The following is a 142,107-nucleotide window of genomic DNA, read 5'->3' as shown; positions in this document are numbered from 1 at the left end:
GTAAATCATTATTGAACCATGTAACATTATATCAATTTCATTTGATATCTCTTCAAAATTTAAATAAAATAGATTGATTTTTATATATCATCAACTTTTTGAAGGAATATATCATCAACTTAAAGAGTCTTACGATAACGACAATTAATAACCATTCATATGAATAATTTTACAAATGGTTATGATTAAAGTTAACTTTTTTTTTTATGATATGATAGTTATGAATGATTGACGGTAAAACATTTACATTGATAATATATATATATATATATATATATATATATATATATATATATATATTAAAGAAAAATGTTTACAAGTGTATTTAGGACATTATTTAAGTGAAAAAAAATGATAATTTTTATATAAAAAATTGTGTAATTATTATTACTTTTATATATATTTGACTTATATTTTTAAGATAATATTTCTTTATATGAATTCATTGAAACAATGTCCTTATACATTTGTTAGCATGATATTATTTTGATAAATAAGAATAAAGATTTTTGTAGTAAAAGATACTATACTATTTGATAATGAATGGCATCTATTCAATTGTCATTTTCACGGAAACAAACAAGGAACACCTCTTCCTCCGGTCCTATGAATTGATTGACATCAGCAAACTTTCAAGTTTCAACTAACATGCATGGAACCTACATATCATGTTCTGCCTGCAAAAATTGATTGCTTTTATATATTGTGAGGTAGTATTGCAAATAAATAAATAAATAAATTTTCAATTATCACAAGTACTAGTACTACTATTTGTTGACGAGTGTATAGGTTGAATAAAAAGGAAACACTAGCCCACCTTGTCCGTAGCCATCTAACATTTCCAATTCTTAAATTCCCTCACAAGCACGCACTATGAATGAATGAAAAGGTATGTAAGATAAAAGCAATAAAATGAAAAGGAGTGGCCAACAAAAAAGAGAGAACATAAATGTACACATGATGGATTCCCATCATCCTTCTCTCCTTTCCATGTCCTCTTTTATTGCTCTCTTCCATCATCAACAAATATTTACTAGTACTTTCATTATAGTAGATCCACAACATGGTATGCCAATGACACCATTGAAAAAAGAATAGAAAAAAAGGGATCACTTAATTTTTGTGATCGTTTTTTATTTTTGACTCATTGTGATCAATAGTTTAGATGCAAACTCACGTGTTAAAAAAATATTTATTGAGAGATGTCAATTCTTTAAATTAATAAATTTGAAGTATTTCGAATCATCAACTCTATGTTGAGAAATCCAAAAAAACATGAAGTCCCTCTCTATATCGAAGAAATTAAGAAGAGTTTCATATTTTTTTCATCAATAAAAGAATCCTAGTACTTTTCATTATAAAAAGTTCATTAGCATAAAAAACTTCATTTGTTTAATAGAAAGTACACATCAAAATATATAGTATATACAATGACCCATATTAAAAAAATAACAATATACAGTAGAAACTCTTTAATTTAATACTCGGTAAATTAATAAACTCTCTAAAATAATAAATTTGTCCGGTCCCGACTTGGGCCAATGTAAAAAATTGAAAAACTCGATAAAATAATAAGATAATAATTTTTCGAGAGATCCCTTTATAATTTTCGGTCCCAAGAAAATCATAAATTAATAATTCATAGAAATTGAAAAAAATATATTAAGAATACATTGAACACATTTGTTCCTCTTGTTTACATTTACTGTACTTCAAAAGTCATTATTGATTTCCAATGCATATGAACACAGTAGTTACTAATTTACGTTGAGTCCCAAGGTTCGCTGCAACGTAATTCCAAGAGGCATAAACTAATTTGCCTTTTTATTTGGTATGTACAGTATAATTACTTAAAAACTCTTTAAATTAATAATTATTAATTTATCGATAAATTAATAACTCTTTAAATTAATAAATTTCTCCGGTCCTGGCATTATTAATTTATAGAGTTTTAACTGTATATTTTTATTTTGCTATATTTCATGGATGCTACGTATGATATTTGTATTGATTACCCCAAGGCAAGCCTGCATCAGTGCATTGTCCTAATTGAAATCAGAAGATAAGTACAATTATTAAACTATGTATTGTAATAGAAATTTCTACAAAAGTATCAAAGTGTGGGCTTGAAATGTGAATATGGGCGTGAGATGTCTTTGGTAGCTAAAGTAATCTTGTCGTTTATAATGACAGCTCCAAAACCTAATTGAAGAGACAAAGTTTGGTTGCAGTTGCTTGTTACATGTGGGTTTGAAAACATATAAATAGACATGGCACTAAATGTCAAAGTGTGTCTAGATTATTAATGTAGTACTTTATTTTCAATGTCCATTTCATCATTAACGTGGAAAGAACACTACTCATGATTTCTTTTTTCAATTGGCTATAAAATATTAGAAATTTCTTCATAGTTTCCAATAGTACTACTAATGTAATTTTTGCTTTGAAGTTTGGAGAAACATCAATTGTGATTGATGATCAACAATTGCTATTGTTTTCCTTTTTCTTTCATTTTCATTTATCAAATTAAGGTTGCATTCATATGCCAACCATTTTGGAAGATCTTGTGGAGTGATTCAAAAAGTAGTCAAAGTTGTGAACCATGAACATGAAATTAGTAAAGACGTGGTCCCATTTGTGATGAACCTTCTAAGTTAGTGTGTGTTTGGTAAACATCAAAATTACGGTGGAAAATCACATAGGATCAAAAGCTATACATTGGAGCTTTTAAAAATCATGGTGAAAAGAGATATAAAATTACGGTGATCGTTTTCTACCGCTCAACCATGCATATTTACGGGATCTCAATAAGGCCAACGTTTAAAAGAGGCATACATGTCGATAAGAAAGGAAGTGATTGATCTGAAGTGGTTAATAAATTTAAGTTAAAGATAAATCGTTTGAGAGAATCCAAATTTAAATTCCTACTAAAGCAATTATCAACAGGACTTTATTTATCCCTTTAACTTTGGCTTAGCAGAGTCCATTTTCCCGATTTTAGAACAAGAAAGTTCGTTAAGACAAAAGAAAATACATATCGAGAAGAATTCTCTTGTTTCCAAAGGCATCTTTGGTTTATTTGAAATATACTATCAATTTAGTTTTTAAACTATTATATGAAAATTCGTTATTTTAACGTCTAACATTTTAATAACAGAGACTAAATTGACATATTTTATAACTTTAGGGACTTCTTATTATATTATATTTATATAGTTTAGAGAATAATTTGAAGTGAAAGTTTAAGAACTAAATTGATAAAAAAAAATTATTTTCTTTTATAATTTTACCCTTTCTCAAATTTTTACTACCATGTGATCTTGTAAGATATTGGTCCCCTTTAATTATATTTCACATACAATAAAGACATTGTTTTAAATGCTTGAGTCTCCACTATTTAAGTTGAAAAATTCATATAGAAAAAGTAAAAACCACCCGTGCTTTAACATATAAAGGCATAATAAAACAGCATCCTACTATTTCTTAGGGGAAAAAGAGCATGAATCTATCTATCTACATTGGATCTTGTGAGCTAACATGAAGTGAAAGAGGACCACTTTATTTAGTGCAAATTTGAGTGGATTTGAAGTGGTTAGCTACTAGCTAAATCATAATTAAATGGATGCAAGTAATTGATAAAGTACCTTTGCTTTTTTAGCATAAAATAAAGGGAGCAAAGGGTCCCAAAAACCTTAAAGATTTAGACTTTTGATTAATCTATGGAGGTGGCAATGGACCTAATAGAAAAGAAAAATTGATCTCAATAATCTAGATTAAGTACTTATTTATTGGAGGTGGCAATGTATTAATTGATTTGACCCCATTGTATCTTAAGTCTTATTTATTGATGTTGCCTCAACCAACATAGAGTTGTTTTCTTCAAGCTAATCAAAGTTTCTCTTTATTGTTGAAGGTAGAGTAATCTCAAGTGTTTTCGTATGATTATTGGTGCAGCAAAGCTTTTTATATCGGGTAAAAAAATGTTTTTTTACATCAGATACAATACAATATTTATTTATTTTGAGACGGCAATACAATATAATATTGATGTAGACTTTGTTGTGTTGTACTCCCTTCGTTTCAAATTATAAGTAAAATTGAATGAATCTAAAAAGTCAATTTTGCTTATAAAGAAACGGAGGGAGTATATGAGGACCTTTAAATAGATATTGTGTTGGAACAAAATATGTATAACAATGAACCTTAAAGAGTTTTGATGATAACAAGGTATTAAAAATTGTAAATTGGACTAGCTAATGTTTGTTCAAGTGTACATGACCATAGTTAAAAAAATTTACATCATATAAAGGTTCTGATGAACAAAAAGAGAGCTAAGGAATCAAGAAAAAGAAGCTTGAAAGCATCTGAAGAGTGCATCTGAAGGGAAGTGCTCCTGAAGAATGATGATTTGTTCAAGTGTACATGACCATAGTTAAAAAATTTACATCATATAAAGGTTCTGAAGAACAAAAAGAGAGCTAAGGAATCAAGAAAAAGAAGCTTGAAAGCATCTGAAGAGTGCATCTGAAGGGAAGTGCTCCTGAAGAATGATGACGTCATCAGAAGCTGAAAGTCATCAGAAGCTGATAGTCATCAGAAGCTGATAGTCTTCAGAAGCTGATAGTCATCAGAAGCGGATAGTTCAGAAGCGGATAGTTCAGAAGCGACTTCATCAGAAGCTGATTATTACCACAAGCTGAAGATTTAAGGATCAACACTTCAAAAGTTGTCTATTGGATTCGAAAACATTGCAGAAGACTAGTGGAACTTTGCAACAGTCATTTTGGTGAAGATTTGAAGGCTTTGGAAGCTTATCTTCAAAAAGCGTTGACATTGTACTTTGTACGAACTGTACAGCCACCTTCTCCACCACTCTGTTTTGTGTCCACGCTACAAGACAAGAAAACAGCTCCAGAATAACAGTTATGCCTGCAAAGATATTCCTTCACAATGGGAATGGATTTCAAATTGGTTCTTCATAGGACAACAACCAAATCAGGCAAAAGATCATTGGTGAAAGATCAAGCTTCAACAATGACTCTTTCGATGTGCTGGCAATTTCACAATGTCTCTTTCACACCTCTATATAAAGGAGTGAAGACTTAGAGATTTGGTAATGTTGAACGAAAGACTCTCAACATTTTTACAAGTGTCAAACTTCTGCTGAAATTGTTCTGCATTCACTTAGAATTTCTGTTTCTCAAGTTTTATCTTAGAAATTCTTAAGTCTTAGAGTCTGTATCTGATTTGCTTTGTGAGCACTTCTGATTGTCTATCAAGTGTTCAATCTCAAACATTATTCTTTGTAATCTTGTTTGTTTAGAAGTCTCTTGCACTTGTGCTTGAGCATAGAAGTCTCTTGATTGTGTTCTTGAGCATAGGAAGACTCTTGCAAAGTGTGCTTGAGCAAAGGAAGTCTCTTGCTGTGTGCTTGAGCAATTGTAATCAAATATTACATTCTAGTGAAATCTCCTTGGAAGTGCAAGGGAGACTGGACTACTTTCGGATTGTGGAAGAACCAGTATAATTGCTTTGTGTCTTTCTTCTTCTCTTTCTCTCTGTTTTATTCCGCAGCATTTAGATTCTGTTTATCACTTCAGAAGCTGTCTCACTTAGCTTCTGACCAGTGTGTTTAGTTTTTTTTTTTTTTTTTGAAGAAACGAAGAATTTTTTAAAAAACACAATTCAACCCCCCTTCTTGTGTTTTTCTCACCTTCATATTGAACTGATGTAAAATGATCATTTAAGGTTTGTTATGGAATTAAAACCGATGTAAAAAGTGTCGGTTTTTTAAGGGTTAATTAAAAAATAGAGATCATTCCTGCATTCTGCCAATTACTTCGCCTAGCGAGAAGGATCATTCGCCAACTGATTAATGCAGTTTGCAGAATGTACAAAACTACTAAAAAATCTTCCTTTTATACAATTTCACTTTAATATTGCCTTGATAATTAACCTACGGGGTTGTGTTTCTTTCCAACAAATGCTTGCTTTACTTCGTTAGTTCACATGATTTACTTATTGTCAAAACGGTGGATAGAGGCCTTTGGAGTTCTCCTCGTAAGTCCATGAGTCTTATTACTTGTGACAGTTTCTCAAAGAGGTTGAAACTGATTCTTTTATTTTTATCTTTCACTGTCAACTTCAAATGTAATTTTGGTCGTTTGTACGAACGAACTATCCAAGACCAGAGGAGACGAGTCCTGAAAATAAAGCATAAATCAAAATGATGACGGACGATTAGGATTGTCTGAATCCCCTCTATGTTCTTGTTTGATAATTTTAGGTCCTAAACAATAACAATGTGATTTCTACCATAACCACCACGAAGCTCCGCAAAGCAATATTGAACGTGTTGCGATCCTACAGAATGGAAACCACGATCGGATCTGCTGACCGATGGAGATTCGAAACAGAGATCCGCAAGATAGTAACGGACACCGCCGATGGTGCGGAGGGTCAATCTCAGTGCAATTAAATCTATAAACATAAGTATTCAACTCTCAATATATTGAGTCAAAAAAGACCACTATACAATCTTATATAAATGTTCACAAAAAATTTAGAGACCAAAAATATAATACATACTAGTATCAAAAAAGTTTGGGCCATTCTAGCTTCGTCCCTTGTGTGTTATGAAGTGATTAATTCGTGTTAGATTAGTTTTACTAGTTTACTTTCTCTGCAAGCAAGACAATTAATAAGAAGTTCGAAAATAGGTAAAATTTTGTTTTGATGGTTAGTATAATAGTTAGAGGTTAGTAGCTGCTAACTGATTTGAGATTAGCTCTTTGATGTAATGTGCATTAATCCCAATTAAGATGTAATTCAACAAGGAAGAACACAAAGCATTGTTCCAACAAAAGTTTAGTTCATTTATCGATAATAGAATAGATTCCGTAAGAATAGGAGCATTTATTTAAGAAGAGAGTACAATTTGTACCTAAACAAATAGAGACGACAAGTGAATCTTCTGGTTTTTTAAATTTTTAAGAACTGGTCTATGGACACTCCATGATGATAATTAATGCTGCAGCACCACGCTATAAAGTCCAAAAATAAAAATAAAAGGAAAAAAACAAAATGCTTAGTAACGTATTGATAACATGTATACTCACTTTCGATATGGTCATCAATTGCTTTAATGTTAACTTGAAGGATTGTACACAAATTCCCCACCCCATGTGACACGATTATTTTTCTCCCTAAAATCAATAATGTGACAACTAGTTCTTTCACGTACAACATAGCTAACTAACATGCTGTGGGGATTTAAGAGTTTGAATTACAATTATTAAACATTATGTGCAACTAAAAACCAGATGTTTAGCAACTTCATTATTTTGGTAGTGATGTTTTAAGAGTAATGATATTTATACAACTAAATTTTAAGAATTTTTGGTGTGGAACGATCCATGATTGTCAAATTCCATGTACTATAGTTTAAAAAATTATTTTAATGTCATGAAGGTTAATAGTCTATATATGTAATGATGAAAACCATGAAATGCCTCATTTTCCCAGATGTTTCTTACAGATTTGACTGTGGAATAAATCAATACCAACGTTGTTTGTAGCACTACTATACATGAACAAGAATGATTAGACATTTGAAATTAAAAACAAAAATAGTAGTAGTATATTGACAACCAATATTATAGTAGATTCCTTTCATTGTGATGATGATCAATCAATTTTGGTCCTTGACGCGTATATAGCAAGTTTCAAAACTGCCGCATTTATCAACTATTTTTTTGACGAAACATTTATCAATTAATAATACTCATAATAACATAATACTCCTATATGCATCCCTAAAAAAACATTAACATATATGCATGAATTCTATACTGTGAGAATTTGGAGTTCAAAAAGAAGGTCCGTTTAAACTATTCAATTATGATATGTATATACCAGCTTAAAAAACACTTATTTTTTAAGAAAGCTTAACAAACACATTGTTATATTAAATATAGTTTTAAGTGTTATTTATTTTATTTTATTTTGAGGGGAAGTGTTAACTGTTGTGGTATGAAACATCATTATTACTTAATACTTATGCAAAGAAAAAGACATCATTCTTAATATTATCACCATTATCGTCGCCTTTGTTGTTGTTTTATTGAACGATAAAAGATATTCAATAGATAGAGTTCTAACTAAGATACAAGTATGCAACATACGAAATCAACCAAATTAAGGACAGCTTTTCCATTTGTAACCAACAAAATATTAAGAAAGACAGCTATTGTTGTTGTATATATAATTTAAAGTAGGGTCGAAGCAAGAGTGTGCTAAAAATAAAGCACGATATGAAGTAGCTTGTATTCGTAAAAAAAAATGTAGCTTATAATTTCTCCTAAAAAAAGAAAGTTGCTTGTCATTTTTTGCTAGTAAAAGAGCATTATTTTATTTTTTTGAAAGAAGTAAAAGGGCATTATATATGTTAAAACCAGTGAATTAAACTACGTAAGTAATTTTTTTATGACCTAAAATCATTGCCTATTCTCTGGGAATGGGCCGGCATTGATATTGATATCGATAAACATTTTGTGACACAGTAATTATAAATATTAATTAAATGAAAACTTATACGAAATTAGTTGTATTTATCTATCATACTGTATATAGCCATATTAATCTCTAACTAATTTTGGGCTAAATTATCGACTATGATCTTAGCTGTGGCCATTAACAAAAGACAAAATAAAATCAATTAAACCAACAATTAAGTTGGCAAAAACAGACAATATTGTAAAAGTTAACAACAAATTAATGAGGGCCAAACTGATAGAGATAGGTGTGTGTCATTTTCGTAGAATTTCTCTTTTGGAGGCTGCTGGATGAGCACGATATGGAGGAATTTGTGCGTATTAGAAACACCTTTAATAGTAACAATTATTCTTACTTCTTAGTGTTCTCATTGAGTCAAGTGCTTTAATAATTAAACTATTTGAAAGAAAATATATAATGTATTATGACCCCACATGGGGATAGGGTGGTGTGGACCATTCTTTGCATCAATCTCTTGTAGTGACATAAATTGGATGATTGTATTTTTTGTTTCCATTCTAAGTTTCAAATCAATTTCTCAACTCATTGGTAGAGTACTTGTTTGGCTTTTCTCACGAAGTTGATGTGAGATTCAATCTATGTGTTTTGTTTTTAAGCACAACAAGTGGAAATGCATGAAAAATGCACCACCCTATAAGTATTAAAAATTAATTAGGCTTAATTTGAAGTGTTATTGTAGGTCTCTTTCATAGACCTAGCACAAGGGCTAATTGATCTTAATTTAAAATAAAATGAATCCCAATATTCAATTTTTTTATGAGAAAAAAGTAAGAAGAATCAGATTATGACGATTAATTATATTTGTTTAATTTATGCTGGTATTGCTATGTTGTCAATTTTTATTTATGGCTTAGCTAATTGATTATGTAATCAGCTATTGTTAGCGTGTAAAGGGCAACCACATGGATGCATGTATTGATTAGAGTTTTTAATTACAACAGGTTTCATAAATAAAGAAAGTTGGAGGTAATTATCATTCATATCATATGCTTTTGAGGTCCACTTTCTTCCTACCACATTTTTTTAAGGGATTCCTACTACATATATAAGTGAGTGAAAAGGTTGTATATTTAAGTTTAAGTTGCCTTGCCTAAGTTATTAATCATATAATATAATAAGGGTAGGATGCAAAATAGATTTTTATCATGAAAAATTGAGAAAGAAACATATTAGTGGCAGTAACGATCATTTTATAATATATTCTTTTTTAAGTAACTAATTTCAACTTTACTCTCGATGTTACGAAATCAAACCCTATTACTAAATCGATACTTTGGACAAAATGTGATTTGTTAATATGGAAATGTAAATATTTTAACCAAAATTTTTTAACCATGTGATCTCAACTAAAATTATTTTTCTTTTTCTTTATGAAAGATAGTTAGTTATCTATCAACTTTTTCAACTCTATGATAATTTTCAATATCAACATGCAAGGTGGAACAAATCTAGTAAAGTGTATCTAGTAAATTCTTTTATACTAGTAAATTCTTTTATCTTATTATTGTGAGGCCAAATAATTAGCAGGCTCTTATGGTGTCATATACTTGTCCTCTAGCAGGAAAAATAAAATTATCCGGTTTCCTTAATTGCTTTTATATTAAGCCTCTTAAGATGATGTTGGGTAGCATACTTATTAAAAGAAAAGGACAGTTTTTCATGACAAATCACGTTCAAATCAAACCAAAGAATTAATGACTAGAAAAGGACATATTTGATCATTTTAATCCGTTTAATTTATGGCAATTAGATTTTGGACCCCACCCTTCAAAGCAACTTTAGTCCCTAAATACAGGACGTGTACTTTTTACCCAACAACCTTTTTTAAATTTTGGCTTGTTTGTGACTTTGTGTACCCCCTAATGTTCATCTAATATGCAACGAACACATCACAAAATGGACATGTCATTGTCATGAAAACAATGAAAAGATAAAACGGTTTAATTGAAGGACATGTATGATATGCAATTGTGTCATTTTCATTAACTGCAACCATTTATTTAAATATATGAATTGGACTATTTCATGTGATTGACCCTTATCATATCACAAGTGTATGTATTTTATTTTATTGTTGTTCTCATCTATAAACATAGTGAATCTAAATCACAAGCAAGGAATCATGTTAATGCATTTCGATATAGAAAACATTGTTAGGTGAAATTTTGAATGGAAGGACAGTGACAATTATTAAACATCAATAGTACCCTGATCCAATGACCCTTAAAAAATGCCGCCTCGTGAATTGATTCTTTGTTTATTTTCCTTGCTCATACTCCCTCCGTCCCGGTTTAATTGACCTACTTTGGTTTTTCACACAGATTAAGAAAAATGTATAAATAAAGGGAAAAGTGAAATATATTGTATTGGGAATGATAAAAGTAGTATTATTTAGTGTTATATTGTATTGGGAATGATGAAAGTTGTATTGAAAATTGAAATGAGTCAGTTATTTTGGGACACTTTTTTTTAGAAAATAGGTCAGTTATTCCGGGACGGAGGGAGTATCATATAAGTATCTTTTTTTTCTTTTTGGTGAAAACATGTCATATGACATGAGTATACCTCCTCTCAAAACAAAAAAAAATGTCTTGAGTATATTTTAGTCAATTATTTTGTGCTAACGTATACTCCCACCGTTTCTTTTTATAAGCAAATTTTACTTTTTAGATTCATTCAATTAATGATGTATGTGGTTCATAATATGGACCACATACATCATTAATTGAATGAATCTAAAAAGTAAAATTTGCTTATAAAAAGAAACGGAGGGAGTATTAAATGTCAACTATTTTTAGGTTTTCTTTCTTCACCTGACTCAACCCGTGAAGCAGCCTACGTGTACAAAAAAAATTAACTTTCTCAAAGGCATTAAAAATTTCCATCCATGACATGAAAAAGAATATATAAAGTATAAACTAATATATACGTAGCCTTAATTACTCAAGGGTTCATTGTTCTCATATTTTTCTTCTGAAAAAGCACTCAAGTCTCCTTGTTAACTTGTTTAAAATAACTTACTTACTAGCAATTTTTCACTATCCAAAAAAAAATATTAAAAAAGGAAATACTAAAAAAAAGTTAATTAGCGAGAAAAATTTAGAGAGAAAAAACGTGAAATCTTTTCTCTGATTTTGTTGATATTGTGACCAATGATAAGAGATGAATTTGATTTCATTCGTCAAAAATTTTATTTTATTTTTCTCCAGACTATGAGTTTTTGGGTTATATTGATGGTAAGTTATTGAAATTGTAGTTTAAAATGAAAGTAAACCATTAGAGTATGTCTTTATTTTAGAGAATTTGGTATTTCGTCGAATTTGACATTAAATTTTGACGACGGTTTAGATTATTAACACTGTTTAAATACACCCTTCGGTTACTATTTTAAGCAAAAATCTACTTTTTAAGTTTATTCAATAAATGATGTATATGGTCCATTAACACTGTTTAGATTATTAACACTAGGTTTAGATTATTAACACTGTTTGTACATGATTAGTTACGTTCGGTAGATGGTTAATGAATATGTCGAAGTGTCACAACTTATTCATTAACTACTTTACGCAGTTAACACGTTTTTTAATGACATTTTCTACAATTTTTAGGTGTATATTTGAAAACCTGGAAAATCATCCATAAACACAATTTGAAAGGAGATGGAATTGAAGCCATCATGGGTACAAGCCGGAAGATGGAGAAAAAAGTTGTTAATCTAACATTAATTATTTAAAGGAAAAAACAACACAATTTGAACCTGGACCTTAAATTCTTAACCCTAAGCTACCCAACCCCCAAAAATAATGCTTATTTGAACACCTAAAAATTATAGTTAGTTGTGTTATGTAGATGATTAGTGATCACGAGTTCACGTTATTTTCATCAAATTTGTGGTTGAAATTTGATGTGAAAGATTTGTTTTGGAAAATAACACAACTGTTTTTATATGCAAGTATATTAATTAAATGTCATTTCTCACAAGTCACAATGACAAATTTAAGGACGTCTTGTTGCCTTTGTTTTTTTCTTCTTCTGATGTGTTGTTGGACACAAACAAATGGAGGACCATAATTGCATGTAGAAGAATTGTCCTTGATTGAAGGGGGTATCATGCGTCATTGAATCACAAATACTATTTGGCTAACCTATACTTTTGACTTCTAGGGGGTGGATCATTAAATGGAGAGATATTAAATTGAATTGCATGGGTTCGTTTTTTTCTTCCATTTTCAACAGTTGAAATTTCAAGTAGAACGTAGCTTTTGGTGCTATGTAACAACCACTTTTCCTTATTAAAACACTTTGAATGAATTGGGATAATGAATTTCAACGTAAGAGGCCATGTAAGTTTTGTTGGATTATAGCGAAAGAAAAGTTTTCCGCTTACCATGCATGACTTTGAAAGTTTGGTTAGTTGACCCTTGCAAATGCAACACGTCTAATGTTGGTAATAAATGTGTTATGTATTTTACAAACCTTTTCATCAAATAATGCTGTTTTGTCACACATTTTTTTTCTTGTTTTTCTGGAACCTTTTGGAAATCCGATGGATGATACTACTATTTGATTCAGAATTTAAGTTTGATTTTTCTTTCTATTTTTTAGAAGAAAAAAATAACTTCTAGTTGTGTTGATATTTGACTTGTTTTTAGTTAGAACCGTTTTTAATAAGAAAATTAACCAACGTTCTTTCTTTCTTTTTTTTCTTGAAATGGTTAATATTAGTATTCTTTGTGTTATTTTGAATGGTATATATGGGATAAAATCGGTCAAATGAGATTGGAACCATCCTTTCTAGTTGTCATGTAAACTTAAAAGAGGATACCAACATGAAGTGGCACAACTGATAAATGTTTGAATATTTTTAACCATATATTAATACATATATTGGGAGAGGTCAAATTTTTAAATAAATTTTGGTCACCTCAAGGGAATAAGTTCTAAAGTTGCTTGCGAGGATACAATGGTTAAAAAAAAAAAAAGGACGGGGTATCTTCGAAAATTATAGGGTTGATTATTCACTTGCTATGTTATTCATTTATCCACGAAACAATATTTGAAATCTTTTTGCATAGATATTTGAGTTGAATTGCAATTGATGAAGTTTTTACTTACAAGGTAAATTAAGAAAAAAAGGGTCATTCGAAGTGGAAAATTGATTTTTACACATTTGAACTTTCTTAAAAACACATGGAAAATACGTTTTTCTCTCGACGCTAGTTAACTAATATAAGCAAAAAACTACATTTTAGGTTCATTCATTTAATGATGTATGTGGTCTATAATAAAGACCATGTGCATCATTAAATGAATGAAGTGACCGGAGGGTGTACCGTTCAGTCTTTCTGGTGGTAGTTAACTACTGTTCGGTTATACTCCCTCCGTCCCTATATCTAAGCACCCTTTTATTAGAGGAAAAAGGTGATTACATATAGAAACGGAGGGAGTATTATCCATCGGTTGTTCGCCACTGTTGCAACCTAAACATATTTTAGAAAGCAACATCAGTTAACCATTTGCACATGATCTCTACCAACTACAAAAACGAAGAGGTTGTAATGACCTAGATTTTGTTGGTCTGTCATAATATAGAAATATGTCAGTTGACAGACCAGTAGGATCTAACTCAAAAACACGATCTTCGAAAAAACACATGTGAGAAAAGCAATTTTCTTCCAAGTGATTACTTGAGGCCCAACAAGTTCTTTCTTTTTGGGTAAGTAAAAGGGGCTAAAAGCCCAGCTTACGAAAAGATTAAAAAAACGAAAAAATTAGGAATATTGCTCTTCTCCCTGCACTTTTTGCTCGCGCCGAGTTGATTGGACAATTATACCCCTGCGTGAGTTAAGTCACGCCGCATGAGTTAACTCACGCAGGTGTTACACCCCGCGTGAGTTAACTCACGCTAGTTACAAAGTTGCAAAGTTGCAAAGTTCTGTTTCCAACACCGCGTGAGTTAAACTGTAGTGGCTTTTGTCCATCACCTTCTTTAACTTCCATTGTAGTTAACAAATATGCTATGAGAAGTGACATTAAAAGCTATGATGTTTCTGGTATGGGGTGCAGTGCTAGTGCTATTTGTATTGATTTAGCTCAGAATCTTCTCAAAGTTCATAAAAACTCTAATGTTATTGTTTTAAGCACAGAGATTTTGTCCCACGGTTGGTATCCAAGTAAGGAAAAATCAATGTTGCTTACTAACTGTCTCTTTAGAATGGGAAGTGCAGCAATTCTTCTTTCAAACAAAAAAGAAGCAAGAAAAAATGCAAAATATTTGTTACTTAGGACACTTAGAACACAAAGAGCTTTTGATGATAAAGCTTATTTTTCCTGTATAAGGGAAGAAGATTCAGATGGAAAACTTGGGGTGACACTCAAGAGGGATGTACTTCAAGTAGCTAGTAAAACACTTCGTTCAAATATTTCAATTATTGGTTCTGAAATATTGCCAATTTCTGAGAAACAGAACTTTGCAACTTTGCAACTTTGTAACTAGCGTCAGTTAACTCACGCGGGGTGTAACACCTGCATGAGTTAACTCATGCGACGTGACTTAAGTCACGCATGTGTAAAACAAACGAAATTTTAAGTCATGTTAATTTTACACTTGCGTTAATTAACTAGCACAGGGGTATTTTGGTCAATTTGGCTGGATGGGAGCGAAATTTGTTGGGATAAGAGCTGAATTCAAAAACTAGGGGACATAGACATCAGATTTTCAGTTAACATCGTCCCTTCTAACACAACAGGTAGTTAAGTTAAAGCGACTAATCAGTACATAAATTAGCTCTTCCGAGCACAGAAGTGACCCTCCAGTCTTGGTTTTACCAACTTTTGATGCGCAAAAACAAGTTGAGGGAATTGGTAAAGATGCAAATGCTTCAAAGAGTGAATAAAATTGGCATTTACTGATTCTTTTTTTTTTTTTTTTGTTATATGGCATTTACTGATTCAACAATGAGTTATTCTAGCACACCGAAAACTTTTTTACATAAATTACCGATCCCATTAGATCAAAATGGCTTCAATACCCTTACTTTGTAGTTGCTCCACACTTCTTTGGAGTAGTGGGGAGCCAAGTGACTAGTAAACTAATTATTACTGTGTTCGCAAGGAAGTATTAGGCGTTCTTGATTGAATGAGTTCACAAGTGAGTAATAAGTAATAAAGTAATAACCAATCATCTAACACTCCCAATAATCAATGTGTTCTCGTCCAGAAATTATGAATGTTATGTCAAATTCGAACAAATCCTAATTATGGATGTTGGGATGCTCACACTCACAGTCTGATTCAGAAAAATTGGGAATCTAACCGCAAGCAATGTTCAATATCTAATCAAGTCTAGAACACTTATGTAGTGTACAAAAAGCCACGGCTCAAATCAACATTCAAAATTTAACATTGAAAAATGGTAGATTTGGAAACATAAAAGAATATGATCACAAAGCAAACAATTTACAAAATTGATGACAATGTCAATATGAATAATCTGAATGGAAACCAAACTTCAAACAGACAACCCAATTTGTATTCAAAAGCGCCTAAAAGTAGAACAAAGTGACAACTTCTCCGGACTTGTAATCTATATTACATACAAACACATGCCATGCATTGACATCTTACCTTGGATAATCACAAGGTTGGAAAAACAATAAAGGCCACAGAGAATGGTGCTTATTATCCCCGAGTCACAGAAAGGACTATTATGAGGATCAGTGCTATCAAAATTCCCAACACAATCAGCTTTACCTTCATGTTTTGCAGCCACATTTTTCGACGGATTGAGGTTCCAGAACTCCTGAAGTCTTGTGCCTGAAAGAGAAAATACAAAATCATATGCTATCACTCCATAATCAAAGCTATACAGGAAACAGAAAAGTGAGCATGTGAATTCGAAAGAATTATTATTTTGCTGTCAAGTGGAGAGAGAAGGGAATGGGAATGGAAGATCTTACAAGACTCGGCATGCCATGAAACTCTAATAATGCATACCATGTAGACTGTAAAGAAGATTCTATAACTCTAAAGCAAATTCAACATATTATCATATATGTATGGGACAGAGAATGCCATGTGTTAAATTATCCGCATGACACCGGTACATAACATACAGCCTTTATCATCACTCCAAAAAAGGAAACGAAGGGGGTTGGGGATTTAAGGAGGAACCTCTTCCCCAAGAAAGAAAAAGGTGTTCCTTGAGTTAGAGAACACTGCCACCAGATTGAAGAAAACGTTGAAGAACATGCTTAATAGTTACCTTGCCGCTGCCCCTGAACATGAGTTTCAGGACTTCTGCAGACAGGCTTGAAAATTGTAAAAGAGAGACTTATCATAGTGGTAGCAAGAAAGGGAAAGAGAAAAATGGAGAATATAGATTACAAAATTATATTAAATCCCATCAATTTAATTTTTATAAAATAAAATAAAAAACAGGTATTTTGTCAATATACTCGAGTAAAAACAACTGAAAATTGCACACACAAACACATATATTCTTTAAAAACAAGTGGGAGAAGTGGATGTCTGTAGTGGGTCTGACTGTCTGAGAGATAATGAAGTTGTCTAAAATAAACCAGAAGAATATCATTTCTATAGTAGCAACCCACAACTTAGCATCCACTTCAAAATAACAAAGACGCCAAAAGAGAAATCTTCTTTCTATATGCAAATATTTTCATGAACTTCAATCCGTCAATACAGGCTACGGCAACATACTATAGAGAACAGGAAGATGCACATAAACTACATACTAACCTGGTGATGAAGGTTATCAGTCTTGTCCACCAGAAGCTCTATCTTTTCTCCTCTGTCTAGAACCTACATTAAATTATAAACACGAGATTAATTGGCCGTTAGTTATTATAGTCACAAGTTTGCGACTCAAACCACGCGATTTGAGAAGATTTAGCAAGCCATTGATTTGAATCAAGCGATAAACTAGAGCTGACTTTCGATCATGCATTCCGGGGGTTCATTTCATTCATTGAACTAAAAAAAATCTAAGGCTGATTAGTGAGGTCTTAAAAACTTAAATATTATGATGAGAACAATATTAGTGCTGAACAAATTAATCAATATTATGATGTGAACAATATTAGTTCTGAACAAATTAATCAATATTATGATGTGTCACCAATACATATCACATACATCACATTACCCTTCTCTCTCCCAAGGTGTTGAATGGGTGTACAAAAATCATTTTCCAAATAAATCATCCAAGAACCGGACAGGGTCGTGCCCAATGGACTCTTCAACTGATTGATTACATTATATGATTTAAAATTCTTGTGGGTAAATAAATAATATGAACAATTATATATACTTTGTGAACAATAAATAAAACTTGAAATGAAAACATATCGACACATAAACCATAGGGCTCAGTATCACATCATGAACCAAAGGAAACTTTACATGAAAGTGTGTTAGTAATAATATGGTAAATATTTATATCACAGATAAAAACCATATATGGAAATGTATTGATATCTAAATCTAAATTATAAGAATTGACTACAGGACACTGGTGATTTGTAACATATGAACTAAAAATATTCAACCGTCAAATCATGTCATTAATATGATGATCATGTCATGCATGTGAAATTTCAAATAAATCAAGCACTCTTGATTTTGTAATCTTATTGCTGATAGTTATTTACCTTTTAAAAAAGTATGGTATGGATTGAAATAAAGTTGTGCAACAACGGATCAACCAATTATAAAATTTTAAAAATCATGGTCTACTTAGTATGAAGTTTGAATTCAATAGATGGATTTGTTGAATTCATGTTCAACAGAAAATCATTAAACAGGACAATAGAGAAGACCCACTCTTAGAGTAAGTGGATCCCAACCTAGACATTATTGCTGGAAAAATCCTTCATGTATTTCATGAGTTGTCTTGTTTCATCATATTTTATAATCTTACCTTTTAAAAAAAACTACCATTGTGCCACGCCTACATAAAACATTTGAATTTCATTTGCTTTTTTTTTTCATGGATTTAAACTTAACAAATGTTTGATTATTTTTATTTTTTTTCACAAAACTTGGGAGTTTGAATCAACTAATTTAAGTATAACAATTTAATTAAAGATTCTCAATATAAGTTTAGGTTCATTATAAACCTTTTACAAATCGCATATGTAACTATATACATGTGTTTACAAAATGTAATGAAAAATAATATCTACATGTAGTGATGCAATGATTAACACTTGGAATTTGTAAGCTGAACTTCTGCATATATCAATATCAATACTTCATTGGCACAAACACATGAACATGATAAAACATTGACCAGAATGATTTGAAGTTTATCTCTACCTTTTCAATATTCTCCATCATGACACCTTTAACTTCAGAGACTTGAGCTTTCACCTTTGCAAGCTTGCTTACCTCGTCAGGATGATCAACACAGTACTGCATATGTTCCTTCAACTTTGGCCTGTGCAGAGAGGTTAACACATGAGCCAAAATAACAATATAAAATATAAATAGACTACCAGATTAAACTCCAAAAGTTTAGAGCAGAAAGTTAGTACCCAAACTCCTTGTTAAGGCTATTGGGAGGAGCTGTAGAAGCCTTTTCACCACCATATTTTGACACAAAATCATCCTTGACACGCTCTAGAAAGGCCATAGGAACCTGTCTTCCAGTTGATTCATCTGCAACAACACAATAAGCTGCAAATCCAAAAAATCAGACATTTCTTCCATGTGATGCCAGTGAACAAAAGCAGCAGCATCAACAAAAGCAATATCAGTTGATGAAATTATAATTTAAAAAGCAACCTCTAAAAACATAAATGCCGGAAGATTACCTACGCACGCTGTTTGCCCATATTGTTTCACTTGTTTACTATAAGTTTTTTTATATGTTGGAATCAAATACACAACCCTCTCTTTTCCCAATCTCAAAGCAAAAAAAGAAAGAGTTCAATAACTATGAGTCTATGACCATGGTTGTTAAAATCCCGATATGAATCTTAAAACCCCGCAATTTGGCGATTATGCTTGCCCTCAGCCATTAAGAGTAAAAGTATACAAAGAATCCTATTTTGGTGGAATCGAGTGGAATCACCCATATTAATCATTAAATCGTATAATCCATGATCTTTGTTGGAACGTTTCTGCAATTAGACTTATAAATGAAGTTAAATTTGAAAGATTTATGCATATAATATATAAGTTTCATTATGAATTTTGTATAATAGTATGATTAGTGTTTCGATCCCACGATTTACAATTTTACTTCCCCTTCCCATTTTGCATAAAATCATCATTTTAACTACCTTGAGCATAACTATCAAAAAATTCCTCCCGCAAACGAATAAAAAACCCAAAATAGATGATCTATATCCTATAACCTAGCACCAAGTAGATCATCGCATTGCTCAATTAAAATGAATATTTGACCTGGTCAGATTTTCAGCTTACAGAATCAATTCAAATTTCATACATTTCACCTAAACAACTAGGATTAAATATATTTTTAATCCCAAAAATTTTACAACCGTTAAAATTTAGTCCATACATAAATTTCATTCAATTTAAGTCACTATTTTCATAAACTTCCACCAATCCAAGCAAATATATTAAAAATATGCAATAAGCATACAGTGATTAAGTGATCTAGGGTTTGCATACCAACAATTACGAAAAACTAGGGTTTAACAGTTTATGCAAAAACACCACAAGTGATATAATCAATTGAACATAGTAAGGAACAAGATGAGTCAACAAAAGTGTTAGATCGAAGGGAAAAAGTTACGTACTGTAACCATTATCGATATGGTAGTTGAAGGTGTGATTATCACAGTTATATGTGAACTTGTTATTGGTAGAAGGAAGTTTCTGAAGACACTGAAAAGCGATGGTGTTGAAGTTACCACTGAATTCGGTGAATTCAGCGAGGATAACTGTTCCTCTTGATACGAAAGCGTAGATCAGTTGCTTCTGATTCTGGTTGTTCGCCATTGAAGTAGAGATCTGAGAATGGTTTTGATTTTGGTTGTTGATGGTTGTTTCTCTCTCTAAAGATTTTGTAGAGAGAGAGAGAGAGAAAGGAAAAGAAGAAGAAGTTACAGAGAAATGGATGAGAGAGAAGGGTTTTGTTGATTTGAAATTTGAAAGAGAGGTTTTCTTTTTCTTTTCACTTTCACGCTCTGCTGTAATACAAAATGCAAAAAATTTAATTAAGCGATAAACAACGGTGTTTAAAAAATTATTTTTATTAGTCACATATTAGTAAAAAAGAGATTAAAATCAAACACAACCTATTTACTAGAAAAGGAGGTTAAAATACTATACGGCTCTGTTTGGTAAGCCCGCCAAATGAGCTTATAGCTTATAGCTTATAAGCTCGTTTGACAAAATAAGCTCTGTTTGGTAACATTTTTTTACAACGAGCTTATAGCTTATTTCACGAATTTCCACGAGCTTATAAGCTATTTTTCAGAAGCTATTCCAAGTAGCGTTTGAGCTTATAGCTTATAGCTTATTATCATTTATTCCATTTTTACCCTTATTATTTTAACTAAAATCCATATTTACCCTTTATAATTTATTATACTTGAAAACTAATAATATAACGTTATTGTGCGACGTATTTTTTATACTACAAAGTATGCATGCTTTTATTTAGCACTCTTTCAATGTATTACAATGCAAATGACACCATTTCGTTTCATGTAATGACACATGCAATTTTTTATATTTCCCAACTAATAAAAAAAAGTTTAATTTTCCTGGGTATATACTGACTACCAATTTTTTTTTTTTTTGTTATTCTTTTAACACTTTTTTCTTCTAATCTTATCGATGATTATTTTTAACTTTGTTTATAGGATAAAGTTTTATACTTTAATCATTCATAAAGTATAAAAATTGAATGAAATAAACTTAAAATAATTTCTTAATGAAAAATATATGTTGATTATATTAATAAATTTAAATGACTAAACATCTTAAATATTATTGGTATAGATTGTATTATAAACTCTTAAAAACATTATTATGAATAAAACATGTCCTTTTATGTCAATTTACAACTATCAGCTAGTTGAACCGCTAATTTTACCAAACACTTTAATTAGCTTATCAGCTATAAGCTATCAGCTAAAAGCTATCAGCTAGCTTATCAGCTAAAAGCTATCAGCTAGCTTATAAGCTATCCGCTATTTTTACCAAACAGAGCCGTGTTCTATAGTTTAAAGGCTTTTGATAATTAGTAAAAAATCCATAATTCTTTTTTATTGTTTTTAAAATAAATTAATGAGCAACGTCAAAAAAAAAAAAAAATTAATGAGGTAGCTTCTAAATGTGGTCAAACGCAGAAAATGAAAATGGTTGATGGGAGATCTATCCATTTGACCCGTTGTTGAAAGTTTGGAGTGTTTTTGAATTTTAATATGATTGATCAAATCGTACCATTATAAATCACTTAATATTTTATTTAAATCTAGAGTAATAACACTCTATTTTGAATATTATCTTCAACGTTCATTTTTTAATTGGTTTAATTTATGATGGATCTCAATTTTTGAAAATGGATTTTACTTATAATGGTGGGTGATACATTGATTTTAGGCTTAATTACTATTTTGGTCCCTTAAGTTATTTGTTGGTTACATTTTGATCTCATAAGTTATTAACGTTACAATTTGGTCTGTTAAGTTATTTGTTAGTTACATTTTGGTCTCATAAGTTATTAACGTTACAATTTGGTCCCTTAACTTAATTTTTGGTTTCGTTTTGGTCCCTTAACTTATTTTTTGGTTTCGTTTTTGTACCTTAACTCTAATAACATAAAGGACTAGAGTGGTTGACGGAGGAAGAGTTAAGGTACCAAAATGAAACCAAAAAATAAGTTAAGGGACCAAATTGTAACGTTAATAACTTATGGGACCAAGATGTAACCAACAAATAACTTAAGGGACCAAATTGTAACGTTAATAACTTATGAGACCAAAATGTAACCAACAAATAACTTAAGGGACCAAATCATTAATTAAGCCTTGATTTTATCTAATAAAAAATAAGTATTTAAAAAAAATGTTAAAACAGAGAGTATCTCTAACATTCCTCTAAAACGAACGTGTGTTTCTTTTATGAAACTTAATTAAATAATCAAAAGAGATGTTCCTTCAAAAAATGATATCAAAGTGTGGGTGGCTTCTCATTAATCTCTCTTATGCAGTGAATTATAAGCATCTTCATTTTTTTTCTTCATATAGATACGGTTTAGAAAAAGTGGTTAGTGAAATTATGTTTCAATTTATATGTTGATCTTCAAGAAATATTTTTTGTAAATTAACTAGTAACTTTAACTTTCAAATTTTAAAATAAATTAACCGTGGTAATAATAGGCATGTTTGAAGAAAAAATTCACATGGTAAATTGCATAAACGTTTACATTTAAGGATTAAAAAATTAAATGAGACTTATAATTAAGAACATAAGAAATATGTAAAAGCAACCATCACATAAAAATATATAGGGTTAAATATGTTTTTGGTCCCTATAAATATGTCAACTTTTCGTTTTAGTTCCTCTAAAAAATTTCTTCAACTTTTAGTCCCTCAAATTAATATCTTCCAACTTCACTTTTGGTCCCTACTTTAAAGTAAACTCATATGTAAAATTCATATTTTTGAATAAAATTTTGCAGAAAAATTCATAATATTATAAGAATCTCTCCCAAAAAAATTTATAATTTTTTAACAAAACATGAATTTAATATGAATTTTTTATATTTTTTTACGGTTAAAAATTCATATTTAATTTGTGTTTGTTTAAAAAAAACTAGTTTAGAGACCCGGCGTTGCCCGGGTTAGATATTAAATAGTAAGTTTTATAAGTTTGTGTGCACGAATACACATGTAAGTATATTAGATTGAATTTATTTAAATTTACAATTATAATAATATCTTAAAAATATATATAAATGATGAGATGAATGTCCAATGCAAAAATAAAAAGTGTAACAAAATCAATAATGAATTAGTCCAAGTGGTAAGAGTGTTGGGTCCCTTTAAACTTGTGGTCATGGGTTTGTTTCGTGGCCGTATGAGAGAAAAAAATCGATTGAAAGGGAATAAAATTGGTGTTTGGCAAACCTGAAAAAGGAAAAATGTTAGATGAAAAGAAGGTTTGGGGTTTCTGCTTGTGCTCAAAATATGTAAATATGTGATTAACAAAAATTTATTTATTTATAATTAACATTCACATTAGAATATGCTGCTAAAAGATAACATAATAACAAATCGAACCTTTTTTTTTATCAAAAATAAAAACTAATCGAACCCTTTTTTTCCTCAAACATAAAAACTAATTGAACGATACAGTGCTAAAAGATTAGTAATAACTAATTGAAGTTTCTTTTCCTAAAAACAAATAAACAAATTGAAGTCTTTTAATCATAAAATAAGATCATACATGTAAACTTTGTTGAAAGTATTATGTGTAGTTTGTTGAGATATTTCTGCTACATAAAATATTAGAAATTAAAAAAAATTTAAAGAAAATAAAAATTTAAAGAAAATATTGAGTGGATAAGATCAAAATGTTGTTGAGATTATGTTAAATAAAATATTGGTTTTTTAAAAATAGAAAAAATAATAAAAATATTGAGAATGAATGTGGAAGTGACACGTGACATAAAAAAAACCTTACTTTATATATATACTATTGACTATTGATTGATTGATTGATTGATGTGTAGTTTGTTGAGATATTTCTCCTACATAAAATATTAGAAATTCAATAAAAATTTAAAGAAAATACTGAGTGCATAAGATCAAAAATTTGTTGAGATATTTATGTTAAATAAAATATTGATTTTTAATAATAGAAAAAATAATAAAAATATTGAGAATGAATATACTATTGATTGATGTGTAGTTTGTTGAGATATTTCTGCTACATAATTTTTTTTTTGAAGAATTCTGCTACATAAAATATTAGAAATTCAATAAAAATAAATATAAATACTGAGTGCATAAGATCAAAAGTTTGTTGAGATATTTATGTTAAATAAAATATTGGTTTTTTTTGACAAAAAATGAATTATTGGTTTTTAAAAATAGAAAAAATAATAAAAATATTGAGAATGAATGTGGAAGTGACACGTGGCATAACAAACCTTCCTTTATATATATACTATTGATTTAGAAATAAGGACCTGAAATAATAGTATAGGTGTTATCATAAAATGATAGTATATGTGATTAGTAATATTAAAACGCTACTGGTGAAATAATAATATTTTAGGACCTGAAATATTATTATTAAAATCAAAACGCTACTGATTAATAATATTGAAACGAAAAGGACCTGAAAAAATAGTATATGTGATAATAGTATAGCTGATTAATAATATTAAAACGCTACTGTTGAATCGAAAAGAGAAAAAAATATTATAGGTGTTAGTTCAAGGACGTGAAACAGAAATAGTATAGGTGTTAGTTCAAGCACCTGAAACTCGTAGGTGTTTGTAATGGATGCCAACAATAATAGTTCAAGGACCTGCAAAAAAAAAAAAATCAGTAAACTCACTCGTAGGTGTTAGTTCCCTCTTATATTATATATAAAAATAAAAATCTAAGCATAAGTAAAAGTAAAAGAAACAATAGTATAGGTGTTTGTCAAACCTAAAGAAAGAAAAAACTTAGGTCAAAAGAAGGTTTGAGTTTCAGTTTCTGCTCAAAATATGTGATTACGTGATTAAAAAATTCTCCTTTATTTATAGTTAAAAAAAAAACAAACCGAAGCCTTTTTTTCCTCAATGAAAAAAACTAATTGAATAATATGGTGCTAAAAGAGATAATAACTAATTGAAACTTCTTTTCCTAAAAAAAAAAGAAATATTTAATGGATAGTATTGAAACTATTATATATAGTTTGTTGAGACATTTTGGCTACATAAAATATTAGGAATTAAATATAAAATTAAATAAAAATATTTCACGTCCTGAAATATTATTATTAAAATCAAAACGCTACTGATTAATAATATTAAAACGAAAAGGACCTGAAAAAATAGTATAGGTGATAATAGTATAGGTGATTAATAATATTAAAACGCTACTGTTGAAACGAAAAGGAAAAAAAATAGTATAGGTGTTAGTTCAAGGACTTGAAACAGAAACAATAGTATAGGTGTTAGTTCAAGGACCTGAAACTTGTAGGTGTTTGTAATGGATGCAAGCAACAATAGTTCAAGGAGCTGAAAGAAAAAAAAAACAATCGGTAAACTCACTCGTTGGTGTTAGTTCCCTCTCATATTATATATAAAAATAAAAATCTAAGCATAAGTAAAAGAAACAATAGTATAGGTGTTTGTCAAACCTGAAGAAAGAAAAAGCTTAGACCAAAAGAAGGTTTGAGTTTCAGTTTCTCCTCAAATATATGTTTACGTGATTAAAAAATTCTCCTTTATTTATAGTTAAAAAAAAAAAACAAATCGAAGCCTTTTTTTTTCCTCAATGAAAAAAACTAATAGAAACTTCTTTTCCTAAAAACAAGAAAGAAAAAAATAAAGGAAGATTTAATGGATAGTATTGAAAGTATTATATACAGTTTGTTGAAATATTTTGGCTACACAAAACATTAGGAATTAAATATAAAATTAAATAAAATATTTAGTGGATAAGATCAAAAGTTTGCTGAGATTTTTATGTCAAATAAGATGTCAAATAAAATATAGAAAAAAATATAAAAATATTGAGAATAAACGTGGAAGCGACACGTGGCATAAAAAACCTTACTTTATATATATACTATTGATATATTTTTTTTTTAGAATTTCTTTTACAGTATTCTACACATTTCTGAATAATTTCATTAAAAAAATACAAAAATTTACTTTAAAATAGGGACCAAAAGTAGTGATTGGAAATTTTATGGGGACTAAAAATTGAAGGAAAATTTTAGAGGGACTGAAACGAAAAGTTGGTATATATGTAGAGACAAAAAAAACATATATATATATATATATATATATATATATATATATATATATATATATATATATACACACACACACACACACTGGGGCCACTAACAAAGCACTTTTGCTTCTAAGAGCATCCACAATGGAGACATCCATTTTTGGGTACTTAAATGGGTCTCACACGTACACATCACTCTTTTATCATTTTTTAATAGTAGTACCTAATAAGCACTCAATCCCTCCAACCCAGATCTCACACAAAGTTCTTAAATGAGACCCATTAATCAACTATCAATAACTTTATATCACTACATTTCAATTTTTTAATATTAAAAGCGTGCGGGTCCCGTTTAAAGTTGGGGTCTTAAATAAGACCCCGGGTCTTAAGAGACCCCCAAAAAAAAATTCCCCAATGGGGGTACCTATTAGGTACGGTGTCTTAATTGGTAAAGACACCACCATTGGGGATGGTCTAAATGTGGTCAAACTAACAAAACACTCTCTTTTTGTTAACCATGATGCTTTTCTTTTTTGCTTTTCCTTTTTCCGGGTTGTAAATATTGTACAGATTTTTATGTCTTTCCTGATCACACATTGTGCTAGGATCGACATGTTGTGTTGATAATATATTTCATTTTAGCCTCTTAAAAAAAACACTTTTGTTGTTTATATTTTAAACAGGAGTTAAGTTTGCTAGCGTTTCGTAATTTTATATACACTTGAGATTTATTTCATTTTAAAGGTCTTTTGGTCATTTCAAAATGTAAACAATTTTTTGGGTGTAACTAAAAATTGTCCCCGTCTTATTTTAGACAAGGAGAGTGCTTAATATCACGAATCCCATTTCACGAATGACATAGCACCATCGTTATGTTGCTAAAAAACAAAATCCACCGTCACCGTCATGTTGTTTAATACCGTCTTTTATTCCTTTATTCATTTTGTGACTCTCTGCAAACGATCAGTTTGGTTTCTCTAATATTATTTCTCGCCTTCTACGTCCAGAAGATCATCACCACTTCAACTCACCGTCGATGGTTTATTGGAAGCTGCCATGACCTGCATAACATGCTTGTTTTCTAGCTGGACCAATATGAACTGCTAATGCTTATGGAGTTGAATCTAATTGGGTCAATCTGCTACTGCTAATGTCATGGTATAGCATGCTTGCAATGAAGTGAGCTATATGTATGTTGTTCATAATGTTTTTGGTATTACGGTTTTAGCAACATGACAGTGGCGGTGGGTTTTGTTTTTTAGGACACATGTGGTCCCTTGTTTTCATCATACTTGCCGCTAAATGGTGAATTATCATTGAGAAATTCTGATTCGTGATGCTCTCGTGAGTTTTTCTCTCGTGAGATATAGCATCACTCTTTAGACAAACACACCTCATTTTTAAGGGGATACAAACATATCTTATACACATGGTGAGTGTTTTGTCTCACTCTAAAATGTCTTGAAAGTGCTTTTCAAGTATCAAAAAACTATTCTACATCCATAAAATTATTTTTGGCATTTTTTTTAAAGAACACAATTCCGCTAAATAGAACAGTTCTATTTGTAACCATTGATTTTTGAATTGATTCTAACACATAATTTATAATTCAGCTCGCTTTTATATGATTGTATCTAAACACAAATCATTTTTTCTAAAACTCATGTTTAGTCAGTATCAATTTTACATAATCAATTTATTTAAAATACTCACCATTTACGTGTATGTCATTTTCAATCGCTATGTATCTGAGAGTTTCTTTTGTATTTATTTATGTCTTATTAACGAATGTTTTCGATGCACTTTTTAAAGATTCATATTAAGAAATTATTCTTAAAAAAATCAAACACCGGGCATTTCACTTATTTATTTATTTATTTATTTATCCATACAAATATTCTTTTGGGTGACCCGTTTCGTTTAGGAATTGAGAATCATCTACCGCAATTTACTCTGGTAACTATCTTTTCTTTCTCATCTACCTTTCTCTTCGTTTTCGGACTAAGAACATACATACCGTCTGCTATTAGCTGTGTCCTCACATTTCCCAATAACATTATGTCAGAGTTTTCTTTCTCTTTGTTTACGAACTAAGAGCATACATGTTGCTTGCTATTAGTTGTGTCCTCACATTTCCCAGTAATATTATGTCAGAGTTTCACTTGGCACCGTAGTCTAACTTGGCAACGATGGTTTTATGTTTTCCTTGATAAAATATATATATATATATATATATATATATATATATATATATATATATAAAGTATAAATGTAAGAGATATTGTGATGTTTGATGGGACCCATGGTACAAATATTTAAAAAACATAGTTGAGTGGTTTAAATAATTGAAAAGTGTGAAGCAATAAAATATAGGGTAGTGTTAACTTGTGCCCTTAGGGCACATGTTAAGAAATCCCAAAAAAGAAATATTTCCTTAAATTTTGTGCATTCAACTCTTTAAAACATTAAAGATTAAATTTAATGCACGTATTCCAATACAGTATTTCTACATTTGGCTTCTAAACTTGTGTCTTAAGGGCACAAGTTAACATTGATTGTGATCTATTTATATCACCCATATGGGTAGCATGTATGTGGATGCTCTAAGAAGCTTGTTCATGCTTAAATGATAAAATCTAACTTCAAAACTTTATCAACTTGCATCTTTACAATTATCATATCATATAAAACCTTAGAATGCATGTCGGTAATGTAATTCATTTACTACTTATGTATTCACCCATTTTCGCACTTTAGGTCATTGCTGAAATTTTTTCAGATCTATATTTGAATGTGTGTATTTGAAATTTTTAAAAACCGAAATAAAATTACGATATATACTCATATAACAATTCAACCACACTTCATTCTTCTTTAAAAAAAACACACTTCATTCTTTTTTAAAAATATTTTACAGCTTTTTTATTTAGTCGTTTAGACCAGCCATAAGAAAAACAAAACCTCTCCATTGCTTTAGTCTTTTAGACCGGCTATAAGACATCTCTGGTTTATGTGTTTACAAATCACTTGTCGTGTATGAGTAATTTGTTGGATTTTACTAATTTCCTACTAGGAATCAAACTCGTGTTATTCTTGACGTTTAGAGTGTGTACACTCCAATCACTTCCTTGTTGGTACAATCAAACTTTTTTTGATTGGTTGAGTTGGCTATACGGATCAAAAGACAATATTATGTAGCAGAATCACTTACTTTGTTCAAGATTTAATTTTATTTTGGATAGCCAATACTACCCTATTGGTAAGAAACCCTCCGCCCCTACTAGTGGTGGTGTGGTGTCCATAACATATGATGGAATATAATTTAAACTAGGCGTGGTAATGAACCGAATCAACTCGATTAAAGTTCGTAATTCAATTCGACAATTGATTCGTCGAACTTGGTTCATGAACCAAATGAGCCGACTCGTTTTTAAGTTCGTCAATTAATTGAGCCAAACTTGAACTATATGTAGCTCGACTCGTTTGGTTCACGAGATGACTCGATTATATATATATATATATATATATATATATATATATATATATATATATAACACTTTAAAAATATTTTTAAATTTATATATAATTGATTTTACACAATTAGATACTTGATTATATATATGATATTTTAAAAACTAAGACAAACACTTAGCAATAATAGGATAAAAATGAGCTACATTAAAATTGACAGATAATGTCATGCACAATGTTGTCGTAGTTTTTGAGGATTTCAAAACTAAAATAGTCATGCATCGGAAAATGCATGAAAAAATGGAGGATATGATTATCTATAATAAGACAAACATATGCCACAAGAAGGCAAAATTGGTTGGTGGTTGCATATCAGTGTTAATTACTATGTGTAATAATAGTCTCGTCTAGTCCATTAAAAATTGGTACAAATTCCAATATATTTATGAGTCAAAAATTTAAATTCTTTGATTTTAAAGTTATGTGCTTTGAACAAACGAATTGAACCTAATGAGCCGAACCAAACTGTTCGTGAACTTTAAACGAGCCGAACTTGAGCTGAAAAAAAAGTTCGTATCAAACTCGAACCGAGGTTCGAACCGAACCAATTCTTAACGAGGCGAGTTGAGCTCAGACAAATTCGATTCGACTCGACTCATTTCCAGCCCTAATTTAAACCAATAAAGGTTGGGGTGATGTACCTGGCTTACACCACTTATGAAGGTTATGTGCTGTAAGTACACCATAACATTGATTTTTTTAAGGGAAAAATTAGAGATATTTTTCCTAACTTCTATCCGCCATATCTACCAAAAACGAGGGGGAGAGAAAAACTTTCATTTCATTTTAGAGAAATGCTAGCGTCACACCCACTAACACTATCTTTTAACACACCCAATAACAATTGGCCATGTGTCCCACTTTTTTAACTCAATTACCTGTTTACCGGTTTTACAGGTTGAGAAACAACACCAAGTCAATTTTTTTTTTGGTCTCATGCTCCTCTAAAAAAAAAAATTCGTACAAAGAAAAAAAAACGTGTTGGACTCTCCTTCAGCTTCAAATCTACTTCTGATTTGTCTCATGACTCCAATTCTGATAAGTTTTTATTGAGACCTTTATTGTCTTTCTCGCGAGGTTGGATATGTTCCATCTCACGCTCTTTTAGCGGTGTCGATTTGTATCATTTGGATGCTTGTTTTCGCTGGGTTCCATTTTTGTCAGATCTAAATTGTTTTTCAATAACGATTCAATTTATTCTTGTATAATGAAGCAGATTCTCGTTTATGTTGTTGTAATTAGAAATCAGTATAAAACATTATTTTGGCTACTGTTTTAGATTTCAATGGAAATTCTCTTTTGTGTTTTACCTTCTCAATCGTATATTTTTGGGGGAAAACAATTTAGATCTGGAAGATTTTCTGCAAAGGGTTGCAAGTATTTATCAATTTGGGTAAAAAAAAACTTCCTTAAACAAGGTTGAATTTGCCAGAACGTTAAATCTAGAGACAGTAATGGTGAAAGGTTGAGTTGGGTAGTGAAGATGAACATTTCAAATCGAAGCAACAAAACAATAGGTTTTCTGCAAAGTTTCAAATCGAAACAACAAAACAATAATAAAATAAAATAAATGATAGTCTTCTAAAGTGAATCCGGTTACAGGTAACTAAATTAAAAAAAGTGGACAGCATGGCAGGTTATTATTGGAGGGTGTTAAAGAGAGTGTTAGTGGATGTGACCCTAGCATTTCTCTTTCATTTTATGATAAAAAATTCATTTATACCTCCTCACAACTCAACAGAATATTTCCTCTCCATTAAAATCTTTAAGAGATTCCTCCGATTTTAGACAATCATTATTTTTAAATGATTTTAGACAAACATATAATCTTTTTTTTTTCTTCTATCAAAGACAAATATATAATCTAGATAAAATATAAAATAAAAAAGGAATACAAAATAAGTTATATTTTTAAAAAATAGATGAAATGACAAATAATCATTAAAACTTACATACACAAGTTAAGCGCTTGAGATTAAAACTCTAGTCACAACGTCCGATTTAGAAATTTCAGAATTTTACCGGTTGAGGTAAGAGTTATGCACACAAAACGCGGTTATTAATCCTTATTTATTAATTTTGTTAGGTCAGCAGCAATTTAACCTAATATTTTCCCGCTCATTTGCTGCATTAGGTTAGCAGTAATTTAACCTAACAAATTCCATCTAAAAAAATGCATCGCACCAATTTCATTTCTATCCTCTTGCCTTTTTTTTGACAACACTTATTTAATACTAAAAAAATGCATCGCACCAATTTCATGCCTTTTTTATTCTTATTTATTAATTTTGTTAGGTCTGCAACAATTTAACCTAATATTTTTCCGCTCATTTGCTGTATTAGGTTAGCAGTAATTTAACCTAACAAATTCTATCTAAAAAATGCATCGCACCAATTTCATTCCTATCCTCTTGCCCTTTTTATTTTGACAATATTTTGTACACTTATTTAATACTAAAAAAATGCATCGCACCAATTTTATGCCCACCAATTTCATGCCTTTTTTATCCTTATTTATTAATTTTATTAGGTTTGCAACAGCTTAACCTAATAATTTCCCTCTTTTTTTGGTGGTGGCCGAGGTTTGAACCCCAGACCTTGCATATTACAATGCGTTGTCCCTACTGTAACGCCCTCCTTTTTATTTAATTATTTTTATTAAGTTAGAGTCTATTTATGTGATTTATTTAAATATGTGAGGTGTTAGTATTTTATTAAGTGGCATTATTCTATTATTTATAAGAATATGAGAATTATTAGAGTAAGTAGATTTGGAGGTAGTTTTGAAATTAGACGTCTTTTTATGATTTCGTCGATTTATTTTGATGAGTGGTATTTTGTTATGTTATATGTTGGTATTTACTAGCATAATATATTTGTTATTTGTTAGAGATATATTTGTTATTTGGTGTAGAAATATATTTGTTATTTGTTAGAGATATATTTGTTATTTGGTGTAGAAATATATTTGTTATTTGTGAGAGATATATTTAATTTAGAAATAAATAAGATTATGAGAAAAAGAGTAGTTTTGAGGTGTAAGAGAAATAAAGTGTTATAAATAGAGAAGTTAGGTTTTTAGAAAGAGTTTTACGTTAAACCGCTTTTTGGAAAAGAGGAGAACAAGAAGAGAAGAGAAGAGAAAAGTCAAGAGAATAGGAGAAGACCTTAGGAAAGAAGAACGTTGCTGCTGATTCAGGAATTAATCTAAGGTGAGGGTGAGACTATCTTGCATTAATATTAAGTTGTTAAATCATTAGATTACATCTAACAAGTTGGGGAAAGTTTGTGAGAATTTGAGAATTAGGGTTTTGAGAGAGATTTGAGATTAGATGATGAAAACTTGTTGAATTGATGTAGAAATTGTATACAGTCCTTAGATAACCCATATGATGATTATTGGATGTAGTTTTGAGGTTAGAACCATGGAATTGGATGAGATGTTGGTGAGTTTAAGAATTAGGGTTTAATAATTGTAATAGGTTGTTAATAGATTTGAGAACCCTTTGAATTTGCATACAGTAAGTTGATGAATAATTAGTGTTCTAATGATAGGGTAATCATAGGGTAATGATTAGGGTCAAGTTTGGAGAGTATTGGATCGAATACGAAGTGGAAAAGATTTCCCCAAAGCGAAATCGCAGCTGAACTGCGATTTTGCTGTCAATGTGCAAAACGCGTTTTTATTGTCTCAGTTTGACAAGTTTAAGTTCCGAACTGGGTTTAGGTGTAAACACGAAAGTTGTAGGTATGGATGTTAGCTTTCTAATGCCGTTGGTCTCACGTCAAAACGATTTATAGAACTTGAGTTATGGTCAAATTACTGCACGTAGGTCACAGTGAATTTTTATGGACTTTCAGCACAACTTTTCCGAATTTAAAATGAAAACTGGTATTGATAGGTATAGAATTGGTCTTAGGCATAAACAAGAAAGTTTTAGATAATTTTGTTAGCTTTCTAGTGGCTTTGGTTTGACGTGAAAATGATGTTTGGTCTTTGAGTTATGATGAAAATTCTACAGGGAGGTCTTAGCAAAATTGTACGGTGACAACATTCTCTGTTTCATGTTTTTGCGTTTTGTTCATATGTTTCTGTTCTGAATTGATCTTTGTTGTAAACATGAAAGTTGTTGATATTTGTGATACCTTTCCAGTAGCTTTGGTTTGACATGAAAATATGTTGTGGATAATTTATTATGTTTTTACAAAGATACATAGTGAATTATTGTTGATGTTTAAATATGATGTTATATGATGTTGTTTATGATTGATGAATATGATGTTTTAAGATGTTGTTTATTATCATTTGATATTGTTATATTATGATATGACATGAATTATTTATGTGATCCATATGTTGTCATGATGCTAAGATGTTAAGATGTTAAGACGTTAAGATGATATGAAGTTGTTAAGTCGTCGAGTCGTTATGAAGTCGTCAAGTTGTTAAGATGTCATATATGTTCATGAAGTTTCTAAGACGTAAGATGTTGAGTCCATGCATACTCATTTAAAGATGAGGGCTCATGCCCTGGAGCTTTTGCTCAACCACGACGATGGAGCTTTTGCTCAACCACGACGATGGAGCTTATGCTCAACCAGAGACGAGGGCTCATGCCCTAGGAGCTTTTGCTCAATAGCGACGAGGGCTTATGCCCTAGGAGTATATTTATGCTCACAAGCGACGAGGGCTTATGCCCTAGATTGGTACCACATGCATTTGCATTTTCATGATGACTCTAGATGATTTAAGATGATAAGAGTTGCATAGTCGAGTTGAGTCGCATTGTCAAGTCAAAAGTCGAGTCGATCATGAAGTTGTTTATGACTATGATTATGAAGTCGATTATGAGTTTGATTAAGAAGCTGTTATGATGATTATAAGATGCTAAATGATTATTGTTGTTGATGTTCATGATTGTTTTGATGATGATGTTTGTTTATGAGTTGATGATTATGATTTGATGATTATGGTTATGATTAGTACTTGATGTTATATGATGATGTTTATGTCTATGATTAAGATGCTATGATTAAAAGGAATATATGATAATGCTTATGACTAATATTTGTAGATATGTGATGATATTTATATGATGATATAATATGAAGTATATGACTATTGTAGGAAGAATAATGATACTAGTTAAGGAAGTTTAAGATGCTAGATATGATTAATGAATTATAGGATGTTTAAGTTGTTGAATGTACTTTACATGATTTATATGCTTTATATTATTGTTTGAGAAATCTCACCCCTCTGCTTGGAAATGTTGCTCTTCGTATGGGTAACTTGCAGGTAATCGAGATTAGAGGCGTCGTGACTGGACTCCTCACATGTGTGTCTAAGTGCTCTGATACGTAACAGGATGGGACTTGACTTTACTTCTATTCCTTACGTATTGTTTATGAACTTTTATGAATAAATATTGAACTAAGACTTATGAGATTTTCTGATGAGGCCTGCATGGCAAAGACTTTTTATGTTGAATGAACTAATTCCGCTGCGAAGTTTTGAATTACTTATGTTAAATGATTTTGAAGAATAAATTGTTATTTATTCAGTTTATGAATTTTTAAGAAGTGTAGCATTCCGTTTAAAGTGGAATTACTCTGATTTTTACTTATGAAATTTTTACGTTGGGAAAACGGGGTGTTACACCTACCAACTAAGCTAAGCTCACGAGGACTAATAATAATTTTCCTCTAAAATGCTGCATTAGGTTAGCAGCAATTTAACCTAACAAATTCCATCTAAAATGCAGCGCACCGATTTAACCTAACAAATTTTCTCTAAAATGCAGCAATCCTTTATATTTCTCCTCACTGATGAGCTTTTCATTCCTATCCTGTTGCATCATCGTTTGTACATATATATCTATTGTTTCTGTAGACTTTTTTTTTGACAAGTTGTTGTAATACGTTTACAAACAAAATACCCTAATTTTCATGCAAACTCGGCTATATATAGCAAACCCTAAACCGTGTTTCTCTAAAAAAAAACCTAAACCGTGGTAAATTACACAGATAGCAGAAGAATCATATATTTTGATTTTTTGCAAATGGAAGGACGTGATCTTACAACCTTCCTCTAATACCACTGCTTAACTGGTATTCTAATTTAACATGCATTTTATCGATATGCATATTTTTGAGAATTGAACTATCCTTTTTGCGTTTTTTGTTTTTATTTTGAGATGTTTACACCAATTTTGGCAGTCTTCCTATTTAGTTTTGTCGCAATTTCTTGGTCTATTATCTAAGGATTCAGACTGTGTCGTGTAATGTCGTATTTTTTGAACTTAATATGAATTTTGTTTCGTTCAAAACCTTATTATGTTGTTATTATTTGGTAAGAAAATAAAGTTAATAACTTAAATAATTAGTTTTGTCAAAAAAAACTTAAATAATTAGTGTAATTTTTGTTGTTTTTTTTTTGTTGTTTTTTGCAATCGTTTCATAGCATAGTACTGAATGCATAATCAATATGATATTTATATACAAAACCAGTGCATCGCACGGGTTAGAGTCTAGTAGACCATTACCATGAAGGAGTTGCATAAAAAAAATTACAATAGATGAGTGGATAACAAGTAAAGAAGAGAGAAAAAAATATTATCTCAAAAGTTGTTACAAAATGGTTATGGTTCTTTTACTTGTTATCCACAATATAAAGGGGAATGGAAATAACACAATGAAAGTATAATAGAATTATTTCAAAAATTGTCGATTCTTTAAATATCATTTCTCTAAAAAAAATAAAAAAAATAGAAATGATATTATACAATCAAATTTATAACAACTTTTGAAATAACATTTTTTTTTTATTATTTTAAACAAAAACAATAAAAAAAAAAAGAGACTAAAAAAACATATCATAAATATGAGATAGATATTCAAAAAAGGGTCGTTAACTTGTGCCACATGTTAAGGAACCCAAAAAGAGCAATTTTATATTAAAAATCATGATAGTTTAACTTTTAAAAAGTTGAATGCACGACTTTTGATACATTTATTTTTATTATGAGTTCTTTAACATGTGCCCTTGTGGGCACAACTTAACATTTGCCTTCAAAAAATAGTATCAAGCAGTTACGCGCACGTCATTTTGGGTCCTCTGCGCGCGCATCTCGGATTTCTTTTCTGAAATATATTTATTTATTAATTAATTAAAAAAGTATATATTATTCTTAGTAACCTATTGTTTGAGGATTGAGAAGCTTCTACACTCTCCACTTTACTCTGGTAATTCTCTTTTCTTTCTTATCTTCGTTTACGAACTATATAAACCTTATAATCTCTAATCTCCATCTTTACAATTATCAATCACACACTGCTTTTGATTTTCAATGCATTTTCTTATTAATTGATTTAATTTACTACTTTATTAGATAAATTATCATGCCAAAGTTAATCATCATCACTACCAACAGCAAAGTTAATTCCACTTTACTCTGGAATTAAGACCTTAGTGTCAGTTTGGTAGTGAGATTTTGGAGGACTTAGATCTATATTTTAATATTATTTGAAATTTTAGAAAAATTTAAAGAATATTATAATCCATGATCATATAACAATTCAATCATGCTTTGTTCATTTTTAGAAACATTTTCTAGCTTGCTTAGTTTAGAAAACAAAAACAAGCCATCCCCTCCAAAATCCCGCTCCCGAACAGACCCTTGGCTTTAGCCTTTTGAACCGGCTATGAGACTAATCTCTGGTTCAGGCGTCTACTGGGTACTGATACATTGTTGTGTATTAGTTTGTTGGATTTTAGTGATCCCTTACTAGGAATCGAATTCGTGTTCTTCTTTGGGTTTAGGGTGCGTTTTCGTTCCAATCACATGTTTGTTGGTACAATCAAACTAACTTTTATGCAGCAGAGTCTCCTGCCATAATTAACTACCGTAGCAAAATAGATCACTAGTTCTGTTTTTTTTTTTTTTTTTTTTTTTTGAAGAAAAAATTAGCATGTAAGTGTGGTTTTTCCTGTGAAAAGCTAACATAAAAGCTGTATTGTATTCATGAAGGAAAGAAAATGAGTGATGCAGAAGATCAATCACATTCTTCACGAAACAAGTGGCAACCAGAAAGCTATAAAAATCATCATGCTAGAGATCCTAATCCGGGAAGTGACCTTTGGACAGATGGACTTATCTGTGCTTTTGAGTTTGTTCGAGGAAAGAAAAGACCAGTTAAGTCGAGATCCTCATCAAATATCGCAAACAGACCACATTCTGACAGCCGATATTCAAAGATGCATGCCCCTTCAAATGGTTTAATGGAGGCTTCATCCACAAGACCAGATGAAAAGAAGATCTCTCATCCTTCATTTGATGATGACAAAGAGGTCTCGATCTTTCAGGTTGGCCAATCTAATTCCCCAGAAGAGCATGTGGGTGATCATTGGGTACCAATTGGATGGTCCAGAATCTCAGAACTTGTTCAAGTAGTTCAGGTTGATGCCGTCTGGTCTTCTCATCAATTTGAATTTGACGATTCTGAAGATGATTTTACTGTAGCAGATCTAGCAGCTCCCTATTGGGAGCGTCCAGCTGGGCCTAGATGGTGGTGCCACGTTTCTGCAGGTCACCCTGTTGTTGAGGCTTGGCTCAGCAATGCTCAATGGCTACATCCTGCTGTTGGTTTAGCTTTGAGAGACGAAAGCAAACTTATAAGTGAGCGGATGAAGCACCTTCTCTATGAGGTATGTTGTATTTCCAGCATTGGTATTTCAAGTCTTAATGGAAAATAGTGGTAGATGTGATTTCAACCTATTTTGATTTGGGTTTTCTAGGGTCGTTTAAGTTTAAAAACAGGTTGATCGAAGGGTTGCAGTATATGTGAGGGTAAGGGGACATTTAAGGAAATATAAACTTTTGTGTCTGATTGTGTAACCTGTAAGAATTTGGATTTCTAGTCGTTCATACGGTGAGTTTGCCAAGAAAATCAGATCTGTGTTGATTTAGAAAACCAGTCAAACCAAAAGAAAGTGGGCAGGATAAAAAGAAAACCAAGGGTTCCTTAGGCATCACACCTAGGGTTGATTGTGTTGATGTGAGCACACAACCAATGCACAGAATTTTGCTGAAATCTCGTAAAACTGTTACTTCAGTTCAGTCTGAGAGAGCATTACAGCTATTCAAACAGACCTTCAATGGCTTCCTCCCTCCTCAAAAGAGACATTCAATGACTTATCCAATAAGCTTAAGCAATGAAGTCCTCATCCAATAACTAGCATGCTGTGGCGCAAGTTGTAGATGCTTGAGCCCTTAACCATTTGGTCCATGGTTCCATCCCTGCCCAATGCGTATAGAAAAATATGTGCAGGGAGAAGTCAACCCCTTAAATGGATCTCAGTTACCTCAAGGCATTAGTTTCTGCAGTTGCATGCGGGGGGATACCTTGGTTTACCCAGCAAAATCCTCATCTAATAGGAACTTGGGCTTCCTAACTATTAAGAAAAACTTAAATATCAAAGTATACTGTAGAACATATAAAAACTTAAATCCAATTCAATTCTAATAACTATGAGAGTCAGATAAAGGCTTCCGTACAGTATCCTCCATGAAAAGCATATCTATCTTTTGATACCTTTTAATATTCAATCCAGTATGCTAGTTGTGCTCTAGTTATGTAGGACAACCATATTCAGCATTTAGATCCAATCCAAGTATGGTCGTTGTGCTCTAGCCTTTGAAAGTTCTACAACAATCTTAGGGAATGTTTAAGCAATAAGTTAGTTGATAATACAAGGGATCTGCTGATGGCAAATGACATTTGCGACAAGGAAACAATTTCCATGTTATTCATTACAACTTTTCTTTGGAAACCAGTCTAACTCAAATACTGATTTGACTTTACTCTTATCTATAGGTTTCAGTGTAATGCAAATACTGATGTGACTTAATTCTTATCCATAGGTTCCGGTGAGAGTTGCAGGAGGGCTGCTATTTGAGCTCTTGGGACAATCAGTGGGCGATCCTCATGTTGATGAAGATGATATTCCGATTGTACTTAGGTCTTGGCAAGCACAAAACTTTCTAGTAACTGTAATGCATATAAAAGGTCCTGTGTCAAAGATAAATGTTCTCGGTATAACAGAAGTTCAGGTTGTTCTTGCTTTCCATTTATCTTCATTGGTCTCTAGTAACAAATTAATATTCTTTTAGAAAGATGTCATTAATTCTGTGTGCTTTGTCAGGAGCTTCTTTCTACTGGAGGATATAATGTGCCAAGAACAACGCATGAAGTTATAGCACATCTTGCTTCCCGTCTCTCACGGTGGGACGATAGGTAATAACAACATTTTCATTCATGTTTGATAAGTTCAATAATTAGTTTGCTCATATATGAAACCAACAATACATATGTGGATCTCATATTCCATTATGTGTTTCTGATCTTCAGTTAAGTTCGCAAAATAAGTATTTCCTTAGTTATTTTACAGAAAAGTAAACTGATCTTTGCTTTTGTAACTTGGAAAATATACTGAACGGGACATAATAACTAAGTAAACTGCACACAATGCATATGCTGGAGCAAATTTTTTGTTTTTTGAAAAGGCAATATGCTGGAGCAAACTTACATTTATCTGGTTTCATTCCTTCGAGAAAAAAATAGAATGGCCCATATTTGGTTTCTTATTGATAAAGTATAAATGTGTTTCTCCTTTGCTGATAGTTTTGTTGTATGCAAGCTTTCGATTATATGGAGATGAACTATATTTTATGATAATGGTGTTTTGTCCTGAATCTAATGCAATGGTTTCTTTAAACGTTGGATGGTTTTGAATTTATTTGATGTTCAGAACTATATCTTTTATACACCAACATGTAAAGATAGTGGACATAAAAAGGAAAAATACGAAGTACAAAATTATTTCTGTAGGTCTCTGTTGTAATGCTATAAACACAACACATGTAACTTTCTCGTGTCCCTTAGTTGACTTGCAAACACAGATGGAAAAGCCACCACACAATACAAGTGTTGTTATTCCAGTGCAATTTTTTCTTAAACTGCTTTTCAAGTCTATTTTGGTTCAAGATTTTCATTTAGATTTTCAGGTTATTTCGGAAATCTATATTTGGGACAGCAGATGAGATTGAATTGAAGTTTATGAACAGGTTCTTATGTGAAATGTTTGTGAATTCAAGTCATTTCAATTTTTAAATTGTCCCACACTTGATTGACAGTTTTCCCTTTGATTAGGAGAACCCATGAAGATTTGAATTTTTTTAATATAATTTTAAATCAAGAAATCAGAAAGTTATCAGCACAGGTATGCTCTTTCTTGTTACTCAAAAGATACATCTTTTGTCGATTTGTTAATTTTATGACCCGAATAGAAATTTACTTTTATGTGACAATTTTCACTCGGTGAGAGAATAAAATGGGGGTTTAGATTTTCAAATGGTGAGATGGTTGCAGTTCACACAGATCTTTCTGTTGCGGGTCAAATAGTGCACTTCACCTATAAAATCACATTTGATAGTTGATATGAGAGAGCATACTGTAATTGTATGTTTAAACTAGACCGCACAAGGGAATAGTTATACTACTAGTGAGTGTTAATTACGGTGTTTATTACAAGTAATTATCTCCTAAAGTTACTTCTCAATTAGAGCACTAATATATTTACTGAAGCATCTAAAACATTTATTTTAGAGTGTAAAAGTCACGTGGAAGCAATTTAGGCTTTAAAATTTAGTTTCGGGAATACATGAAGAACAATAGATGAATAGAACATGAAAGATGATTTGATTGAAGTGATGCTGCAATTCTGCTCGATCATATTTATTGTTTATTGTTAAACTACTTCTAATTACCATTGAGATGTATGAGTTTGGAAATATAAATTTTAATGAGTATAATGTCCATTGGCCATATTGAATACAAATAGTTATTTTCGCTGAAGGATCTGATAATTGATCTGAAGTTATCAGGCTTGAGAGCTGACAATTGACCAAAACCAGCTTGAGGGGTTGGCTCATTAATTAGATGAGCCAGTTCTACTCAACTTTAGCCAAGTACTGCTAGACTATTTTGGTTCACGACTTTGCTCAAAAAACACACTACAATAACAACAACAATATCAAAGCCTTTTGCCACTAGGGGGGGTCGGCGATGTCATGAATTCCTTATATGTATTAGGTTCACAGCTATACCGTTCACCTCTAAAGCTCTCTGAAAACTTTGGCTGGTTCTTTTCTTAATATTCCTATCGAGTTGTCCTCCATTTGATTTACTTCATGGTGTTTCTATAGGTATTCTCTTATGTATCCAAACTACCTGTGTCGAGATTCTACCATCTTCTCTATAATAGGAGCTATTTCAATATTCTCTTTGTAAATCTATCTCTCATCTTGTCTTGTGTACTGCTCATCCACTGTAATATTCACATCCTGCAGCATTAAGTTTACTTTTTGGTTGGCTTTTTACCGACCAATATTTAATTCCATACAACATTGTAAGGATCTATTAACTGTGCATAATTTTTTAAAGTTTGAGTGGTATTTTTCTGTTGTGTATCACATAAAACATTCTTTCCTTTCATCCATTTTGCTTGGGTGCTATGGTTGGCACCTCCCTCTATCTCTCCAACACTCTGTATGTTGGATCTAAGATACTTAAAATGTGTGACTTGTAGTATGTTATGTTTTTCATATTTTAACTCTACATTAGAATTTGTTTATTTATTTTTTGTCAAACTTGCATTCTGTTTATTCTGTTTTACTTCTACTTAGGCGGAAACCATTTGTTTTTACAAGGCTTGCCACCACATTTAAATTTTCATTATCTCTTCTCTTGATTCTCAAATCAGGAGTACCATTTGCGAAAAGCAAAAGTGTTAGAATTTGTTGGATGTGTATCTAGAACTTAGACAAAAGCCCAATATGGGCTCAAAGTTAATCTTTAGTGATACCATATAGTTATCGTAGTTTTTATTGCTGGCTTTTGAAAACACAAGCAGTGGCAAAGTGGTCAATATTATCTGGCCATAAGCTGATATTTTTTTGTTTTAAGAACAATTCATGCTGATCAAGTCCACTGCACATAGAAGCTCCTTTCAACTTTTGCGTTTCATTACAGGTTATCAGAGTGAAGTGGTCACTTCATGCAAGAGACGAGATTGTTTTTGAGCTTCTCCAACATCTGAAAGGGAATGGAGCAAGAAATTTGTTGGAAGGAATAAAAAAGAACACAAGGGAAATGATTGAAGAGCAAGAAGCAGTTCGTGGCCGTCTGTTTACCATTCAAGATGTTATGCAGAGCACTGTCCGAGCTTGGTTGCAGGTATTAAGACCTCATAAGATCATTCATTAGGTTTCATTGCAATTTAATATTATTGCTGATTACCCTATACTAACATGATATTTGTCGTGAATCTGCTAAATATTCAGGACAGAAGCCTTAGGGTGACACATAACTTAGCTGTATTTGGTGGTGTCGGCGTTGTCCTCACCATCATTACTGGTTTGTTTGGTATCAACGTTGATGGAATACCTGGGGCAGCAAACACACCATATGCATTTGGTGTCTTCACAGCCATCCTCATCTTTTTAGGAACAGTGTTGATTGTCGTTTGTCTTGTTTACCTTGGGCTGAAAAACCCCATTGCTGAGGAACAGGTAGAAGTTAGGAAGCTTGAGCTGGATGAATTTGTGAAGATGTTTCAACATGATGCAGAGAATCATGCTCAAGTCAGAAAAAATGTTTCGAGGAATAACTTACCTCCTACAGCTGGTGATGCTTATCGTAGAGGTGCGGATTTTCTTGTGATACAATAGAGAGACTTTTATTAACTGCCAAAAAAATATTTTTATTCAAAATAGGTAAAACAAAGTACATATGGTACTAGGCTCACGACTAAAATGGGTTATTATATAATAACTTAAGGGTAATGTTAACCGGTGCCCCCGGGGCACTGGTTAAGGAGTCAAATATAGTAAATATTACATTGGAACTTATAACTTAAATAGCTATGTGATGAGCTTCTTTCATCTCTAATTCTCAGTTTTTTTATTATCTCTTGAAGTTTCATGAGACAGTTATGTTCTGTACTTTGAACTCCCATTAAACTCACACAATAAACTCATATTCTCGTTGTCATTTTTAATCATGCAATGGACGTTTGCTTCTATTGTACTCCAACACTGAAATATACATACAAACATTGTTTTCTTTGTAGTACAAGCAATGGTTTTATAAAATTCAATAATTTACTATACGGAAGAGTTTCAAATTAAATTTAGAAAACCCAATAATCTATACGCGTGTGATGCAAACCTTGGAAACCTAATCCCTCGCTTGTTTAGAATTGAGAAAGTCTTGTATGGTCACAAAACTAAATGTAGTGTTTAGTCAAACAAACAAAGAGACACATATCCCAAAAATGTTTTTCTTTTTATTATTATTAGAAAAGTTTCTTTGGGTGTTTGCGTAAGCACTATACATTTGGTCTTACGATCATACAAGAATAGCTTGTTTAGAATTTGTTTTGCTATGCATTTGAAGACCGCTATTGAGCGACAATAGACTACCATTAAGTGATTGTAGTATACAAAAATAAACATACATTTATATACCTTGAATTTGTTGTTGACAGGCAGCCTACCTGAGCTCATTGGCGACTTGTGTGCAGATTTGAGTAGAATTTGGCTATACGATTATTATAGTACTAAATATTCAGTAACGTCTTCATTAAATTTTTCCTTCAAAATCTACAAATATAAATTCGGTATTCAATAATATTTTATCTCTCATTACTCGCATAATTCACATAATTGGTTGACAAGTTCTTTCACTCCTTCGCTCTCTACCAAACCACCACTAAGCCATTTCATTTTCAAAAACAACTCCTTTTCTCATATTTTCATTTGCACTAGACTTATCTATTTTATAACATTAACACTTTTTTCCCGATTATCACATCATTGCAATAGTATTTTATATTTTTCATGGTTCAGTGACAAAAGGAAAGGTAGAGAAAATAGAAAAACTCTAATATTCTCAAGAAAGGTTTATATTATTTCAATGCTTCAATGCTTGAGTATCTTGAATATGCCTAAACACTTGGTGGTGAGCCTTATTTATACTACTCTAGGAAGGCTCTACATTACAAACTAAAAATATCTAGAAACATTTAATGCTACTACTTAATTACAAGAACTATCTAGAGATTCTAATATCTAGTTCACGTGCCTAGAAGGTTCTAGAGATGCTAAGATGATCCTAATCACTATGACTTTATTTTGTAATATTCTTGAAAGTTTTTCGACATCTTGAGAGTTCCATAATGTTCTATATTATTCTCCATAATTCTCTATCATTCTCCCCGGGTTGAAAGAGACTCGTCCTCGAGTCAAGAATTTCTTCTTCGTTCTAAAAAAACACCATTAATCTTCTTATATGAATCGTTTATAGAATCCTTCTGTTGTTGAGACCAAAGTAATCCAAGGGAAAAATCCATACTAATAACTTTCCAAGGCGGCTTAGGAATTGGACGAGGCATGTATAACTTTGTATTCTCCTTGAATGGTTCCTTTGGGAATAAAAGTTAAAGTGGCTTAAATTCCTCTTTTCCTTCATTGAAATCATTGAGTAGTAAATGTGCCAACTTGATTTTAATCACATCCTTCACAAAAGTGTAGGTGTTGGCATAGCCACCATATAATGCACGACGATCATATTTCCAAGGCCTCTCAAGATGAATGTGGAAAGTATCCATAGGAATAACATCACACCATAAATTTTCTTTATAATTATTGCCAATGGAAAATGAGAAAATGGAGTGTTGAGATACTTTTACCTCGTCATCCTTGTTGAGCCATTGCAACTTGTATGGATGTGGGTGCTCCTTTGTCGGCATCTTCAATTTTTCCACCGTATAATTGGATTCAACATTCTCACAGCTTTTGTTATCGATGATGACATTACAAACCATGTCTTTCGTTATTGTTGTTTGCAAGCTTCTTTCAACCTCCAAAGATTCACCATATTCAACAAGAAGATATTCTTCGTCATATATTGGTTCATCCTTATCCTCCTTTTCAAAAACTTCATGGATGTCACCGGAACCATATTCATCATCATATATTGGATCTATGTTTCCCACTTCTTCAAACCCATATTCATCATCATATATTGGATCTATGTTTCCCACTTTTTCAGACACTTCACAAATGTCAGTACCAACATATTCTTCATCGTAGATTGGTTCTCCCATTGTCTCATCTTCAAACAACTCATGGATGTTTTCTCTTTCTTCTTCAAAAATATTGTTCATCTCCCCATTGACGATGGTGACTACTTTATGATTCACGCAATCCAAGGCTATGTGTCCATACCCTTGACAAATGAAACATTTAGGTATATTGGTATTTCTCTCTTTGATTGTATTATGTTGGAGTTTGAATGAGGAAATAGGTTGGTGGGTTAGTGGTTTTTGAGAATCGATATGATTTTTGGTGGGGGAAAAAGGTTGGTATGAAGATTTTTTAGGCAATTGTTTTTGAGTAAAATTTGCTTGATAATAATGAGGAGGTAAAAACTTACGGGTTAGTTCTCGACGCATCTTCTCCCATTTCTTGATCTTGCTTTTCCCTTCACGCTCTCGTCTCCTTTTAACATTTTCCCACCAATTTGAAGCGTGTTTCTTCAGCTTGACAGCAACGATCTTTACTTTTTGCTCCTCTGGAATCTCCTTGTACTCAAATACACGTTCAACAGTTTGTAGCCAATCCACAAACTCATCAGGTTGTAGCTTCCCTTCAAAATCTGGAATATCTACTTTGATATCATTCATCGGAGTTTTACGTCGGTGTGAGCAACTGCTTCTAGAAGATGAAGAGTCACTACTAGAGCCATCATCATCAACTCTTTTTCGTTGTGCTTCCAATATGGCTTGTTGGGCATTGACGGTCTCTTGTAGTTCCTGAATTTGTCGCCTCATTTCTTCCATCTCCATCTCTTGCAAACCTCTTGCATTCTGTCTTCGAGGTGGCATTTTGACGAAATTAGTTCAACACACTATTTGGTGATGATTGTGGTGGTTAGTGGTTGTTTTGTTGGTGGTGAAGATTGTGATGGTGAGAGGTGGTTTTGTTGGTGGTGAAGACTTGTTAACCAAGGGTTTTCTTCACTTCCCAAACAAAATGGCGGTGTTAGTTTTGCGAACTAAATGGCCGCAAAGTGAAGTTTTACGAAGGCAACTCCTTGCTCACTTGAAAACTCACTTTCCGTTGATTTTTTCGCACAAACTCAACTCCGAGGTATCGTAACCAGCCTTGATGTCAAATCTGTTTCAGTGACAAAAGGAAAGGTAGAGAAAATAGAGAAACTCTCTAATATTCTCAAGAAAGGTTTATATTGTTTCAATGCTTCAATATTTGAGTATCTTGAATATGCCTAAACACTTGGTGGTGAGCCTTATTTATACTACTCTGGGAAGGCTCTACATTACAAACTGAAAATATCTAGAAACATTTAATGCTACTACTTAATTACAAGAACTATCGCTCTCTGTCTAATCCCGTGAGAGATGCTAAGATGATCCTAATCACTATGACTTTATTTTGTAATATTCTTGAAAGTTCTTCGACATCTTGAGAGTTCCATAATGTTCTATATTATTCTTCATAATTCTCTATCATTTCATGTCTCTGAAGTATTTTATATTTTTTAATTAGGTCTTTTTGTTAAAATTCTGTTAGTTTATTTTTAAAAAAAGCCAAACTAGCCCATTAAAATTGGTACTAGGGAAAATTGAATTTAAAACCTTGATGTATGCAACTTTTTTTTGTTAGTTTAAGAACAATAGTGACGTATAAACCAATTGTTTTTTTTGAGGGGATATCAACCAATTTTATATGTCCTCCACCTAATATCCCACATAATTTTATATCTCTAATCTTCTGTTAGTCACCTAAGACGATTAATAATCTGTGCATTAACTTTCAACAACTCTTCTTCATGTTAGTCCTTAATTTCTCAACTGTGGCCTTGAGACTAAACGACTCCTCTCACACTTTCTTTTTTACCCTTCTACTCCCATAATTTTTTTTTGGGTTAATTAAGTTTTTAGTCACAGTTTTGTTTTTAGTCTCTACAAAATAAAATCACACTTTTTAGTCCCTGTGACATTTTCCTTAAGCATTTTAAGGACCAAAAATGTTGATGAAATTTTTCTACGGGGACTAATAATGCTGATTGAAAAATTTTATAGGGACTGAAAATGCTGATGGAAAATTTTATAGAGACTAAAAAGTGTGATATTATTTTATAGAGACTAAAAACAAAATTCTGAATATTTACAGGAACCATTTACTTAATTAAATCTTTTTTTTTTCCTCAGACTTAAATAGATTTCTGCATTTCCTTCAAAGCTTTGACTTTTACAACATGACTTGAGACGTCTCCCTTTCCTTCAAAACTTAGACTTTAATCGTTTGACTAATGGAAATTTGACATAAGAGCACCCACATCGCCTGCTCCTTTGGGTGGTATCACACTGCCCAATGCTTTTGTGTCATAATAGCATGGATAATTGGCATTGAAATTGAGTAGTTAAACAAGCCATTGTAGTAATGCATTACTACGGTGCTTTTCCTGCATTTGTCTGACTTTGGGCACATTTTGTATTGCTTTTGTGTAAATATAATTTAAAGTATATTTAGAAAATGTAATTGAGTGGTTTAAATAATTGGGAAGTGTGAAGTAATATAATGTATTATGTGGGACCCATTTATACCACCCATATGGGTGGTATGGATGTGGGTGCTCTAAGAACCTAATTGAAAAATATAAGGAAAATGCTAACAAGTGCCCTAAGGGCATTGTTTAAGCATCTAAAAGTAGCAATTTTTACATTGAAAATTGTACGGTTATGACTTTAAAAAGTGTTTGACTTGTATTTTCAAGACATAGTTTCTTTTTTTGGGTTCCTTAAACAATGCACTTAAGGCACTTGTTAGCAAGACCCAAAATATAAATAGTTTAGGGATCTGATTACACATTTTTTTAGTTTAAAGATCTAATTAAAAATCTTAAAAAAAAAATCTAACTAAAAATTCTCGAATAGTCCAGAGACATACAGATCAATTAACCCTTTAATCATTTCAAAATACACATCACTTATTCTTTCTCATACAGATCAAGTAATTTTTGTTTGAGATTGTCACCAAAGAAGTGTTTCTAATAAGATCTATCGGGGGGAAAGGAAAGAATAGGAGAGAGAACCCGTTGGAGCACTTTATTTATTGTGTGTGAACTGTGAATGGAGAACATGGCACTTTAATGTTAGGGGAAAAAGCATGAACCCTACAACCCGTATTTAAGTGCATTCAAGACTCATTTGTTACCTTCCCCAACTTTGTGTTCCCCAATTTGGTAACAGACTAGAGTTACCTTGCCCAACAATTTAACTGTAATATACGTGGAAAGTGATATTGTGAACAGTGTGACCCCTCTCTAGTATAAACCAAAATTCATGAATTTTATATGAAAAAAAAACATATTTAATTAACCATGTATGCAACCATAATTGACAGGAGGGATCACGAGTATTTATTTCAAATATCAATATCAGGGGATTAAGAAAGAAAAATAGAAATATAAGAAATGCAATATCATGAAATTTAACTGGTCATTAAATGAACAAAAATGTCACAAGAAAATAAGTTCTAAAAAACTATATTCGCTAATTTTCACAGCACAAGTAACATCGGTATTCAAGTTTGAGGATGCAGTATGAAGTAAGATTCTTAAAACCAAATATAGGAAAAACAAAAGTATAAGTGTTCTCCATTGCCAAACTTCATGTATTAATGATATCCCAACATGTATTAATGATCTTATTTTTAGTGAAATGATATAATTTACTTTTCTTCAAAAAAAAAAAAAAAAAGTGTTCTCCATTGCCAAACTTCATGTAGTTCATTTAAGAAGGGATCTTGCAAGATGTTCCCTAGCTGAGGCCAATGCTTGACTTAGTGTCTGCAAAAGAAGGAAATACAGTTATACCCAAATAAGTGAGTTTAATTTAAATTTTTTTATGCTATCAAAGGGAAGGATGCAACATACCTGTTCAGACAAAGGAGCTCCAGAATCTGTACTATTACTTCCAACTTTCCCAGCTATAGTATTTGGAGTAGTTTCAAGAATAATACTGCACAAAATATGGAGAGATGAATATTTAGTGAGACTAGGGAAGGGCCGAGACAAATAAATAAGGAGCATAAACAAAGAAGAGAGAAATATGAAGGTGAAAATGAGGTAAAAACCTAGGAAATGAAAGACTCGCAGTAACAATTGTGATAGAGAGGAATTGGGCCCTATATGTATCCATCAAATCAAAGGAAATGAATAAGAAGGAAGTTGAGAAAAAAGGCTTGGCAGTAGACTTGTTTGAACGTTTATCTCTGAGGCAAACAGAATATCTTTCAAGAAGAGTTTATAAAGGTGAAGGTCTTTTAACAAGGGTTTTTAAGGGTGAAGGATAAGATCAGAGGGAAATGTCTTTTCTGGACAAATGCGGTTTGGAGTGATTTGCTAAAATTCAAATACAGTGGGACTTATAATTATGGAAATCACAATGGAGCAGCAAGGTGCTAGAACTATGGATGTGCGGTGCATTTTATCCCACAACAAAAAAGAAACCAAGAGGAAATAGAATTAAGGACGAGTAATAACATAAACTCCATCCAAGATTTAGGTCACCCCTTCTAAGGTTAAGTCATGGTCTCTTAAACTAGATTTAAGAGTTAAGAGACCATGACTTAACCTTAGAAGGCATGGCTTAGAGCACCATTATTCAAACTTCCAAAGAGACACCCATGTAACCTTGTGCTTCATCCAAAACTATCGTTTTGATCTAAACGACATCTTTTCATTTAATAGCTATGGCAAATAATGAGATCACTGGTCCAAACTCTAAACCAATCAGGGGCATCTAACTGGCTTAACAGTGAAAAAACAGAAAAAATAGATGTCGTTGTATGAAAAAATTAGTGAAACCTCAGGTACGTATCAGGTATTCAAATCTACACTGATTAAGGATACCCAGATTTTCTTTCTAATGATTTCAGTCATAATTTCACCGCCTTGTGCGACTTTTGTTTTTATGAGAAAAAACTATAACAATTGTGATCATCTAATTGCATAGATGAATTGCTCTCTCTGATATATCAAATAGCTCCTACGAGTTGAATTTTGGAAGAAAGGCAAGAACAATATAATATCTAAAGAACCTAACAAACAAATAATGGAAGAAGATAACTTTTATTATGAATAGCCTATGAGAATGACATACCCTGCATCAATAATTTCATCGATGCACAATAGAATGAGATCCAAGTTCTCCAGTGCTTCCTTCTTGTCCACATTGCCTCTGGAGGAAAAAATGGGAGAAACCAGTAATATTGTCAAGGACTTCCAATTCCATGGTGACAGATTGATAACACCTTTGAATATCACACATAGATAAACAGTTAAGTATCAGAAAACAACCTGAGCAGGAGGCCAACTGAATCAAAAAATGCCTGCAGAACTGAGGATAAGATAAGCTCGTTTTCATCATCACTCCCAGTAACAAAGAAGTGAAGATCTTGGACAAACTTGTAAACAACGATGTTATTCTCAAACATTGTTATCTCCGCTGCCCACATAAAAACAACCCATCAAAGTAGGTCATATACAATACATAGTGATGATTAACAATCAATCTAATATATTCCAAATTCTTCTCACAAAATAAAAAATACCTCTAGACAAGGAAGCACTCACCTTCAGTGCGAGCATTGGTCTTCTGAGTCTTGTTGAATACAAGCTTCTCAAAAGCTTCCTTTGCACTATTGGTTGGCCAATCATCTGTGAAATACTTAGCTGCCACACGTCTCCCATCAGAATCCAAAAGAAGGATGTTCTTCACAGAAGGGTTCAACTCCTAACAATAACACACAATACAAAATCATAACTTTCCTCAAAAACACCTCACAAAATCTCTTATCTTCAACTATCACAATAATTCATTTCAACCAACTTCACTCAATTTTTAGCACAAAACCAAGCAAGGTTCAACAAAAAGATAAATATACCCCAACTTCCACAAACTAATGGTTCTAAAACGTAGTCAACTGAAGTCAGTCCGTCCAATTGGTAAGGAGTTGACTCATACCCTGCAAGGCGTAGGTTCAGCTCCCGCTGCCCACATTAGGACTTCGTTGGTGGGCAATCTATAAGTATCTCTGTATAGGCTCTATAAGCCTTGAACTCGGCTAAACTTTCTTTTATGAAAAAAAATTGTTCTAAAACGCAAACCTTTAAACTGTTATAATAATGGTTCTAAAAATGTGGGAAAATGCGGCCACAATTGCGGTTGCAATGTCGTTGCAAAGACCTAAAAAAACGCATATTACGGCCACAATTGCAATTGAGGACCACAATTTAGAGTTATTACTAACTATTATTACAACATTGTATATAGAAATTGTGATCTACCAACAAGAAACATAAAATGTTGGATCAAACGAAAAAGGAGGTCTAAGTTAAACCCTAAGCTAAATACTGCTGCATGCTACAATTTTCTACCAAAATCAAAATCACACAAAAATTGACATTCAAATTAGATGATAAAATTAAATTGCAATAACAATTCAATAGCAATAAAACAGAAAAATTAGATCTGTTGAATAAAACAAAAATAAAATGATAATCGTGGGTGACCATGCAAATGTTGAAGACTAAATCGGAGTTGAGAGAATTGAAAACAGAGAAGATTGAAATTGAAGTCAGAGAGAGAGAGAGAGAGAGAGAGAGAGAGAGAGAGAGAGAGAGAGAGAGATTACGAGCTTGGAAGGAGACATGACGGAGAAAGCGTCGGAGAAGAATGAAACTGAATTTTCTTACACTCTCTGTCAACTCTGTCAACTATTCTTCATTGTAATATTAAATTTTTTTTTTTTGTTACAGTAAAATTTAATGTTTTAAAAACAATTTACAACATATTTATTTTTTAATTGTTTTGTAAAAAAATTACGTCAAAAAAGATATTGTTTCCTATTTTTTTCAAATAATTTTAATTATTATTATTAACCCTCTTATTTTTTTAGAGGAAGAGTTTTAGTAATTTGAATTTTGGTTAGTTTGATTAAGAATTGTTTCAAAAAAAATTTAAATTGAGTTTTTTTTAAAAGATTCCTTCTTTAGTTGAACTTGTTATCGACCCATTTTTATTTTAATTATTATCTTTGTCTTGTTTTAGTTTTTATAATATATATTTTCCCTTCATTTTAATGTGTCTTGAGTTAAATTAGTCTTTTACCGAACAAACCAAAAGAAATTAATTTTTCATGGCATAGACTTGGTAAATGTTAACTTATGCCCTCAAGGGCACATGTTAAGGAATTCATTATATATATATATATATATATATATATATATATATATATATATATATATATATATATACACACATATATATATATATACACACACACACATACACACACATACACTTCAAAACAATTATATATTGATTAGTGCATAGACAATCGGTAATGTATGTTTCTGTCTGTTTTTCTAACTATCTTTTTCTTTTCTCTTTTTTTTTTTAGAGAAATAAAGTTATAGCATTTCATTCATCAATATGTGTTCAATACAATATGATATTTCTACCACCAATTGGGAACTAGCTGACAACAAGGCCGCCTTTGCTAAGGTATGGGCAACCTCGTTTGCTTGTCTCCGCACAAACTCGACACGTGAGTTTACATAAAAGTTGCTACAGAGAGATTTACAATGTTCAATAATATTCCCAAATTCAGTAACACCGCAATTTAGGGAATTGAAACCATCAACCACTCTCTTAGCATCCAGCTCAAAATCTACAGGTCCTAGATTTAAATTATGCACCCAATCTAAAGCAGACAAAAGTCCTAACGCTTCGCCAATGTGCACCTCACAAATAGGACTAAAGCATTCTTGTTTAGCAAGAACAAAAGTGCCATTTTCATCCCGATACACATTCCTATTCCAACCATGTTCGAAGCCTCGGAAAAAGATGCATCAACATTACACTTAAAACGACCTGGACTCGGTTTCACCCATTTGGAAATACGTTCTGATTGTTGGCGGGTAGATGAAAATTTTGCTGATTTCCAGTCTTGTAACAATGCCTTTGCACGATCAAAAACAAAAGCCAGCGTGTCCGTCACTTCGTTCCATATTTTGTTATTACGTTGTTTCCAAATACTCCATAAAATACAACAAAATACGGCTGCATCTTCACTTGTTAACACCTGAAGGGAACTAAAGATAACGCCTTTTGCATCATGATTTTGGCTGAAGAAAGCACTGATAGAAGGAAATGCGTCCCATCTGTCCCAAATATGCATACTGCTATTACACTGAAACAGCAAATGCAAACTATCTTCTTCACTCGAATTGCATAAGGCGCAGTTAGCTATGCAATTGACACCTTTATCTTGAAGTTTGCATCGCGTGGGAAGAGACAATTTCTGCAAATGCGCCAAACTAGATTTTTTATTTTCGGTGGCACGTTGAGTTTCCATATTAAATCCCATGCGCCTTGCATTTTAAAGTGTGAAGTGTCCAGCAGCTCGTTCATACATAAGCGATAAGCACTCCGAACTGAATAGTCGCCGTTGTTTTCCTTTTTCCAAACCAAGCGATCCTCGCGCACTGAAGGATACAAAGGTGTGTTAACAATATGCTCCACCACCTGCTGATTGAAAACTGAACACAGAAAGGGCAGATTCCAAGATTTCTGATTCGGCAGTATACAGTCTGAAACACGTAGGTTGGCTAGAGTGGACGCCACATCTTCAAGAGGGTAAAGAGTAACATTATCCTTCATCCAGTGGTTATTCCAAACCGGAATAGATGTGCCATCGCCAATTTTCCACCTGCTTCCAGCTTTGAGAATGAATTTAGCATTACATAAGCTCCTCCAAACAAAGCTTGGTTTATGCCCTATGCTTGCTTCCAGAAAATTGCACCGCGGAAAATATCTTGCTTTATAAATTTTTGCAATAAGAGTGTCAGGATTTGTCAAAATCCTCCAACCTTGTTTTCCTAACATTGCAAGATTAAATGTTCCTAGACTTTTGAAGCTCATACCACCATCATTTTTATGCATTGCTAATCTATCCCAAGACATCCAGTGTATTCCTCGCTTGTTCGAACCAGAATGACCCCACCAAAAAGAATTCATCATCTTTTCGATTTCATCACATATAGATGACAGTTTTCTTTTCTCTTTGAATAGGTAAAAATATGATAAAATTACAAATAAAATATTTAAATAAATGATAAATTAGAAGAAATAATATGCACCAAAATTTGGTATTTTGTGTGTGTGAAAGGGTTCCCTTTTATATACTTTTTATTATTTGTCTCCTTATTTGGTATGTTGTGTGTGTGAAATGGTAAATCAAAGGAAATAAGAGCATCCACAATGGAGACACCCATTTTTGGGTACTTAAATGGGTCCCACACGTACACATCACTCTTTTATTATTTTTTAATAGTAGTACCTAATAAGCACTCAATCCCTCCAACTCAGATCTCACACAAAGTTCTTAAATGGGACCCATTAATCAACTATCAATAACTTTATATCACTACATTTCAATTTTTTAATATTAAAAGCGTGCGGGTCCCGTTTAAAGTTGGGGGTCTTAAATAAGACCCCGGGTCTTAAGAGACCCCCAAAAAAAAATTCCCCAATGGGGGTACCTATTAGGTGCGGTGTCTTAATTGGTAAAGACACCACCATTGGGGATGGTCTAATACGTACCAAAATTTTTTCTTAAAAAAAAAATAAATCGAAAATTGTTATTTTGTGCGTGTGAAAAGGTACCATTTTATATACTTTTATTATTTGCCTTCTCATTTGTTTTTCATTTGCATGAAAAACCATTTCTTATTATTATATCAAATCAATTTGAAATCTTGATAAAAAAAAAAAAAATCAATTTGAAGCAGTTTATAGGAAACCTATGCGTGCTTGTAGGCATTACCCAAATCAATTTGAAACAGTTTACAAGAAACCTTATGCAATGTCTTGACCTTTTTTGTCAAGCGTTTGGCTAAACAATTAACAATCAGAAAACGAAATATTTTTTTCTCCAAGAATGTTGATAATCAACCTCAAGAGGATATTGTTGAGCACGCTGGTTTTTCCCAGGTTAACAATTTGGGAAGATATATGGGAGCTAACATAGTTTCTTGAAGAATTAAAAGATGTCATTTCAACCATATTATTTAGAAAGTTCAAAGCATGTTAAGTGGTTGGAAGCAATAGTGTTTAAGTTTGACCGATTGGATCGCTCTTTTAAATACGTGATTAGCTCTATTTGTATTATCACATGCAATATGTAAAGATTTCCAACTCAATTTGTGACGATATCGAGAAGAAAAAAAAATCCAATTTGGTTATTTCAGGGTGATAAAGAGCACAAGCGACCCACCTGATTAGTTGGATATGTGTTGTCAACATAATATTCTTTGTGGATTAGGAATAAAGAATATGCCTTATTATTTTAGGGATTTTAAAAACATTTATTGAAATGAAAGTACTATTTTTCAAAGTCACGCAAAATGTAGGGACCAAAACCATGTTTAACCTTAAAATAATTGAAATTCACTAACTGTCACATCAGCATTCAGTTAGAGAATTAACAACAGAGGTTAATTTTGAAAACGGAAATAAAATGTGCAGATTTTATAAACATTTAATGAAATAAGGGTTAATTATGTTTCTAGTCCCTATAAAATAGCGACCTTGTGAGTTTAGTCCTTACTTAATTTTAATAGCATTTTTAGTCCCTAATTTTGTTTTTCTACACTGAGTATTAGTCCCTACTCAATTCAAATTTGTTTAATTTATGCTTAAACTCTTAAATTTTTGAACAATTTTTTGCAGACATGTTTAGAACATTACTAAAAGTTCCTCCGCAAAAAATTATCGCAAAATTTGATTTCTACATCCAGATTTTATTACTTTTTATCTTTAACTTTTGTCGTTTTAAAAAATTCATATTTAATTCATTTCATGTCAGAAAATTCTAAATTTTAGTAAACGAACCTTTCATAGTGTTCTAATCTTGTCTTAAAAAAATCGTTCAAAAATTTAAGAGTTTAATGATAATTAATCAAACTTTGTTTTAGCAGGGACTAAAATTATAAGTAAATTTTTTTTATAGGGACTAAAAATGCTATTAAAATTAAGTAAGGACTAAATTTACAAGGTCGCTATTTTATAGGGACTAGAAACATAATTAACCCATGAAATAAAAACAGAGACTATTATTTAAAGGGGCGCAAATGTAAGAAATAAAAAGGGGAATTAGTCACTTTAGTCCCTGAATGGGAGAGGATTCGTCACTTTAGTCCCTGAATGAAGAGAAATTGCAAAACAGTCCTTGCATGGTCAATTTCAGGGACTAAAGTGACTAACGGAGTCTACATTCAGGGACTAAATTGACTAACGACGTTTGCATTCAGGGACTAAATTACCTAACAAAGTCTACATTCAGGGACTATTTTGCAATTTATCTGCATTCAGGGACTAACATGACGAATCCCTTCTGATTCAGGGACTAAAGTGACTAATTCCCCAAATAAAAACGTACTCCCTTTAATAAAGGTAAAGGTAAAAAAAAAAAAAAAAAAGACTTGAAGCAAAAAATAATACATTTTACCAAAAAATATATGTATCATATTGTTTAATTGAAATTTTGAAGGGTTTAGCAATCTGAAACATCGCCGCAAAACCCTTTCTCTCTACGAAGAGTTGAGTCGTCTGTGTCCACATCGCCGCCACCCACCCACCCACCGATCACGCCGTTCCGGTGAGTGAGATTTATCTTCAATCCTCATTCATTATATAGTTTTCCTGTAATTTGCTTTTTGATTCTCCAACTCTATCTTTCGAATTAAAAAACGAAACCCTAAACTGTTTCTTGTTTGCTCTTTTCGTTCTTCAATTCGTGCCAACACATACAAGTTGGATTTCAATTGCTCTCTCTGTATTCATTCATCGGTATTCATGATTTATCTTTATCTGTTTAGGGTTTAGGGTATATTTGCTTTGAATTGTTCAGCTTAGTGTATGCTTGGTTTCTCTTTTGTGAATGTGTTCAAATATAATTGATATAATTGATTTTTAGCCTCAAGTTAATTGTTCAACTCACTTTCATGTAAGTATATGTAAACAAAATCGATGTTACAAAATCAATTTTTGTCACCTCAAAACCAAACATACTCTTAAAGATGTTTATCACTTTAAAATAAATGTAAAAAATCAAGAATGAAAGAAAAGGTGACTTGGCTGAAGGGACACTACCACTTAGCCATCTTTCTTTTATTTTTGATTTTCTATGAAAGTGATAAACATCATTAAGTTGTTTAAGAAATTTAAAATCAATTTGAGAAGTTTGTCAGGGTAGTTAAAAGTTGTGTATAAAGATCGATAATGAATGCAACACTTTCTTGGACCTCACCATGGCGGGAGTTCTTAGCATTGATCTGTTCTTCTTTTTTTAGGAATGTTTAGGTCATTCGACTCATTTTTGTAGGCAAAGCTGTAGGGTATAGGTGTCAAGGATCTTACATGCATTCTTTTTTCTGTTTGTTATAGTCGGTCACTAATAAGAAAGTTGATTTTGAAAAAACTAGATGATCCAACACTACCAAATGCCTCATGTCCTATGAAGCACGGATACGGACACGGACACGACACAGACACTGACACGGCGACACAGCTAATAATTTGAAAAAATCACATAATTCAGTGTAATTACAAGTGTATGTCGTGTCGGTGTCGGACACGACACGTGTCCGACACCGGGACACGCCTAATTCGAGGAGTGTCCGTGCTTCATAGCTCATGTCTTGTATCTTCAAATGTAAGGAAATCGTGTGTGGGATTCAAAAATATATTCATAAACCAGGCTTATGGTTTTAGCTTTTGTAACTTCTAAATAAGAACAAAAGTACTTGTGCATTCTGGTTTATCTTGTATTCTTCATTGGTAAGCATATGCATCTGTTATGCCGTGTTCTTATACCTAGAAATGTATTGTTCGTCGTCAAGAAAAGCACAAACTGAAATGAAACTGGACATGGACTTGGTTTCATTGGAAATTAAAAATGTATTACTTTGTATGTATTGTAGGGACATAGGACTTCTGAAATTGTAGGGCTGAAGATTTGATCAATTTGGAAAGATGAGACTGTTAACACACAATATGCTATCTTCAAACATTAAGGGTGTGGTGAATGGATTTCCATTGCGCATAGAAGCAGAGAAGGTGGTGGAAAAGAATGTGGAAATGAATGGTGACTTTCTGAAAAAGATGTTTGAGAAGATTGAGTGGAAGGCTTTTGTGGAAGCATCGCGAGCAATGGGATACACTGAACTACCTGAAGAGGCTGACTCTTCCATGCTGGATTCAAATGAATTTCTGAACAGGTTTCACCATGCTCTCTTGGAACTCCACCTTGAAGAAGGTGCTCTTGTTTGCCCAGAGACTGGACGACGCTTCCCCGTCAAAAAGGGCATTCCGAATATGCTTCTCCACGAGGATGAGGTCTGAAATTTTGTAATTAGCTGACGAACACCCTCCCCTGTTTCGTAGCACCCTCCTCTGTTTGCTTGTAATGGATAGAAATCTACTGCAGCTAGGATTTTTTGTTCTAATCAAGTTTACCTCATTATGTTGACAAATGTTATTATGGTTGCATTGTTGGACCATTGTTTGATAATTTCACGATTTCCAACTGCATGTTAACTGCAACGATATCATCAAAGTGATTTTACTGTTTTTGGTTTTGATGAGTTTCTATTGTTCCCTGCCAGTTGAGTTCCTGTTGTTCCTTTCCAATTTGTCTCATTCCCCCGATCCCCCCCCCCCCCTCCCCCAGTCATAATAATTAGGCGGATGTAGGTTTTTATAAAATTAGAAGTCTCATGGAGTAGCATACAAGAGGGAATATTTGTTGAAATCTGCTATCCCTTGATTCTATTAAACCAGTTACAAACCAAAGAAAAATATAAAGAAAAAGCTATTCCTATCTTATGTGGAAAGAGAAACCAAAGTCCACAATGCCTCTTTGGATTGTCGATGAAATCATGTCATGAGATTTTGCGTTCCGATGTAGTTAGAACGTGGAATTGGGTGTTGCTGTACAAACCTCTAATTTGCTCAACCCATCGGAGCGTAATTTCTGATAGGTGTTTTTTGTGCTTACAAGTCTATCGGATTCTAGCTCCTGTTGATCATCTCTTGCATCAAGTGGTAAAAATATCATTTATAACTTGTTTGATATACTTTCTGGAACTAGAACTCCATAATCAGTTGCTTGCTCGGGAGTTTGAAAATATGTATTCCCTCACGTCTGTCTCGAATATAACAACAAAAAGGTTTAAAAGAAAGTAGAGGGATATAAATAGAAGGGTGTGGACTACATTTACAATTACCTCAGGGAAGAGAGTGTAAAAGAGGTTTCATTAAAAGGCACTCTCACCTCTAATTTTGAACATGGCGCTAAAATCGTTTAATTGCTTTACGAGTAAGGATATTTTCCTTACTCAAGTCTCCCAAGTCTTTATTTGATATGAAGTTGATTTTTTTCGTTTTGAAACTCCAAATTTTACTTATGTTTATTTTATTTGCATTTCTTATGTGATAATATTCTTTTACAAAACTGTATCTTATTGTACATTTTGTTGTTCAAAATTATTGAAATTTTATGAATTTTGAGATGTTGTTACGTAACTGGAGGCGTTGATTTTGTCTAACTGAAATCTGCTCTGTTTTTTTTTTTTTTTTCCTTTCTATTCAGTATCATCAAACAACATTGGCATCTCCACTAACAAAAAAAAAAAAAAACATTGGCATCTTAAAGCATTGGTGGTGCTAGAGGGGACTATATTATGGAATTAACAAGATTCTAGACACTGAAATGATGCTGAAGTAAATTTGAGTGAAGCCTAGTGTTCTTTGTAGTATAGGTATTGAGTAAAAAAAAAAAAATGTAGAATAGGTTCCGTTATACATGTTCCAGTTGTTCATGAGGGATATGTTGGAACTGGAATTACATTGGGATTTGATTCAATGTAGCGAAGTAAACGTTGCTTTGTAATATTTTGTTTTGAATCAATGAAGAGGATTTTGTGTTCAATATAAATTTTAAATCATGATTTAAATTTGGTTTTGAATCATATGCTCCAAATTTGACAGCAAGGAAAAGCTTGTCCAGCAAAATTACAACAAGCTGTTAACTAATTTGCTGGCACGGCTAAAAATTGGATTTAGTTACCCATGAATAATTCATTTACATACCTTTTTTTGTTTGTGAAAATGGATAAGAAATTGGCTAATAAACAAACACAAACAAAGCAGCCGTGAGTCTAAAACAAAAACACATCAAATTACACCACTGGCATATAATCCAATACAACCTAGGAACCACAAAACTACAGATCAGGACCACAAAGCAAATAGGCGACATCAAATCTATGAGCAATAGGCGACACAAAATCCCAATTATGCCCCTATACACCAGCAAAAACGCAGCCGACGACAGTCCGCAAAAACTGCTGTCTGTTATGCACTAAAAACTCCCAACTGCACAGCAGTGTAAACCGTAGCAGACGACAATCCACAAAAACTTTCGTCTATCCTGCACTAAAAACTATCCCCTAACTACACTGCAGTGTCAACCGCAGCAGATGACAGCGCGCAAAACTTCTGTCTGTCCAGCACTATCTACAATTGAAACTAATGGCACAATAAAATTTAAAATTTTGTTCTCCATAATTGAAATTACATGATTGTATTTTCTGTAAAATCCAAAATCTGGCACATTATGCAAAACATTGATATAAGTCCCAAAAAAAGAAGACTGTCAAAATGTATGCTTCATATCAAAGTATAATTCTGCCATTGGACAATTTAAATTACAAATCACCCCAAAGTATTAGCTGCCCATAAACAAACAAGTGACTTGGCTACTCATTTGTACTTGGATTTAAGAGGCGACGTGGTGTGGAATGTCTATTCTTCAAATGCATCATAAAATTACATTTGCACTTGTGACTTGGCTTCTCAAAATAGACTTGAAATATCTATTCATTTTCACGAGTAACTTGGCTACTCATTTGCACTTGAAGTTTCATGTATTTAAAGGGTAACTTCGCTTGAAGTTGCATGTCTCACTTGTAATTTCTTGTGTAAATAAAACAAACATATCAACATTAATGTTACAACGAAGAGATTCGATATTTGACATTCCAAGAGGAACAGTACATGTTTTTTAGTTTTATCTCTTTGAAACCCCCGTTTATTATGCCCAAACCAGTAACAATTGCTACATCTAAGTGTGCTTGATCTTCTTGCAAAGTGGTGTCTTCTTCTTGGTTGCTTTTCTATTTTTGTGAGAAGAAAAGAAAGAAGAGGTGACATTTCAGATGAAAATCACAAGAAGTTGCGCCGTTTGAGAGATAAATGGTGGAAACGTATGACTTTTCATGCTTCTAGGCATGGTTTTGTGAAAGAATTTACGTACGACATGAATTTCAGTGTTTGTTTTTCAAACTAGAGGCATTATGAGTGTCTTTTAATAAAACGTCGGAGGAGAAATATATCTTTCTCTAAATTAAAAGATAAAAAAATGGAAACTAATAAAATAAGTGAGATTGGGGTTTAGGCTTCACGATTGTTTTCCATTGTTTCTTCTCCCTTCATCTCACGATCGATCGTTCCTCCCATAGTTCTGTCTTCATCACTACGCGAACCATAAAACTTGCATGCTCCTAAGACATCCACCAAAGCCTCCAACGTTCGAACTCTTGTTCCCTCATTTTTTGCATTCTTCTCTTCCCACTCCTACGTATTGTTCACTTCTCTCCCAAATCCCTCTCTGATTCCATTCCATTTCCACACACCATTATGATCCTTTTCTACCTACTCTATTTCTTGCTCTGAAATCTTCATCCTTTGTCTCCATTTATAGGATCATTCATGTCAATGCTATCAAATCTCTTGATTACCGAGATGGGTTTATAGGTGATCAATTGGTATCTTGTTACCTTAAGACGGGTGCCACCCAAGATGCGATGCACGTTTGTGTTTTGATGAAATTCCAAACAAGGATTTTGTCTCATGGAATTCTTTAGTTTCTGGGTTTTCAAAAAGTGGGCAACTTGGTTACCGCTTTAGTGTGTTTTTTCAGGTGAAATCTGACTCTGAATTGAAATTGAATGAGCTTTTTTTTTGTCATCAGTTATCTCCGCTCGTGTATATGTGAAAGCGTGTGATGAAGGTCGATGAGATGAAGAATAATAAGGAAAATAGGACAGATAATTGAGGATGAGCTGAAGATGAAGATTAAATTCATTGGATTTTTTCTTGTTTTATTTTGGGTATTTCTAATTTTACTTGTGTTTGCATTACTTGCAACACATGTTTCGTTAGTCAAGATAATCTCTAACATTAAAATACATTGTTAATATTGTCATATTAGTCGTTCAATATACTTACTTATTGTCGTCACTCCAGCTACTATTTTGATTAACAAAGTGCAAAATCATTATTTTAGAATTTTAATACATTGAGAGACTGTCACATTCAGTGATCAAAATAACTATAACCCCTATTTATTTTATAATAAAAAAAAAAAAAGAAGTTGGATGTGTGGCTTTAGTCACATAGGCTTTGAATAGGTCTGCCCCTGATTTGTTACTCACCTCTCAAGTTTTACATCATGAACCTTATTAAGTGATTCTTCAAAAGCCTGACGCGCTGCATCGTAATGGTCTATAGAAATCATTCCCTCCTCCATAACTTGTAAGGCACTTCCAAATAACTGATTAGACCATTGAATACGTTCAATATCATCAGAACTACCAGAGTTGTGATCAGGAATATAAAGGCGTTTGTAATCTTTCTTCCACCGTGATAGAATGTACTTAGGAGGAATCTCTTCCACCCCATTAAAATTGAGTACACACAGCGCATGCCGACATAGATATCCATAAAAATTAAAGCAAGAACAAATACAACGGACTTCACATGCTGATTTACTGTAAACAACTTCAAAATCCTTTATCTCCTGTCTGTTTCCCTCAATCAAAACACGCTCTTTGACCAAGAAGATTATGATGGAGCCATCTGCACGTAGTTGAGTGGTACCAAAACAAGAGAACATTTCTTCCACTTCAAGTTGGAACTTCATGAATATTTCTTTTGTGTACATGCTAGACAACTGCAGTTCAAAAGAGCATTTGGTTTTCAGCAAGGGGCTAGAGCTTCTAGATTCAATATCTGCTAAAGATTCTTCCTTGTACTTCTTATAAAGAGATAATTCATACTTGTCAAGAAAATCCTTCAAAGGTGAATGTCTGAACATGTATTTATCGAAAAAAGGACTAATGCTCTTACTAGGGCGTGTAGTAGCCATTCCACCAAGAAACTTGTCCTTTATGTATACTGGTGCCCAATGAACTCGGTCTTCATATAGGGAAAGCAGCCACTCGTTATCCCTAACTTCAAAATGTTGAATCATAAATCCCCATGCCGCCTCAAATTCAATCACTTTCAATGTCTCATAAACTGCTTTAATCAGTGCTTTTCTGATTGCATCGTAATTGCGCAACCCTCCAAGTTTTTCTGGTACTTTTTTCATAACTAATGACAAGCCAAAACAATGATGAGATCTGGGAAAATTTTCTGCAATTGCACTTTGCAAGGTCTTGCACCTATCCGTAATAATAGTTTGAGGAGAACATCCTGACATACAAGTAACCCATGTTCTAAACAACCATGAATACGATTCGGTCGTTTCACCTGCAAGCAACCCACAACCTAATAACACAGATTGACCATGGTGATTTATTCCAACAAAAGTCACAAGAGGAATTTCATATTTATTTGACAAATAAGTGTTGTCAAAATAAATGACATCGCTAAAATAACGACATGCAGCTTTGGACCTGGCATCAACCCATAATACATTCCTCAAATGTCCTTCATCATTGAAATCCATCAAATAAAAGAAGTTTGGATTAGTTAGCTGCATACGACATAGGAAATTATAAATGGCTTGTGAGTCACCTTTTCTTAGGTTCAACTTATTAGAATATTTCGAGAAAGCTCTGTCATCTGTTGCATTGGAGTTTAAATTGCCATTACCTTCTGTATCTATCACAAGTGCATGATATATCTTAATTGTTTTCCCCTCCGCATCAGAGGTAGGCAACGAGTTCTTTTTAGTTCCACTTGCCATCTTTTTAACTAATTTATGTATCTTAGCACCTAAGACGTGGTTATGTTCGAGAGTAACCTCACATATCCTCCATCTCTGAGACTCCACTAACTTAATCCTTATCATGGCAGGACAACCAGTTCTGGTTTCTTTTCTCAAAATGTCAACATCTTTTGTTCTATTGAAACCTTGACTGCTACAACAAAGCACTGCACCATATTTTTCTTTGCTATTTCGCTTGAAACATGAATTCTTAATCCTCACACAAAATCCCACCTCTTTGGCATAGCAAATATAATAACTGTAAGCATCATCATATGACTCAAATTCCATTCCAAGAGCAGGTGCGGGAAATTCTTTTCTTCCTTCAGAAATATCATCTTGACAATCTAATTCAATTACCTGGCATTCTCCATCGGGTAATTGATCACAACACACAGAAATGTCGTCCACCTAGCATATCGTCAAACAAAATCAATAAGCTACCTAAACAATATCAGCGTGCCTAACGCAAAATCTAAATTGACATTAAATTTCGCTACCCAGGTTTCCTACACAAGAGGTATGCAGCATAAACATGTAATCACTTACTTGCATAAATATATCATGTATCTAACTTATTTCAAATGGCTACAATTAAATTGAGATTTTGTTTCATTATGAATTACCGTAGATCTTGGAAAGAGGCAAAGAGCATATATATGAAAAATTAATTACCTTTGGGTGTTCTTGTTCTTCTTCTTGAGGTTGAGACTCGCCGTCGACGGTGTCAAGCTTTTGGGTCTGCAACTCTGACATCATCAAATCACCCTTCACACACGCTCAGTCTCTCTCTGTTTAGACAATCTTGTATAGTGTCCGTTCAGGTTTCGAGCAAGGTGTTTAATTTCAAACCGAGTCAAAACAAAACCACAAATGAATTTAGAAAAATGGAAATTTTTTAAATGCATTTGAACATTGTTTTCTATTGGACCATTTTTTTAAAACTAAACTAAAATCGAACCAATTCGCAAAAATAACTTTTAATTCTCATTTAGATCGAATTGGTAGGATTTTTTAAATATGTTTTTGGTTTTTATAAATATACTAACCTTTTGTTTTAATCCCTCTAAAAATTTCTTTCACTTTTGTCCTTCAAACAATTTCAATCATCATTTATGGTCACTAAATGTCAAAGAAATTTTTTAGATTGCTGTTAGAATGGCCAAAATCATATCTAAGATGGACTGATTTTTTTATTTTTTTAGTTACAGATGGACTGAAATTTTAGCGGGACATTATTAAATATTATTTCAACTGCTACAATTTTAATGTAGATTTAGCGAACACGGTGTTATAAAAAAATAAAAAAATTAACCGAGCATGGATGGAGAGAAAACCCATTTGGGTCTATTCAATCAGGGATCAACTTAACCCTTAAGTTCAAAGTGCTGAAGTATACATTACAAACTCTAGTTTGACACATCATTACTATTTTGCACGAAAGCACTTATTAATGGCAATGCAACACCATAGTAGTAATCATGGATGTTACACTTGCAGCGAGTTATCCTTCTTCCGAGCTAAGAATCAGTCGGACAAAAGCACATTCTCACGGCTCACAATTGTTGTTCTGCTAGATGCTCCCTAAAGCCATGACCCATATTTGTTGATCCCTCTTTGAAAATTTCTTCAGCAACGGTATAAAGATGTCTTTAAAGTAATCTGTCTCAAGAACTCATACTAATTGAAAGAGCTGATAAATGTTTGTCACATCCAGTCTTAGAAGACAAACTATTTCTCTTTATCATAATTCATGTATGTAGGCCCACCAAACACATATTTCGAGCAGGGTTTGATGGCCTTAACAGCTGCAACCTGCATCACCAACCACTATGGTTTATGCATTGATCAAATTGATTTAGTAAACGAACCAAAAAGACATTCACATTCTATGCTTTCACATAATTCTGCAAACTTTTAACATAAACTATAACTATAAGAGAACAATTTATGTATCAGAAGGCATGGGTGAACAAAAATGAATGGTACCTTATGCACAACATATTAGCATTATTTCTGATTTATTTATTCAACCTTGTCTGTTACACAACGAACCTTATTCAAAGACTCTATAAATGTCTGCCAAGAAACCAAATAATGATTTTGGGATATCGTGCCTTCTTCAACTACTTGCATACCACGTTTGTACAAATGATCAAAACACTGAACTGGGTTGGTAATATCAACATTGTCAGAGCTGAGATGTGGTACATACAATCGCTTAAAATCTTTCCTCCATCTTGACAAAATATAATGACATGGAATTTCCCCCACACCATTGTAATTAAGGATATACAAGGCATGCCTGCATAGGTAGCCTTTGAAGTTAAAGCAATTACAAATGCAACGTACTTCGGTTAATGCTTTATCATACATGACTTCAAAATGCCTATCATTTCTTACCGGTTCTTCCCCTTGATGTTCTTTTACCATGTATGTCACTATAGACTCGTTTGTTTGAATTTGTGAGACGCTGAAACAAGAAGACATCATCACCACCTCATCTTGGAACTTATTGAATATTGCATTCGTGTACAATTTAGAGAGTTGCAACTCATAGTGGCATCTTGTTTTCAGCTGTGGACTTGAATTTTGTGACTCCAAATCATCAAGAGCTTCAGTTTTTTGCTTTTTTTGTTGAACTAATTCATAAATCTCAAAAAATTCTTTCAAAGAAGTTTGTTGATGCACATGACCCTTAAAAAAGGGAATCATAGATTCACCCTTTTCGTAATTAGAAATTCCAGCAAAAAATGTGTCCTTGGAGTAAACTGGAGCCCAAAGCTCTCTGTCCTCGTGCAAGCTTCGGAGCTTTGCATGATTTCTTATTGCATAATGTTGGGTCAGGGAATCCCAATCTCTTTCAAATTCATCTAATGTTTTAGGGTCATATATCACTCTTGTCAGTGCCATCTGAAATGCCTCATCTTCCTGAAACTGCACCAGACAACCACGGATGATCTGCAAGACTTGCAATAGACAAATTCTATGGTGAGCCCTCGGGAAAACCTCTACTATTGCACATTCTATGGTCTTACATCGGTTTGTAACAATAGTTTCTGGGGGGCGACTAGACATACAAGAAAGCCATGCTCTAAATAACCAAGTATACGTTTCAAATGTCTCATCTGCAAGCAGACCACATCCTAGCAAAACAGATTGACCATGGTGATTAACACCAACAAATGCAACTAGTGGAATCTCATAATTGTTTGACAAATATGTTGAGTCAAATGCAACCACGTCACCAAAATAACTATATGCAGCCCTAGAACTAGAATCAATCCAAAATATGTTCCTCAATTGTCCATCATCATTCAGATCCATCACATAGAAAAAATTAGGACTCACCAGTTTATGGTGGCAGAAGTAATTTGAAATAAGTTCTGCATCACCTTTTTTTAGCTTCAGTCTCCTGGAAAACTTAACGTTGTTGCTAGTTCCTCCTTCATTAGAATTTGAGCTCCCATAACCAGAAGCATCTACAGTTGGCATTCGATATAACTTGATTGTCCGTACTTCAACATCTAGAGTCGGCTCAACCTTTCTTTTGGCCCCACTGTCCATCCTCCTATGTGATTTAGAGTTTTGCGCTCTTTCAGGATCAAATGAATGGTTATGCTCAAGCTTGACTTCATCCACCCTCCACCTATTAGATTCCACTACTCTCAGTCTAATCATTGCTAGACAGCCTGTTCTTGTTTCTTTCCTACGACTATTAGCTTCTTTATTTGTTTTGAAACCTTCACAACTACAACACAAGACAGCACCACGCTTCTCTTTACTGTTACGTTTGGTCCACGAAGATTTAACCCGAATAGCAAATCCAATTTCCCTGGCATAGCTATTATAATAGTTGTAGGCATCATCATAAGTTTCAAACTCCACTCCCTCAACAGGTTGGGCGTAGTCTTTTGTTCTTTGAGATTCTTCACTATGACTGTCAACTCCCGTGGTTTCCTCCCTTCCATTTTCATGTTCGCCACCATCGATCTCAAACAATTGACTACAGTCATTCTCAAGCTCGTTGCCCTTGTCCTCAACCTCAAGTAGTTGCTTACTTTGTAGAGACCCCTCATCTATCTGGAAATAGTAATGAAATAAAAAAACAAATTCTAAACACAGTCTAAGAAATTTGAGTATGCATTGAATTTGACAACAGAACTTGAAATATCACAACCAAGCACAAAGATGGCCTACAGTTCCCAACATGAAATTTTATATTACTTACAGGTGTGAAGTTTCTTTTATTTTCACCCTACACAATCATGATCCTGTATCTACCCGTTTTCACCTTTCCCACTATACTATCATTATATCTTTGAAGCAATACCACAACTATATCTTCCACACGAGTGGACAGCCAAGATCATGAGGAACATCCATAACGGACTGGCATCGATCTCAGATAAATGATTTATAATCAGTGTTATAAATAAAGGATCACAGAAATCCGCAAAACACCAGAAATTCGCAAAACGCATAAATCCGCTATTATATTATGTTATGACATTGATATTATTGGAACCCTAGTCGTCTCTTTATTCTCTGTTGAAACTTATATTGTTAATATGGTATCAAGAGCATGATTTGATCCGCCTTGAATCATGGTTATATTGTTAACAATTTTAAAGGGGTAATGTGCAGCTCACATGCTCCCCTATCAGTGTTATCATTAAAAAAAACCGCAATTTTTTTTCTCTTTGAATTAATGCTATATCCCCTATTGCCGATCTGGGATTGGGAATAGCAGCCGCATACAGTTTCAGCATAGCAGTTTTCATAGTTTTTTGTTCACATCCTGCTATTTAACAACACTGTTTATAATCAACAATTATTCTATGCCCTTCTTCAAAAACAATTATTCTATGCCTGTTAATCAATAAAAAATATTCCAAAGTAATTATGTGAAATAATCAATGTCATTAGGCACCTATGACATCCTAATGGCTAACATAAACAAAGACAAAAATTTGAAGTGATAAACAGGATAATTAAAATCCATGCACCACTCCCTTTTATTTTAAGTAACCATGACTGCAAGACAATTGGTGCACTTCTTCCCTCATTTATCTCACACTAACGAAAAAATTGTACATTGCACCATTTTTTCACAGAACTTGGAGAACCACTTTGAAATTAAAAAACAGAAAATTACAAAAGTATCTCAATACGAGAAAGATCGAGTGTCGTGTTCTTCAAGACTTGCCACAATGTCATAGTTGGAAATGCAAATCAATCAGGAAATTTAGCAAAACTATACAGTACACTAAAGTCTTAAAAGATTAAAAATTCAGAGTTTGGCGTTAATTTGATTCCTCTTTTCTTTTCTCAACAAAAGCGTGAGTTGTTTGCAAATAAATAGTTTGGGTTAGAGGCAGATAGACAAATAAGATCCAGTCCAACATCAGACTGAAAAGCACAGCATAAAACAAGTCATTAAGTTCCATGGTTAAGATGAAGATTTACCGTGATGTCGAGATTAGGGCTTTGTGACAATCCTTTATCATTTGGAGAACACGCTGCATTGTCGGTCATGATTCGGCCAGAGAGTTCACATGAGTTCTGTTAAAGAATAGGATGTTGCATTTCAACTCATATATATACATCAAAACATAACATATCAACTTATTTGCATAAAAAAAGAACACTCGAAATTTCATATAGACTATTTCGATAAACAACATATTCGTATAAGTTATAAGCCCTTTTCATAAGCTATTTTGGAGAACTTATGAAAATAAGCTGAAAACATGGACATAATCCGTGACACAATCTTCAAGAACTAAACAGTTAATCTATGAATTGAAGTAATACATGATAAGGAACTCACCGGAGAAGTTCAGTTCAAACAGATGATCTCTGCACTCTGCTCTGTTCCCTTTCTCTTGTTTTTTACATTATTTCTCGAGGGAAAGACAATGTGAATTTTGGTATAACAATAATTAAAATTAAGGAAGATTTTTTACTTTTTTTTTAGGTGATATAATATAATGGAGATTAATTCTTTTCTTTTTTGAATAAAGGAGATTATTCCTTTTTGTTACCTATAAAGAAGAATTCTATCTATGTATCTATCTATAAGTACTAAACTTGATAAGGTGATATTTTATATTTAATCCAAAAATGTTTTGAAATAAAGTTTAGGAAATAATTTTCTAACTATTTTAGAGAATAAATATAATTAGCATGCATTTATTTTGTAACTTTTGTTTACACATCAAATCATACTATAATACAATTTTATGTTAGTTCTCGAAAATTTTTCACAAATATTTATATGATAAAAAATGATAGGAATTCTACCTCAAATACTAATGTTTATAGCATTTGATGAAGACAACTAATATTAATGTTCGTTTAAATTCTCATATGTGGTGGTCGAACCCTTTTGTTCATATAGACATCGACTAATTTGTTTTGGTTTTGCTTTCTTTGTGACTTGTTCGGCTAATTCGTTTTGGTCCCTAATTTGTTTTGGTTTTGCTTTCTTTCTTTGTGACCGTGGATGAAATCTTGGATATCTATATAATCTTGGATATCTACCTCAAATGCTATAAGCAAAATCTTGGATTCGAGTCTCGTGGATGAAAAATAATATTATTGGAAGGGAATATCACACTGTAAATTTTGGATTCGAGTCTTAATGGATGAAAAATGGTATCATTGGGAGAGGAGATCACACTATAATTGATCATCTAGGTTCTTCGATGGACATTAATTATCCACAAAATTAATTGGATATTTCACACAATAACAAGGTTATGAAAAAAAGTATGGATAAAAGATATTACTTCATTTGTCCCTGAATACACACTCATTTGGCTAATAATTTGTCGCTAGATATATCAATTTTCAAATTAATAGATATATTTATTGTTTCTTTTTCAAATAAACTCCTAATTAACATCACGTGTGTTTGGTTGTGTGGTGGAGAGAATTGATTTTGGTTAAAAATGTTTCTCACTAAAAATTCTCTCTCTAATCTCAAATGTAAGCAGCAACAAAAGTTCACTATAATTCTTCAAAAAAAAAAAAAAGTTCACTATAATTATTACTCTTATTATAACTAGCAGTAAGATTAGCATTCATGTATCTGTCTTTCCGCTATTTTTATTGCATTATCATTTGTAAATTATAGATGTTTATGAAATTTTGATTAAAAGTATAAGTATAGATGTTTATGACTTTAAAATTATAACAAATCCAACAAACTATGTTTATTTTTTCAATAATACCAACAATATAACAAATATAATATAAATTCTTATATTTTTTTTTATCACACCAACAATATAACATTAATATAAAAAAATTGTTTAAGGTTATAATTGAAATAATGAAAAAACAGCCCAAAATCCTATATTCCTTTATATATATATATATATATATATATATATATATATTGTATAGTATATATAGATATCATAAAAGTACTTAAATTTATTTACATTCAAGATTATTTAATAAAATTATTTTTCTTATATTTGAGACGGAAAAGTGTGTGTGTGTATATATATATATATATCACAATAAAATAATAAAAGAGAAATGGTAACAATTGTCCTTAGAGAATTGTTTAATCAGCTAAAAAAAGTAACTTCTACATAGAAAGTAGTGTATTTATTATTTTGAGATTACCCATAATAAAATATGATGTCTTCGTGAATTTAGCTCAGTTGCATGTTATATGTAGGGACCAGAATTCAAACCCCAAACACTTCACTTACTAAAATAAATGAATTCCTAGTCAACAGGCTTCTTGACAAAAAAAGTAATAAGATTAGAAGTATATGTAATCACTACAGTTAATTTTATTAATCGAGCACAACTCTTTACCAAAACTTGCTTCTGTGACACGGTGTGAGTAATAAAAGTGAGTCCAGCCGAAATTCAAATTTAGTTTGTCAAGTTGTGAGACTGAGAGTTTAATTCCTACCACTAGACTCAAACCTCATTATTACCAAATATTATCTTATTTACTTCTTCAAAGTTCTTTTCAGCGTTAAGATTGTCAACAACCTTGTCCTCGTGAGCTTAACTCAGTTAGTCCGGAGTTCAAACCCCAACCACTACCAAAAAAAAAATATCGAACAACCTTGAAACCCTCGACTAGGTGAATCAATGCATCCAACAACACAAATCATGGCACATAGTGGATACACTGGAAGTTTGGAACAGCTGCTACTGCAGTCACAAACCATATGCATCAGGTAAAATAGGACTTATTCAGGAGGAGTTTGGCTTACCTCCATTTAAAGCAAAACTCATTCAGGAAACAGCATGTCAACTGTTCAACTTCCAAAGTGTTACCGCCACTATGTAAATGAATTAGATTGATTATTATTGCAGAAATGACAAGAAAAGCTACCCAGGACCAAAAATATCTATAGTTATGCAAGTTATAGACATTGTAAAATGAGCAAAGTTAAACACCATGAGGTAAAGCAGAGATATAAATATTTACACCAGCACTAATTTTTATCAAGTACATTTAAGGTTTACTCCTGTTTGTGTTCTACATCACGAACCTGATGAAGTGATTCTTCAAAAGCCTGCAACGCTACCTTGTAATGATCCAGAGAAATTACTCCCTCCTCCACAACTTGTAAGGCACTTCTAAATAACCGATTAGACCATTGAATAGGGTCAGTATCAGTATCATCAGGACTAAAACGGTTGTGACCGGGAATACAAAAGCGCTTGTAATCTTTATTCCACCGCGAAAGAATGTACTTAGGAGGAATCTCCTCCACCCCAATAAAATTGAGTACACACAACGCATGCCGACAAAGATATCCATAAAAATTAAAGCAACAACAGATACAACGAACTTCAACTGATGTTTTACTATACACAACTTCAAAATCCTTAATTTCCCGTTTGTTTCCCTCGATCAAAACGCGCTCCTTGACCAAGAAGACGGTGATAGGGCCATCCACGTGTAATTGCATTGTCCCAAAACAAGAGAACATTTCTTCCACTTCAAGTTGGAACTTGGTGAATAATTCTCTTGTGTACATACTAGAGAGCTGCAGTTCAAAAGAGCATTTGGTTTTTAGCAAAGGGCTTGAGCTTCTCGATTCAATATCTGCAAGAGATCCTTCCTTGTACTTCTTGTAAAGAGCTAATTCATACTTGTCAAGAAACTCCTTCAAAGAAGTCTGTTTGTGGACATATTTATCGAAAAAAGGACTAATGCTTTCCCCAGACCGTGTTGCAGACATACCAGCAAAAAACTTGTCCTTCAGATATACCGGTGCCCAATGAACTCGGTCTTCGTAAAGTGAACAAAGCCACTCATTATCATTAACTCCAAAACATTGAATCATGAATCCCCATGCTGCATCGAATTCAATCACTTTTGATGTCTCATAAACTGCTTTAATCAGCGCTTTCTTGATTGCATCATAATTGTGCAACCCTCCCAGTTTTTCTGGTACTTTTTTCATAATTAATGACAAGCTAAAGCAATGATGAGATCTGGGAAAAACTTCAGCAATTACACTCTGCAAAGCTTTGCATCTATCTGTAATAATAGTTTGAGGAGAACAACCTGATATACATGTGTTCCATGTTCTAAACAACCATTTATATGATTCTATTATTTCACCTGCAAGCAGGCCACAACCTAATAACACTGATTGACCATGGTGATTTATTCCAACTAAAGCCACAAGAGGGATTTCATATTTGTTTACCAAATAAGTGTTGTCAAGATAAATGACATCACTAAAATAACCGCATGCAGCCCTAGATTTAGCATCAACCCATAATGCATTCCTTAAATGCCCTTCATCATTGAAATCCATCAAATAAAAGAAGTTTGGATTAGTCAATTGCATACGGCAGAGGAAATTATAAATGGCTTGTGTGTCACCTTTTCTTAGGTGCAACTTATTAGAATATTTGGAGAAAGCTCTGTCATCTCTTGCATTGGAGTTTAAATTGTCATTACCTTCTGTATCTATCACAAGTGCATGATATACCTTAATTGTTTTCCCCTCTGCATCAGAACTAGGCAACGAGTTATTTTTAGTTCCACTTCCCATCTTTTTAATGGATTTATGTATCTTAGCACCTAAGATGTGGTTATGTTCGAGAGTAACCTCGCATATCCTCCATCTCTGAGACTCCACTAACTTAATCCTTATCATGGCAGGACAACCAGTTCTGGTTTCTTTTCTCAAATTGTTAACATCTTTTATTCTTTTGAAACCTTGACTGCTACAACAAAGCACTGCACCGTATTTTTCTTTGCTATTTCGCTTGAACCATGAATTCTTAATCCTCACACAAAATCCAACCTCTTTGGCATAGCAAATATAATAATTGTAAGCATCATCATATGATTCAAACTCCATTCCGACGGCAGGTGCAACAAATTCCTTTTTACCCTCAGAAATATCGTCTTGACAATCAAATTCAATTAGAGCACCATCTTCATCTCTTGGAATTTCAATGCATTCTCCATCCGGCGATTGCTTGCTGCATGGTGAAGTATCTTCCATCTAGCATATTGTCAAACAAAATCAATAAGCTACCTCTAATAAAACAATATTGAACATTAGATTCTTTTACATATGAAATCAAAAAAAAGAAAATTCTATTTATTTGCACATGCAAAAAGTATTTTTATACATATGGAAGTCACCAATAGAAACTAATAAAACAATGCATTCTCCATGTATTAATTATTCGCAGCATAGAGAACATCTTGACAACCTAGCTCAAAGATGGTCTACAAGTTTCCAATTTGAAATTTTATATTACTGATTGGTGCAACCTTTTCCTCTCTCTCACAATATACTATCATTATATATTTGAAGCAATATACCAACTATATCTTTCACACAAGTGAACACCCCAAATCATGATGAATATCCAAAACAGTTCAATAATGACTTATAATCTAATAATTATTGTAGACCGAATGCTCAATAAACAAAGTCCAAAATAACCATTCTTCAAAAAAAAAAAAGTCCAAAATAACCATGTGAATTAGTCATTGTCATTACACACCTATGACATCCTAACACCTTAGTAAAAGTGACAGAAATTAGAAGTGTTAGTCAGGATAATTAAAATTAAAATCCATGCATCCTTCCCTTTTATTTTTAACATTGACCACAAGACAATCGGTGCACTTCTCTCGTTTACCTCATTGAAATTTGCAGCACAAACAAAAATTTTGTCAGTCCAATGACATTGCACCATTGTTTTTCTCAAAACATGGAGACCCCTTTTGGACATAGATAACCGAAAATACAAAATAGTCTCAATACAAGTAGAATCAAGCATCAGGTTCTTCAAGTCTTGCCACGACATAATAGTTTGAAACGCAAATCATCACCAATTTAGGCAAACTAAACTGCACACTAACTTCTTACAAAAATACAATATTCAAAACTTGGAATCCATGTTATAACTTATTCCTCTATTCTCTTCCCTCCCAACCAAAGAGTCAGATAGTCATAACGAAAGAATCTGGGGGCAAAAGGCAAAAGGACAAATAAACTCCAGTCCAATGCGACATCAAACTGCAAAAACTATGTTGTTAATCGTGGATAATAACAATTTGTTCAAATTCAGCTACGCTATAGTGCTATAACCCCGCTATAGCCATTAACACACATTAAAACAACACACATACGCAATGATTGTTAGGTGGAGATGAAGATTCATTTACCGTGACATCGAGATTAGAGCTTAGTGACAAGTCTTTATAATTTGGAGCACACACAGTATCACCCGTCATGATCCGATCAGAGGGTTCACATGAACTCTGTCACAAATTAGATGTTAACCTTCCAATAAATTGTCAAAAAAAAAGACTCAATATACATCATAACACAACTACAATAATATTAGTTTTGCTACTCCTTGCTTGGTTTCTTTGTAGTTTGTTTCTAGGCTTCAACTCTCTATCTATCCAAAAAAATAAAATAAAATAACTTTGTTCATCTCAAACACTTATACACTCGAAAACCTTTAATAAACCATACACTTCCACAATCCCAGCCTCCAGCGGCTCAAACCAAAGATTTTTGCCCCTATAAATAAATCAAATTCATCTCTTAAGCAAAGCCTTGTACCCACCCAATTATGATCCACAAAAGAAGAAAAAAATATGTCATTGTTACACTTAACAAAACCTACACTAGGCTTACGTCAAATAGAAAAGGCATAAGGAGAGACAGCACTACTTGTCAGCCGGGGTGCGTCATTTTCATAGAGTCCAATTCATAAGCATGGATGCACCATGATTAATTACTACAGTGGAGCACACCCCCTTACCAAATTTTCGGTTACTGCATAGCCAAATACTCTAAAGCGTCGTAACCCCAAAACTTGTTGCTCCTTCACATGCAACAGTTAATTGAAACATCGTTGCACTCTGAAAGACAATTCATATGACGTTCAACAAAGTCAAACAATCATAACTCTATAGCACTGCACTTATGATTGAAGGCGTTTTCGGTGTCGACACTTGTTGGTGTCTGACACACGTGATTATATCTAACTAATTTATTTTCTCAAATTATTACGACGTGTCTGTGTCGTATCCGGTCACCGTGCTGGGTTAATTATGTATTCAATTTACAGAGCATAAATACAACAAATTGACATCTTGAGAAATGAGACCGGATATGTAGTAGACCTAAACCTAGCATAATTTGAAGTTCAGCAGTAATGCAACAAAAATTGACAAGAATGATGAAATCTAAGTGCAAAAGAGATACAGCAAAAAACAAGAGGTGTTTCAGAAATTGTAGCGGTTAGATTGAATTGAGAGTCAATATAAAGCATAGATATAAAATAATTGATTAAAATTACCGTTAAATATCGTTCTTCATCTTCTTCTTCTGAAGGGAGAGGCTCAACGGCGGAGACAAGTTGTTGTTCAGTCCCAAGATTCGACATCAAAACATGCTCTGCGTTTCACACTCTCTTGCCGCGCCAGTATCAGTTTTGTAATTTTGTTTTGTTTTATGTAGATTTTTTTTTTTTTGTTTGAGCAAATGACATATGATATTTTTAAGCCTAATTTTAAATGTTCTTTTTTAGTTGAATTGTAACAAAAAAAAAAATGTTTGAAATGATTAATTAGTGCCATAAACTTGCTTAAGGACAACATAAGATAATATAACACAAGACAAACTTTCATTGTATTGAATAATTTTTGATCTTATACGATTTATTGTGGACAAAATGTTATTTTTGTATTTTAAACAACTTGTACGCGAGGCAAAAAGTTGTGTTGTAGTTTAGTGAGCAACAAAAATTTCAATTTTTGTGTTGTCTCTTGCCTCGTGTTTGTCTTGTCCCCTAGAACAGTTTTACAAATTAAACATTGTACAATTAAAGTTGTCATATCATGTGCTTCATTTTTTAGCAGATCAAATGCAAAGTTAGTGTTCATTAATATGTGATATAATTTTACCTTGCATATGATTGATTTGTCAACTTATCTTCAAGCTCTTGCAACTTATCTCTTTGCCATTGTTTTCTGGTTCATTTGGAAGGTTAGAAATCAAGATATTTTTTTCTGAAAAAAAAAAGGACGAATTGTTCACTATTAATCGGATTAAAGTTTTCATGGTACAATTGTGTCAAACTTTGGTAATTCCACCGTTTCTCGCATCATTAGACAAGTTTTTGAATGCAACTCCAAAAAAAGTGACATCAAATTCAATGCTGACGATAACTTCTTTGCGAACCTGATATGTGTCGGTTTTGAAGTATAATAGATTTTTTCTAAAAAAAAAATGGACGAATTGTTCACTATTGATCAGATTAAATATCTTCATGGTATAATTGTATCTAACCTCGATAATGCTATCGCTTCTCGCATAATGAGACAAGTTTTTGAATGCCACTCCCAGAAAGTTACATCAAATTGAATGTTTGGGATTGCTCCTTTATGAACCCTAATAGGTTTGGTTTTGGAAGTACAATAGAAAATTTCTGAAGAAAAATAAAATTGGACGAATTGTTCGCTATTAACCATATTAAATCTTTTCATGGTATAATTGTATCTAACCTTGGCATTCTGCCGCTTCTCGCATGATGAGACAAGTTTTTGAATGCAACTCCCATAAAGTTACATCAAACTCAATGATTGCAATAGCTCCTTTGCAAACCCTAATAGACGTGGTTTTGCAAGTACAATAAAATTTACCTGGAAAAAAAAATTGGACGAATTGTTCACTATTAATCAGATGAAATATTTTCATGGTATAGTTGTATCTAACCTTAGTATTCTGCCGCTTCTCGCATGATTAGACAAGTTTTTGAATGCAACTTCTCAAAAGTTACTTCAAACCCAATGTTGATGAAGCTCCTTTGCAAACCCTGATAGGTGTGGCTTTGGAACTATAATTCGGAATTTCTTTGGTAAATGAATCTTCGATTATTTTGGTTTATGTGGTGTTGGCACTTGACACGTTCATTAACGTCAAATTAATTGGCGATTCTGAGAGGTTTAGAGTTGGCGTAGCATGTGGTTATAATAACGTTGTTTGCGAATCAAATTCTCTTGTATCCATTGATATGGCCAAGATTGGTGTTCTTTCATCTTGTACCTCAACAATTAATGTTTTTTACATGTTCAATGATTTCTAATGGCATCTCTCTTTTACTCACACCTTGAGCCAAATTCACAGATTTAATTCTATCAAATGTTATGAATTTTGCTAGAAATTATTACAATATTTTTTTTTATCATGAACGAAGGGATAAGTACCACGTAAAACTCACATCCATACTAGTGAGTACCAGCGAGGTCCCAAGTTCAAACCATAATAAAGATATTTGGTGGCAAATTGGTTAGGTTTTACAACAGTTGGTCGCAATTTCATTTTTTTTTTAATCATCGTTTGCATTTTGGTGTGTTATGTGATTTTTCAAAAAGGGATCGGTTTTTCTTGAACATTGTTTGGCTTTGTACGGTTTGGATTATTTGAAATGAGCCCAATGATCAGATTTTTAAGCATAAGGGGGAAGATTAAGCTGTTTTTTACTATCATTATTGGAGGCTTTATCCTCGTCGTAGTTTTAGTCTCATGGCTCTTTTGCTTTCTTGCTTTATGCTTTCTCATACACTTTGGTGACTTCCTGTATATCTTTGTAGTCTCTTCTGGTGCAGCTTATGCCGGAAAGATTACCGTTAATGAAGTTTCGTTTTAACTTGTTAAAAAAAAAAGTATAATGCATGCAAAATACACTTTGACTAATGACTCTTCTTTGTGCACCATTGAGTAATGAATCTAACTTTGTTTTTACCGAAGTAATGAATTATGAATTTAATAACTTAATATCGACATTTAAGTACAAATATTTTTTAATTTATTCACACGGTATTAAATTACTTTTTTGAGGGTGAGAGGTCACCTTAGTAGTTTGCTACTAGGCTTCTTATGCGTCGCTCATGCGTTGCACTATTGCATGAGCCTGGCACACCCAAAAAAAGAAAATCAAATGACTTTTTTATATTAAAAACGCAAAGGGGAGACTTAGTAGTTAGTACAATAAAGAAAACTTAATTGATTCGCAATTCATTATGTTTTTTCAATTGATTCGCAATTCGATGATTCACAATTCGATTTTTTACCAAAAAGTCCAACCATATTATCCCAACCTAACCCCAGCCCTCAACTAGTGCGTCATAAGAACCTCACAGTGCAAGTACGCATTTCCTAATGGTTTGTGGTTATGCATTCTAACAACAAAAAAAACTAGGATAAAAAATGAAGTCCCTGATTCTATTCGTGAGACTATATTACAAAAGGAACAAAAACTTCAACAAAACTCAAGCCCGCTATGGGGAAAGGCATACCAATTAGTGACAACTGTGCCTAATGGATTAACTGATCACTCACAGCAAGCTCAACAGTTACTCCTTCCTCCCAACAACTAAGCTCTTTTATGCAATAAATAAAGTACTCTGGTGTCGAGCAAAAGCACCATACCAATATAATAAGATCTCACTACATCAAACCCATAAACAGAGTTTGCATGAACAAGACTACAGAAGGCCTTTGAATACCCATACCAGAAAAACAAAAAAATGAAATGACTGAAGTCAAAAGGCATTAGTGAATGACTAGTGTCAATATTAAAAAGGCGAACCCCATTTGTTGTCTGATCATCACACAAAACAGTTACAAATTTACCCAGTAAGGATATACTAAAATGCCACTCAAACGAAAAGATTGTATAAATCACAAATCATAACAAAATACACAGGAACAAGAGAAGCCTGTTGAAGGTGCAATACACTTTATGCCACAATTTTGGAAAATTTGAGACCATAACCTAGTCAAGTTGACCAACCCACAAACTATGGATATCTCAATATGACTAACTAAGGCTTAAGGGGAGCTCCCCCACCAGAAAGCCTATACTATTCAGAATCATTATTTAGTTGGCACGGCTTTTGAACACATCAAGACCCATTTCAGTAGGATCAGTTGCCTGCAACTCTATTTGAATTCCATCCAGCTCCCTCTTGAACCTTTCTTTGGTGCTTGCATAAATCATCTTGCTTCTCACTCTTGCTGTATCAGGCGACCTACACACAAAGCCAACAGAATTAATGCAGATAGGAAGTAAACAACCAAGGAAAACTATAGCCATGTATCGAAAAGCAAACATTACCACCCAATGAAAAAAATTCTGCTTTTGGGGACATTCTCTTCTGTCAGATACTCAAAATCATAGACAGCATAACGGCACTCATCAGCAGGAAGGCATGCAGTGAAATTTTCATAGCCTTCAGCTGGCTCACCAAGCTTTTCCACAATGACTTGCTTCTGTTTCTCCTCGATCTTATACACTATGAACCGGTGTGTCCTTTTTGCCTTGAGCTCCATAAACTTTAACTTGCAGTCATCATGGACTGCCATACCAGATGCTGCATTTGCCTGTAGAATTGCAGTTAGAAACACATCATAATCAATCATCAATGTCATGCACCAGCAGATCAGCAATCACATGAGATTGTACACAAATAAGTAAACTTCGTCATTTAACTTGTTACTCAACAAAAGAGAAAAACAAAGAAAAAGACAGTTCATGACATGATCTGAAAGAAAGACTAAAAGTCTGAATCAGATGAGAAGTTTTTAGTTGCTAACCATTTACATTTCTTACTTCAAATTTATTACAAAAATACCACCTTATTTTCACATGATTTCCTATTTTTCAAGTTTCTACAGACCAAAAGGGTCTAGGCGCAAGTCATTGGTGCTTATTGTGTGTGAGTGTTGTAAAACCTGCATACCAAATTCAATTCATACAGATAAAAAAAACAAGATCCTAAAAGTTTTGTATCACATTGGAAATATACAAATCTTCGAATAGAAGGTGTCAATTTTTCAATCAAAGGCAAAGACAAACTCTTTCTCAAACAAAACAATTCATAATAGCTGATCTTTAAGAAGCTGAAAAATAAAGAGTAAATTAATACATGGTGAATGATAAAATGTTATAGCAATATGTAGCCCGCTAACAAAGTGAGTTATCCTTATACAAGCATAGTACCGTCCAAATCAATGGAATATAGACAAATACTAGTGATTAGTGCAAAATTAAGTAAAGAACAACAAAAAGCCAATTTATGTTTAGATGCGTCTTCTTCAAGCTAAAAATATATAGAATATTTCAGTTTATTTACAAAAATCTAATAAAAGACAAAATAAATCTATTAAAAAGAATATTCTCTAATTAAAAATTGCACCAATAATTAACTACTACAAAAAATAAATTGAATCCACAAGCTTACCCAAACAAAATAATAAAAATAAATAAATAAATAAAATTCACAGAAATCAGATAATATGTCCACACAGATCACAATTCACAAGCTATTGTAATAATAAATTAACAATCCACTAAATCATCCAATTATTATACGATTAATTTGATAATAATCCAATTCAAACAATGAAATCGACAACGAGATCAGATCTGAGAATGAAGTGAGATTTGCAACGAAAAAAAAATGCAGCTGAAATGAAAAGATCAGATCATGAAAATTCCAGCTCGGATTGTACTATAGTCAACAAAAAGAGCTGAAATCGGAGACGAAATCGAGAGGACTAAATTCAATCATATATGATAATTTAAATTAAAAAAATAGGCAAAATTCGCGGAAATTGTTAGCCATGTGTAAGAATTGAACGGTTAAAGAAGAAGATAGAGAAAACGAACCATGAGTTAGTTGTGGTTGTTGGAGAATTGATTGGGAGCGAAGGTGGTGGAGGAGATATAGGGAGAAGGTGTGATTGTTTCTTCGATCGAGGGTTCGATCGGAGAGAGAGAGAGAGAAAGAGAATGAGAAATGTGAAGGAAAAAGGTGTGTGGTGGAGCGTGACAGTGTCTTATAGATATCTGCGGCGCGTGTTTCTAAATGGCCCAATGGGCGATGATGCCTTGTTCTGTATGGGTCTTGGTGGTCCAAATTCCTTCTTTGGGCTTGTGGCCCAAATTATTTCAACACTTCTAGGGTCCCACACTCCAAAATTCCCTCCTAAAAGTTCTCTATACATATCAAATCAAATGTTTTGAATTGATTCCCAACGCACTAAGACGATACGGTAACATTCAAAAAAAAAAAAAAGACGATACGGTAAGGAATCGCTTTTGGTTTAATCAAAGTTTATGGGTTTGTATTCACTCTTAAACATGTAATAGTGTTAAATCTTTTGAACGAGAGTTTTGTTATTTATTACAATTCTACTACAGTTGCGTATAGATACGTGGTTCACACAAACTAATATATTGGATTGATTGATAAACACTTTATTTTTGATATAGTCTTCATATTAGTTAAGTAACTAAGATGGTTAATAGGAGTAGTTCACCTCAACAAGGGAATCGAATGGGAAGGGATTATAACCAATGATTATGTTATAGTTAAATGAAGTGAAGACCCATAAAAAAGGGCTAAGTGCATTAACTCGACTTGAATCACAAGTTTATTCATCTCGAAAAATATCTCATAAAAATCTTGTGCACCCGCGTAATTGAATGCTTCGTTGGATTGCATGTATTTCCAGCTGTTAAATATACTTTTGATTTTGATGTGTCCGTGAGAGAGCAAGGAGACAACACGTTATTTCAAAAAGTTTCTTGTATAAACATTTTCACTATGTCAACAAATATGAGATCACTAGCCCAAATTATAATGGCTACAGGATTAAAAAAAAAAAAAAGGGTTCAAAATCGATATCATAAAACAGCTTAATAATCTTCTCATAGATACCTTCTAATAAAAAAGGTACCACATGGCTTTTCATTTTAAGCAATCAGAAGGATGCTAAAGTTGTGTGTGAAGGTATACAATATCTCTTGATATAAACTGCGGACAACACAACACCATTTCTTGGAAATGTATCAAAGTTCATCATGTATTTGTTGTTCTAAAGGAGCCTCTATATTATGAACACGATCAACTCTGACTTGATGAGGATTCATGTTCTCTGCAACACCTTGTGGTCTTAGCCCTGCCTGGCCCATCATACCAGCTTTTATGGCCCCAGTAACCTTTCTCTGCAACGTAAGTATTCCAATACGCTTGGAAACAACATAAAGAACGGCAAGGGAGAACAACAGAAAGCCAACCCCAAGTATCACCCTGTTTGTATACGACTTGATCGTTAGGATTTAAAAAGACCAAACAACGTGAGTGCACAGTAAAAAAGGACAACCTGATACCTCCAAACTCCCACCATGTTAGGATTCAGGGAAGAATCATTTTTTTAATTACCTGTCTATGATATCTTGACGTTGCATTGTAGAGAGAAGATTTCTAGTTCTCGTCAACAATGAGCGATGCCCTTTATATTCACTTTCAGCCTTTTTTAACACTCCAGTTGATTCATCTATATATCCAAGCAATTTGCAAAACAAATACAGAGAATATTATTTCATACTTCTTGTAATCATATTGATGAAAACAATATCAGTATCACAAACTTATCAAAACAGAAATTTAATTCAACTAAAATTTCAACCAGCATAACAACAGAAACAGTGAACGAATTTACATTACACGCAAAGGAGATTTTAGGTGTGTCACGGGATTGGTTAACTACATTAAATGTGTATCGTGCAATCCTACATATTAAATCACAATTTTGACAACATTGGGTATCAGAACTAGGGCACTGTAGAAGATACAAGACACAAGAATTGTCCGTGGGCATTTGAGAGGTTGGACTACACGCAAACAAAATTAAATTTCCAATGCCATTGCCATTGCCATCCTCTCTCCTCTTTCTCTTCTTTCAATTCTACAGCCTGCCCAACTATCTTGAGTCCTAAATACTTAACAGCAGTTAGTCTGTTTGTTCTATTTACAATGTCTTGAATACTTGTGCGGCCAGGCTAGGATCTCTGCCTATGAATACGGCCTCCCCCTGAAGAAAAGGAGTCCAGGTTTGCTCCATTTATCTACCCTCCATTTATGAGATAGACACAAGTGGAAGATTACTGGGACCCACTACTGAGGTTCACTTATTAAAATGGGTCTCACTAATCTATCACTCGTGTCCATCTCTCTCATAAATGGACAACAAATGGAGGGTATATAAATGGAGCAAACCCGGACTCGAAGAAAAGAGCCACCTGTATTTAAGGAGAAAGTCAAGAAATGTTCCTTGAATGCTAACTGCAGTCTCTGCCCTCCCCTCCCCTCCAGTTTCTCTCCTTTTAATTATCTGCCCTGTTGACTATCCTAAGCCCTCTGAAACTAACAGTAGTTGGTTAGTCTATTCTATTTGCAATGCCTTAATTACTTCAGAGGCTAGGATCATCTGATGTACTCCGGTTTCCCATTACATATACCTTTCCTAATTCAGGGCTCTGCATACCAAAATCATCCACATGGAAAGTTTGACCTTTTGATTTCAACATATAGGAATACAAACTACAATATCCTTAACCATTGCTGCACTATGTAATTAACTGCATCTCGGAAAATCATGCATTACATTCTACAGTTTGGGATAATTGAATACACATAAAAATAAAATGATTCAGATTTATGAATTCTAACACCGAGCAAGCTTTACAATTGTTAGCAAGTTAAAACATGATTTAACAGGCTGCCAACATGTGTCAACTTTATTTTTCTTCAATATTCAGCTTCATGTATTTTTCTTTTCTTTGGACTTAGGCTAGAATGGATGAATTCTATTCTAAGATCTTACTATACTTCAAAGTTATGCTTAATTTTTTGGAGGGGCAAGGTAGGAAAGGGGGATAAAAGGTGAATTATGGAAGGAAAAAGCAGAAGCTAAAAGAAAGGACTTTGGTTTACACACAATAAAAATGGGGAGCATCATCAGATAAGATGTCAATCCCTTTGCAAAGCCTTCCATAGTGCTAAAAATCACTGGCCAAACACCCTACAAAGTTCAAGCCCAAAAAGTGGCAGGGGATAGAAATCTCCTTGAATAGTTTCACCATAAGTCTCTACTCATATCACATCAAGAGAGTTTTAAATACTAAAAAGATCAGGAACATAATCGGTTTATATCATATCACAGATTCACAGTCTTAAGATACAATAATATTGGTTTGTGACATTGAACTCTATTTTTAACCATTAATGTAATTCCTATCCATAGAAAGTATGGTAAACTATTTGATTTTATGCATGCCATTATAAACTAAATACCAAAGAAACTACATTAAAGAATCTTAAACTAAAATCTCTTTCTTCTATTCTCTTTTTTTTTTTTTTTTTTTGACGATTCTTTCTTCTATTCGCTCATATGATTACAAAGAGTGAGTTAATTGTAGACAAACATTACTTAGAATGGGCAAGCTCAACTGCTCAAGTAAAACTCTTAATTAATTCAGGAAATAATATGTGGACACAAACCCTACTCGATATGAAGTTCCTTATGACTTTATATACAATGGTAAGAATATTGAAAGTCACTGATTTTAGGCGCATATCAATTAGTTTTGTATTACTCACTTCATTTCTCTCAATTTCATGGTTTTGGGAAAATTGAATCCAGTCATGGTTTGTGGCATTTTGGATGAAAATAGTTGTTTGTCAAAAGTTTGGAAATTCTCCTATTTCCAAAAGTTGTTAACAAAAGTTACTTCGGTAAAAAAAATACAAATATTATTTGGCAGGATGAAAGCCAAAGGTTATTTTCCTTTCAATCATGGTCTTTAATTCAAACACAGTATGCTTAATATATCATTCAAGGACGCTGGTGATAATCTTGGTTTTAGTCGACTCTCTTAATATATTATTACTAATAGTAGAAATTTTAGTTTAAGTGCACCGGTGTTGTTAAATGGCAGGTTGACGCCAACCACGGCCATGACAGAAATCACACTGAAATCAATATAAGAAAGAGGAAGAAAAAAAAAACAGATGGAAAATACAGACCAGGCCAACTATAAAATCCTAAGAATCAATTTTACACCAAACGTACTTTGCACCTCTGCCATATACGGAAAACTCCGTGTTCTAAGAGATATCCTTTCACAGGCGAACTGCATACTCTCTTAATTTATCTTCCTCCTTTTCTGCGATGTTTCCATTTTTCAAGTCTCTCATTTCCTTTCACTTCCCTATGTTCTGTATATCTCTCTGTCTCTCTCTTTATTTTTCTCTATTTCTCTGTTTTTTAATTTTTGACAGAGAGCAGCATGAAGCTATAAATGTAACATCTGCCAATTAACCCAAAATTCATCAGTCATCCCCTACCTACAGTGCATGCCCTTCTTTTTTCCAACCCGGCTTATATAGTCAGCTTAAAATGATTTCATATACACTAAAAAGAAAACATGGTGTATACCTATATAAATTAAAAACTGGATATAGAAAGATAAAACAACAATCATTAATATAGACAGGAGAGGAGAAAAATATACCTACCAAGAGTCATAAGTGTGCCTGTGTTTCTTTCAACTTCCTGATCAACACAGAGATACAACGAGTGTGCTAATTATTATTCATTCATAAACGGGTCTTATTTTAAAAAGGAAAAGGATGGGACAAAATACTACAACGCAGGAGCATGATCAAACTAAAGTTTAGAAAGAAAGATACCTAACTCAACCTAACTAGTACTACTAACCTGAACCATTAATTGACGAGTACGACGAAGGCTTTCTGTGATGCTCTCTGCTGCAGATGTCATTCCAGCTTTTGTCCTGGACGAAGAACACATATATGAGAATTAAAATACTTTATCCCAGCATCATGTCAAGTGCCAAATGAAATTCTAATGAAATAGGAATAAACGATGAATAAAACTAAGGCAAACTGAAAATTGCACCAAGGACGTACTGCAAATTGCGTCTGCGAACTGTTGATTCTTCTCCACCACCTAGAAGTAGTTCTCTCTGCAACGCATAAAATCAGAATAAGTTACATTGCACTCTCCAATCCATCACTATAAACAAATAGCACACATCCACGACCACAACCACAATATAACTAATAGGTTCAGAGTCAATGACTAGAAGATGTTCCCAATAACAATGGAAAATCAAACCAGAAAAGTATTTAAGCAAAATGAACACCACAATGCTAAGGTTAAAGATATTCAAATAAGCATATTGCCTCTTCTTGAGCAGCTTTCCTCAAGTTAGCCTTGGCTTGTAGATTAGCATTCCTCAAACTTATCCGCAAACTGTTCAAAACATACAAACATATATTATCAACAGAAATTGCAAACACATTAAAACACAATCATTACTAATCTCTATATTAAACCAAGCGAATCGTCAATTTAGTCATGGAATTGTTGGACAATGTCAACTTGCTCTCTGAAATTAACAAAATAATCACTTCATTTGAGAATTTTCAATCGTGTTAGTCTCTGTCACGCATTTTCAAAAACTAAATTGACTGATCTGAAAAGACTAAAATAAATAGATATTTTCAATTTGAGGGACTATTTTGAAATAATAAAAAAATCCAGGGACTAAATTGACAGCGTACTACTTTCAAAGTCTAAGTCAGTGATTCATTCATTTTAAATCCATTTTCTTTAGAATTGAGCGAACCATCGATTCTGTTCCATAAGTTAAGTGTAAGATAATTTCCTCCTTCAAAATGGTAAATTATTCCTCGAAATTAAAGACTACCAATCAATTTACTCCTCTGTTAATCAATTCAAACAATTTTTTTGACTTTGGATATCAAAATAGAGATCAAAGAAGCTCCAAACAAATTTCCAGAAACATGATCAAACTGAGTTGAGCATACCTTAAAACAATGTGTCAACTCAGTATTTCTGGTCCTATTAGATGTCAGAGAATCTAAATTAACCACAATCTTCAATTTCAGAAACTAATTTGCCGATTTGTAAATATGGAATACCGAATTTCTTACACCCTACAATTTCTAGGACTTAGATTCACTTATTTACAATTGTGAAGGAGTTTTTATGTTTTCTAATTCTATTTTTCTTCCCTTCTTCTCCCTTTTCTTTGATTGACTTTGTGTTTAATTGCTTAAAGATGTGATCCCAATTATTTGTGCAAATCAGCATCGGGAGTGTGTTATTAAACTAAAAACAATGTTCTTTAAATTATTTTCTTATCTTTAGGAAATTGTCAAACAGAACAAATGAGTGCAAGATGTCTAGACCATGAACACTATCAGAACTCAGAACATAAAGTTCCCATAGCCCACTTGTATGTGTATTTTGTACTGCCAAGCTTTGGTTACTGAAGGTTTCAAACTCCATCTTTTTTCTACCCCAAAGTTAATTCCCTTCAATGTTATTTAAACCATTAGTAGCTAAAACTCCATATCAGGTTTCTACAGAGCAATCCACGATTGGTACACAGAAAAAAAACTACCTATATTCTACACATAAAGATTTGAATTGCAATTACAAGTCTATAGTTCATTATTGTCAACTGCAGTAGCTAAAACTTCCATTTCAGGGACGATTTTGAAATAATAAAAATTCCGGAGACTAAATTGAAACCGCACTACTCCCAAAGACTAACATTGATTCATTCATTTTAAATATATTTCCTTTAGAATTGAGTAAAAATCACCATTTTGTTCCTAGAAATTGTCTGTGTAAAACAATTTCCTCCCTCAAATTTGCAAAATAGTAAATTAACCAATTTGAATTTATATCAAAATAGAGATCAAAGAAGCTCTAAACAAATTTCTATAAACATGCACAAATTGATAGTGCCATGTCAAATCAGCATTTGTAATCATGTTGTTACAGAGACTAAATTGATTGAAAATCTTCAATTCCAGAAACCAAATTGCTCAACCTCTACAATTTCAAGAAATTCAATTCACTTCTTTACAAATCAATAAAAACGAAGCAGAGAGAGAAAGAGAGGGTACTTTTGAGTTAGGGTTTTCCATGATTGAAGCAATTGACGAGCAGAATCAACTTCTTGCTGTGTAGGCAACTGAGGAGCGAGAAGATCGAGATTGAAATGCAAAGAAGAAAGAAGCGCTAAACCATCTTGAGCAATACCATTCAATCTAGCAAGTGAATTCTTTTCATCTTTTGATCTTCCTGATTTACCGTATTCTCCAATTGCATTGATGTGGTCTTGCGTTTTGATGCATGCTTCGTTCCAGTCTTTCTTCACCTTTTCCAACTCTTCTACAACCTTGTCCATTTTTCACAGTGGCAAAAAGTGATCGAGATGATGAGAGGAACAGAGAGGGAGATCGAAGAGGGAGATGTGAGTGTGTCTCAAAACGCCAAAATGATTAACGCTGGCTTTGTTTTGAGAAATTAAACGAGGAAAGAAAAGAGTAAAGACGGGTTGTGATTAAATTATTGAATGTGAAGGACAAATTAGTCCCTCGGTTGGTTAATTTTGAATCATTGTTACAGACTGAGACGAATTAATTTGTCACCCGGTATGAAAATTTAAAGGGTTAATCATGTTTCTAGTCCCTATAAAATAGCGACCTTGTAAGTTTAGTCCTTACTTAATTTTAATAACATTTTTAGTCCCTATAAAAAAAAATTTACTTATAATTTTAGTCCCTGCTAAAACAAAGTTTGATTAATTACCCTTAAACTCTTAAATTTTTGAACGATTTTTTTGACACAAGATTAGAACACTATGAAAGGTTCGTTTACTAAAATTTAGAATTTTCAGACATGAAATGAATTAAATATGAATTTTTTAAAACGACAAAAGTTAAAGATAAAAAGTAATAAAATCTGGATGTAGAAATCAAATTTTGCGATAATTTTTTGCGGAGGAACTTTTAGTAATGTTCTAAACATGTCTGCAAAAAATTGTTCAAAAATTTAAGAGTTTAAGCATAAATTAAACAAATTTGAATTGAGTAGGGACTAATACTCAGGGCAAAAAAACAAAATTAGGGACTAAAAATGCTATTAAAATTAAGTAAGGACTAAACTTACAAGATCGCTATTTTATAGGGACTACAAACATAATTAACCCAAATTTAAATGATTAATTTTGATTTTTTTTTTTTAAATTGAATTGTATTTAAGAAAAGGATCTTGCTAACAAGTGCCCTAAGGGCATTGTTTAAGGAACCCAAAAAAAGAAACTATGTCTTGAAAATACAAGTCCAACACATGTTAAAGTCATAACCGTATAATTTTCAATGCAAAAGCTGCTACTTTTAGATGCTTAAACAATGCCCTTAGGGCACTTGTTAGCATTTTCCTTAAGAAAATTTTGGGGAATTAAATTTGTAACAAGAGAGTTTTATCTCCCTTTCAAAAAATAAAAAACCAAGAGCATGTTTGAAACACTCCCCAAAAAACTCTTTTTTAGTTTTTAAAAACTTGAAAATTAAAAACTTGTTTGCTAAACTATTTTTAAAATTACAGTTTTGGAAACTGTTTTGAATTTTTTAGTTTTTGGGACTAAAAAACTAAAACATGTAAAAGGATAACTATTGTGAGAAGAGGACTTGTATATTTCAAAAACTGAAAACAAAAACTATTTCAAACAGGCCCTAAAAATTATTGAATTACATTCTTTACCTCCTATAAAACCCGGATACTCTAAAATGGAGACGCTCGTATCGGATACTCGCGGATACCGGGATACGTACCCACGAAGTATCGGAATCAATTATTTTAATTTTTACAAAATAATTTATCTGATACTTATAAGATACTCCATAAATACACATGGATATTTATAACATACTTCAAAGATATATATCCTAGAAAAGGTGAAGGGTAAGAAAGTAAGACAATGTTGTGAAAAATCAATTGCAATGTATATAGTTCAATTTTAGATATGCATCAGTAAATCAACATTATACAAGCGTTGAGTTCTTTTAACGATGCTTCTATTGAAAAAGAAACCTCCTCCCCTAGGTCCATTCCTAACTAAGAGTGCAAGTTACTCTATAAAGAATATAGCTAGGAAGCATTCTTTTATGGTCACAAGCATAGATAAGTAGTGTTTGGTCACACACATTACAAATCTTTTTCTCAAACTACTAAATTACTTTATTATCAAAAAAAATAATTATTAGAAAAAATCTCTTAGATGTGTGTGCCCAAACACTATTCATTAATGTTTGTGACCATAGTAGAATCTCTCGAATAGCTAGAGTTCATCTATACAAAATGAGAGCAACTACATGGAATCACAAACTCCTATGAGAGACTATTAACAACCAAATAAATAAACATTCCACTCACATTAAGATTTTTAATTTTTTTATCTTAAATTATTTCTCCGTTTACAATATCAATACGATATTTATTACTATTTTTTTCATTAACATATCCTTATTTGTTGCATTTCAATAATCTATTAGTTCACTTATAATCAGTGAGATGATTTTAGTAAATAACACATACTCTCTCCTTCCATGTATGTAAGTCATCTTTGCATTTTTCACATTTCTTAAGAAAAGTTGTCAGCGTAATTAATGTGTCTGTTTTATGTGTTAATATTACCAAATTGTCATTTGTTTGTATGTGTATTAAATTTGACTTTTTCATATTTCAAGACAAGTTAGTATTAATTAGGGGTATTTTTAGGAAAATAATAATAAATGCATCTAGTAATTTGAAAAGAGATTTACATTTAGGGACAAAAATAAAGTCAAATGAGTGTCTAGATATAGGGACATATTGAATATTTTACCATTGGGGAAATGCTAATTCGTGCCCTTAAGACACAAGTTTAGAAGTCAAATGTGGAAACTTATTTTTGAAAATTGTGCATTAAAAATTACAAATTTATTTTTTCAATACAAAACTTATATTTTAATTCTTTTTTAGATCTTGTGCCCTTAGGGCACAAGTTAGCATGACCCTTACCATTGAAATCAACACTAATAATAATTTCTTTAACATCAATATAAAATTCAAATGAGACACTTAATATGAGACTGATGAAATATCTAATAGTTTTAATATATTGTTAACGAGTGCCTCTTGCATGTTTAAAGATTTTAACTTAAGGAATTATCCTTTTAAAAAATCAAATAATAAAGACACAAATTTGAATAAAATCTTACAATTTAAGTTTCTTAAGAAGTGTTAGCAATGTCTCTGTGAACTTAACTCAGTTGGTAGAAACATTATATTAATATATGTAATGATTAGAGGTTTAAACTCGACTCCACTTTTTCATATTTAAAATGTGTAAGCAGGGCCGTTCCTATGTAATTGGAGGCTCGACTCTCCAGTAAAAATAGGCCCCTAATAAAATAAAAACATAATTTTTTTTAAAAGAGCAATCATTTATTTAAATTGAAAATAAGATCCGTTAAAGGTTTATAATGTTTTATTTGAGAGAATAATTATAATGTTTATTCTTTTTTTAAAAATAATGTTTGTTGTTAGAGGCTTAGAGCTTTACTAATTTTATACGATAAGTATGGACTAAAAATTACAAGTGCTCTATGGAAAAAATATATAGTGTTTTTATTTATAAATATATAATCCAATATGCTAAGGAGCAGGGGCGGATCTGGACTCACAATATCAGTGGGGCAAAAAAAATCAGTCAAATAATTAAATAATACTAAATTTAAGGCCAAATTTAATAAATACATTACAAGAGATCGATCAAATGCTCTAGCATAATACCCGTGCATATGGACGTTAAGTGTGTTGCGCTCTTTTTTTTGGAAGCAAGTCGCAATTGCGTAGAAATTTAAAATAAAAAAAGATCTCTGTATTGATATATAAATAAAAATATAGACAAACGAACAAATTGTACAGAACATTATTTATGTATAAATACGAGTAAAAATATAGACATGTGTATAAATTAAAAATAAAATCGATCCCCGTATTAATATATAAGTTAAAGTATATATAGACACATGTAAGCATTAAAAAAAATAGGTTCTTGTATTAATATATGAGTAAAAATATAGACACATATATAAACATAAAAGATATTTGTATTAATATATAAATAAAACTATAAAGGAAACTAATAATAAAAAAAGTAAAAAAAAATTGGTGTGGCACTTGCCACACCATGCCAGGTTCAAATCCGCCCCTGTTAAGGAGAATATGTTTGAATTGGAGAGGATATTGGGGAATGATGATACTCAAATCCACAATAAATTATGTCTGAATCAAAGCCCTCTCAAACTAAAATAAAATTAAAAGAGAAAAAAGAAAAAGAAAAATTATTCAAAGAAGAAAAAGAGAATAAAAAAGGAAAAGAAAAATTAATCAAAGAAGAAATAAGAATAAAAGGAAAATTTAATTAAACAAAAAAAAGTGAATCTTGTCTTCTTGAAAAAATTGAAATTTGGGCCCTAAATTTTGGAGGCCCAACTCAGTAGAGCTGTTTGCACCTCCACAAGCACGGCCCTGTGTGTGAGATTCAACCATAAAACTACTTATAAAAAAGGAGTAGTGATATTTGTACAATCAATTTTGTACACCTCTTGTGACGACCCTTTTTCTCTATTCTTATTGGATAAAAAGAAAAAGAGAGAAATTAAAAACACATGTGAACATGAGAGAGAGGAGGTTCTTTAAAAAATTATCAAAAATTGGTTGTATAAAAAAATGGCGACAATTAACATTTTTCAATGATTTATGGTAATTATCCAAAATCTTACTAGTTAACATCAAAGAGTACTTACTCTTTTTGGCTAAGGACATGGAACAAACGTACAAGTAGGGGTGAGAATAGGCTAGGTCGAGCTAGGCTTTGCAAGGTCTGAGCCTGGCCTGCAAATTTTTTTGAAGGCCTAAGCCTGGCCTGCGACCTGTCATAGGCTTACTTTTTAGGCCTGAGTCTGGCCTTCTGAAAGTCTGATACGGCCTGCTAGCCTGTTTAAAAGCCTATTTCATATGAACTTCTTTAAATAAGCAATGTGATATAAGTTTAAATAGACTAGCGAACTGATATATCAATTAAATTAAACTCTCTTTTGATAATGAACATGAATTTTTAGCGAATTTGACTATATATTGTATCATATTTCAATTCTAGTTTATAATAATACATTTAAAAATGAAAAAAATTAATGTATACTAATAAGCTTCAATTACTGAAAAAGTTAGCAAATTTTTATTTTAATTCAAAGTACAAAATATAATGTAATAACAAATAATATTATTCATATTTACTTAAATAGGCCGGCCTAATAGGCCTAAGAGGCTTTTTGAATGGCCTGAGGCCTGACCTTTCTAGCTAAATAGGCTTAAAAAAAGCCTAGGTCTTCTCTATTTAAGAAAAAAGTCTGGCCTGACCTGACCTGTCGTAGGCTAGGCCGTAGGCCTGTAGGCCTGGCTGTCCTATTCCCATCCCTACCTACAAGTAGCAACTCCAATGCAAAGATTGTGAGCTAGTAGAAGCAGGTATGACAAGCGAAAACAGAGAAGAGGTGGTATGCGTAACCGGAGCAAACGGCTTCATCGGATCATGGCTAGTTCACACCCTATTATCAAAACAAAACCCACGCTACAAAATCCACGCCACAATCTTCCCCAATTCCGACCCATCTCATCTCTTCACACTCCACCCCGAAGTCCAATCTCGCATCACCATCTTCCCCGTTAACATCCTCGACTCCACCGCCGTCTCAAACGCCATCAACGGTTGTTCCGGTGTCTTCCATGTCGCTTCCCCATGCACTCTCGAAGACCCAACCGATCCTCAAAAGGAACTTCTAGAACCCGCTGTACAAGGAACGCTTAACGTTCTAGAAGCAGCAAAACGCGTGGGTTTAAAGCGCGTGGTTCTTACATCCTCCATTTCAGCCATGGTACTGTTCTCATTCATACACTTATTTGCAGTTTATAGCACAAGTGTTTATCATGATGATAAACAAAGTTTTAAATTGTTTTCGTATATGCTATAAGTTGTGTTTATAAGCATATTGAAGAACTTATGAAAATAAGCTGAAAAAAGTTTGTCGAACACAAGCTGTTTTCACGAGTTCGTCCAAACAATCTCACAAAACTTATGTTAGTAGATAAACTCAAATCAGTCAATCCAAACAGGCATTGCTATATGTTTGCGTTCACTTCTACCGGGCCAAAATTGATTCTATAGCTGTAGAATTGATTATAACAAGTTTGGTTGCTCTCGACTATCATTGATTTTGTCTTCAGAACTGATTCTAGCTGAAGCTAAAAATTAGAGCTTTTGATCCTATCATTGATAATAACACTCAAATTTATTGTTTTTATATAAATGTATACAAACATAAATCACTTACCTTCAACTCACTTTTAGCTAGTATCAATTTTACAAAGCCAATTCACTAAAAATCAATTTTTGTCAACGGAGAACCAAACATACAATTATCTATTCTTGCATTTTTATTTATTTATTTATCAAAATACAAGTAAATTTGTCCCTCCAACAGGTACCAAACCCTAATTGGCCGGAAAACAAGGCGATCGACGAGGGGTCGTGGACTGATGTTGAGTACTGTAAGTTGAGGGGGAAGTGGTATCCCGTGTCAAAAACGGAGGCAGAGAAGGCGGCGTGGGAGTTTTGTGAGAAACATGGCGGTGTGGATGTGGTTGCGGTTCATCCGGGGACTTGTTTGGGGCCGTTGCTTCAGAATCAGATGAATGCAAGTTCTGCGGTGTTGCAGAGGTTGATGATAGGGGAGAAGGATACACAGGAGTGTTATTGGTTGGGTGCTGTTCATGTTAAAGATGTTGCTAGAGCTCATGTTTTGGTTTATGAGACTCCAACTGCTGCTGGTAGATATCTTTGTGTAAATGGTATCTATCAGTTTTCTAGTTTTGCCAAAATTGTCTCTGAATTGTACCCTGATTTCCCTATTCACAGGTTAGTTTGTTGTTTCATTTCATTCCCATGCCATGTTATGTTCTCTTCTTGTTTAAAACCATTCATCATAGAAATAACATTTGTTTCCTTGGTTTAAAGTTAGTTTGATTTTTGAAGAGTAGTATTTGATTAGTTTTGATTAAAATCACTTTTAGATTAGGTTTGATCTTTGATGACACTAAATATGACACAATTTTGCTAAAAGATTTAAAAAGTAGTTAAGTCAAACAAATACGGTGAAAATAGAACATCCTAGTTCTGTCCTATAGTCGTCTATCCGGGAGGCAGTCTAGAATATGGAAAAAACCGAACGTTTCTAGTAGCTGTGGGCATAAATAACCTACTGCACGTGAGGGTAAAGACCCGAACTAGCAAAGAAGATAGGGACCATTTTTTATTATAATTCTATATTGTGTTGTGTTTATGTGCAGAATGCAGATGGCTTTTAAGCATATAAGCTTGTATTTAAACTCTATTATTTATTGAAACTCTTCGGACAACCATCTTTGTTGTATGTTGTGTTTATGGGAGAACATTGTATTGCAGCCATCTTTGTAATAGTGTCAACCAACCTTATCTAAAGAAGAACTTAACAGAGATATTTGGGTGAATTGAGAACAAATACAGAGTTAAGATTTACATAAAACTCTACATGATTTTCCTTTCCTTTTTCTATTGGACTGAAGCTCTTGTATGCTGCGTTAATGAGTTTAAACTTTAAAGCATTGGGTGATGATTGGACATCCTTTAGCTATTACAAGCCTGTGGTGATTGAGAAGTAATATTGAAAGCACTAACGGGATAAAAAATCAATAGACAATTGGCAAATTGTTGAACTAAAAGATAATCTAAGTAAACTATGCGACTAGACATTTGTCTTGATGAAGTGGCTGTAATCTTGGACTAGAACTTGTTATTTTATCTACCGCTACTTTGAATGATATATAAAGTCTTTTGTTTTTGAAGCGAATTAAGGAAGGAAGTGATTCACAAACTTCTCAAGTTCCAATCATAGATCACAATAGAAATCAATCTTTGGCTGATTTCAATAAGTTATTACATATGTGATGTAAAAGGTTAGAATTGTTAATAAGTTATTGAGAAAAGCCGGAAAAATCTAATGCAAAGGTAACACATTCAGACATTCTTGCTTATACTCAAATGCCAGTTTTAAAAGAGAAAAGAGAATCATTGTTATGAAGAATGTACCAAACAACATCAGTTTCTTAAACCTAGGTTTGGAACCAAACTCATATTTGCCAGCTCCAAATGTGCTGCTATGGAGTAGTGCGGGGCCAAGTAAGAGCAGAGATTTATATCATTTTCTCAAGAATCTATCTATGCAGTGTGGTTACTATAACCCATTGAGTGAACATATACTGGTTGCTATTACTATGTGCTGTATCCTAGATGTCTCTTGAGCTTTTCAGCTTTTTCTTTTGGTCTAAATGACACCATTCAAATCTAGATTTATCATCATCACGCATGGGGTATATTTTGAAGTATTTTTTGTCTATAGTTATTGAAAACAGTTCAACATATTTGGGTTCAAAAGCATGAGTTGGATCAAGAAAAAGGGTCCCCATTGTATTGTTTCCCAATGGCTGAAATTATTACAGATACCTTGTTAGCACTATTCTTCTGTAAACTTTTGTGTTCAAAATTATTTCCCCCCTATCACTTCTTTATTGAACATATGGGCCATGGCAAATGATTAATTTAGAGAAAAGTGATGCTATGGCATGCTTTATTCTAAATCTTAAATTATTTTATGCAATTAAGATCGGTTAGCTACCTATTTCATGTAGGAAAACAGGACAACCTGGATACCAAAAATTAATATTAATCCGGTTAAATTTTTTAATTAAATAAATTGCAATTCATAGTTAGATTTTTGTTTTTGTACTTCTGATCTGCAAATTTCTCTGATATACTATGCTAGTTTTCTCTGAACATGAACTGCATGCAGTTTCCCCAATGAAACTCAACCTGGTTTGACACCATGTAAAGAGGCAGCAAGGAGGCTAATAGACTTGGGCTTAGTCTTCACACCCATTCAAGATGCTATCAGAGAAGCAGCAGAGAGCCTTATGGCTAAAGGCTTCCTGCAGAGAACACCCTCACAGAATTAGAATTCAGATTTCATTTTGTTCTTCCCTTGAGGCAAAATAGTCTTTGCTTCCTTTCTTTTCTTTGATGTAAGGTATAAGCAATAATTAATGTAATTATATTATACTGTTCATCTAGTAAATAAATCTCTTATCCTCTTACTTTTGTTATACTTCTCACTTGTTCATTTTATTTATTCCCAAGTAACTTTATTTTCTGCTGTATCAGTATCACTTGCATCAATATCATAATGCTAATTTTATGCATGTGGAAAACCAAATTACAAACATGTTGAATTCAATCAGTATACTTGCTTGAGGTTTTTTTTTAGCATTAATAATTTGATTTTGACAAGTACTATAATGGAGGATTCTTCAACCATGATTTCATTAAAGCAAGTTGCTCACATTTAATGAACTCAGGGAAAGAATAGAAATAGAATAATGTTATTACCGATCAAATCTCACATGAAATCAAGTTATTTTTGAAAAATATGCAAACAATGTGAGGTTGACATGAAATTCCAAGAATAATTGTTGACTAATTTAGTAGCTAGTGGGTGAGATCCGAAGATAGTGCTCAAGTATCAAGAAGCCAGTCATGAATGAATGAAATTTGCAACATGCAAGTGCTACAAGTATCATTTAATATGGCCAAATTACATTCCTTAAACGCCCACACCGGCGCTTCACAATGACCAATGTGCATGCTCATTAGGAAATGCATACAACGTGGAATTATTTTAACATTCTTGGATCTATACATCAGAAAAATTCCCTTATTATAGCACCTTAAATCACACAAACATGTCCTCCTTTCTGTTCACCTTAAATCACTTGTACATTTTAGTCTACCTCTTCCTTGTTTCTTTCTCTTAAACCATCGAAGAGAAAGAAAAAGATGGGAAACGAAAATCATGATCAACAATACTCGAAAAAGCTTCCATCTTATAATAATCCACAGACTCACACTCTGACACAAAAGCACAAGCTGAAGTTTGTTATGCTAATCATATTTACCAACCTTTTCACCATTTACATGTTCACCGGTCCATTTAGTTTCATGTATCGGTACTCCTCTACGAGTAGCAGTGACTCAAACTCCATATTGCAGGAACTTAACTCCACCAAAGCTCAACTTGCTGCAAGCCACACAATCTTATCTGAGCTTTATCAAAGACTCAACTCCACTAACTTACTTGTCCAGGCCTTGCTTATCGATCTTACCCGTGAACAAGAAAAGCACTCCAACCGTGTGGATGAGAACCCTTTAATCATAAAGCTTGGAAACGATGATTCAACTACTGCTGCTGGTTCGCAATCTGATGAGCTCAGTATTGCACTTGGCCCTCACAAGCTCCCTTATGGGTACTCACCGAAGATCGGGTCAGATGAGATTCACATGCCTATTGGTGAAGCCTGCTTGAGGCTCAATGAGGAGTTAAAGCAATATATGACGTACGACATTGGAGGGGAATGTCCTGTAGATGATGTGCTTTCGCAAGGACTCATACTCAAAGGGTGTGAACCATTACCTCGTCGGAGATGCCATCCAAAGTCTCCGATGAATTATGTAGAGCCAACACCTTTACCAGATAGCCTTTGGACAACTCCACCAGATACAAGCATTATCTGGGAGCCCTATGGTTGTAAAAGTTACCAGTGTCTTGTTGATAGAAAGAATGAGCCTGGTAATTCCTATGACTGCAAAGGTTGCTTTGACTTAGAGAAAGAAGAGAAGATTAAGTGGATATTTGATGATGGTGGACTTGATTTTGGAATAGATCAAGTGCTTGCAACAAAAGCACCCGGAACGATTCGGATTGGACTTGACATTGGTGGTGGAAGTGGAACATTTGCTGCAAGAATGAGGGAAAGAAATGTAACAGTTGTTACAAGCACACTGAATTTGGATGGTCCATTCAACAACATGGTTGCATCAAGGGGTTTGATACCAATGCATATTAGCATTTCTCAAAGGTTTCCGTTCTTCGAAAACACGTTGGATATTGTGCACTCTATGGATGTCATTGGCAACTGGATGCCAGATACCATGCTTGAGTTTGTGTTGTATGATATATACAGGGTTTTGAGGCCAGGGGGACTATTCTGGCTTGACCATTTCTTCTGCTTTGGTTCACAGCTCAACAAAACTTATGTGCCGATGTTGGATCGAGTTGGGTTCAATAAACTGCGATGGCATGTTGGAATGAAACTTGATCCTAAGGTTCGAAAGGATGTGTGGTTAATTTCAGCACTGATGGAGAAACCAATGATTTGAGGTAGGCATATGAATGTGTATGCTATATTTAATGAACAAAGTTTTTCTTTTTAAACGGAAAGATCTCGAGTTCTTGAGCAAATCAGATATTATACTTTTCTTCTAAACTTAAGAAACTTCTATTAAGATACACGGTACTTCAGTCATGATTTAATTTCTTCCAATGGGATAGTTGTGGGCTTCTCAATCTTCTTACCAAATTAAGAATAGTAAATAGTAAATGAGTAAATGACGATGAAGTTTGTAAGCATATAAAATAATATCTCATAATATCTTGATATTAGGCTAGAATATCTTAGTTTATCTCCTAGAATTAGTTTTCAATCTTAACGTATCTTAGATTATCTCTTTGAATTAATTTCCATATTTCTTATTTATTATTGTTATTTGTTCATAGATTTCCCTATTTATTTAGGATTGGGTCTATGTTTCCCTATAATAGGATTAGTATCAAGTAATTATCAATGATGTTTAAAGTTATTATTATTATTATTATTATTATCTCCATCTTTTATCTAAAAAGCCACAGCTTTAACATTAGGTATCTAGAGTTTTCGTTCGATCCTTTGTGACATATCTCATCACTATTCTGTTGACTAGTTTCCAAAAGTTTGAGAATGTAATAACAATTGTATTCAAATGGTTTCCTCTTTTCCAGTGTGATCTCCTTCTTTTTTTCCGTCTTCTGTCCTATGTTGTGTTCGCGGCCCTCACCCGACTTTCCTAGCTGCTTCAACCACAGTTAGCCATCGTGCAAGAACACTTTCCAGAAAAACCTCCACCATTAGAACCACAATGTACTGATCTTGAACGTCAGAAAACCTTCAGCCTACCGTTCAGTTCATGCGCCATCTCTATCTCTGGAAACTTGAAATTCCAGTTGTCGCCTCCACCATGCATGGAGGCGGGTCTATCAACCCTTCCGGACGTTTCATACCAACTAACTAGTAAATACTTACAAACTCTGACATACAAACTGTAGTAATTGGTTCCGACACACACCTACCAACTTGAATAGAATCCATTTCAATAATATGTGCAGAAGGAATATATGTTACACAATTCAGCTAACAAAAATCTGAAAGTAAACAAGAAACTAACATCAAACTTCACCTTCAATCATGTTCAATCTGAAGCTGACAATATAATACACACAAGATTGCTACATACTTGTTTATTGTTACATACTTGTTCCAAGCCCGATCAACTTAGGGATAGGTATCAGTTTACTCAAGTTATAAAAATGCTGAGTAAATGGAATTCAAGAGTTAATATGATATTTTAGTTAATGGACACATTAAACTAACCTAAATCTTTACAAATAAGATTTAGGGTCACCCTGCGTAGTTTGAGCCATTCATACTCTGAACATTAACCTATAGAGTTACTGTGACCCCGGTCTCCTGAGTTGAAGGCTCCAATACTGCCTTAACCACCACCATAGCCATCCCTAACCACAAATTAATAAGTGAAATAAGGAATTAAAATAAAATACAATAAGCATAAAATCAAATACTATCGATGCCAATAGTGATTAAATATTTCAACAACTGCATCAATGGAGAAAACGGCTGCATAATGTAAATGGTGATTTTTTCATTTTAGTATTAAAGTAAATAAAAAAACAATCACATGGTTGATAAAATAATGATGCTGATTCCAACATTTGAACAGAAGTATATAAAATAATGAACTGATAGGATTACGAATATAAAATCAACAACCACATTAATATGAAGTATTCAAATTTTAAGAAGAGTTGAAATTGGCTGGCCATGTGACACTCATGAGATTATATTATATTGAAAAACAGGATTCCACAACTATGAAAGGTTTTTTTAAACCATGGCAGGCAATAAACAAATATAGATAATGGTGCATCGTTACATGAAACTTGGTTACTTAAGTTTATCAGGTTCTGAATGTTTCTGTTCACTTGTACTGTTGTACATTCTAGTCTACCTCTTCTTTGTTCCTTTCTCTTAAACTATTGAGAAAGAAAAGAAATGGGAAACGAAACTCGCGATCAACAAATACTCGAAAAACTTCCATCTTATCACAATCAAAAGACTCACACTCAATCTCACATGACTCACAACCAAAAGCACAAGCTGAAATCTTTTATGCTAATCATATTTACCAACCTTGTCACCATTTACATGTTCACTGGTCCATTTAGTTTCATGTATAAGTACTCCTCTATGAGTACTAGGGACTCAAACTCCATCTTGCAGGAACTCAACTCCACCAAAGCTCAACTTGCTGCAAGCCACACAATCTTATCTGAGCTTCATCAAAGACTCAACTCCACTAATTTACTTGTCCAGGCCTTGCTTATCGATCTCACCCGCAAACAAGAAAAACAATCCAACCGTGCAGACGAGAACACCTTGATTGCAAACCTCGTAAACGGTGATTCCAATACAGCTGCTGCTACAATATCTGACGAGCTCAGTATTGCACTTGGCCCTCACAAGCTCCCTTTAGGGTACTCAATGAAGATCGGGTCGGGGGAGATTCACATGCCTGTTGGTGAAGCCTGCTTGAGGCTCCATGAGGAGTTAAAGCAATATATGACATATGACATTGGAGGTGAATGTCCTGTAGATGATGTACTTTCACAAGGACTTATACTCAAAGGGTGTGAACCGTTACCTCGTCGGAGATGCCACCCGAAGTCTCCGAAAAATTATGTAGAGCCAAGTCCTTTACCGGATAGTCTTTGGACGACTCCACCAGACACAAGTGTTATCTGGGAGCCCTATAGTTGTAAAAGTTACCAGTGTCTTGTTGATAGAAAGAATGAGCCTGGTAATTCCTATGACTGCAAAAGTTGCTTTGACTTAGAGAAAGAAGAAAAGATTAAGTGGATCTTCGATGATGGTGGACTTGATTTTGGAATAGACCAAGTTCTTGCAACAAAAGCAGACGGAATGATTCGGATAGGACTTGACATTGGTGGTGGGACTGGAACATTTGCTGCAAGAATGAGGGAACGAAACGTGACAATCATTACAAGCACACTGAATTTGGATGGTCCATTCAACAACATGATTGCATCAAGGGGTTTAATACCGATGTATATTAGCATATCTCAAAGGTTTCCGTTCTTCGAAAACACGTTGGATATTGTGCATTCTAGGGATTCCATTGGAAATTGGATGCCAGATACCACGGTTGAGTTTGTGTTGTGTGATATATACAGGGTGTTGAGGCCAGGAGGTCTATTCTGGCTTGATCATTTCTTCTGCTTTGGTTCACAGCTCAACAAAACTTATGTGCCGATGTTGGATCGAGTTGGATTCAATAAACTGCGATGGCGTGTTGGAATGAAACTTGATCCTAAGGTTCGAAAGGACGTATGGCACATTTCAGCTTTGATGGAGAAATCAATGATTTGAGGTAGGCATATGAATGCATATGCTGTATTTAATGAACAAAGTTCTTTTGTTTGTTTTAAAAATAATTATGCAAAAAATGGAAAGATCTGGAGTTCTTCACCATGAGTTCTAGACACAACTAACTAAATGTACGAACAAACTCTGCCATACGAAGTTTATTAATTCGTTCCTACACACATCAACCAACATGAATAGAATCCATTTCAATAATATGTTCAAAAGTAATATATGTTACACAATTCAGTAACAAAATCTGAAAGTAAACAAGAAACTAACATCAAACTTCAGCTTCAATAATGTTCAATCTTAAGCTAACAATATAATACACACAAGATTAACAACATCCTCACTTTATACATTACTTCAACAAGTTAATTTTGATTTGAAACATGAAAAAATTATCCTACGTAGGTACACTTTATGCACGTGGAAGTATCACACTTGAATCAAAGTACTCATTTTCATAAGGATGCATAGAATTCCCACTGGCATTATAACTAGATGAAGTAGACGGTGATTCAGTATTAGGGTTTGTTCCAGCCAGCATCAACATGTTTTCAATTTCTTTAAATGCATAATTCATTGAAGGCCTATTTGAACTTGAATCTTCGACACATTTCATTGCAAGATCCATAAATTTTTCAAAACTGCTCAAGGATGCCTTAAAATCAATGACAGGATCAATGATTTCCTTAAGACCATATAATTCTTTTGTCTTATCCATAGCATTCTTAATCACTTTCACAATATATTTCCCTCTTTCTATTGGCCTTCTTGCTGTTATCAACTCCAACATTAGCACTCCAAAGCTATAAACATCACTCTTCTCAGTCAATTGTTGTGTCATGTAGTACTCTGGATCCAAGTAGCCCTATATATATATCAAATACAAAAATCTACCATCATCACTTAATTTTGATAAGATCTATATAGTGCTTTTCATATTACATGTCACTACTCATGCAGAAGATAGTACTCTGGAGATAGTGATTTCCATATGAGAAATGATTTTTTGACAACAAAATTTTGATGCCAAGTACAATGTCTTTTTGTTTTTGTGTGTATTTCTGAAATGCATGTATTATTGAAATAGTGTGAAAAGGTTGAGAAGAATATATAATATATATACGAACCATTGTCCCTTTGACTTGAGTGGTAACATAACCTTTATCACCATCACCCAAAGGCTTGGAGAGACCAAAATCAGACACTTTAGCATTCAAGCGTTCGTCGAGTAAAATGTTTGTCGATTTGACGTCTCTATGTATGATAGGAGGATTGGCATGTTCATGAAGATAATCCAACCCCCTAGCAGCACCAAGGGCTATTTTAAGCCTTCTAATCCAGTCCAATCTAATTCCCGACTTCCCTGCAAATGCCATAAATAATCATATTATTACTGTTATTCTTTGGTTTCTACTTTAAATAATCATCTGAATACTATATGGTGATATTTAAGCAAATAAACATGTACCTGAAAGAGCATCTGTCAAAGTACCATTTACAACATACTCATAAACCAATATTTGTTCTCCTTGCTCAAAGCAGAAACCAATAAGGCTAACAAGATTTTTATGGTGGACCCTTGATAGTAGTTCAATCTCTGTTTTGAATTCCACCACTCCTTGGATCGATTCCTTTTGAGCTCGTTTTACTGCAATTAGTTGTCCATTGAGAAGAGCTCCTCTATAAACCTGTCATTATTATTATTATACCTTTAAGACACTTTTGCAAATTTGGATGGTAAAAGTTTAGGTAGTGTTATAGCTATGAACATTCTAACACAGGAATATAGGTGGCTATATACTACACAACACATGAAACTATGATTGAATGTGTCATCTTCGATATATTTCTTTCTTAAAATTTAGCCTTTTCAGTTTTCACCCTTAAACATGAAGCCTCTAACATATCGCCAACAAAATTCTTGAAAGGAAAAGTATTAATTCTTACCGAGAATTGGTAAATTAAAAGCCAAAAGAAAAGTGCATTGAAGGAAAGAACAAAACACAGTTGATAAAAAATATTTTTGCATTCTACTACATTATTTATGCAGATATTCAGATATAACCAACTACACAATTGTTCATGTGTGAGTAGATATTATTACTTGCCAGTGTTGTCAAATATTAGCTATAGTATTGTAGGGTATCCGAATTTGAACAAACCACTATTTTCCGTGATTAACAGCACTGCTACTTATTAGAACTAATGTATATGACTGCTTAACTACAGAAGATAAATTAAGTGAACAAACACACATAAATTTAGTGATCAGGCAAGGAAACATTAAATACCTTCCCATAACCCCCGGATCCTACATAAGTGGCTTCTGCAAATTTTTTGGTGTAGTTCTGAATCTCTTCGAAAGTGAAGCGCCTTGCTCCTTTTAACTGCGGGATGCTGCTATTGCTCTCATCAGGACCCCATTGTTCTGCATTTTATGAAATTGAATATATAATAAACTATGAAGTGCAAGCTCACTCTCATTAAAAAGTTCCCCTGATTTGTACAAAAGTAGCAGCAATGTAATTTTTGAGAAATCTTACCAAAAAGATTGTTTTTCTTAGCTGCTCTTTTTGCCTTGTTCTTTTGACGGAAACCGTAAACTACTGCAAGGAGTAATAATAAAACCAGGACACAACCACCAGCAGCAGCTCCAGCTATGATGCCAATATGTGAAGATTTACTAGATTTCACAGGACCTTCTATTACTAAATAACAAGAGAAAAATACAGCGTTAAAATGAAAAAAAACATGCGATAACTGATTTCATTACTACATGTAGAATCAGATATAATTACCTGAATCATTAAGATAGTGTTCATAATTATCAGCAATGAAATAGTATGGTCCAAAAGTCTCAGCAGGAGGCTTGTACGTCTGGTTGCTAAGCATAAACCCTATGCCAGAAATCCCGGTTCTATTGAAAGAATCTTGACCTGATGGAAATATTTCTAAACTCAAATCAAGATACTGATATGCATTCTTCCTTGGATTGCTTAAAGAAACTGAATCCACAGGTTTCTCATGAAGTCTAAAAGACTCCATCAGCGTAAACTCTAGCATTGCAAATACTGTCTTGTTTTTCACGTCTGAGAAGGACGGAGCTCTAAGAGTTAACGTTCCTGTATAAGGGTATGCACATTTGCATTTCGGGCTTAATATCTGATTTTTGTTGCATTCAACCGGCACACAGTTATTTAGCGGCGTTGTATATGTGTCGTTGTTTTTTGCAATCGAGCAGTAAGTCCGTTTAACTCCGGTTTCTTGGCAAACTGGATTATTCACAAGTCTGCAGATAAATATATTATTCAATAATATACCTTATAAGAAATCATGAAATATTGAAACTTAAACATTTAGAGAAAAAATGAAACTACATATCGTGACGAACTAACTGCTATGATTATGACTTACATTATCTCCACTTTAGAGACATCAATTTGCGGATCAAAATCTTCAATAAAATTAGTCTGCAAATTAATGACTCCCAGTTGGTCACTAATGGCTGTGCCAATATCTAAAGTGCCATTCAGATTATTGTTTCTCAGCATCCTATGAGTCATTTAATGTAAAAAAAAAAAATTAGCTTATGTACAAATATAGTAAAAGATGAAACAAAATACTTGCACTGTCGAATGCAATACCATGGTACTTACACTGTGTGTAACTGTACCAGGCTGAACAAAGAAACAGGAATAGGTCCTTGAAGCTGTGTATTTTCCATCATTCTGCCGTCACAAAAGAAAACTACGAGAATTTAAATTTTGAATCCTGACAGAGAAAGTGAAAATGATATATATAAGAGTATAGAAAGAAAAACATACATTGTTGTTAGAGACTGTAGAGTTGATAACCACAATGGAAAGTCTGATCGATCAAAACTGTTATTGCTGACATCCCTTCGAAATAATTTAAATAACTGACTCAGCCATTGTTACAGAATTAGTATGCACTTTGAAATCACAAAAGGTTATGCATAAAAAAAAAAAAAGTATCTTAGAGGTAATGATTTGCTAATTACAGGTAGCTGAGGACATTCATTCCAGTAAGGTCTGGCAGGGGACCGGATAGGCGATTCTTGGACACGAGCCTGACAGACATAAATTCAAAAACTTCTGTTAACATATTTGAAAGTACACATGAAGGAGTAATGAAATTGTTTTTGGAACACGTGTTTTTTGTACTTACAGTTCTCTAACTTTTGTAAGATTGTTGATGTTTTTAGGCAAAGGTCCAGTTAAAAAATTGTTATCCAAGCGCCTGCAGATGCAAAAATATATTTCAAGACAAAAGAAAAACAAGAATTTAAGTTATTAAATTAAAATATGAGATATGGACACTCACACCACTTCCAGTTTCTGTACAAGTCCAAGTGTAGATGGAATGCTACCAGTAAATTGGTTGCTTTCAAAAAGCCTGCCAAAAAGATACACTTTTCAGTAAAGATTTTTCAGTTTCTGATTCCTTGACTGATGAAGAAATGCTGCTCGGAAACTGGTTGGCAAAAATCCTACTAAAATTTGTTCAATGATGCGATCGAATTTTTGATGAAAAATTTGGGATGAATCTTACACATGTATCAAGGACATATCAGAGCTAAAAAGCTGAGGTGGAATACTTCCTGAAAGCCTATTCTTTCCAAAATGACTGTAGAAAAATGGAAATATGTTAGGAAGAGTTTGATTGATATAAAGCAAATTACTGTAAATATTTCAAAAGAAAAAAAAAAGTTAACATCACATACAAGTGTTTTGTTTTGTGAAGCATATCAAGACCAGGAATAGTTCCATTAGATACTGGGATGGGACCCTCAAGCTGGTTTTCTGCTAAGTCTAGCCAATTAATATTTGTGAGATTACCAATAGAAGGTGGAATTCTTCCACTAAATCTATTAGAATTCAAGGATCTGCAATGGAAATTGACTTAGTTATTATAGCACAAGTTATCAGTACATTAGCATAAAAATATACAGGAGTGCAAAAATAAGAACTGGAAACATTGTGCTCAAAATATAAAGATCGACATAGGAAGTACAAAGGATCACTTCAAATAAATGTTGTTAAACAGTGGCACTACAGCGCTATAAGCTAGCAAAATTTGAACAAATTGCTATTGTTCTGTGATACACTATTTAATACAAAATGTTGTCAAATAGTGGCTATATTAGTGTTAAAGCACTGTTGCATAGCAGAATCTGAGCAGACTGCTGTTTTCCGCGAACTGCAATTGACAACACTGCTTCAAATGTTATCATCATTTAATGTATTATTAATTAAGCCAAATGAAGAGGCCTTGTGTGTGCGCTCGCATATATATTTTAAAAATAAAGTGAACAACCCTTACAGGAATACAAGCCGTTGTAGATTCCCTATTGTATCTGGGATAGGACCAGTGAAACCACAGTTAATAAGCTGTCTGGAAAATAAAAGTAAAAATAGAGCATTGTTAGGATTGTTTGATCAAGTTTATGGATTCTAATCCAAACAACATTCAATACTCCCTTACAAGTTTGTCAGCTTTTTCAAGTTTCCAATTTCAGACGGAAGCGGTCCAGTTAAACCCTTATTGTAGGACAAAACCCTGCAAAGGAAAAATTGTTTCCAATACTCAAATATAACCTAGGTGTTGAAGGATTTAAAGTACCGAGGTTCAAACTCTAGTGAAGAGAAAAGTACTAAAAAAAGATACTTAAATTAGAGAAGTTGTAAATTATAAATTCATTTTAAAGAAGTGACTTGAATATTGTTACACGATAATAAGAAAATAGAACACTTACAAAACCTGCAATTCAGATAATGATCCAATTTCTGAAGAAAGCTGGCCAGACAAATCCATGCTTGACAATGATCTGAAATATTAACAACCAATTGTTAATCTCACATCAGACAATTTAGGAGAACCTAGGTTGACTTCATGTAAGAATTTAAGGAAAAAGTACATGGTGGTAACGCGCGAATTGATACACTCAATGCCTTCCCAATGATCACCGCAAGGATCCTCCGAGCCCTCCCAACTTGGTGGAACATTCTTCCACTCATACTTTGAAGTCGAAAGTGCAAGGTCTGCAATCAAAGCCAAATTATAATCAATAAAATCTTAAAACACAAAATTTGTTACAAAAGAATAAGAGTAATGCTTAAGATCTCTTTCTAAAATGTGATGCTTATCAAGTATTCAAATTTTCCGCGACAAATAACAAGTTGAATATTTCTGATTTCATGATGTTATAGGCTGAAATCTGTAGATGAATGATTGGAAAAACATCCGACGTAGAGCATAGCATCGAGAAAAAAAAAAAGCTTACAATCATTATTTGATGTTTTTGTTACCACAGCAACTAACAAATAACTGAAAAGGAAGAGTAGGAACACTAGAGTTCTTTCACCCATGATCAACCTAAAAGATGACACTTTCAAATGCTGAATAAAAAGATTACAATCCTCATTTTATTCCATTACATCAATGGAGAAAAAGTCAATATAATTAAGAATTCTTTAATTTATCCAGTGACTCTTTCATTTAGTATAAGATCAAATAAATAAACAATTACATGGTAATGGAGAATTACAACTAGCAAACAACGATGCTTATTCCTTCATTTGAACATAAGTATAAAATAATTAACCAATAGGATTAAGAACATATGAAGTCAACAATCACATTAACATAAAATTTAAACAAATGTTAACAAGAGTTGAAACTGGCTGGCAATGTGATACTATTGAGATTATATTATATGAAAAAATAGCAAGTTTTACAAAGTATGAAAGGTTTTTTTATAAATCATGGCAATAAGCAAATATTATAGTTAATGATGCATCACGACATGTAACTTGGTCACTTAAGTTTATCAGGTTTTGAATGTTTCTGCGTTGACAATTGATATAACTAGCTTACACATGCAGACAACCTTATTTGTCATTTTCTAGCAAACATAAGTACGGAGAATGTCTACTTGCTTCATAGTTGACCTGCCCTTTGCTTATGTTTTAGAGTGAATATGTACATATTTGTAATTCGACAAGAGACACTTTGATTATATGATTGCGAACTCAACGTGATATCAAACATACACTAAATTAGTCTTCAAGTGAAAACACAGTTCTATTTAGTCCTTAAGAAACAAAAATATCAATTCCTTAATAATTTCAAATGAGGGTTAGATTAGTCTCAAGATTAATATAACTAATATAACTCTAATAGTTATTTGTCAAAAAAAAAAAACTCTAATAGTTATCATGAAAATGATTAATTTGACGTATATTTGAGATTCTTAAGAATTAAATGAGTGCTTTTCATTTCTTATAGACCAAATAGGGTTCGTTTCTTTTTTGTTGGATATTAGTTTGCGAGTTCTTCGGTGGGTCATCTTCATAAGTGGTTCACCCGTTAATCAGTACTTAATATCATCAAAAATTTCAATAGTCCGAACTATTTAGAAATTAAAACTCATTATCTTTCTCATATTTATGACCAAGAGGATGGCTTAATTTTTTTTTTTTTTTTTGTGGTGCCCGGGATTCGAACCCGGGACCTTGCATATATTATGCATTGTTCATACCAACTGAGTTAAGCTCACGAGGACGAGGATGACTTTATTTATTTTCTGCTTTTTTAAGCACACCGCTATCATTTAAGTCACTATTCAATTTGTAAAAATGAGGAGAACTATTAACATCTACAACCAAGAGACTACATCAACTGTTGTTGGAGCTTTGAACATTTTTTAAGTACTAGTCCATGATGCACTACTTAGAAAGACAATCCATATTAAAATTTCTCCTGGTTTTGGTATTTATTCTAAGTTATTTTTTTCGGGTGAATACTTAGTCTAAGCTTAACGACAATATATACTATTATATATACGGAAGACTAGTGGGCTATCTTTTTCTTTCTAAGCTTAACGACAACATTGACTTAGTATTTTCTTTCACCATGGAGAATTTGAGATAAATGATTAAAAACTGAATAAATAAATAAATATGATTCTTTCATAACACGTACTAATTGGTGACTTGCAGCAAAAGGCAAAGAAACATTGAACTAGTGGTTACCACCTACCGGTCTGACTGTGGTTCAACCCGATCAGAACATTAAACCTTGAACCAGTAACTATACGATTCAATGTTTTGTTCTGATTTTAATTAACACGATTAATTGTGATGTGGATTTGAGAATAGGAAAGGGGAAAGATTCAGCCAGCATGAGGGACTAACTAGCTAATTGTTTTCACTTCAAGGATGAGTAAGCAAAAAATGTTTTTGTCTTCCCCCACCAATCAGGAATGATACCATTGAGTTTTGTTTTTAACAAACCTGATTTTGCATCCCGTATGACTTGAGTATGAGAAGAGAGAAAGATAAATAATATTTATACACCATTTTGTAACAAATTTTTACAATCTCTCTTTTATATTCATTTTTTTTGAAGAGGCCTCTCTTTTATATTCACAATGTGTTATTATTTTTTCTCTTCGTTTTTCTTTCTATGTTTTTATCAATAAAAAGAGAGAAAAAGAAGGTTGTCATAAAAGATACTACAAATATCACTATTCAGCGAGAATATACTTAATATATTCTCTAAAAAAATATTATATTTAATAATTGTTCGGTATAAGAGAAATTGAGAAAAGAAAATGGTTGATTATATTTTTTTAGGGGATGGTAAAAGTATGATATGATACTAAATTTATAAAATCTCTCGTCATTTTTTTTATCTCCATTAATTATTTTATTAATTACATAGTTATTATTTTAATTATTCAATTAACTATATTAATTTAAATAATTTAACATAACCATTAGTATTGATTAGATCAATATTGTGTTGGTAGAGCTCTTTATTTTCATATTTATCTCTTAAAATATATATATATATATATATATATATATATATATATATATATTATGTTGGACGTGGTTGTAATACGACTATTTAGGGTCGGTCTTTACGGGTGCTACAAGGCTTATAGAACATAACCGCAAAATTTTGGTGTCTTATTTTTCAAAAACAAGAAAATTGACTTTTAATTACAAACAAACATGATCACTAAATGTCAATTGTCTGTAGTAAAAGCTAAACAAAAAAGAATGACATTTCTAAATAAATCATTACTCTTTTACAAGAAAATATTTTTTTTTATTAGAGGTCCATTTTTAATATTTGAACATAACCTTCAATTAGATTGAACCACCTTTGATGACCTTCCTCAAGAAAAGTAGCATATTTGGAGACAATCAAAATCTTTAAAAAAAAAAAAAAAACAACTGATGACCTGTTGTCGCTGAAGAATGAGTTTAACATAAGTCGTGTGATACTTTAGGACTATTGCACATGTAAAATGCTCTGGGTTAAAATACTTAATTAATTATTTCATGTAAAAAAGTAATTATTTAAATTTTAGCAATGTTGTGTCTCCTAAATCTATGAATGTTAGAAGATTGATTTTGCAATCGATTAATGACATATCTTGTTGTTTGCTTGTATTAATGTGTAATTTTCTATAATATTATTATTATTTAGATACATTAAATAAAAGTAGGGATTAAAAAAAGTTATTGATTAAATTAAATTAAATATTCCGCTCCACTATTGAAAAAAATAATAAGAATAATAATAATAATCCGCTCCACACTTTCCTCTCCCGACACAAAATTCAAATCTCATGTACCCACCAGAAGAGGGAAACCTCTTCATTTTCATTTTCATTTTCATTTTCAAATTCATCATTTAAAAAACCAGTCACCGGAAAATGAGACAACCCACCGCCACCCACCGTCGCCAACCCAAAGGCACTTCCTACCTTCCACCACCAACCCCTCTCAACCACCGTGATTCCGACATCAGTCTCGTCAGCAGCCGCCCTTCCTCCGTCGGAATCCCCTCATTCGACCTTTACAAGGACCGCTCCTATCAACAATCCGCAATCGCAACCATCAACTCCTTCCTCGCCTCTCACAATTTCCACATCTCTTTCAAATCTTCTCCTTCCCCTTCCGCTAAACAAATCCACGAAACCCTAATTTTCCTCACCGAACTCTAGGGGTGGGCAAATACGGGTCAACCCGAATTTACCCGACGAACCCAACCCTAGTTTACACATTCGGTTCGGGTTAAAACGGGTTACGGGTTAGACGGGTAAATTTTACGGGTTAATATGGGTATATTCGGTTAGGTTCGGGTGCTTATTTTGAACCCATTGGAACCCTAACTAGCCCGACCAACCCAACTTAAGCATTATTATTATTATTATTATTATTATTACTATTATTATATCTATTATTATTAGTGTTTTCCATACTATTATTATTAGTGTTTTCCATTGTTATTGCAATTATTATTAGTTTTTTTTTTCATACTTGTTTTTAACAAGTCCACAACTCAATATAGTGGCCCAAAACTGAAAAATATGCCCAGCCCACTTAAAACTTAAAACCCTAACCAGTAAGCACTCCATACATGTTTCCTCTATCCATGTTGCTGCCGTCACAACAACCTTCCTTCCTTTAACCTCTGTGTGTGTTGTGTCTGTCCTTCTATCTCTCTCCCTCTCTCCTCTCTATTATATCCATTCACCATTGTTATTAGTGTCTCTATTACTCTCTATTAACCACAACAACAAATCAAAACTTTATTGTAAACAAACACAAATCTGTTATAACAGTGGAAAAGAACACAAATTGAATTTGAGAAAAGAATGATCCAAATCTACATCTTTTCTTTATCTACAAAAATTTCTGGACTTTTGTTATTTGAGATTGTGTCTCAGAATTTTTCTCTTCATATGTGTTTTTTCGATTTTTTTTTTGGGATGACACAACCCGGTTAACCGAACCGAACCTACCCGGAACCCGAAAACCCGAAACCCGGATAACCCGATTTAAATTTAAGGTTCAATAGGGTTGATGTTCTCTACCCGTGGGTTGGCTCGGATTGAGGGTTTGAACCCGAACCCGAACCGACCCGACCCTATGCCCACCCCTACCGAACTCCTTGAATTTCCCGTTACAAAAATCGAAGACGATCTTCCTTTACTTCTCAAACTCTTCAACTACCCTTTTAAACTTAATAAATCAATTCTTAAAAACCCTGCTACTCCGCATCAATGGCCTTCAATGCTTTGTCTTATTCATTGGCTTGTTCAGATCTGTAATTTTAATCTATCTCTCTCGAATTCGTCCAGTACCACAACTATTCTTCATAACAATAATATTCTATTTGGATATTGTTTGAATAGTTATCTTAATTTCATTGGAGGTGATGACGAGGCTATTCTTGATATGGAAAATCAAATTCGCGAAAAGATTCTTCATGAGAAGTCTGTTGCTGAGGAGAAACTGGCTGCTGTTGAGCAAACTGTTGTTGAGTTGGAGGCGCAATTGGAGGAGGTGAGATCCGCGCCGTCTAAGAAGGATGAGCTTGAGAAAGAGAAGGGTGTGTTGGAAGGTGATGTGAATAAGTTTCATAAGATAATTGAGGAGTTTGGGTCAAGGATTGAGCCGTTGGAGAGGGTTTTGGCGGAGAAGGAGAAGCAATTGGAGGCGAAGGTGGTGGAGAATGAGAGGATTGTTGAGGAGAATGAGGAGCTTAAGACGAAAGTGGAGTTGCAGACTTTTAATGCGAGGGATGTGGAGAGGATGAAGAAGGAGTTGCACGCTGTTGAGAGGGATGCTGGTGAGGCGGAACTTGCTAGGAATGCTTGGGAGGAAAAGTGTTGGGAAGTTGATAGCACTCTCGCGCATAAGATCAAAGACTTGGAGGCTCTCTCCATAGATTGCAACCAGGCCCTTAGGAGGTTTTTTTTTTCTTTTCTTCATGTATTTTACTGTGCCCCGTTTGTATTATAATCATTTGTTAAATTGCTGCTATAGTCTAGCGGATTTTGGACCAAACGCTATTGTTTTGAGATACGTTATGTTATATAGTACAAAATGTTGTCAAATAGTGGTTGTTATAGTGGCGCTGTAGCACTATTGCGTAGAGAAATTTTAACAATCCTCTATTTTACGCTATCAGCAATTGAAAACACTGATCATAATTACTAGTCAAGTGTGCACTGTTTGGCTATTTGTCTTAGACTAGACAAATTCATTCGCTTGTGTGTTAATGTTAATAGGGAAACAGTTGCTAAGCAAATGTTTCATTTCATGTGCTTCTAGGTTGAAGATTGGTAATGACATTCAGTATGTGTTGAATCCCAAGGGAACCACGCCTGCTGAAATCATGGGTTTTGATTACAAAGTCATGCTGAAGCCTGTGCTTGAATCCTATGCTGATGACATCAAGAGAAGTTCGGTGGTGAAATTGGAAGAGTTGGTTTCCCTTCAGAAAAAGTCCGCCGAAAATGCTGCTAGGCTCGAGGGGAAAAGAAATCAACTTGCTGCACTGCAGTCACGCATTGATCAAGTAAGTGTATTTTGTCTTTCTTAGTACTGATTTTAATACTTATTGTGCGATGTGTGCTTGTGCTTTACATGAAGGACATGAATCCTAGTTTTCTTGGATTGATTATTGTCGAATTTGATGTACCGAGAGAGTGAGTTTGGATAGAGATTGATTATGTGTGGACAGTGTGGTATCAGAGTGGTGCTGGCCTGCAGGAATTAGAATGTGGAAGCTGATGCAGGGGTAATGTTGTTGAATTGATGGCTCATGCCTGTGTTTCTAACTTGTACCTGGTCTCATTTATGTTTGACTCCTCAAACTAGTAATATACCTGTGCATCCGTATGGGCCGCAGCGTTCATTACTATATTTAAGGTCAACGTTGTGGAATAGAGGAGTGATTGAAACTACTGAAAAGTAATTTGTTAAGGGAACATAGACCTAACTAAGAACATAGAATCGTACTCACTCAACATTAGGAAAATAATGATCTAATGGCATTTACATTTTCACTTGACATATAGCACAATATCAATTAAAAGAGTAGAAATGGATGGAAAAAAAAAAAAAAAAGAAACCTTGCTTCAATGTAAGTGTTTCTGTAAAATCAGTTTAATTACTTAAACAACTCCAGGATACTGCATAATATATCATTCAGAATGCATGAAGAATTAAGATAGCTTAGTTATTGTCCTGTACAATACTGCTTCCAAATGAAACTATAAATGTTCATTTCAGTGGTTAGCACTTTCCCCTTCCTCATTCAAATCCTATGATGTTGAAATTTTACTTAGAAGCTAAAATAAAAATTTCCATACGTGTATAAGAGTAAAAAAATTAAAAAAAGGGACAACTATGATTTGTCGGGGGTAGGGGGGTTAGTGATTGAATATGACTGCTTATTAAGATCACAATATAACTGAAATTCATAAAATAAAGTAGAAATATGCAATAGCATACACCTTCTACATAGGGGAGAAATAAACCATACCTGCACAGGAATAAAATCATTCATTGATTACTTTGGTAATCTTTCAGGAATATAAAGTGTTCTGCAGAATCAACATCTAAATGGAAAAAAGAAAGTTATAGTCAAACAGTAAGAATTGTGGTTTTCCATCGTGTGAGTAAATTAATTGTTATCTGTAAAAAATATCAACGTGTGTTTGCTGAAACAGTAAACTGACATCACTTCCTGAAATAGGCTTCTGGATCCTATATATGCTCTATTTTGCACCAAATAAGAAGCCCGACATTGTCCATCAAAGCTTAATATGAATGCACCATAAAAAATTGAAGAGCATTTTGCTCCAATAAATTATAATATAGAGCCACAAATTGGTAAAATTCAGCTCATGTAAAACCCTACCTAAACTGGAGTAGTAAATAAAATGATATTAAAATGGGCAATGTATATTATACTAGTATGGATGGGTAGAAAATTATATTCCAGGAACCATTCCAAGCACATATCATTGTAGAACATTACACCCACAATTACAAAAATAGAGGGGAGGGGTATTAAGATTATAAATAATCAATATATTAATTCTTCTAGCATTCAGCATAAATAAGAAAATAAGTTCTGTTGGTACACCATCAAAATGGAGACATGATAAAGCTTCTACTTGTGGTAACTTCTAAGAACAGTTCACTGCTGGAAATGCCACCTAAACAAATTGCAGAGAAGACACGCCCATTAAATGAAGCAATAGCACACTGAATCACAACCAGCACACCTACAATGATTCAGAAATAAACTTGGTTCCTAATAATATCCCCTTTTTTTTCTTTTTCTTCCCAATTAATGTTCTAATTCTGATTTTTGACTGCCTTCTTTCCATGATATCTTAGCTTAGAATGTGGAAGCTGACGCAGGGGTAATGTTGTTGAATTGATGGCTCATGCCTGTGTTTCTTACTTGTTGCACTACTGTCTACTAGTTCTTATTTATGTTTTTTTCTCATCAAATTGAAATCACTCCTTGTACTTGTCCTCTGACTCCACGCGACAATGTTTAAATAATAATATTAATAATAGGTCCAGTCCAAAGTACATAGTTTAAGTAACTGATATTTCTTTTAGTTGTTATCTTTACACATAGAGAAAATGATATAGTATGTGACCGAAAAACAAAATTAAAATACTATTAAAAGGAAAATTCTTTGTTGTAGATGACAAATCAAATTCATACCCACTCTTCCCTTTTCTGACAATGTTTATGTTACATTCTTTGTTGGAGTTAGAAGGGTATTTGAAACATAAATTGTCTTGCCTTTGTAAAGACTGTTGTTTGACTTTTTCTTTTCTACTGCTTGTTGTTTTATTCACTAGCTGGAAACTCAAATGGACATGATAAAGAAAGAAACACAGGACTATAGAAATAGATGTTCTGCCGAAGCTAAGAAGATGTCGGACGATATCCAGCTAGCTGATCATGATGTGGGCATTATGGAAAGAGAGGCAGCTGAGGTTCTAAAGGTAATATCTGGATTCTTATTTTTATCTTTAATAGTAAAATCAGTTGTATTTGAACCAAATTGGGGGAAAAGGCGATGGTAGTTGTTATATGTATTGAATATTTGAACATCTGTCTGTCATTGTTATGTTTATTGTGTTTCAATGAACTTGGAGGGTTGCTGTAAATATGCATTCCACATTGATTGGCCAATTTCGTGCCAGTTTAGTTTTTGGATTTTTTTCCTAAGATGCTAGTTGCTACCCATTGATCTTGTGTTTCAATCATTTTTTTGGCTTGTATTATACCGTGCAAGAATATGAGTGCATAATTTGACATAATTTCTTACTTCCACATCTAGCATGTTTTTCGTACTGTGTTGAATCCATTCCTTTTTATTGCAAGCTTTGGCTTACCTAGTAAATGATAATCAAACTGGGAATGTTGAAGATAAAAGGCACACTAAAAGTTAATTGAATATCTATATTTGTGATATGTAACATGTAACTTGCAGCTATATATTTGTAGTAACGAGTTAGTTCAACCATCAAGCTTAAACTATCTCCAAACTTAGCAACATGGATATTTCAACATAATATATACTATGCTTTTCTTTGCTGAATACCTCGTTTTAAATCTTTCCCAATTTATGTGACAACATTGTATCTAATGAACTTTTTATATTGTTGTCAAGGCATCTGAATTGAAGTTGCAGGAAACGATTAGACAAACTGATGAAGAAATTCAAATGCATGCCGGTAAACTTTTTAAGTTGATTGATGCAGTCTCAAAGTATAAAGAACATGTGGGATCTAAAGTTTCAGAGATTAGAAGCGGGCTATCAGAAACTGTAACTGAAGTCTCAAATATATACAGAGATTCATTCCCAGAAAAATATAGTTATATATTGGAGGCAAGCCGTAAAATTCAGAGAATTGAATAAGCGAAGCTTCATGTTGACACAGTCTTCTTAGTTACTGCTTGCTTCACTTGATTGTTCTACTTTTAAATATGAATGAATGTGGTTAATTGAAAGTAGGTTTTTTAGTATTGGGTTGTAACTAGTAGTCATTAAAGTTAATGACTGTGTCTACTTTTAAATATGAATGAATGTGGTTAATTTTTTTTTTTTTTTTTTGAAGGAATGAATGTGGTTAATTGAAAGTAGGTTTTTTAGTATTGGGTTGTAACCAGTAGTCATTAAAGTTAATGACTGTGTCTAATCATTGTCCATTCAGCTCCATATTTTGCTCTTGTATTCATCTTGTTCCATCAATTTGATGTAAAGATGCTGCTGATTGAATTAGAGATTAGATTAGATTACGTGCATCATTAGATTGAAGGCACAATACGCAAAGAAGAAGAATAGAAAATGTAGGCTTTCGATTTTATCTATATCTATGTTATGTATACAAAATGTTTCTAGTCCCTATAAAATAGCGACCTTGTAAGTTTAGTTCCTACTTAATTTTAATAGCATTTTTAGTCCCTAATTTTGTTTTTCTGCACTGAGTATTAGTCCCTACTCAATTCAAATTTGTTTAATTTATGCTTAAACTCTTAAATTTTTGAACAATTTTTTGCAGACATGTTTAGAACATTACTAAAAGTTCGTCCGCAAAAAATTATTGCAAAATTTGATTTCTACATCCAGATTTTATTACTTTTTATCTTTAACTTTTGTCGTTTTAAAAAATTCATATTTAATTCATTTCATGTCAGAAAATTCTAAATTTTAGTAAACGAACCTTTCATAGTGTTCTAATCTTGTCTCAAAAAAATCGTTCAAAAATTTAAGAGTTTAAGGATAATTAATCAAACTTTGTTTTAGCAGGGACTAAAATTATAAGTAAATTTTTTTTTATAGGGACTAAAAATGCTATTAAAATTAAGTAGGGACTAAACTTACAAGGTCGCTATTTTATAGGGACTAGAAACATAATTAACCCTACAAAATATATTCTATTTGGTGTTGTACTTTCTTCTTCTTTATAATTTTATCCTTCATTTAAACATTCTTTTTATTTATTTAATGCAATTAAATAATTGAATTTTTATATGTATAATCTATATCTATACCCCCCTTTAAAAAAAACTATGTTTATACTCATTTATAAAGAAGATACCAAGTTTCTGTGTAGCTTTATTCTTTCAATTTTACTCTTTATTTAAACTATTTTTTTTTATAATTTTGTCTTTTTCTAATCAATGAATTGAAATTTAATACCCAGATATATAAAGCAACTAGTGAATCTGTTCTTCATATGCCAATATTAGCTTACACACCATTTGAGTAGAAAGAAAGTTTGCACCCCATTACCCCCCGTCTATTCCCATAATTACTCTCTATGCCATACCTTCTCCAAATTATCTGTATCCTTTTTCACATATGATGATATGTCTCACAAATTTTCAAATATATACATCTTTTTGGGGAATTAGTTATTTTAGTCCTTGAATGGGAAAAGATTAGTCACTTTAGTCCCTGAATGAAGAGAAATTGCAAAACAGTTCTTGAAGGTAGACTCTGTTAGTCAATTTCATGGACTAAAAGTGACTAATGGAGTTTACATTCAGGAACTAAATTGACGAACAGAGTCTGCATTCAGGGACTAAATTGACTAACAGAGTCTACATTCTGGGTTTATTTTGCAATTTATCTGCATTCAGCGATTAAAATGACGACTTCTTTCCTATTCAGGGACTAAAGTGACTAATATCCCCATCTTTTTTTCTCAAAAATAAAATATATACAACTTTTATAATTTAAATTCATTAAAACTTCAGAATGAGAGAAATATAGGAACGAGAACAAAAAAGCCTCTGTCGAGTAATAAGTTTGTGTAGCATTTTTAATTTGATAGAGAACGAAGTGGTTGAGTTTAAATGGTTAACGAACTCTTTTTAAAATGAATTGGTTGAAAGAATTTGAGTTTGATTTTTTGAGTGGAATAAATTTTTCTTGGACTCTATTGAACTACGAATTACATGACTTTTTTCTCCGTAAACAAAAAAAATTGGGAAAATCTTATATTATTAATATAAAACATAATTTATTTAATAGGAGGAGTATTCTTTTTGAGTAATGATATATGTACATCTATTTGAAGACAACTTTGATGACAACCTTATTTTTCTCACTACTTATTGGTCAAAAACAATATATGCAAGGTCTGGGGTTTAAACCCCGACCACCACCAAAAAGACCAAATACATTCATGTCTTTTGCTAGAGATTAGTTTGGGTATTTATTCATAAAAAAAAATCTGGTGAATAATTATTCTAAGTTGTATCGTCTTTTTTTTTTTTTTAAGAAATTGATCGTACTAGACTAGAAGATGGTTGTCGGTGCTTGGTTAAATGTGGTGGTTCACGGAGGTAGTTTGTACTTCCGGTGAGCGCTGAACCGAATGGGGGTGTGTGCCTGCAGACACTTTGATGCTCAAGTATGTAGAGGTTCAGAATGGGGGGTTTGAGAGTGAAAGAGATTATACCTTGGAGGCTGCGAGGAGCCTCATATTTCTAGAGGTGGGTGAATGCAGAGCCGTTGTGAGGCACACGTGTGTCCGGCAACTACGAATTCAGCAGAAGTGTAACCGCCGTTGAGATATTCGCGGGAACGTGGGTAAAGAGGCGTTACTGTTTGTTTGAACAGGTCTCATTTGCTCCGAGCACCCCCCTCGCGGAGAAGGGGGGTGTTGCGAGTAAATTGCCAAATGCAGCATTTGGGCTTGATTTGTTATTGGGTTTAAGTAGTTAAGCCCAAGTCTTTGACCGGTGCAGAAGAGAAACGAAAATGGAATATATTACAACTTAAATCGCCAAAAACAGACCGAAAGAGAAACAAAAACAAAGAACTAATGTAGTTGCGAGATACCCGGTTTACACCAAAATATATATTGATATTTGAAGTATATATATATATATATATATATATATATATATATATATATACACACATACACACACATATATATATAAACACACTTCAAATCTTGGCCATTAATTTTAATATCAATATGTGTGCTTAGATTGTTTAATAACGATTGTTATGGTAGCCTTTAATTTCCTTCTCTATTAGAGTCAACACTCATCAACACAAAACAAAAATATTAATGACTTTTAATTGATTGATTTTTATTCTTCTCCCTTTTTTTTCATATGCTAAAAAAATCGCATATAATTTCTTTAAAGAAAAAAATTGTAAAAGTTAAAGAATTGCATATTTGATTTTAGGTGTGCTCATAATCTTTTAACAATAAAGACGTGTTAGTGTTAGTGTCAATGTCATATTCAATTTCTGTGTTTGTGTTGGTTAATACTTATCACCCTAAACACTCTAGATAATGATAAAATCAATTATCCATTGTCAAAATAAAATAGAAAACACACATTTTTCTACTAACTAATCTTGAAAAGTCTTTGCTATAAAATGTGACCCTTTGGTTTTAAAAAGTTAATTTATTTTTTTTTATCCCTTATGTTTATTTTAGTTTTTAAGTTGGTCCCTTATGTTTTAAAAGTTTTAAGTTGGTCCCTTACGTTTTAAAAGTTTCAAGTTGGTCCAAAACGTTACTTACGTTGCAATAAGTTAGTCCCTTCAGTCACATTACGGTTAAAGATTCGGGTTGACAATATGGGTGATGGAACTTAACTTATTTAGAAAATCAGTTTTAAAACATTATTTTAATTTTTTGTTTTATTAAACTCAATATCATGTCGCGGAATGGACTAACTTATTCCAATATGAGTAACGTTTTGGACCAACTTGAAACTTTTAAAACGTAAGGGACCATCTTGAAACTTTCAAAACATAAGACACCAAATTGAAAACTAAAATAAACATAAGGATCAAACATGCAATTAAACCTAAATGAAATGTTCTGTAAAAAAAAAAATAGAGGAAATGAAAAAAAAAAATTGTCATAGATGATGGAGGAAATGTTCTGAACTACTTTGTCGTTTTCCGACCCTCAAATCAATAGAAGAGTTTTTTTAATTGAAGTTATTGATTAAATTAAATCAAATATTCTGCTCCACACTTCTTCATCCTACTGTCCCCAGTCCCCACACAAGAAGAAGTGGGAAACCTCTTCACATTCAAATTCACTCACTTAAAAAACCAATCCATACTCTTGGTGTCTATTTTAATCCATACAAAAACGCTTTAGTTTGCAAACAATATCCAGTAATGAGGACATACCAATAGAAAGTTTGATGTAAACTTCTTCTTTGAGGTCACCACGGAGGAAGGCGTTTTTCAGGTCTAGCTGGTGAATTTGCCAAAATTCAGATGCAGCAATTCATTAAGGCATTCATCCAAGGAGGAGACAATATATAGCTCTGCTCATGAGATTAGTGCGAATGCCCTCAAAATCAGATCTCAATTTCATAAGAAATTGATCTCGTTTTGTGGTCTCATTAACTGTTTGAACCGCAGTTTGTCCTTCACCTGACAAATCTTTATAAACAATGCCAGTATATTCGGTCCAAAGATTCATGAAATGAGAATATAATTCAGAAATCGAAAAACTTCCTTGTTGAGAAACTGCGATTTCATGTTCAAGTTGGAACCTGCGATATTGTTCTCTGTATAATTTTTTTTTCTTCCAGATATTCCCACATCTTAGCTGTTGTGGCAAAGGGTGTGAGATTGAGGAAAATATATAGGATCAACAGATCCTATGATCCATGACATTACCATAATTTGTGCACCTTTGGCCTCCCATTTGGCATGTGCCTCCTTGTGGGTTGTTTTGTTAGAAGCAGGGTCGATTATGTTAACGTGACCTCAAAGCTCCTTGCCTTTAACAAAGATCTCTAACTGGAATGAAATGCACATGTGGAATAGTTCTTTCCATTAAGGCAAACAAAATAACAACTAGGTTGTGTGTAGACATGGTGCTGGAAAAATTGCTGGAGGGGAAGAAGAAACAAACAAGAAACTAGAGAATTTTCTATGAGACCTGGCAGGAGGGAACAAAAAAACTTAGAGAAAGCTAGTACACTCGGGACAGAGGGAACAAAAAAAATACTTTGTTTGGATTGAAACCTAGACTGATACCATGTTAAACTCAGATAAACTTGTAGAAATGAGGGTCAAAACTGTGATCCCTTTTGCTGGAACATTTTTATTTAAATAGTGCTAAATTAATACAATTTGTAACTTCTATTTTCAGCTAGGCTATTTAATAAATACATAATTACCAACTGTATCTATACAATAATGTAGAATATGCTGGTTTGAATGTCAATCAAGTCTGTGCGAATCTGATGGTTTTAATGGCCAACAAATCTGCACTAGTAAATAATTCTGCCATTCAATTCTATCGACATGGAGAACCCCATATACACATAACCGAATCTTTCAAATAGTTCTCATACTTATCAGAAATGAAATAAAATGGTCCAAAAAGTTCAGGAGGAGGCTTGTATGTTTGGTTGCTAAGCATAAATCCTATGCCAGAAATCCCGGTTCTATTGAAATAATCTTGACCTGATGGAAATATTTCTAAACTCAAATCAAGATACTGATATGCATTCTTCCTTGGATTGCTTAAAGAAACTGAATCCACAGGTTTCTCATGAAGTCTAAAAGACTCCATCAGAGTAAATTCCAGCATTGCAAACACTGTCTTGTTTCCCAAGTCTGAGAAAGAAGGAGCTCTAAGAGTGAACGTTCCTGTATAAGGGTATGCACATTTGCATTTCGGGCTTAATATCAGATTTTTAATGCATTCAACCGGCACACAGTTGTTTAGCGGAGTTGTATATGTGTCATTGGTTTTTGCAATCGAGCAGTAAGTTCGTTTAACTCCAGTTTCTTGGCAAACTGGATTATTCACAAGTCTGCAGATCAATAATATCACGTATAAGATCAGAAACAAAGAAAAGGTGGAAAATATTGAAATTAACTGCTATAATATGGACTTACATTATCTCCACTTTAGAGACATCAATCTGTGGTTCAAATTCTTCAATAAAATTAGTCTGCAAATTAAGGACTCCCAGTTGGTCACTAATGGCTGTGCCAACATCTAAAGTGCCATTCAGATTATTGTTTTTCAGCATCCTACGAGTCATTTAATGTAAAAAAATTAGCCTCTGTACAAATATAGCAAAAGATGAAACAAAGTACTTGCACTGTCAAATGTAATACTATGGTGCTTACACTGTGTGTAACTGTACCAGGCTGAACAAAGAAACAGGAATAGGTCCTTGAAGCTGTGTATCTTCCATCATTCTGCCGTCACAAAAGAAAACTACGAGAATTTAGATTTTAAATCCTGACAGAGAAAGTGAAAATGATATATTACTATAAGAAAGTACTGAGAGTTTAGCCATTGAATCTTGACAGAGGGAGTGGAAAATTATATAGATGAAAGAGTAAAGAAAGAAATACATACAACGTCGTTAGAGACTGTAGGCTTGATAACCACAATGGAAAGTGTGATTGATCAAAACTGTTATTGCTGACATCCCTACGAAATAACTTAAATAACCGACTCAGCCATTGTTACAGAATTAGTATGCACTTTGAAATGACAAAAGGTTACGCATAAAAAAAAAGTATCTTAGAGGTAATGATTTGCTAATTACAGGTAGCTGAGGACATTCATTCCAGTAAGGTCTGGCAGGGGACCGGATAGGCGATTCTTGGAGACGAGCCTGACAGACATAAACTCAAAAACTTCCGTTAACATATTTGAAATTCATGGCGATGGATACCACCAGCATTACAGATGAAGGAGTAATGAAATTGTTTTTGGAACATGTGTTTTTTGTACTTACAGTTCTCTAATTTTTGTAAGATTGTTGATGTTTTTAGGCAAAGGTCCAGTTAAAAAATTGTTATCCAAGCGCCTGCAGATTCAAAAATATATTTCAAGACAAAAAAGAAACAAAAATTTAAGTTATTAATTTAAAATATGAGATATGGACACTCACACCACTTCCAGAGTCTGTACAAGTCCAAGTGTAGATGGAATGGTTCCAGTAAATTGGTTGCTTTCAAAAAGCCTGCCAAAAAGATACACTTTTCGGTAAAGATTTTTCAATTTCTGATTCCTTAACCGATGAGGAAATGCCGTTCTGAAACTGGTTAACAAAAATCCTACTAAAATTTGGTCAAAAATGCGACCAAATTTTTGATGAAAAATTTGGGATGAATCTTACACATGTATCAAAGACATATCAGAGCTAAAAAGTTGAGGTGGAATATTTTCTGAAAGCTTATTCTTCCCACAATATCTGTAGAAAAATGGAAATATGTTATGAAGAGTTTGATTGATCTAAAGCAAATTGCTGTAAATATTATAAAAAGAAAAAATGTTAATATCACATACAAGTGTTTTAGTTTGTGAAGCATATCAAGACCAGGAGTAGTTCCATTAGATATTGGGATGGGACCCTCAAGCTGGTTTTCTGCTAAGTCTAGCCAATTAATATTTGAAAGATTGCCAATAGAAGCTGGAATTCTTCCACTAAATCTATTAGAATTCAAAGATCTGCCATGGAAATTGACTTAGTTATTATAGCACAAGGTATCAGTACAGTAGCATAAAAACGTAAAAGACTGCAAAAACCAAGAATTGGAAACATTGGACTCAAAATATAAAAATCAACATAGGAAGTACAAAGGACTTCAAATAAATGTTGTTAAATAGATGTACCAAGAAAAAAAAGTTGTTAAATAGCGGCGCAACAGCATTATAAACTAGCAGAATTTGAATAAATCGCCATTGTTCTGCAATACACTATTTAATACAAAATGTTGTCAAATAGTGGCTATATCAGTGCTAAAGCACTGTTGCATAGCAGAGTCTGAACAGACCACTGTTTTCTGCAATCTATGATAAAGAGCACTGCTTCAAATGTAATCATCATTTAACGGATTATTAATTAAGCCAAATGAAGAAGTCTTGTGTGTACGCTCGCATATATCTTTTAATAATAAAGCAAACAACCCTTACAGGAATACAAGCTGTTGTAGATTCCCTATTGTATCTGGGATAGAACCGGTGAACCCACAGTTAATAAGCTGTCTGAAAGATAAAAGTAAAAATAGAGCGTTGTTAGGATTGTTTAATCAAGTATATGGATCTTAATCCAAACAACACTCAATACTCCCTTACAAGTTTGTCAGCTTTTTCAAGTTTCCAATTTCAGCCGGAAGCGGTCCAGTTAAATCCTTATTGTAGGACAAAACCCTGCAAAGGAAAAATTGTTTCCAATACTCAAATCACAGGTAAAGGTGTTGAAGGATTTAAAGTAGCAAGGTTCAAACCCTAGGAAGGGGAAAGTACTAAAAAAAGATACTCAAATCAGAGAAGTCGTAAATGAAATTCATTTTAAAGAAGTGACTTGAATATTGTTACAAGATAATAAGAAAGTAGAACACTTACAAAATCTGCAATTCAGATAGTGATCCAATTTCTGAAGAAAGCTGGCCAGCCAAATCCATGCTTGACAATGATCTGAAATATTAACAACCAATTGTTAACCCCATGTCAGAAAATTCAGGAGAGGTTAACTTCATTTAATAATTTAAGAAAAAAAGTACATGGTGGTAACGCGCGAATTGGAGCACTCAATGCCTTCCCAATGATCACCACAAGGATCCTCTGAGCCCTCCCAACTTGGCGGAGCATTCTTCCACTCATACCTTAAAATCGAAAGTGCAAGGTCTGCAATCAAAGCCAAATTATAATCAATAAATCTTAAAAAACAAAATCTGTTACAAAAGAATAAGAAAATGCTTAAGGTCTCTTTTTAAAATGTGATGCTTATCATGTATTCATTTTTTTTGCAACAAAGAACAAGTCGAATATTTCTGATTTCGTGATGTTATAGGCTGAAATCTGTCGATGAATGATTGGAAAAACATTCAGCATAGAACATAGCAATGGAAAAAAATCTTACAATCATTATTTGATGCTTTTGCTACCACAACAACCAACAAATAACTGAAAAGGAAGAGTAGGAATAGAATTCTTTCAGCCATGATCAACCTAAAAGATGATACAAAACTTGGCTACTCATAATAAGACTTTCAAATGCTGAATAAAAAGATTACAATCCTCGTTTAAAATCATTCCATCACTTCATTATGTCAATTAGAAAGAGTCAACATAATTAATATATAGTTCTTTAACTTATTCAGTGACTAATTCATTTAGTATATGATCAAATAAATAAACAATTACATGGTAACCGAGAATTACAACTAACAAACAATGATGCTGATTCCTACATTTGAACAAAAGTGTAAAATAATGAACATTAAGAACATATAAAGTCAACAATCGTATTATTATAAGGCCCTTAGACATTGGTTATGGAACAAAAGTAGAAATATTATGTTGGAATATGGTGAAAAGTGATGAATTAAACTTTTTATAAGTTTAAAGGCCAAATACCTCCTGATCCTTTAATTTATATGTTTATAACAAGTTAGTCTAATCGTAAGTTTTTTTTTTTTTTTTTTTTTTTTTTACAAATTGATTTTTTGAGTCATATAATATTTACACTTTTGCCCATTTTTTCAACCAACTTCGTTAAAAAGCGTTTATGGATCATTTAACGTTAAAATGGTAGGTCCAAAAGTGTTTATGACATCAAACATGACTATTTTTCTTCTTCTTTTTAAGCTTAACCTCAACTTTGACTTAGGGATGATAATTGATACCTTTTGGGCAAGGTACTATAGTGTTCATCCTCGTATATGTGTTTATAAAAATTTCCCGTACCTGAGCTCATATCTTTGCAGGCAACAAGTTTAGTGTTCGTATCCTATGGACATCTAAGCGTTCGTACACACGTCTATTACCCGCACTTTAACAACAAAAAGACAATAAATAACAAAAAACATCACGCCGTAATTAAAATATGATCTAAAATCTTTTAAGTCAACTTATAAAATATTACACAACATAGTATTTAGCCAAATAAAATGCATCAAAAATGTAAAAAACAAATGCAAATAACAATAAATATCAAAGACTTAGAATTAATTAACTAATCTTAGTAGGGAAATGTTAACTTATGCCCTTAAGACACAAGTTTAGAAGTCAAATGTAGAAACTTATTTTTGAAAATTGTGTATTCAATGTCTTGAAAGGTTAAAAACTTATTTTTCAATACAAAACTTATGTTTTAATTCTTTTTTTAGATTCTTAATTTATGCTCTTATGACACAAGTTAACATGTATTATAAAATTATAATTATAGTAGATATAATGTGCGGGGTGTGAGGCGGGCTGGGCACTAGAATGTCCATACCCACGCACATACTGTTCAAATTTGCGGGTAATTACCCAAGTCCAGACTCACACACAACAATCTAGGATTTACCCGCTCATCGTGGGTATTTTTTACGGATGCGCATTGGGCTTGAGTCTAATTGTCATCCATATTTACCATGGATAATTTAAGATAAATGATTAAAAACAAAAACTGAAGATAAAAAAAGGAAAAAATAAATAAATATGATTCCTTATTAGCACATACTGACCGGTGACTTGCAGCAAAAGGCAAAGAAACACGGAGCCAATGATTATGGGTCTGACTCTGACTCTGGTTCAATCCGATCAGACCGTTAAACCTGAACCGGTAACTATACGATTCAATGTTTTGGTTTGATTTTAATTAACATGATTAATTATGATGTGATGTGGGTTTGTTTGAGAATAGGAAAGGTGAAAGGTTCAGCCAGCGTGATGGACTAACTAGCTAATTGTTTTCACTTTAAGGATGAGTAAGCAAAAAAAATTCTGTCCTCCCCCACCAATCAGATACCGTTGAGTTTTGTTTTAACAAACCTGATTTTGCATCACTTCTATATCTTTAGTATGAGAAGAAAAATAGGCGAAAAACAATGTAGATTTAAGAGAAATGATATTTCTATACTCATTTTTTGACAACTTTTGAAATATATATATATATATATATATATATATATATATATATATATATATATATATATATATATCTGTGTGTGTAAGCTTAATTACACTTTTGGCCCTCGCATTTTGACCGGCTCATGAAATTGGTCCTGCTTCTTTCAAATCAAACAAAATCGTCCCTAAACTATCATTTTTTTTGCAGTTTTAGTCCTACCCCTCCTATTTTCAACTCCAGAAACGCACAGAAATGACAGTTTTAGTCCAAACACCTATGCTCAACCATGAAATAAACAAGGAATAAAGCATGTGGGTACAAGGAATCTACTTTATTCAACACACTAACAAAAAAAAACCCTAATTTCTAAGACATGTTTCAGGTATGTAACATGTCTTAGAAATTAGGTTAGTGTGCCCTTAACACGTCATCCTCGAGCCCATCCAATCAAATAATTTCAATTAATTAGTTAATAAAATAAAATAAAAATTAAATAGGTTTTAAGGGGGAAAGACAACATGATCTATTTAAATTGGAAGGCAGTTTTCAGTAGCCTTCTTCAAACCCACATGACTTAACAATGTCACTGATTTAGGCTCTGTTTGGTAAAAAATAGCGGATAGCTGATAAGCTAGCTGATAGCTTATAGCTGATGGCTGATGATTTATAGCTGATAAGTTAATTGAAGTGTTTGGTAAAATTAGCGGTTCAACTAACTGATAAATGTAAAATGACATAAAAGGACATTCTTAATTCATAACAAAATTTATATATATTAGTTTTTAAGTATTTAAAATTTACTCATTTAAATTTATTAATTTAATATATCTTCTTTTAGGGATTTAATATATCTTTTATATATTATAAAATTAAACTTTGTTGCCATATTTATTTTCAAATGTTTATCCTTAAAAAATTAAACGTAACTATTTAATTGTACTTAGTTGAAAATGTCGAAAGGGATGTTTTCATTAAAATTAAAATGTAAACATAACTGAAGGTATAAAGGAAAAAAATGAAATAAAGGAATCAGATAGATGTAACCAAAAAAAAGATATGAAATACTAGAAACCATTGCAAAGGAAACTGAAATACTAGAAACAGATATGAAATGGTTTAGTTCCGTGAAAAAAAGAAAGAAACTGAAGGTATAAAGGAAAAAAAATGAAAGGCAAGTGAATATTTGTCACGGAGGGCTAGTAGTATTTTCCGTAAGAAAACAAAGGGATTGTAGTTGCTTCAAAAAAAAACAAAGGGATTGTAGCATTTTATTAAGGAGCAATATTATAATTAATTATAATGGGTAAAAATGGAATTTAGATAAAATAACAAGGGTAATAATGGAAGAAAAAACAAAAAGCTATAAGCTATAAGCTCAAACGCTACTTGGAATAGCTTCTGAAAAATAGCTTATACGTTGTAAAAAAGCGTTACCAAACAGAGCTTTTTTTGTCAGACGAGCTTATAAGCTATGAGCTAAAAGCTATAAGCTCTTTTTTTGGGTTACCAAACATAGCCTTAATGGTACTTTCCTATAAGTCGTCATCAACTTCTCCTAAGATGCTTTCAAACCCACAATATCATCTCTTGCATTGTTTTATAATTATCAAACATACCGACTTAAGTTTCTTTGAATAATTTCAGAACTCTTAATCAACATAAACTTCATCATCAAAGTCCTAAAATTGATGAGACTGGAATTAGAAAAAAACTGAATTCTCCACACAATTATGAAACTTGAATTATTGGTATAATAAAAGAGATGGACAAGGTTACGGAAAAGAAGGGTGAGTCGTTCCAAAAAATGGAGAGAGAGAGAGAGTAACTCCACTTAGAGAATTGATCGTGGGTGGCAATATTATTTTTTCTTTCTATTTTTATATTAAAGTAATTAATTGAAATTATTTGATTGGATAGGCTCAAGGATGACGTGTTAAGGGCAAGATCATGCAAGAATTTCTCAAACTATATTGATAGAAGCTAACGCGTACATTTAGTTAAAGGAGAATGTTAACCAGTGCCCCGGGGCATTGGTTAAGCAGCTAAAAGAGGTAAGATTTTATTAAAAAGTTGTGTAATAATTAGTTAGTCAAAAGTAATAGTTTATATTTCCAAAACAATTTTTCTTCTTTAACCAGTGCTGTGCTCTCGGACATTGGTTAACAAGACCTTAGTTAAATTAAATAAAACTATGGTTTAAAAAAATTATTAATTAAATTAAATCAAATATTCCGCTCCCCACTTCTTCAAGCCACTTCCTCTCCGGATACAAAATTCAAATCTCATTTACCCGTTGCATTCAACAACAACAAGAGGGAAACTCTTCATTTTCATTTTCAAATTCATCACTCATTTCAAAAAATCAATCCCCGGAAAATGAGACAACCCACCGCCACCCACCGTCGCCAACCCAAAGACACCTACCCACCACCAACCCCCTTAAACCACCGCGACTCCGACATCAGTCTCGTCAGCAGCCGCCCTTCCTCCGTCGGAATCCCCTCATTCGACCTTTACAAAGACCGCTCCTATCAACAATCCGCAATCGCAACCATCAACTCCTTCCTCGCCTCTCACAATTTCCACATCTCTTTCAAATCTTCTCCTTCCCCTTCCGCTAAACAAATCCACGAAACCCTAATTTTCCTCACCGAACTCCTTGAATTTCCCGTTACAAAAATCGAAGACGATCTTCCTTTACTTCTCAAACTCTTCAACTACCCTTTTAAACTTAATAAATCAATTCTTAAAAACCCTGCTACCCCGCATCAATGGCCTTCAATGCTTTGTCTTATTCACTGGCTTGTTCAGATCTGTAATTTTAACCTATCTCTCTCGAATTCGTCGAGTACCACAACTATTCTTCATAATAATAATATTCTATTTGGATATTGTTTGAATAGTTATCTTAATTTCATTGGAGGTGATGACGAGGCTATTCTTGATATGGAAAATCAAATTCGTGAAAAGATTCTTCATGAGAAATCTGTTGCTGAGGAGAAGCTGGTTGCTGTGGAGCAAACTGTTGTTGAGTTGGAGGCGCAATTGGAGGAGGTGAGATCTGCGCTGTCTAAGAAGGATGAGCTTGAGAAAGAGAAGGCTGTGTTGGAAGGTGATGTGAATAAGTTTCATAAGATAATTGAGGAGTTTGGATCAAGGATTGAGCCGTTGGAGAGGGTTTTGGCGGAGAAGGAGAAGCAGTTGGAGGCTAAGGTGGTGGAGAATGAGAGGATTGTTGAGGAGAATGAGGAGCTTAAGACGAAAGTGGAGTTGCAGACTTTTAATGCAAGAGATGTGGATAGGATGAAGAGGGAGTTGCAGGCTGCTGAGAGGGATGCTAGTGAGGCGGAACTTGCTAGGAATGCTTGGGAGGAAAAGTGTTGGGAAGTTGATAGCACTCTCGCACATAAGATCAAAGACTTAGAGGCTCTCTCCATCGATTGCAACCAGGCCCTTAGGAGGTTCTTTTCTTTTCTTCATGTATTTTACTGTGCCCCATTTGTTTTATAATCATTTGTTAAATTGCTGCTATAGTCTAGCGGATTTAGGACCAACCACTATTGTTTTGAGATACGTTATGTTATATAGTACAAAATGTTGTCAAATAGTGGTTGTTATAGTGGTGCTATAGCACTATTGCATAGCGAAATTTTAACAATCCTCTATTTTACGCTATCAGCAATTGAAAACACTGATCATAATTACTAGTTAGTTGAATGTGCACTATTTGGCTATTTGTCTTTAGACTAGACAAATTCATTCGCTGATGTGTTAATGTTAGCAGGGAATTAATTACTAAGCAAATGTTTCATTTCATGTGCTTCTAGGTTGAAGATTGGTAATGACATTCAGTATGTGTTGAATCCCAAGGGAACCACGCCTGCTGAAATCATGGGTTTTGATTACAAAGTCATGCTGAAGCCTGTACTTGAATCCTATGCTGATGACATCAAGAGAAGTTCGGTGGTGAAATTGGAAGAGTTGGTTTCCCTTCAGAAAAAGTCCGCTGAAAATGCTGCTAGGCTTGAGGGGAAAAGAAATCAACTTGCTGCACTGCAGTCACGCATTGATCAAGTAAGTGTATTTTGTCTTTCTTAGTACTGATTTTAATACTTATTGTGCGATGTGTGCTTGTGCTTTACATGAAGGACATGAATCCTAGTTTTCTTAGATTGATTATTGTCGAATTTGATGTACTGAGAGAGTGAGTTTGGATAGAGATTGATTGTGTGTGGACAGTGTGGTATCAGAGTGGTGCTGGCCTGCAGGAATTAGAATGTGGAAGCTGATGCAGGGGTAATGTTGTTGAATTGATGGCTCATGCCTGTGTTTCATACTTGTTGTTGTACTACTGTCTACTGGTTCTTATTTATGTTTTTTTCTCATCAAATTGAAATCACTCCTTGTACTTGTCCTCTGACTCCACGCGACAATGTTTAAATAATAATATTAATAATAGGTCCAGTCCAAAGTACATAGTTTAAGTAACTGATATTTCTTTTAGTTGTTATCTTTACACATAGAGAAAATGATATAGTATGTGACCGAAAAACAAAATTAAAATACTATTAAAAGGAAAATTCTTTGTTGTAGATGACAAATCAAATTCATACCCACTCTTCCCTTTTCTGACAATGTTTATGTTACACTCTCTGTTGTTTGACTTTTTCTTTTCTACTGCTTGTTGATTTATTCACTAGCTGGAAACTCAAATGGACATGATAAAGAATGAAACACAGGACTATAGAAATAGATGTTCTGCCGAAGCTAAGAAGATGTCGGACGATATCCAGCTAGCTGATCATGATGTGGGCATTATGGAAAGCGAGGCAGCTGAGGTTTTAAAGGTAAAATCTGGATTCTTATTTTTATCTTTAATAGTAAAATCAGTTGTATTTGAACCAAATTGGGGGAAAAGGCGTTGGTAGTTGTTATATGTATTGAATGTTTGAACATCTGTCTGTCATTGTTATGTTTATTGTGTTTCAATGAACTTGGAGGGTTGCTGTAAATATGCATTCCACATTGATTGGCCAATTTCGTGCCAGTTTAGTTTTTGGATTTTTTCCTAAGATGCTAGTTGCTACCCATTGATCTTGTGTTTCAATTATTTTTTTGGCTTGTATTATACTGTGCAAGAATATGAGTGCATAATTTGACATAATTTCTTACTTCCACATCTAGCATGTTTTTCGTACTGTGTTGAAGGGCCATATATTTGTAGCTATATATTTCTTACTTCCATAATTTGTGATATGTAACATGTAACTTGCAGCTATATATTTGTAGTAACGAGTTAGTTCAAGGGCCATCAAGCTTAAACTATCTCCAAACTTAGCAACATGAATATTTCAACATAATATATACTATGCTTTTCTTTGCTGAATACCTCGTTTTAAATCTTTCCCAATTTATGTGACAACATTGTATCTAATGAACTTTTTATATTGTTGTCAAGGCATCTGAATTGAAGTTGCAGGAAACGATTAGACAAACTGATGAAGAAATTCAAATGCATGCCGGTAAACTTTTTAAGTTGATTGATGCAGTCTCAAAGTATAAAGAACATGTGGGATCTAAAGTTTCAGAGATTAGAAGCGGGCTATCAGAAACTGTAACTGAAGTCTCAAATATATACAGAGATTCATTCCCAGAAAAATATAGTTATATATTGGAGGCAAGCCGTAAAATTCAGAGAATTGAATAAGCGAAGCTTCATGTTGACAGTCTTCTTAGTTACTGCTTTGCTTCACTTGATTGTTCTACTTTTAAATATGAATGAATGTTGTTAATTGAAAGTAGGTTTTTTAGTATTGGGTTGTAACTAGTAGTCATTAAAGTTAATGACTCTGTCTACTTTTAAATATGAATGAATGTGGTTCATTGAAAGTAGGTTTTTTAGTATTGGGTTGTAACTAGTAGTCATTAAAGTTAATGACTGTGTCTAATCATTGTCCATTCAGCTCCATATTTTGCTCGTGTATTCATCTTGTTCCATCAATTTGATGTAAAGATGCTGCTGATTGAATTAGAGATTAGATTAGATTACGTGCATCATTAGATTGAAGGCACAATACGCAAAGAAGAATAGAAAATGGAGGCTTTCGATTTTATCTATATCTATGTTATGTATACAAATATATTCTATTTGGTGTTGTATTTTCTTCTTCATTATAATTTTATCCTTCATTTAAACATTCTTTTTATTTATTCAATGCAATTAAATAAATAATTGAATTTTTATATGTATAATCTATATCTATATCATAATCTATATCTATATCCCCCTTAAAAACAAAATCTATGTTTATACTAATTTATAAAGAGGATAAAACTAACAAAAAAAAAAAAAAAAGAGGATATCAAGTTTCTGTGTAGCTTTATTCTTTCAATTTTACTCTTTATTTAAACTATTTTATTTATAATTTTGTCTTTTTCTATCCAAAGAATTGAAATTTTAATACCCAGATATATAGTAACGAGTGAATCTGTTCTTCATATGCCAATATTAGCTTACACATAATTTGAGTAGAAAGTAAGTTTACACTCCCATTATCCCCCAGTCTATTCCCATAATTACTCTCTATGCCATACCTTCTCCAAATTATCTGTATCCTTTTTCACATATGACGATATATCTCACAAATTTTCAAATATATACATATTTCTTTCTCAAAAAAAAAATATACATCTTTTTTTTTAAGGAAAAAATATACATCTTTTATAATTTAAATTCATTAAAACTTTGGAATGAGAGAAATATACGAACAAAAAAGTCTCTTCGAGTAATAAGTTTGTGTAGCATTTTTAATTTGGTAGAGAACGAAGTGGTTGAGTTTAAGTGGTTAACAAACTCTTTTTAAAATGAATTGATTGAAAGAATTTTTTGGCAAAATTACACAATTAGTCCATTAACTTAATTTTAGGTAACACTTTCGTCTTTTATTTTTTTTTTGTCACGATTTAGTCCTTTATGTTATAAAATAACAACATAGTTATCCTTTTTTATGAAAAAATAATCAAAAACTCCAAAAAAAAATTCATCAAACTCATAGACAAACGCAAATCTTCATCATACAAACCTATAAAATAAAATTTCTTTGAAAAAAATCTTATAAAAAATGATAAGATATTGTCTTTTTATAACATAAAGGACTAAATCGTGACAAAAAAAAGATAAAGGACGGAAGTGTTACCTAAAATAAAGTTAAGGGACTAATTGTGTAATTTTGCCTTGATTTTTTGAGTAGAATAAATTTTTCTTAGACTCTATTGAACTACGAATTACGTGACTTTTTTCTTCATAAACAAAAAATATTGGGAAAATCTTATATTATTAATATAAAACATAATTTATTTAATATTAGGAGTATTCTTTTTTGTGTGAAGGAGTTTAAAAGGAGTTAAGGAAACATATTAAGAATTTGTCCCCTCAAAAAAAAGAAACATATTAAGAATTGTGGTATTTGAATGAACAAGGCAAAACTAAAGGCAGACAAGCCAACACGTAGGAGTAGTTTGGGTACACGAAAAACAAGTGGACCTCCTTCTCCAAATGTCAATTCCTAGCTTTCAATTTATCATTTCATTTGGAAAATGATTCCTGGACTCTCAAACCTCAATTTACCATTGGAGAGAAAAAGAAATAAAAATAATAAAGTGATAAAGTTGATTTTTATTTTTATTTTTGATATATAAAGTGATAAGTTGATATTGTGATAGAAAGAGAGATAAATAAAAAATAATATGTTAAATGAATGTAGAAAAATTAAAAGATGTACAAAAATAATAGAGAAATGATATTTGTACAACTATTTTAGAATAATTTTCTCTTTCATGCTCATATTATATTGGAAAATGTTAACCAGCACTAGTTAAGGAATTATAAAATAAAATGTTTTTTTCGAAAATTGTGTATTTTATTTTTTGAAACTTGAAAAAGTGTTGCTTTTGATCCTGAATTAGTTTTTTCTTTCCATATTCACCTGCTTAACTAGTGCCCGGGGGTACTGGTTAACAAGACCCTATTATGTTTTAACTTTTTTTTTTCTATTGTTTTGTCTTTCGTGTCAATACATACTTTTTAAAAAAAAAAAATATAATTGTCATATAAGTTATCAAACAAATGAATGTTTAAATAACATTATTTAAAATAATAATGAGAGCTCTATGCCTCTATCAGTTATCACCGTTCGTTTACCTTCTAGACACCGCTTCTCTTATATATTTGTAGCCTTGCTCAAATCTATATAATATAAATTTACGGCCTATTCCATAGCCCTTTATGGAAATGTTTTTCTTCTCTTCTATTCTTGACATGTGTCACTAGATTTCAAGGTTTTAAAGTTTCATTCAACTAGCGACATGTGGCATTCTAATGTTGCTCCATTCTCAAGCATTTGTGTATTAATTTTTCTATGGAACCATGTGTTTTTTATTTTTGGAAGACCAATTATATTGTATTATTATTTTTTCTATCGAACCATGTTTTTTTTTTGAAGACCAATTATATTGTATTATTATATTATTTGTATAATCGTGTAATGTAGTGTTTTATTATCATATGTTTTATAGTTGATATTAAGGAATGAAATTTTAACGAGATTGTTTTATATAATATGATATTTCAATTATAACATAAAAATATGTGCAGAATAAATAAAAATATGTGCGGAATAAATTGCATATATTTTTAACCTATTAAAAAGATTATCAGATTTATAATTTATCGCAAAATATAAAATATAAGTCATATTTTTATGACAAAATATAAAATGTAAGTCACATTTTTATAAAATGAAAATCACCCATAATAACCGTTGTTAAATCATAATAATCCCTGTGCCAAGTATAGTGACCGTGATCCACCATATTTTTTTTAATAAATTTCGTTGAATATTTATTTTAGGAAAGAAAACAAATCGGATACTTTATTTTAGGATAGAAGAAAATTTTGGAATTGGAGGTATTTAATTGGAATTAAAATCATAAATGAGTGATTGGCAAAGAATATAAAAATTATGATTTCAGTTGATTCTATTTAATGGACTTGCTAAAAAAAAGTTAAACCTTCCCTTAAAAAAAAGTCTTAAACAAAAAAAATTCGGAATTGCTTAATTGATAAAAAAAAAAAAATTCGAGACCTTTCCTCTAAAATTGCAAAAACCATTAAACAAATTGAATGGCGTAAAATTCATAGTGCTATTTAGTTTTTTTCAAATGCAATCATTTAAAAAAAATATATTATATTTTGCTTAATATCTAAGATATGAGCTCAAATTTACGGATATTGCCTGTTGTCTAAGATTTGTCTAAGATGTTTCAAATTTGTGACTTTTTGAAAAATAATAGATATTTTTCACATTTATTTTATCCTTAAATCAAGGGAGTGATTAATTGTTTTTTTTTTTTGTCGAAGAAATCAAGGGAGTGATTATTGTTATTACTTGATGATTTTTCCTATAAATATTGTTTATGATACTCACAAGTTTTACATCACTTGAAAAATGCAACAAAGATTTTCTGAAAGTCTTCTCTAAACCCAATTTTTTTTAATTTTGGAAGGGAGGCCCCTATTATTTTTGTTTGTTTTTTTTTTTTTGCTAAACCAGGAGAGTGGACATGCATCAAGGGGAAGCAACGACATCCCAACTAGGTTGGCACCCCGCAGAACCCCCATCCTATGCCGCCACACTCAGAAGAAATTTTATTAAAAAAAGGGGAAAAAAATTACATGAGGGGGGACTAGGCCAAAACCCTCAAAAAAAACAAGAAACAAAAAGGAACCAAACAGAAAAATAAACAGAAAACAGAAAAAAGAGAACAACTGTCTACGGGAACCTAAAGCGAGGGAACCCACTCCGGTCCAAGAAGAAATCAGTCTGAAGAGTCTGAGGCAACACCGAGAACCAAATG

At 32.9% G+C, this 142,107-nt stretch overlaps 15 protein-coding genes and 1 pseudogene across 36 annotated transcripts; 7 read left to right on the top strand and 9 right to left on the bottom strand.

Moving 5' to 3' along the window:
• Positions 1–15,953: 15,953 nt before the first annotated feature.
• On the bottom strand, positions 15,954–20,671 carry LOC146944920 (vesicle-associated membrane protein 721-like; annotated as a pseudogene). Its single transcript, XR_015026179.1, has 5 exons — positions 20,364–20,671; positions 19,131–19,272; positions 18,913–19,033; positions 17,335–17,397; positions 15,954–16,389 (listed from the first exon to the last, which is right to left on the bottom strand). The product of XR_015026179.1 is annotated as a vesicle-associated membrane protein 721-like (transcript).
• Positions 20,672–37,279: 16,608 nt separating this feature from the next.
• LOC146944919 (uncharacterized) lies at positions 37,280–44,187 on the top strand. 3 transcript variants are annotated; one of them, XM_085743311.1, is made up of 8 exons: positions 37,280–37,313; positions 38,099–38,775; positions 39,992–40,180; positions 40,273–40,364; positions 41,135–41,194; positions 41,280–41,349; positions 43,161–43,364; positions 43,472–44,187. In XM_085743311.1, exons 2-8 carry the CDS (start codon positions 38,107–38,109, stop codon positions 43,856–43,858), a joined length of 1,671 nt encoding a protein of 556 aa, XP_085599437.1. In that variant the 5' UTR covers positions 37,280–37,313; positions 38,099–38,106; the 3' UTR covers positions 43,859–44,187. The 3 variants fall into 3 exon arrangements, with proteins under 3 accessions (XP_085599437.1, XP_085599439.1, XP_085599438.1); XM_085743313.1 differs by having other exon boundaries at positions 37,280–37,805; XM_085743312.1 differs by having other exon boundaries at positions 37,280–37,891.
• A 5,487-nt stretch (positions 44,188–49,674) lies between these two features.
• On the bottom strand, positions 49,675–53,058 carry LOC146944918 (coatomer subunit zeta-1-like). Of its 3 annotated transcripts, XM_085743309.1 has the most exons (7): positions 52,913–53,058; positions 51,852–52,011; positions 51,576–51,723; positions 51,379–51,456; positions 50,151–50,235; positions 50,002–50,063; positions 49,675–49,891 (listed from the first exon to the last, which is right to left on the bottom strand). In XM_085743309.1, the coding sequence occupies exons 1-6, from the start codon at positions 52,928–52,930 to the stop codon at positions 50,004–50,006; spliced, it is 549 nt and encodes a 182-aa protein (XP_085599435.1). In that variant the 5' UTR covers positions 52,931–53,058; the 3' UTR covers positions 49,675–49,891; positions 50,002–50,003. The 3 variants fall into 3 exon arrangements, with proteins under 3 accessions (XP_085599435.1, XP_085599434.1, XP_085599436.1); XM_085743308.1 differs by having other exon boundaries at positions 49,815–50,063; XM_085743310.1 differs by having other exon boundaries at positions 49,815–50,063; positions 51,830–52,011; positions 52,913–53,040.
• A 4,720-nt stretch (positions 53,059–57,778) lies between these two features.
• LOC146944917 (multifunctional methyltransferase subunit TRM112 homolog A-like) lies at positions 57,779–59,927 on the top strand. 2 transcript variants are annotated; one of them, XM_085743306.1, is made up of 2 exons: positions 57,779–57,940; positions 59,265–59,927. In XM_085743306.1, exon 2 carries the CDS (start codon positions 59,317–59,319, stop codon positions 59,683–59,685), a length of 369 nt encoding a protein of 122 aa, XP_085599432.1. In that variant the 5' UTR covers positions 57,779–57,940; positions 59,265–59,316; the 3' UTR covers positions 59,686–59,927. The 2 variants fall into 2 exon arrangements, with proteins under 2 accessions (XP_085599432.1, XP_085599433.1); XM_085743307.1 differs by lacking the exon at positions 57,779–57,940 and adding an exon at positions 58,013–58,131.
• Positions 59,928–63,657: 3,730 nt separating this feature from the next.
• Positions 63,658–66,260, bottom strand: LOC146944916 (protein FAR1-RELATED SEQUENCE 6-like). Its single transcript, XM_085743304.1, has 2 exons — positions 66,074–66,260; positions 63,658–65,809 (listed from the first exon to the last, which is right to left on the bottom strand). Exons 1-2 carry the CDS (start codon positions 66,155–66,157, stop codon positions 63,836–63,838), a joined length of 2,058 nt encoding a protein of 685 aa, XP_085599430.1. The 5' UTR covers positions 66,158–66,260; the 3' UTR covers positions 63,658–63,835.
• A 463-nt stretch (positions 66,261–66,723) lies between these two features.
• Positions 66,724–71,318, bottom strand: LOC146944915 (protein FAR1-RELATED SEQUENCE 8-like). 8 transcript variants are annotated; one of them, XR_015026177.1, is made up of 6 exons: positions 71,232–71,318; positions 70,868–70,963; positions 68,750–69,481; positions 67,802–68,359; positions 67,388–67,703; positions 66,724–67,213 (listed from the first exon to the last, which is right to left on the bottom strand). XR_015026177.1 is itself a non-coding variant. In XM_085743302.1 (5 exons), the coding sequence occupies exons 2-4, from the start codon at positions 70,934–70,936 to the stop codon at positions 67,424–67,426; spliced, it is 1,737 nt and encodes a 578-aa protein (XP_085599428.1). In that variant the 5' UTR covers positions 70,937–70,963; positions 71,232–71,318; the 3' UTR covers positions 66,724–67,213; positions 67,388–67,423. The 8 variants fall into 8 exon arrangements, 4 of the variants coding, with proteins under 4 accessions (XP_085599428.1, XP_085599427.1, XP_085599426.1 ...); XR_015026178.1 differs by having other exon boundaries at positions 67,454–67,703; XR_015026175.1 differs by having other exon boundaries at positions 67,802–69,481.
• Positions 71,319–73,766: 2,448 nt separating this feature from the next.
• Positions 73,767–78,363, bottom strand: LOC146944914 (protein FAR1-RELATED SEQUENCE 6-like). 2 transcript variants are annotated; one of them, XM_085743297.1, is made up of 3 exons: positions 78,236–78,363; positions 77,088–77,183; positions 73,767–75,909 (listed from the first exon to the last, which is right to left on the bottom strand). In XM_085743297.1, exons 1-3 carry the CDS (start codon positions 78,320–78,322, stop codon positions 73,900–73,902), a joined length of 2,193 nt encoding a protein of 730 aa, XP_085599423.1. In that variant the 5' UTR covers positions 78,323–78,363; the 3' UTR covers positions 73,767–73,899. The 2 variants fall into 2 exon arrangements, with proteins under 2 accessions (XP_085599423.1, XP_085599424.1); XM_085743298.1 differs by lacking the exon at positions 77,088–77,183.
• Positions 78,364–81,492: 3,129 nt separating this feature from the next.
• On the bottom strand, positions 81,493–83,745 carry LOC146944913 (actin-depolymerizing factor 2). Its single transcript, XM_085743305.1, has 3 exons — positions 83,612–83,745; positions 82,058–82,323; positions 81,493–81,971 (listed from the first exon to the last, which is right to left on the bottom strand). The coding sequence occupies exons 1-3, from the start codon at positions 83,612–83,614 to the stop codon at positions 81,821–81,823; spliced, it is 420 nt and encodes a 139-aa protein (XP_085599431.1). The 5' UTR covers positions 83,615–83,745; the 3' UTR covers positions 81,493–81,820.
• Positions 83,746–84,631: 886 nt separating this feature from the next.
• ATSEC20 (Sec20 family protein) lies at positions 84,632–91,164 on the bottom strand. The gene is made up of 7 exons (XM_085743296.1): positions 90,756–91,164; positions 88,998–89,067; positions 88,722–88,777; positions 88,510–88,585; positions 88,308–88,344; positions 85,170–85,284; positions 84,632–85,037 (listed from the first exon to the last, which is right to left on the bottom strand). Exons 1-7 carry the CDS (start codon positions 91,037–91,039, stop codon positions 84,797–84,799), a joined length of 879 nt encoding a protein of 292 aa, XP_085599422.1. The 5' UTR covers positions 91,040–91,164; the 3' UTR covers positions 84,632–84,796.
• Positions 91,165–96,199: 5,035 nt separating this feature from the next.
• Positions 96,200–99,938, top strand: LOC146944911 (NAD(P)-binding Rossmann-fold superfamily protein). 2 transcript variants are annotated; one of them, XM_085743294.1, is made up of 3 exons: positions 96,200–96,617; positions 97,224–97,657; positions 99,627–99,938. In XM_085743294.1, exons 1-3 carry the CDS (start codon positions 96,213–96,215, stop codon positions 99,787–99,789), a joined length of 1,002 nt encoding a protein of 333 aa, XP_085599420.1. In that variant the 5' UTR covers positions 96,200–96,212; the 3' UTR covers positions 99,790–99,938. The 2 variants fall into 2 exon arrangements, with proteins under 2 accessions (XP_085599420.1, XP_085599421.1); XM_085743295.1 differs by having other exon boundaries at positions 99,600–99,938.
• Positions 99,939–100,191: 253 nt separating this feature from the next.
• LOC146944910 (putative methyltransferase At1g29790) lies at positions 100,192–102,440 on the top strand. The gene has a single exon (XM_085743293.1). The coding sequence runs from the start codon at positions 100,667–100,669 to the stop codon at positions 102,044–102,046; it is 1,380 nt and encodes a 459-aa protein (XP_085599419.1). The 5' UTR covers positions 100,192–100,666; the 3' UTR covers positions 102,047–102,440.
• A 1,502-nt stretch (positions 102,441–103,942) lies between these two features.
• LOC146944909 (putative methyltransferase At1g29790) lies at positions 103,943–105,549 on the top strand. Its single transcript, XM_085743290.1, has one exon. The coding sequence runs from the start codon at positions 104,053–104,055 to the stop codon at positions 105,445–105,447; it is 1,395 nt and encodes a 464-aa protein (XP_085599416.1). The 5' UTR covers positions 103,943–104,052; the 3' UTR covers positions 105,448–105,549.
• An 86-nt stretch (positions 105,550–105,635) lies between these two features.
• On the bottom strand, positions 105,636–111,874 carry LOC146944908 (leucine-rich repeat receptor protein kinase HPCA1-like). Of its 6 annotated transcripts, none has more exons than XM_085743287.1 (19): positions 111,758–111,874; positions 111,392–111,515; positions 111,230–111,301; positions 110,959–111,033; positions 110,797–110,868; positions 110,198–110,688; positions 110,026–110,100; positions 109,798–109,869; positions 109,642–109,713; positions 109,475–109,543; positions 109,278–109,352; positions 109,110–109,181; positions 108,868–109,005; positions 108,252–108,742; positions 107,997–108,161; positions 107,745–107,881; positions 106,922–107,141; positions 106,581–106,816; positions 105,636–106,318 (listed from the first exon to the last, which is right to left on the bottom strand). In XM_085743287.1, exons 6-19 carry the CDS (start codon positions 110,218–110,220, stop codon positions 105,866–105,868), a joined length of 2,298 nt encoding a protein of 765 aa, XP_085599413.1. In that variant the 5' UTR covers positions 110,221–110,688; positions 110,797–110,868; positions 110,959–111,033; positions 111,230–111,301; positions 111,392–111,515; positions 111,758–111,874; the 3' UTR covers positions 105,636–105,865. The 6 variants fall into 6 exon arrangements, with proteins under 6 accessions (XP_085599413.1, XP_085599409.1, XP_085599410.1 ...); XM_085743283.1 differs by having other exon boundaries at positions 110,198–110,359; XM_085743284.1 differs by having other exon boundaries at positions 107,997–108,155; positions 110,198–110,359.
• Positions 111,875–115,114: 3,240 nt separating this feature from the next.
• Positions 115,115–121,375, top strand: LOC146944907 (kinetochore protein NDC80 homolog). The gene is made up of 5 exons (XM_085743292.1): positions 115,115–115,482; positions 116,435–117,247; positions 117,612–117,858; positions 120,171–120,317; positions 120,989–121,375. The coding sequence occupies exons 1-5, from the start codon at positions 115,205–115,207 to the stop codon at positions 121,235–121,237; spliced, it is 1,734 nt and encodes a 577-aa protein (XP_085599418.1). The 5' UTR covers positions 115,115–115,204; the 3' UTR covers positions 121,238–121,375.
• Positions 121,376–126,378: 5,003 nt separating this feature from the next.
• On the bottom strand, positions 126,379–130,709 carry LOC146944906 (leucine-rich repeat receptor protein kinase HPCA1-like). The gene is made up of 14 exons (XM_085743289.1): positions 130,216–130,709; positions 129,857–129,980; positions 129,699–129,770; positions 129,429–129,503; positions 129,267–129,338; positions 128,640–128,801; positions 128,470–128,544; positions 128,242–128,313; positions 128,086–128,157; positions 127,894–127,962; positions 127,701–127,775; positions 127,466–127,537; positions 127,229–127,366; positions 126,379–127,143 (listed from the first exon to the last, which is right to left on the bottom strand). The coding sequence occupies exons 1-14, from the start codon at positions 130,295–130,297 to the stop codon at positions 126,621–126,623; spliced, it is 1,683 nt and encodes a 560-aa protein (XP_085599415.1). The 5' UTR covers positions 130,298–130,709; the 3' UTR covers positions 126,379–126,620.
• A 3,806-nt stretch (positions 130,710–134,515) lies between these two features.
• On the top strand, positions 134,516–138,387 carry LOC146944905 (kinetochore protein NDC80 homolog). 2 transcript variants are annotated; one of them, XR_015026173.1, is made up of 5 exons: positions 134,516–135,653; positions 136,020–136,266; positions 136,893–137,039; positions 137,651–137,994; positions 138,086–138,387. XR_015026173.1 is itself a non-coding variant. In XM_085743282.1 (4 exons), the coding sequence occupies exons 1-4, from the start codon at positions 134,569–134,571 to the stop codon at positions 137,897–137,899; spliced, it is 1,728 nt and encodes a 575-aa protein (XP_085599408.1). In that variant the 5' UTR covers positions 134,516–134,568; the 3' UTR covers positions 137,900–138,387. The 2 variants fall into 2 exon arrangements, 1 of the variants encoding a protein (XP_085599408.1); XM_085743282.1 differs by having other exon boundaries at positions 137,651–138,387.
• The last annotated feature ends 3,720 nt before the right edge of the window (positions 138,388–142,107 follow it).

This window comes from Medicago sativa, chromosome 2, assembly GCF_051527215.1.
Source record: "Medicago sativa cultivar Bolivia chromosome 2, Bolivia_mono, whole genome shotgun sequence".
Classification (NCBI taxonomy): Eukaryota; Viridiplantae; Streptophyta; class Magnoliopsida; order Fabales; family Fabaceae; genus Medicago; species Medicago sativa.
Note: the sequence above shows the minus strand (reverse complement) of the source record. Positions and strands in the feature narration are given on the sequence as shown.

Bases quoted from the DNA above. Each gene is read 5' to 3' on its own strand.
- LOC146944910 (XM_085743293.1), top strand. From the start codon at position 100,667: ATGGGAAACGAAAATCATGATCAACAATACTCGAAAAAGCTTCCATCT.
- LOC146944908 (XM_085743283.1), bottom strand. From the start codon at position 111,842: ATGGGTGAAAGAACTCTAGTGTTCCTACTCTTCCTTTTCAGTTATTTG. The intron at 111,516-111,757 runs GTAAGCTTTTTT...CTTTGATTGCAG, and splicing joins AAAAACATCAAATAATGATT to ACCTTGCACTTTCGACTTCA. The intron at 111,302-111,391 runs GTACTTTTTCCT...TTAATATTTCAG, and splicing joins AATTCGCGCGTTACCACCAT to ATCATTGTCAAGCATGGATT.
- LOC146944906 (XM_085743289.1), bottom strand. From the start codon at position 130,297: ATGGCTGAAAGAATTCTATTCCTACTCTTCCTTTTCAGTTATTTGTTG. The intron at 128,314-128,469 runs GTAAGATTCATC...TCTTTTTGGCAG, and splicing joins GATATGTCTTTGATACATGT to GCTTTTTGAAAGCAACCAAT. The intron at 127,776-127,893 runs GTAATTAGCAAA...GTTATTTCGTAG, and splicing joins ATGAATGTCCTCAGCTACCT to GGATGTCAGCAATAACAGTT.
- ATSEC20 (XM_085743296.1), bottom strand. From the start codon at position 91,039: ATGGACAAGGTTGTAGAAGAGTTGGAAAAGGTGAAGAAAGACTGGAAC. The intron at 85,285-88,307 runs GTAGGTATATTT...TTGGATATATAG, and splicing joins AGGCACACTTATGACTCTTG to ATGAATCAACTGGAGTGTTA. The intron at 85,038-85,169 runs GTAATTAAAAAA...GTATACAAACAG, and splicing joins CGTCAAGATATCATAGACAG to GGTGATACTTGGGGTTGGCT.
- LOC146944919 (XM_085743311.1), top strand. From the start codon at position 38,107: ATGAGTGATGCAGAAGATCAATCACATTCTTCACGAAACAAGTGGCAA. The intron at 41,350-43,160 runs GTATGCTCTTTC...GTTTCATTACAG, and splicing joins TCAGAAAGTTATCAGCACAG to GTTATCAGAGTGAAGTGGTC. The intron at 43,365-43,471 runs GTATTAAGACCT...CTAAATATTCAG, and splicing joins CTGTCCGAGCTTGGTTGCAG to GACAGAAGCCTTAGGGTGAC.
- LOC146944918 (XM_085743309.1), bottom strand. The intron at 51,457-51,575 runs GTTGTTTTCTGA...TTTTTCCTCCAG, and splicing joins TCAGTTGGCCTCCTGCTCAG to AGGCAATGTGGACAAGAAGG. The intron at 50,236-51,378 runs GTATGTCATTCT...TATTTTGTGCAG, and splicing joins GATGAAATTATTGATGCAGG to TATTATTCTTGAAACTACTC.
- LOC146944907 (XM_085743292.1), top strand. From the start codon at position 115,205: ATGAGACAACCCACCGCCACCCACCGTCGCCAACCCAAAGGCACTTCC. The intron at 115,483-116,434 runs CACCGAACTCTA...TATGCCCACCCC, and splicing joins CACGAAACCCTAATTTTCCT to TACCGAACTCCTTGAATTTC. The intron at 117,248-117,611 runs GTTTTTTTTTTC...ATGTGCTTCTAG, and splicing joins TGCAACCAGGCCCTTAGGAG to GTTGAAGATTGGTAATGACA.
- LOC146944917 (XM_085743306.1), top strand. From the start codon at position 59,317: ATGAGACTGTTAACACACAATATGCTATCTTCAAACATTAAGGGTGTG.
- LOC146944905 (XM_085743282.1), top strand. From the start codon at position 134,569: ATGAGACAACCCACCGCCACCCACCGTCGCCAACCCAAAGACACCTAC. The intron at 136,267-136,892 runs GTAAGTGTATTT...TTTATTCACTAG, and splicing joins TGCAGTCACGCATTGATCAA to CTGGAAACTCAAATGGACAT. The intron at 137,040-137,650 runs GTAAAATCTGGA...ATTGTTGTCAAG, and splicing joins AGGCAGCTGAGGTTTTAAAG to GCATCTGAATTGAAGTTGCA.
- LOC146944909 (XM_085743290.1), top strand. From the start codon at position 104,053: ATGGGAAACGAAACTCGCGATCAACAAATACTCGAAAAACTTCCATCT.
- LOC146944913 (XM_085743305.1), bottom strand. The intron at 81,972-82,057 runs GTAATGTTTGCT...CTTTGTGTGTAG, and splicing joins AGAATTTTTTTCATTGGGTG to GTCGCCTGATACAGCAAGAG.
- LOC146944914 (XM_085743297.1), bottom strand. From the start codon at position 78,322: ATGTCGAATCTTGGGACTGAACAACAACTTGTCTCCGCCGTTGAGCCT. The intron at 77,184-78,235 runs GTAATTTTAATC...AATTTGTGACAG, and splicing joins ATGAAGAACGATATTTAACG to AGTTCATGTGAACCCTCTGA. The intron at 75,910-77,087 runs GTAAATGAATCT...ACAATATGCTAG, and splicing joins GCTCTAATCTCGATGTCACG to ATGGAAGATACTTCACCATG.
- LOC146944911 (XM_085743294.1), top strand. From the start codon at position 96,213: ATGACAAGCGAAAACAGAGAAGAGGTGGTATGCGTAACCGGAGCAAAC. The intron at 96,618-97,223 runs GTACTGTTCTCA...TCCCTCCAACAG, and splicing joins CATCCTCCATTTCAGCCATG to GTACCAAACCCTAATTGGCC. The intron at 97,658-99,626 runs GTTAGTTTGTTG...AACTGCATGCAG, and splicing joins CCTGATTTCCCTATTCACAG to TTTCCCCAATGAAACTCAAC.
- LOC146944915 (XM_085743299.1), bottom strand. From the start codon at position 70,936: ATGACCGACAATGCAGCGTGTTCTCCAAATGATAAAGGATTGTCACAA. The intron at 69,482-70,867 runs GTAAATCTTCAT...TACTATTTCCAG, and splicing joins GCCCTAATCTCGACATCACG to ATAGATGAGGGGTCTCTACA. The intron at 67,214-67,453 runs GTTCGTTGTGTA...TTGGTGATGCAG, and splicing joins TTATAGAGTCTTTGAATAAG to GTTGCAGCTGTTAAGGCCAT.
- LOC146944916 (XM_085743304.1), bottom strand. From the start codon at position 66,157: ATGATGTCAGAGTTGCAGACCCAAAAGCTTGACACCGTCGACGGCGAG. The intron at 65,810-66,073 runs GTAATTAATTTT...ACGATATGCTAG, and splicing joins AAGAACAAGAACACCCAAAG to GTGGACGACATTTCTGTGTG.